We start from the raw sequence: 138,532 nt of genomic DNA, 5'->3' as shown, positions 1-138,532 counted from the left end.
CTGAATTCTCCTAGATTTGGGTCCAGACTGGAAATCCAAAATTAGGCTGAATTCTCCTAGATGGGGTCCAGACTGGAAATGCAAATTTGGGCTGAATTCTCCTAGATTTGGGTCCAGACTGGAAATCCAAAATTAAGCTGAATTCTCCTAGATGGGGGTCCAGCACCCGGTAAAAATCTGAATTCTCCCTCATTTTCCTCTTCCTTCTGATTGCCTTTCCGTCCCCTTGTCACGTTTATTATTTTGGCCCCAAATAAAGGTGGATTTTGGGTGATTTCGTGCTGTTTTTGCATTTTTGGCACTCACCAGCAGCTCCTCGCTCTGCCGCTCCCTCTCAGCCTTGGCCTCTTCACGTCCTTTCCTCAGGGAGCTCAAATGTTCCTGGGGCACCTCCTGAAATCACAAAAAAAAATAAAAAAACACATCCCTTGGCGATTTTTCATTTTAAAATTCCCAAATTCCCCCAATCCGGGTCGATTCCGGGAGCTGGAACCAGCAGCTGCCCTGCTCGCCTCAACGCCGACCTCGAAAAAATTCAAAATTCACCCCAAAAACCAGCCCAAAAAACTGTAAAAAAATTTAAAAATGAGTTAATTAATTTTATCTGCCTGTGAGGAAACAATTTTCTACCACGTTCCTCCTCCTCAAGGTGCCCCAAAATTGGGTTGGACCCCCCCTCCACTGCTGCCTCTGAACTGCTCATTAAATTATTAATTATTAATTAATTAAACTCGTCCTTATTGAAGCAGTTTGACCTCCGTGGAGGGCAGAGAAGCCCCAGCCGTGCGGGAAAATAAATCGATTTATTTTATAACTAAAACCCTAAATAACAATAAAATAAATAAATTAATTTTTAAAAAATTAAAAAGAGAAATAAATAAATAAAATAAATAAAAATAAATAAATAAAAAGAGAGAAGGCAGGAGCTCAGCAACACCCAATTATCAAACACTCATCAAAGTAGGTTAACGAGGGGGGGAAAAAAATAAATCCCAAAGGAGCAACAACCTGGATCTACCCAAGGATTTTTTGTCTTAAAAAAAAAGGGCAAAATTCCAAAATTTGGGATGGGGGGACAGCGCCAGCATTCCCGGAAGAAGAACCACGGCAGTTCCGGGAGAAAATCCCCCCGTTAAAATTAGGATTTAATGAGTGTGATAATTAATATGTGGTGGTTAATGATGATTAAAAAAATCCCATCTCCCTGATCCCTCGGGACCGTGCGGCCTCGGCTCCGACCCGCTGGAATTCAATCCATAAATCCATGATCAGATCTGCTGGAATTCCATAAATCCCTGATCAGATCTGCTGGAATTCCATAAATCCCTGATCAGACCTGCTGGAATTCCATAAATCCCTGATCATGATCAGACCCCCTGGAATTCCATAAATCCCTGATCAGACCTGCTGGAATTCCATAAATCCCTGATCACGATCAGATCTGCTGGAATTCCATAAATCCCTGATCAGATCTCCTGGAATTCCATAAATCCCTGATCATGATCAGATCTCCTGGAATTCCATAAATCCGTGATTATGATCAGACCTGCTGGAATTCCATAAATCCCTGATCACGATCAGATCTCCTGGAATTCCATAAATCCCTGATCATGATCAGATCTCCTGGAATTCCATAAATCTGTGATCAGATCTCCTGGAATTCCATAAATCCCTGATCAGATCTCCTGGAATTCCATAAATCCCTGATCATGATCAGATCTGCTGGAATTCCATAAATCCCTGATCACGATCAGACCCCCTGGAATTCCATAAATCCGTGATCACGATCAGATCTGCTGGAATTCCATAAATCCGTGATCAGATCTGCTGGAATTCCATAAATCCCTGATCAGACCTGCTGGAATTCCATAAATCCCTGATCACGATCAGACCCCCTGGAATTCCATAAATCCGTGATCACGATCAGATCTGCTGGAATTCCATAAATCCCTGATCAGATCTGCTGGAATTCCATAAATCCCTGATCATGATCAGATCTGCTGGAATTCCATAAATCCCTGATCACGATCAGATCTGCTGGAATTCCATAAATCTGTGATAATGATCAGACCAGGGATGGATGGGGTCCATCTTTTAGGAGAAGGGATGGGGTCCTTTTCTTAGTGGGGATGCTGCACCCCAAAATAAAATACCAGGAATGGATGGGGTCCATTCCTTAGGAGAAGGGATGGGGTCCATTTCTTATTGGGGATGCTGCACCCCAAAATAAGACCAGGAATGGATGGGGTCCATTCCTTAGGAGAAGGGAATGGGGTCCATTTCTTAGGGGATGCTGCACCCCAAAATAAAAGACCAGGGATGGATGGGATCCATCTTTTAGGGGGGATGCTGCACCCCAAAATAAAAGACCAGGGATGTGGTCCATTACTTAGAGGGGATGCTACACCCCAAAATAAGACCAGGGATGGATGGGATCCATTTCTTATTGGGGATGCTGCACCCCAAAATAAAATATGATCCCCAAAAATAAAAGGGATGGGGTCCTCGCTACCAAAACCCCCAAGTATTTTTTTTCCCCCTTCCTCTCTGCAAACACCCCCCGCCGGAGCCTGGCCGCGCCGCACTGACCTCGGCGCTGGGAGGGGGGGATGCTGCACCCCAAAAAAAAAGACCAGGAATGGATGGGGTCCATCTTTTAGGGGGGATGCTGCACCCCAAAATAAAAGACCAGGGATGGATGGGGTCCATCTTTTAGGGGGGATGCTGCACCTCAAAATAAAAGACCAGGGATGGATGGGGTCCATCTTTTAGGGGGGATGCTGCACCCCAAAATAAAAGACCAGGGATGGATGGGGTCCATTTCTTAGGGGGATGCTGCACCCCAAAATAAAAGACCAGGGATGGGGTCCATTTATTATGGGAATGAGGCACCCCCAAAATAGAAGACCAGGGATGGATGGGGTCCATTCCTTAGGGCAAGGGATGGGGTCTATTTCTTATTGGGGATGCTGCACCCCAAAATAAAAGACCATGGATGGGGTCCATTTCACAGGACAAGGCATGGGGTCCATTTTTTGGGGGGGATGCTGCACCCCAAAATAAAAGATCAGGAATGGATGGGGTCCATTCCTTAGGAGAAGGGGATGGGGTCCATTTTTTGGGGGGATGCTGCACCCCAAATAAAAAAGAGGGATGGGATCCTCGCTACCAAAACCCCCAAGTATTTTTTTCCCCCCTTCCTCTCCGCAAACACCCCCCGCCGGAGCACGGGCCGCGTCGCACTGACCTCGGCGCTGGGAGGGGGGGATGCTGCACCCCAAAAAAAAAGACCAGGAATGGATGGGGTCCATCTTTTAGGGGGGATGCGGCACCCCAAAATAAAAGACCAGGGATGGATGGGGTCCATTTATTATGGGAATGAGGCATCCCCAAAATAAAAGACCAGGGATGTGGTCCATTCCTTAGGACAAGGGGATGGGGTCCATCTTTTAGGGGGGATGCTGCACCCCAAAATAAAAGACCAGGAATGGATGGGGTCCATTTCTTAGGGGGATGCTGCACCCCAAAATAAGACCAGGGATGGATGGGATCCATTTTTTAGGAGAAGGGATGGGGTCCTTTTCTTAGTGGGGATGCTGCACCCCAAAATAAAAGACCATGGATGGGGTCCATTTATTATGGGAATGAGGCACCCCCAAAATAAAAGACCAGGGATGGATGGGGTCCATTCCTTAGGGCAAGGGATGGGGTCCATTTCTTAGGGGATGCTGCACCCCAAAATAAAAGACCAGGGATGTGGTCCATTACTTAGAGGGGATGCTACACCCCAAAATAAGACCAGGGATGGATGGGGTCCATTTCTTAGGGGATGCTGCACCCCAAAATAAAAGATCAGGAATGGATGGGGTCCATTCCTTAGGAGAAGGGGATGGGGTCCATTTTTTGGGGGGATGCTGCACCCCAAAAAAAAGAACAGGGATGGATGGGGTCCATTTATTAGGGGGGATGCTGCACCCCAAAATAAAAGACCAGGGATGGATGGGATCCATTTCTTATTGGGGATGCTGCACCTCAAAATAAGACCAGGGATGGATGGGATCCATTTTTAAGGAGAAGGGATGGGGTCCATTTCTCAGGGGTGACGATGCACCCCAAAATAAAAGACCAGGGATGGATGGGATCCATTTCTTATTGGGGATGCTGCACCCCAAAATAAAATATAATCCCCAAAAAAAGAGGGATGGGATCCTCGCTACCAAAACCCCCAAGTATTTTATTCCCCCCTTCCTCTCCGCAAACACCCCCCGCCGGAGCACGGCCGCGCCGCACTGACCTCGGCGCTGGGAGGGGGGGATGCTGCACCCCAAAAAAAAAGACCAGGGATGGATGGGGTCCATTCCTTAGGAGAAGGGGATGGGGTCCATTTCTTAGGGGGATGCTGCACCCCAAAATAAAAGACCAGGGATGGATGGGGTCCATCTTTTAGGGGGGATGCTGCACCCCAAAATAAAAGACCAGGGATGGATGGGATCCATTTCTTATTGGGGATGCTGCACCCCAAAATAAGACCAGGGATGGATGGGGTCCATCTTTTAGGGGGGATGCTTCACCCCAAAATAAAAGAACAGGGATGGATGGGATCCATTTCTTAGGGGGATGCTGCACCCCAAAATAAGACCAGGGATGGATGGGGTCCATTTTTTAGGAGAAGGGATGGGGTCCATTTCTCAGGGGTGACGATGCACCCCAAAATAAAAGACCAGGGATGGATGGGGTCCATTTCTTAGTGGGGATACTACACCCCAAAAAAAAAGAACAGGGATGGATGGGGTCCATTTATTAGGGGGGATGCTGCACCCCAAAATAAGACCAGGGATGGATGGGATCCATTTCTTATTGGGGATGCTGCACCCCAAAACAAAATATGATGCCCAAAAATAAAAGGGATGGGGTCCTCGCTACCAAACCCCCCCCTAAGTATTTTTTTCCCCCCTTCCTCTCCGCAAACACCCCCCGCCGGAGCACGGCCGCGCCGCACTGACCTCGGCGCTGGGAGGGGGGGATGCTGCACCCCAAAAAAAAAGACCAGGAATGGATGGGGTCCATCTTTTAGGGGGGATGCTGCACCCCAAAATAAAAGACCAGGAATGGATGGGGTCCATCTTTTAGGGGGGATGCTGCCCCCCAAAATAAAAGACCAGGGATGGATGGGGTCCATTCCTTAGGAGAAGGGGATGGGGTCCATTTCTTAGGGGATGCTGCACCCCAAAATAGAAGACCAGGGATGGATGGGGTCCATCTTTTAGGGGGGATGCTGCACCCCAAAATAAAAGACCATGGATGGGATCCATTTTTTAGGAGAAGGGATGGGGTCCATTTCTTATTGGGGATGCTGCACCCCAAAATAAAAGACCAGGAATGGATGGGGTCCATTCCTTAGGAGAAGGGGATGGGGTCCATTTCTTAGGGGGATGCTGCACCCCAAATAAAAAAGAGGGATGGGGTCCTCGCTACCAAAACCCCCCCTGAGTATTTTTCCCCCCTTCCTCTCCGCAAACACCCCCCGCCGGAGCACGGCCGCGCCGCACTGACCTCGGCGCTGGGAGGGGGGGATGCGGCACCCCAAAAAAAAGAACAGGGATGGATGGGGTCCATCTTTTAGGGGGGATGCTGCACCCCAAAAAAAAAGACCAGGGATGGATGGGGTCCATCTTTTAGTGGGGATGCTGCACCCCAAAATAGAAGACCAGGGATGGATGGGGTCCATCTTTTAGGGGGGATGCTGCACCCCAAAACAGAAGACCAGGGATGGATGGGATCCATTTCTTAGGAGAAGGGGATGGGGTCCATTTCTTATTGGGGATGCTGCACCCCAAAATAAGAAGACCAGGGATGGATGGGATCCATCTTTTAGGGGGGATGCTGCACCCCAAAATAAAAGACCAGGGATGGGGTCCATTTCTTAGGACAAGGGGATGGTGTCCATTACTTAGGGGGGATGCTGCACCCCAAAAAAAAGAACAGGGATGGATGGGGTCCATTTATTAGGGGGGATGCTGCACCCCAAAATAAAAGACCAGGGATGGATGGGATCCATTTCTTATTGGGGATGCTGCACCCCAAAATAAAATATGATCCCCAAAAATAAAAGGGATGGGATCCTCGCTACAAAACCCCCCCCAAGTATTTTTTCCCCCCTTCCTCTCCGCAAACACCCCCCGCCGGAGCACGTCCGCGCCGCACTGACCTCTGCGGCCAGCGCCGCCTCCTCGGCGGGCAGCACGGTGTGGGCGCGGTGCTCGCGGGACAGGTGGCACACCACGCACACGGCCCGCCGGTCCTGCACGCAGTAAAGCCGCAGCGGCTCGCCGTGCCTCGGGCAGCGCGGCGGGCCCGGCGGCGGAGCGGCGGCGGGCGGCGGAGGAGAAGGAGGAGAAGGAGAAGCGGCGGCGGGCGGCGCCGGCTCGGCGGGGCCGGGAGGCAGGCCGAGCTGGCGGACGATGTGGACGATGTTGCCGAGCGAGCGGTTGGGGCGGAAGAGGCGCTGCGGGACCGGCTCCCGGCACTGAGGGCAGCAGAGGCGGCGCGCCGAGTCCTCCCAGCACTGCGTGACGCAGGCGCGGCAGAAGTTGTGGCCGCACTCGGCCACCAGCACCGGGTCGGTGAAGTACTCCAGGCACACCGGGCACGTCAGCTCGTCCTGCAGGCTGCGGGCGGCGCTGCAAGGCGCCGGCGGCGCGGCGGGAGGGGCGGCGGGAGCCTCCATGGGGGGCGAGGCGGCGGGGCCGGTCCCGGTCGTGGCGGCGGTGAGGCGATGGAGGGCTTAGAATAAGAATTAAAGAAAATAATAATCAGCGCGCTCCGTCCGCCCCGCGCGCCGCCGCCGCCTCGACTGAGGGGGTGAGGGGAGGGAGGAGGGGCGGGACTGCGCATGCGCAGCGCGCGAAAGGAGGCGTGGCTTGGTATGCATATCATTAAGTGGGCGTGGCCGCCGCGCGCCGCTATATAAAGGAGGCGTGGCTATGCGTGGCTGACGCTTTCGCGCATGCGCAGAACCACAGGAGCTGTTGGGAAGGGGGGGCGATGCCCCCATAGGGCCTTAAAGGGTTAAAAAAATGGCCAAATTTTAAGCCCCAAAAAAAGGGGTTTTGGGGGTCCCTCCGCCATTTGAATAACGTTTCTGCGAAAAATGCGTGTTTTATCAGTTTTTTTCGCAAATATTACGATGCATGTTATGCTTATGGTGTCAGAAAGCGATGCTGGATTAATTCTCTTAATTAGACTGTTAAATGTAATTGTAGGTTCCGACATAATGTGAAAATAGAGATTATGTATGTGGAGGGGAGTTTTATTTTAGGAATGAGATGCTGGCTTCGAGGAACACCTGAATCTTCCAGAGAAAAGGAATTTATGGGGTTTTTTTAATCAGAAAAAGCGAATTTCTTCAGGCCTTGCTCAGACTCTTTGGGAATTCAAGGAAACAGTTGACATCCAACAGGGAGAATTCTTGTTTTTAAATAAAACCTATGCATAACCACGAAGGATATATGAATATGCAACAGGCTGTTGTTCACAAGGGACGCTTTTTGTGACTTAGTGTCCAAGAGCATCCGAACATCCGTAATTCTTTGCTTTTTATTGCCTTGTAATTGTCCTAACTAAAATTTTTTTAAACTAATTATATTACTATTTTTATAACCATTTTATTACTACGAAACTTTTCCAAGTGGGTTTTCCACAGCATCAGCTTCTCCGCCGTGTCCCCACCACTGTTAAAAATCCCCTCCAGGAAGGTGAATTCAGGGGGAAAAAAAAATTACTCAAAAACCATCTTAAAACCAACACCAGCCCTTTCCTAGGGGATTTAGGGATTTATATCCCTACTGGGAGCAATCCCTCCTCCACGAGACAGACGGAGAGGAGGGATCAGCAGCATTTATCTGATTTTATTTACATTTTTCTGCTTTTATTTACATTTTTCTGCTTTTATTCACGTTTCCCCTCTGCTGCCCGGGCTGAGAGCGGAGCTGCCCTTTTCCAAAATGGCGGCCTCGCCTTCAGGGAAAGACGCGAGGCAAAATGGCGGCGGCCTTTTCCTCCCCATTGCCGCCCGCGCTGCCCACCTCAAGATGGCGCCTGACCTTGACGCCGCGGCCGCCATCTTAGGTGAGGTGACCCAGCCGCCATTGCTCCATCGCGGGGAAATTTTAGCTTTTAATCCTTATCGCGGGGAAATTTTGGCTTTTAAACCCCCTCAGGGGGATTTTTAGCGAATTTTTGGGGGTGTTCGGTTTATGTCGCGACATGTCGCGGTGTTAAAAACGCCGTTTTTTGCCTTTTTTCCTGCTGCGAGGTGTCATGGCGGCCGCAGCCATGGCGCGGTCCCGCCTTTTCCCCTCAGCCCTCAGGGTTCCAAAAACCCCTCACCCCCCCGCCACTAAAAAGGGGACTCAAAAGCAATTTGTTAAATTTTATTTTCCCTTTTTTCTTTCTTTTTTTTACCCATTTTTAAAATATATTTTTAATTTTTTTTATTTTATTTTAGGGGAAAAGCACCAGCACCCACCAGGACGTTAAACAACATTTTTTTCACTGAATAAAAGTGGATTTTTTCTAAATTTCTGCCCACAGCCCGCAGGTTTTGCCACCAGACGGTCTCGGTTATTGCGCAAAATATTTTTCTGTCTTTTCCCCCACCCCTCCTTGTTTATTTTATTATTTTATTTTATTTTATTTTATTTTATTTTATTTTATTTATTTTTGTTTTGGTTTGTTTTCCATTTTATTTTATTTTTATTTTGTTTTGTTTACTATTTTATTTTATTTTTATTTTATTTTATTTTATTTATTAATTTTATTTTATTTATTATTTTATATTATTTTATTTTATTTTATTTTATTTTATACTTTTATTTTATTTTATTTTATTTTTTGTTTTATTATCTTATTTTATTTATTATTTTATTTCTATTATCTTATTTTATTTATTATTTTATTTTATATATTTTTTTATTTTATTTCATTTTATTTCCCTCCAGGAAACGGCAGCAAACACGAATTCACCGTTCGCCTCCAACGTGCGCCCGTCTTTTTTATCCCTGAGGAAGAAGAAAACATTTGTGGGCCAGGAAATCACCAAGGTTGGAACACAAAAAATCAAAATTCAGTTTGGGCTCAACTTTATTCCTGTGCCAGAGCCTCCGCCCACCCCGAGCTGGATTTTCACACCAAAATCCGGATTTTCACCCAAAAATCTGGATTTTCACATCAGAATTGGATTTTCACACGAAAATCTGGATTTTCACATCAAAATCTGGATTTATCACATCAAAATCTGGATCTTCACCCCAAAATCTGGATTTTCACATCAAAATCCGGATTTTTCCATCAAAATCTGGATTTTCACATCCAAAGCCTGGATTTTCACACCAAATTTGGATTTTCGCACCAAAATCCGGTTTTCCCCATTAAAATCTGGATTTTCACCCGAAATCTGGATTTTCACCCAAAATTTTGATTTTCACATCAAAATCTGGATTTTCACCCCAAAACCTGGATTTTCACATCAAAATGAAGACAAATTTCCAAACTATTTTTCCCTCGGTTGTCTCTCCACATCCATTGGGTGCCATATTCCTTAGGGATCCTCTCTCCCGCGAGCTCCCGGCACGTCCCCGTTGAGCCATGACCAAGATCCCCCAATTTTGGCGTCTTTTGGCACATCCCCAACCCAATTTTTAGTCTCTCCACATCCATCGGCGCCGAATTCCTTAGGAATCCTCTCTCCCGTGATCTCCCGGTGAGCCATGACCAAGACCCCCCCCAATTTTGGCATCCTTTGGCACGTCCCCAACCCAATTTTTAGTCTTTCCACATCCATCGGCGCCGAATTCCTTAGGAATCCTCGCTGCCATGAGCTCCCGTTGAGCCATGACCAAGATCCCCCAATTTTGGTGTCCAACACAATTTTTAGTCTTCCCACATCCACCGGCGCCGCATTTCTTAGGGATCCTCTCTCCCATGATCTCCCAGTGAGCCGTGACCAAGATCCCCCAATTTTGGTGTCCATTGGAACATCCCCAACCCAATTTTCAGTCTCTCCACATCCATTGGGTGCCATATTCCTTATGGATCCTCTCTGCCGTGATCTCCCAGTGAGCCATGACCAAGATCCCCCAATTTTGGCGTCCTTTGGCGCGTCCCCAACCCAATTTTTAGTCTCTCCACATCCATCGGGTGCCATATTCCTTAGGGATCCTCTCTCCCATGATCTCCCGTTGAGCCATGACCAAGATCCCCCAATTTTGGTGTCTTTTGGCACATCCCCAACACAATTTTTAGTCTCTCCACATCTGCTGGGTGCCATATTCCTTATGGATCCTCTCTCCCATAAGCTCCCGGCATGTCCCCGTTGAACCATGACCAAGATCCCCCAATTTTGGTGTCTTTTGGAACGTCCCCAACCCAATTTTTAGTCTCTCCACATCCACCGGCGCCGCATTTCGTATGGATCCTCTCTCCCATGATCTCCCGTTGAGCCATGACCAAGATCCCCCAATTTTGGTGTCCAACACAATTTTTAGTCTCTCCACATCCACCAGCACCAAATTCCTTAGGGATCCTCTCTCCCGGCGCGTCCCCGTTGAACCATGACCAAGATCCCCCAATTTTGGCGTCCTTTGGCGCGTCCCCAACCCAATTTTCAGTCTCTCCACATCCATTGGGTGCCATATTCCTTATGGATCCTCTCTCCCGTGATCTCCCGGTAAGCCATGACCAAGATCCCCCAATTTTGGTGTCCAACACAATTTTTAGTCTCTCCACATCCACCAGCACCAAATTCCTTAGGGATCCTCTCTCCCGGCGCGTCCCCGTTGAACCATGACCAAGATCCCCCAATTTTGGCGTCCTTTGGCGCGTCCCCAACCCAATTTTTAGTCTCTCCACATCCATTGGGTGCCATATTCCTTATGGATCCTCTCTCCCACAAGCTCCCGGCATGTCCCCGTTGAACCATGACCAAGAACCCCCAATTTTGGTGTGCATTGGAACATCCCCAACACAATTTTTAGTCTCTCCACATCCATCGGCGCCGCATTTCTTATGGATCCTCTCTCCCATGATCTCCCGTTGAGCCGTGACCAAAACCCCCCAATTTTGGTGTCTTTTGGCACATCCCCAACCCAATTTTTAGTCTCTCCTCATCCATTGGGTGCCATATTCCTTATGGATCCTCTCTCCCATGATCTTCCGTTGAGCCGTGACCAAGATCCCCCAATTTTGGTGTCTTTTGGCACATCCCCAACACAATTTTTAGTCTCTCCACATCTGCTGGGTGCCATATTCCTTATGGATCCTCTCTCCCATAAGCTCCCGGCATGTCCCCGTTGAACCATGACCAAGACCCCCCAATTTTGGTGTCTTTTGGAACGTCCCCAACCCAATTTTTAGTCTCTCCACATCCACCGGCGCCGCATTTCGTATGGATCCTCTCTCCCATGATCTCCCGTTGAGCCATGACCAAGATCCCCCAATTTTGGTGTCCAACACGATTTTTAGTCTCTCCACATCCACCAGCACCAAATTCCTTAGGGATCCTCTCTCCTGGCGCGTCCCCGTTGAACCATGACCAAGATCTCCCAATTTTGGCGTCCTTTGGCACATCCCCAACACAATTTTTAGTCTTTCCACATCCATTGGGTGCCAAATTCCTTAGAATCCTCTCTCCCATGAGCTCCCGTTGAGCCATGACCAAGATCCCCCAATTTTGGCGTCCTTTGGCGCGTCCCCAACCCAATTTTTAGTCTCTCCACATCCATTGGGTGCCATATTCCTTAGGAATCCTCTCTCCCATGAGCTCCTGTTGAGCCATGACCAAGATCCCCCAATTTTGGTGTCCAACACAATTTTTAGTCTCTCCACATCCACCAGCACCAAATTCCTTAGGGATCCTCTCTCCTGGCGCATCCCCGTTGAACCATGACCAAGATCCCCCAAATTTGGCGTCCTTTGGCGCGTCCCCAACCCAATTTTTAGTCTCTCCACATCCATCGGGTGCCATATTCCTTATGGATCCTCCCTCCCGCGATCTCCCGCCGCGTCCCCGCCGGGCGCCGCGCCCGCCGCCATTTTGGCCCGGTGGCTGCGGCGGTGCTTGTCCAGGTGCGAGGCCTGGCTGAAGGCGCCGCCGCACTCGGCGCAGCCGTAGGGCCGCTCGCCGGTGTGGACGCGCCGGTGGCGCCGCAGGTGCGACGCCCAGGCGAAGCCCTTGCCGCAGTCGCCGCAGCGGTGCGGCCGCCGCTCCCTCGCCGCCGTCCCGCATTCGCGGCGCCGCGCCGGCTCGGCGATCCGGCGGGACGTCTCGCGCCGCCGCGGCCGCGGCCGCCGCCCGGCGTGGCTGCGGCGGTGCTTGGCCAGGTGGGGGATTTGGCTGAAGGCCTCGCCGCACTCGGCGCAGCCGTAGGGCCGCTCGCCGGTGTGGACGCGCCGGTGGCGCCGCAGGTGCGACGCCCAGCGGAAGCTCTTGCCGCACTCGCCGCACGCCAACGGGCGGCGCCGCCGTTCGGCGACCTCGAGTTCGGCGACGTCCATTTTGGCAACGTCCATTTTGGAAACATCCATTTTGGCGACGTCCATTTTGGACACATCCATTTTGGAAACGTCCATTTTGGCGACGTCCATTTTGGACACATCCATTTTGGCAACATCCATTTTTGAAACATCCATTTTGGCGACGTCCATTTTGGCGACGTTCACTTTGGCGAAGTCCATTTTGGAAACATCCATTTTGGCAACGTTCATTTTGGAAACATCCATTTTGGCGACGTCCATTTTGGCAACATCCATTTTGGCGACGTCCATTTTGTCAACGTCCATTTTGGAGACGTCCATTTTGGAGACGTCCATTTTGGCGACGTCCATTTTGGAAACATCCATTTTGGCGACATCCATTTTGGCAACGTCCATTTTGGCGACGTCCATTTTGGCGACATCCATTTTGGAAACGTCCATTTTGGCGACGTCCATTTCGGCAAACGCCGCCGGCGCGGCTCTGCCGGGACGCCGCGCTTTGCGCCGGGGCGAGCCGAGCAGTTTCGGCCGCGCCGCGCCGGCGCCGCTCTCCCGGCGTCCTCTCGGCGCCGGATTTTCCGCCAGCAGCCCCCGAGCTGCTGGGAAAGGGGAAAAAAAGGAGGAAAAGGGGAAAACATGAGGAGCAGGATCCTAAAAAATTGGATTTTTGGGTTTTTTTGTTATCCTAGCAACAGGATTCTCCATAAAAATTTGATTTTTTAACCACCTAGATACAGGATTGTCCTTAAAAAATTTGATTTTTATGGTATTCTATCAATAGGATTCTCATTTAAAAATTTGATTTTTTTGCTATCCTAATAACAGGATTCTCCTCAAAAAATTTTATTTTTTTTGCTCACTTAGCAACAGGATTTTCCTTAAAAAAATTATTTTTTTTTCTCTCCTAGCAACAGGATTCTCCTTACAAAATTTGATTTTTTCTCTCTATTAGCAACAGGATTCTCATTAAAAATTTTGATTTTTTAGCTCTATTAGCAACAGGATACTCCTTTAAAAATTTATTTTTTTTGCACTGGTAGCAATAGTATTCTCATTAAAAAATTTGATTTTTCTCTCTTCTAGCAACAGAATTCCCCTTAAAAAATTTGATTTTTTTAATCTCCTAAAAACAGGATTCTCCTTAAAAAATTTATTTTTTTGCTCTCCTATCATCAGGATTTTCCTTAAAAATTTTGATTTTTTTTTCTCTCTATTAGCAACAGGATTCTCCTTAAAAAATTTGATTTTTTTGTTCTTCTAGCTACAGGATTTTCCTGAAAAATCAAATTTTTGGGGTTTTCTTACCCAGGGCCATGAGGGTCTCGTAGCTCTCGTGCATCACGTCGAGGTAGAGCGGCTCCATGGGATTGGAAATTCCTGGAAAATTCAGATTTTACCTCAGATTTCCCCAAAAAAAATCGGATTTTACCCTCGGATTTCCCAAAAAATTCAGATTTTACCCTCGGATTTTCCCAAAATTCAGATTTTACCCAAGATCTCCCCAAAAAATTCATATTTCACCTCGGATCCCCCCAAAAATTCAGATTTTACCTCAGATCGCCCCAAAAAATTCAGATTTTACCTCAGATCTCCCCAAAATTAAATTTCGCCTCAAATCTCCCCAAAAAATTTAGATTTCACCTCAAATCTTCCCAAAATTCAGATTTTACCTCAGATCTCCCCAAAAAACTCAGATTTTACCTCAGATCTCCCCAAAATTAAATTTTACCTCAGATCTCCCCAAAATTCAGATTTTTAAATGGGGTTTTTTTTGTGTTTTCCTGGTGAAAATAAATGGGATTTTCCGTGTTTTCCTGGTGAAAATAAATGGATTTTTCCATTTTCCTGCCGAAAATAAATGGGATTTTTCCGTGTTTTCAACGTAAAAATAAATGGGATTTTTCCGTGTTTTCCTGGTGAAAATAAATTGATTTTTCCATGTTTTCCTGGTGAAAATAAATTGATTTTTCCATGTTTTCCTGGTGAAAATAAATGGCTTTTTTCCATATTTTCTCCCCCAAAAATCTCCTGGTACCCAAAAAATCCGAATTTCCATTTTCCATAATTTTTTTTCTCCCCAAAAAATCCGAATTTCCATCCCTGAGCATCTCAGGGACCTTTTTCCATCCTTTTTTACCCTAAAAAATCCGAATTTCCATTTTCCATCCTTTTTTATCTCAAAAAATCCGAATTTCCATCCCTGAGGATCTCAGGGACCTTTTTCCATCCTTTTTTTACCCCAAAAAATCCGAATTTCCATTTTCCATCATTTTTTTTAGCCTAAAAAATCCGAATTTCCATCCCTGAGGATCTCACAGATTTTTTTTCCATTCCGATTTTCTCCCCAAAAAAAATCTCCTGGTACCCAAAAATCGGAATTTCCATTTTCCACATTTTTTTATCCCAAAAAATCCGAATTTCCATTTTCCATTTTTTTTTTCTCCCCAAAAAATCCGAATTTCCATCCCTGCAAAGCTCAGAGATTTCTCTCCAACCTTGTTTTTTTTTCCCCAAAAAAAATCTCCTGGTACCCAAAAAATCCTAATTTCCATCCCTGAGCATCTCAGGGACCCTTTTCCATCCTTTTTTATCCCAAAAAATCCGAATTTCCATCCCTCACTCGCTCTCCATCCTTGGTTTTTTTCACCAAAAAAAATCTCCTGGTACCCAAAAATCCGAATTTCCATTTTCCATATTTTTTTTTCCTCCCCAAAAAATCCGAATTTCCATCCCTGAGCATCTCAGGGACCTTTTTCCATCCTTTTTTCCCCCAAAATTCCGATTTTTCCCCCCCTTACCTCCCGTTTTCCCTCGCCGCGAAATGGCGGCGGCGCCGCTCCGGGAACGCAAATCCGGTTCCGGGATTTTGCTCCTCCCACCCGCTATTAAAAATCCGATTTTTTTCCCTTTTTTTCCCTTAAAAATCGCCAAAATCGGCGAATTTGGGGAGGGAGGGTCGGGAAAAGGCCGAGATTTGTCAGCGGGGGTCTTGGTATTTTTATTTTTATTTTTATTTTTATTTTTATTTTTATTTTTATTTTATTTTTATTTTTATTTTTATTTTTATTTTTATTTTTATTCTTATTTTTATTATATTTTTATTTTTATTTTTATTTTTATTTTTATTTTTATTTTTATTTTTATTTTTATTTTTATTTTTTTATTTTATTTTATTATTAATTTTTTATTATTTTTATTTTTTATATTTTTTATTATTTTAATTTTTTAAATTTTCTTTTTATTTTTATTCAATTTTATTTAATTTTTTAATTATTTTTATTTCTATTTCTGTTTTTTATGGAGGCACCAGGTTGCTTATTTTATTTGGCTGATTTTGAGATTGTAAAGAATTCTTTTTGTTTTCTTTTGCTGCTAACGAAGAATTTATAATTTGTTTGTGCTGGTTTTTAATTACATAAGGACAAAATATAAAATAAATTCGGATTTGAGTCTGTAGCAATAATTCCCAAAGCTCTACAATAAAACCTTTGCAGAAAATCACATTTTGTGATTATTTGTAGCCATAAATCCAAAAAAATTGGATAAAAATCAAATTTATTGAGGTTCAAAAATCGAGCCATAAATCCAAAAAATGGGATAAAAATCCAATTTATTGAAGTTCAAAATTTGGGTTATAAATCCAAAAAAATGGGAAAAAAATCAAATTTATTGAGGTTCGAAACTCGAGCCATAAATCCAAAAAAATGGGATAAAATCCAATTTATTGAGGTTCAAAAATGGAGTTATAAATAAAAAAAAATGGGATAAAAATCAAATTTATTGAGGTTTTATCACGCTGATCGATTGGGCCACAGAGACCCAAAATTTGGGTTAAAAATCCAGGAAAATGGGGGAAAAATCAAATTTATTGAGGTTCAAAATTTGGGTTATAAATCAAAAAAAATGGGGTAAAAAATCAAATTTATTGAGGTTCAAAATTTGGGTTATAAATCAAAAAAAATGGGGTAAAAAATCAAATTTATTGAGGTTTTACTGATGAGGATGAAGATGAAGATGAAGATGAAGACGGAAATGAAGATGAGGATGAAGATGAAGATGAGGATGGAGATGAAGATGAAGATGAGGATGGAAATGAAGATGAAGATGAAGATGAAGATGAAGATGAAGATGAAGATGAAGATGAAGATGGAGATGGAGATGGAGATGGAGATGGAGATGAGGATGAAGATGGAGATGAGGATGAAGATGGAGATGAGGATGAAGATGGAGATGGAGATGGGGATGAAGATGAAGATGAAGATGAAGATGAAGACGAAGACGAAGACGAGGATGAAGATGAAGATGAGGATGAAGATGAAGATGAAGATGAAGATGAAGATGAAGACGAGGATGAAGATGAAGATGAAGATGAAGATGAAGATGAAGATGAGGATGAAGATGAAGACAAAGATGAAGATGAGGATGAAGATGAGGATGGAAATGAAGATGAGGATGAAGATGAGGATGAAGATGAAGGTGGAGATGAAGATGAAGATGAGGATGGAGATGAGGATGAAGATGAAGGTGGAGATGAAGATGAGGATGGAGATGAGGATGAAGATGAAGGTGAGGATGAGGATGAGGATGAGGATGAGGATGAGGATGAGGATGAAGACGAAGATGAAGATGAAGGTGAGGATGGAGATGAGGATGAAGATGAAGATGAAGATGAAGATGGAAATGAGGATGAGGATGGAAATGAAGATGAGGATGAAGATGAAGATGAAGATGGAGATGGAGATGGAGATGAAGATGGAAATGAGGATGAGGATGGAGATGAGGATGAGGATGAGGATGAGGATGAGGATGGAAATGAAGATGAGGATGAAGATGGAAATGAGGATGAGGATGGAGATGAAGATGAGGATGGAGATGAAGATGGAAATGAGGATGAGGATGGAAATGAAGATGAGGATGAGGATGGAGATGAAGATGAGGATGAGGATGAGGATGAGGATGAAGATGAAGATGAAGATGAGGATGGAGATGAGGATGGAGATGAGGATGAAGATGAAGAAGATGAAGATGAAGATGGAGATGGAGATGGAGATGGAGATGAAGATGAAGATGGAGATGAAGATGAAGATGAAGATGAAGATGAGGATGGAAATGAAGATGAGGATGAGGATGGAGATGAAGATGAGGATGAAGATGAAGATGGAAATGAAGATGGAAATGAGGATGAGGATGGAAATGAAGATGAGGATGAAGATGAAGATGGAGATGAAAATGAGGATGAGGATGAGGATGAAGATGAAGATGAGGATGAGGATGAGGATGAGGATGAGGATGGAGATGAGGATGGAAATGAAGATGAGGATGGAGATGAAGATGAAGATGAAGATGAAGATGGAGATGGAGATGGAGATGGAGATGGAAATGAGGATGAGGATGAGGATGAGGATGAGGATGAGGATGAGGATGAGGATGGAAATGAAGATGAGGATGAAGATGGAAATGAGGATGAGGATGGAGATGAAGATGAGGATGGAGATGAAGATGGAAATGAGGATGAGGATGGAGATGAGGATGAGGATGAGGATGAGGATGAGGAAGAGGCAGAGGAGGCAGCCGGGAGATGAAGGCTCCAGCACGGACTCCACCGCGGTAGCGTGGCCGAGCGGTCTAAGGCGCTGGATTAAGGCTCCAGTCTCTGCGGGGGCGTGGGTTCGAATCCCACCGCTGCCAGGATCTTTTATTTTGGCTTTTTTTTTCCTCGTTTTCTTTTTTCTTTTTTTCCTTCCTCACCCGGGAAGACCGAAATTGAAAATTAAAAAAAACAAATTAAAAAAAACACCAAAAAACAACTAAAAAAAAAAAAAACACAAAAAAACACAAAAAAACCACAAAAAACCCACAAAAAACCACAAAAAAACCCAAAAAACCCCAAACAAACCCCAAACAAACAAAAAACAAACAAAAAAACCCCCGAAAAAACCAAACAAAAAACCACCAAAAACAAACAAACAAAAAAACCCCCAAACAAACCAAAACAAAACAAAAATTAAAACAAACAAACAAAAAAAACCAACCCCCACCCAGTATATTAATAAAAATAAACGCACCAAAAAAAATCTGAAACCGACAACAAAAATTGTACGAAAATATCGAAAGCAAATATATAAAATAAAAAAAAACACCAAACACAAACACCCGAAACAGTTAAAAAACGCACCGGAAAAAAAAAATAAATAAATAAAAGGCAAACTCGCAAGAAAAAGCACAAAAAAAAAATTAAAAAACACAAGGAAATAAAACAAGAAAAAAAACCCCACGAGTAAGTCCCGAACGAAAAAAACGACGCGCAGGAAAAAATCCAGCTCACCAAAAAAAAAAAAAATTTAAAAAGGAAAAAGATTCAATAAAATACAATAAAATACAATAAAATAAAATAAAATAAAATAAAATAAAATAAAATTAAATTAAATTAAATTAAATTAAATTAAATTAAATTAAATTAAATTAATTAAATTAAATTAAATTAAATTAAATTAAATTAAATTAAATTAAATAATAAAAAGCACCACGTACGCAAGACAAAAAAAAAAAATCCGCCGAAAACCAGAGATCAAAACGCGCGCGCGCGCGCGAAAGGAAATTAAAAAATAAAAGGAATAAAAATAAGAAAAATAAGGAAAATAAAAGGGAAAGAAAGAAGGGGAAATAAAAGGTAAAAAAAACCAAAATTTGGGCTCGTCCGGGATTTGAACCCGGGACCTCTCGCACCCAAAGCGAGAATCATACCCCTAGACCAACGAGCCGGTGCTAAATTAATTCCAAAAATTCAATTTATCCTCAAACCGCTGTGGTTTTGCTGCTCCCGGGATGATTTCCCACAATTTTTTTTTGGTGGGGTTTGTTGTGGATCCTGAAAAAGCGACCGAAATGGGATAAAAAAAAAAAAGATAAAAAAGGGGAAAAAGGCAAAATAAAAATGGGATTGTGCAGGAGGTCCCGGCGGGATTCGAACTCCGGGTCCCCGGGTTGCGGGAGCGGCGCTTTGACCGCTGAGCCACGGGGGCGGCGGCGCGGCGGGGGCTCCCGAAAGCGCCGGAATGGCGCCAAAATTCCCGCCCGCCCCAAATTTCTTCGTGTCCCACAAAATTGGGGTTGGAGCATCGAAATTGGGGTTTAATGCGTCAAAAATTTGGGGTTTAATGCGTCAAAAATTGGGGTTTAATGCGTCAAAAATTTGGGGTTTAATGCGTCAAAAATTGGGGTTTAATGCGTCAAAAATTGGGGTTTAATCCATCAAAAACTGGGGTTTAATCCATCAAAAACTGGGGTTCAACCCATCGAAACTTGGTTTTAATTGGGGTTTAATGCATCAAAATTGGGGTTTCAATCCTACAAAAATTGGGGTTTAATCCGTCAAAAATTGGGGTTTAATGCATCAAAGTTTGGGGTTTAATGTGTCAAAAATTGAGGTTTAACCCGTCAAAAATTGAGGTTTAACCCGTCAAAAATTGGGGTTTAATGAATCAAAATTTGGGGTTTAATGCATCAAAATTGGGGTTTAACCCATCGAAATTTGGGCTCAATCCATTAAAACTTGGGGGTTCAACCCATCAAAAATTGGGGTTTAATGCGTCAAAAATTGGGGTTTAATGCGTCAAAAATTGGGGTTTAACCCGTCAAAAATTGGGGTTTAACCCATCGAAATTGGGGTTTTATTTTATTTTATTTTATTTTATTTCACTTTATTTCATTTCATTTGATCTCATTTTATTTCATTCATTTCCATCCTTTCAGCTGGGGACGAACTCCCAAAGTGACACCTCCAAAAACTATTTGCATCAAACAAATCCTCCCCCCATTTTCCCCACACCCAAAATTTCCCAAAATTACATTTTTTGTGGGAAAAAAAATTCCAAAATTCAGGCAATGACACAAATATTTATTTTTTATTTTTTAAAGCAGCTTCGCTTTTTATTTTTATTTTTATTTGGGTTTTTTGGGTTTTTTTGGTTTTCATTTTGGGGTTTTTTTCGGCAAATCCGAAGCGAACGCGAGTCCCGGCGAAAAAAACAAAAGCAGAAATGAGGATAAAAATGTGAATTTGGCGATTTTGCCGAAACGGCGCCGAGCGTGAGGACCACGAGTGGAAATTGGGGAAAATCCACGGAAGAACCTCCGGGCGGGGAGAAGCTGAGGGAGAAACGCGGGACCTGCTCGGGTCCAGGAGAAAAATCACGAGAAACACCCAAAAAAAGCACCTTGAGCAGTCGGGTTGGTGGCCACCATCTTGGAGTTGGTGGCCACCATCTTTGAGTTGAGGACCACCATCATTGAGTTGGTGGTCACCATCGTTGAGTTGAGGACCACCATCCTTGAGTTGGTGGCCACCATCATTGAGTTGGTGGCCACCATCGTTGGGTTGGTGACCACCATCTTTGAGTTGGTGGCCACCATTGTTGAGTTGTTGGCCATCATCTTTGAGTTCATGGTCACCATTGTTGAGTTAGTGCCCACCATCTTTGAGTTGGCGGTCACCATCATTGATTTGTTGACCATCTTTGAGTTTGAGGCCACCATCTTTGAGTTTTTGGCCACCATCTTTGAGTTGGTGGTCACCATCGTTGAGTTGGTGCCCACCATCTTTGAGTTGTTGGCCACCATCTTTGAGCTGGTGACCATCTTTGAGTTGGTGGCCACCATCTTGGAGTTTTCCTCAGGAGCACAGTTTGATGTAGGTGACGGTGGAGCAGACCGAGAAAAGCGGGAACACCTTCTCCTGGAAGGCCACGTTGAAGGTGAAGATGTGCCTCATGTTCTCGGCGTCGTAGAAGGAGACCTCCTCCCCTTCGTAGTCCAGGTAGACGCAGACGCCACCATCTTTGAGTTGGTGACCACCATCTTTGAGTTGGAGGCCACCGTCGTTGAGTTGGTGCCCACCATCTTTGAGTTGGTGACCATCATCTTTGAGTTGGTGACCACCATCTTTGAGTTGGTGGCCACCATTGTTGAGTTGGTGCCCACCATCTTTGAGTTGGTGGCCACCACCATTGATTTGTTGACCATCTTTGAGTTGGCGGTCACCGTCATTGATTTGTTGACCATCTTTGAGTTTGAGGCCACCATCTTTGAGTTGGTGGCCACCATCTTTGAGCTGGTGACCATCTTTGAGTTGGTGGCCACCATCTTGGAGTTTCCCTCAGGAGCACAGTTTGATGTAGGTGACGGTGGAGCAGACCGAGAAAAGCGGGAACACCTTCTCCTGGAAGGCCACGTTGAAGGTGAAGATGTGCCTCATGTTCTCGGCGTCGTAGAAGGAGACCTCCTCCCCTTCGTAGTCCAGGTAGACGCAGACGCCACCATCTTTGAGTTGGTGCCCACCATCTTTGAGTTGGTGACCATCATCTTTGAGTTGGTGGCCACCATCTTTGAGTTGGTGGCCATCTTTGAGTTGGTGGCCACCATCTTTGAGTTGGTGACCACCATCTTTGAGTTGGAGGCCACCATCGTTGAGTTGGTGCCCACCATCTTTGAGTTGGTGGCCACCATCATTGATTTGGTGGCCATCTTTGAGTTGGTGGCCACCATCATTGATTTGTTGACCATCTTTGAGTTCGAGGCCACCATCTTTGAGTTGGTGGCCACCATCTTTGAGCTGGTGACCGTCTTTGAGTTGGTGGCCACCATCTTGGAGTTTCCCTCAGGAGCACAGTTTGATGTAGGTGACCGTGGAGCAGACCGAGAAAAGCGGGAACACCTTCTCCTGGAAGGCCACGTTGAAGGTGAAGATGTGCCTCATGTTCTCGGCGTCGTAGAAGGAGACCTCCTCCCCCTCGTAGTCCAGGTAGACGCGGACGCGCCTCAACTTCCCGCCGAGGCTCAGCGGCGTCCGCTGGGGCGACGTCACGGCCCAGTAGCGTCCCCCGTTCTGCTGCAGCGCCCAGATGCCCTCCTCGGGGGAGAACTGGGTCAAGCCCTTCCTCCGGATGGACTCCTTGGCCACCCCGAAGGCCCAACCGTCCGAAGGTCCCACCTCCACCTCCCAGTGGTGGCGCCCCGAGGAGAAGCCGGCGGTGGCCAGGACGCGCGAGTTGGTGTCGAAGCGTTTGGGGTGGTCGGGCAGGTCCTGCTTGCGGCAGCCCATGCGGACGGTCTTGAGGTCGGCCGAGAGGATCAGGAGGTGGTTGGCCGAGTCGGGGTCCAAGGTGAGGTCTTCTGGTTTTTGGGTGGAGGTGGGGGGGAGAGAAGAAGAGACAAGGTCAGGATGGTTTGAGGGATTAAAAAGTTGATTTGAGGTGGGGTTGATGGGCTTTGGGATCAACATTTTTGGTTTTCTCCAAATTTTGTATCTCAGGAGAGAACGTTCTTCCATTTTCATATCTCAACTACTTTAGGTGCCACCAACCCAGAAGATACAGAAGAAGACACGAGGTCAGGAAGTTCTGAGGGACTAAAACTTGACTCAAGGTTGGGTTGATGGGTTTTTGGATCAGTTTTTTTGGTTTTCTCCAAATTTTGGATCTCAGGAGCACGTTCTACTTTCATTTTCATATCTCAACTACTTTTGGTGGCACCAAACCAGAAGATACAGAAGAAGACACGAGCTCAGGAAGGTTTGAGGGATTAAAACTTGACTCAAGGTTGGGTTGATGGGTTTTTGGATCCCTTTTTTTGGTTTTCTACAAATTTTGGATCTCAGGAGAGAACGTTCTTCCATTTTCGTATCTCAACTACTTTAGGTGGCACCAACCCAGAAGATACAGAAGAAGACACGAGCTCAGGAAGTTCTGAGGGATTAAAACTTGACTCAAGGTTGGGTTGATGGGTTTTGAGATCAACATTTTTGGTTTTCTCCAAATTTTGGATCTCAGGAGCAAACGTTCTTCCATTTTCATATCTCAACTACTTTTGGTGGCACCAACCCAGAAGATACAGGAGAAGACACGAGGTCAGGAAGTTCTGAGGGATTAAAACTTGACTCAAGGTTGGGTTGATGGGTTTTTGGATCAACATTTTTGGTTTCCACCAAATTTTGAATCTCAGGAGGAAACATTCTTCCATTTTCATATCTCAACTACTTTTGGTGGCACCAACCCAGAAGATACAGAAGAAGACACGAGGTCAGGAAGTTCTGAGGGACTAAAAAGTTGATTTGAGGTGGGGTTGATGGGTTTTGGGATCGACATTTTTGGTTTTCTCCAAATTTTGGATCTCAGGAGCAAACGTTCTTCCATTTTCGTATCTCAACTACTTTAGGTGGCACCAACCCAGAAGATACAGGAGAAGACACGAGGTCAGGAAGTTCTGAGGGATTAAAACCTTGACTCAAGGTTGGGTTGATGGGTTTTGGATCAACATTTTTGGTTTTCTCCAAATTTTGGATCTCAGGAGCACGTTCTACTTTCATTTTCATATCTCAACTACTTTTGGTGGCACCAAACCAGAAGATACAGGAGAAGACACGAGATCAGGAAGTTCTGAGGGACTAAAAAGTTGATTTGAGGTGGGGTTGATGGGTTTTGAGATCGACATTTTTGGTTTTCTCCAAATTTTGGATCTCAGGAGCACGTTCTACTTTCATTTTCATATCTCAACTACTTTTGGTGGCACCAAACCAGAAGATACAGGAGAAGACACGAGATCAGGAAGTTCTGAGGGACTAAAAAGTTGATTCAAGGTTGGGTTGATGGGTTTTGGATCAACATTTTTGGTTTTCTCCAAATTTTGAATCTCAGGAGGAAACATTCTTCCATTTTCATATCTCAACTACTTTAGGTGGCACCAAACCAGAAGATACAGAAGAAGACACGAGGTCAGGAAGGTCTGAGGGATTAAAAAGTTGATTTGAGGTGGGGTTGATGGGTTTTTGGATCCGGTTTTTTGGTTTTCTCCAGATTTTGGATCTCAGGAGAGAACGTTCTTCCATTTTCATATCTCAACTACTTTTGGTGGCACCAACCCAGAAGATACAGAAGAAGACACGAGGTCAGGATGGTTTGAGGGATTAAAACTTGACTCAAGGTTGGGTTGATGGGTTTTTTGATCCGTTTTTTTGGTTTTCTCCAAATTTTGGATCTCAGGAGAGAACGTTCTTCCATTTTCGTATCTCAACTACTTTAGGTGCCACCAAACCAGAAGATACAGAAGAAGACACGAGGTCAGGAAGGTCTGAGGGACTAAAAAGTTGATTTGAGGTGGGGTTGATGGGTTTTGGGATCAACATTTTTGGTTTCCACCAAATTTTGGATCTCAGGTTCCACCTTTCATTTTCGTATCTCAACTACTTCAGGAGCCACCAACCCAGCAAGGACAGCAGAGGACAATTGTTTTTAATTAACTTTAAAAATTAATTAAGTTCTGCTGGGATTTAATTGAAAACGAGTTAAATTCTTAATTTTTAAAAAAATCCATTAAATCTGATGGGGTTTAATTGAAAAGGAGTTAAATTCTAAATTAACTTTTTTACCTTTTTTACCATTTTTTTACCTTTTTTACCATTTTTTTTACCTTTTTTACCTTTTTTTTTTTCCTTTTTTACCATTATATTTTTACCTTTTTTACCTCATTTTTACCATTTTTTTACAATTTTTTTCACCTTTTTTACATTTTTTTTACCTTTTTTACAATTTATTTTTACCTTTTTAATCATTTTTTAATTTACCTTTTTCACCATTTTTTTACCTTTTCTAACATTATTTTTTACCATTATTTTTTACCTTTTTTACCTTTTTTTAACCTTTTTTACAATTTATTTTTACCTTTTTTAACCATTTTTTAATTTACCTTGTTCACCATTTTTTACAATTTTTTTACCACCTTTTTTACCATTTTTAATTTACCTTGTTCACCATTTTTTTACCTTTTCTAACATTATTTTTTACCTTTTTTACCATTTTTTACCATTATTTTTTACAATTTATTTTTACCTTTTTTAACCATTTTTTAATTCACCTTTTCCACCATTTTTTTACCTTTTCTAACATTATTTTTTACCTTTTTTACCATTTTTTTACCATTATTTTTTTACCTTTTTTACCTTTTTTTAACCTTTTTTACAATTTATTTTTACCTTTTTTTACCATTTTTAATTTACCTTTTCTAACATTATTTTTTACCTTTTCTAACATTATTTTTTACCTTTTTTACCATTTTTTTTTACAATTTTATTATTTTTTACCATTATTTTTTACCTTTTTTACAATTTATTTTTACCTTTTTTAACCATTTTTTAATTTACCTTCTCCACCATTTTTTACCTTTGCTAACATTATTTTTTACCTTATTTTTACGATTTTTTTACATTTTTTTTACCTTTTTTACCATTTTTTTACCACCTTTTTTTACCATTTTTAATTTACCTTTTTCACCATTTTTTTACCTTTTCTAACATTATTTTTTACCTTTTTTACCATTTTTTTACCATTATTTTTTACCTTTTTTACAATTTATTTTTACCTTTTTTACCATTTTTTAATTTACCTTTTTCACCATTTTTTTACCTTTTCTAACATTATTTTTTACCTTTTTTACCATTTTTTTTACAATTTTATTATTTTTTACCAATTTTTTTACCTTTTTTACATTTTTTTTACCTTTTTTACCATTTTTTTACCTTTTTTACCATTTTTTTTACCTTTTTCACCCCTTCCCAGCTCGTCCTGCAGCTGTTCTGAAAAGGAGAAAAAAAAAACCGGATGGGAGTGGTGACAACAGAGAGAAAAAGTAAAATAAAGTAAAAGAATAAAATAGAAAATAATAAATTAAAAAATATAAAATAAAATAATAAAATATCATATAAAATAATAACATTAAAAAGAAAATAAATATAACATAAAATAGTAAAATATAATAGAAAATAATGAAATAAAAAATATAAAATAAAATAAAAATATATAATATAAAATAATAAAACAAATCATAAAACAAAGAACAAATATATAATAAAATAATAAAATATAAAAATATAATATAATATAATATAATATAATATAATATGATTGATATGATATGATATATAATATAATATAATATAATATAATATAATATAATATAATATAATATAATATAATATAATATAATATAATATAATATAATATAATATAATATAATATAATATAATATAATATAATATAATATAATATAATATAATATAATATAATATAATATAATATAATATAATATAATATAATATAATATAATATAATATAATATATTTTAACCTGTTTTTAACAATTTTTAAACCTTTTATTTTACCTTTATTTTACCTTTTTTTAACCTTTTTTCAACTTTTTTTAACCTTTTTTCAACTTTTTTTACCCTTTTTTAACCTTTTTTTAACCCTTTTTAAACCTTTTTTCACCTTTTTTTTGCAATTTTTCAACCTTTTTTTAACCATTTTTTAACCTTTTTTCCCCATTTTTAAACCATATTTTAACCTTTTTTTTACCCTTTTCTTAACCTTTTTTAAACCATTTTTAAACCATTTTTTACCCTTTTTTTTAACCATTTTTTAACCATTTTTAGCCTTTTTTTCCCCATTTTTTCCCCTTTTTCCCCCTTTTTTCCCCAATTTTCCCACCCACCTTGGAATTTTTTCAGGACTTTCTCCAAAACTTCGTTTTTTAGGGAAAAATTGCAAACGTGAATTTTCATGTCGGTGCAGACGGGGACGGGTTTCTCACATTTCACCTCCTCGCTCCTGCCAAAAACGGGAAAAAACCCAAAATTCCACGATTTTACCCCAATTCCGCCGCCCACCCCGCAAAACTTTGGGGGAAAAAATCGGAATTTTAAACCTTCAAAATTTGGATTTTTGAGGCTTCAGAATTCGGATTTTTGAAGTTCAAAATTTGGATTTTTTAGGCTCCAAAATTCAGATTTTAAGGCTTCAAAATTTGGATTTTTGAGGCGTCAAAATTTGGATTTTGACGCTTCAAAATTTGAATTTTTGAGGCGTCAAAATTTGGATTTTAACGCTTCAAAAATTTGGGTCTTTCGTCCCTCCTTGGGGTGAGAAAATCAGGATTTTGGGAGGAAAATTTCAATTTTAGGATTTTTTTGGTATGGATTCAAAATAGAGGATTTTGGGTGAGAAATTTCAATTCTAGGATTTTTTAATTTGGGTTGAAAACGGAGGATTTTGGGTGAGAAATTCGAATTTTAGGATTTTTGAATTTGGGATGAAAACGGAGGATTTTGGGTGTGAAATTTGAATTTTAGGATTTTTAAATTTGGGTTTAAAATGAAAGATTTTGGGTGAGAAATTCGAATTTTAGGATTTTTGAATTTGGGATGAAAACGGAGGATTTTGGGTGAGAAATTCAAATTTTAGGATTTTTTAATTTGGGTTGAAAACGGAGGATTTTGGGTGAGAAATTTGAATTTTAGGATTTTTTAATTTGGGTGTAAAATGAAAGATTTTGGGTGAGAAATTTGAATTTTAGGATTTTTTAATTTGGGTGTAAAATGAAAGATTTTGGGTGAGAAATTCGAATTTTAGGATTTTTTAATTTGGGTTGAAAACGGAGGATTTTGGGGAGAAATTTCAATTTTCGGCGATTTTCCGAAATCCGCGAATTCCGAACCTTTGGATGATTTCGGTCACGTCCTGAAAAAGAAAAAAAAAAGGAAAATTAAAACACCCAAAAAATGCCCCAAAATGCCCAAATTTGGCCGATTTTTGGGTTTTCTGCGCTAAAAATGAAATTTCAGAGCACGGAAAAAAAGCAGAGGCGGCTCCCGGGGATGAAAAGAAATATTAAATGAAAAGAAATATGAAATGACATTTTTTCCATTAAACAACTACTAAAATTGGCATTTTTTCCCTAAAACACACACCAAAAAATGACATTTTTTCCTTAAAATCGGACTAAAAAATTCAATTTTTTTCATGAAAAACGGACTAAAAAATGACCTTTTTTCCCTTAAAAAGAGACTGAAAAATTGCTTTTTTTCCCTTAAAACAGACTAAAAAATTCCATTTTTACCCTTAAACACACACCAAAAAATGTCATTTTTCCCCTTAAACACAAACCAAAAAATGGCATTTTTTTCCCTTAAAAACAGACTAAAAAATGTCATTTTTCCCTTAAAATCAGACTAAAAAATTCCATTTTTTTCATGAAAAACGGAACAAAAAATTCCATTTTTTCCCCTTAAAACACCCTAAAATTTCCCAATTTTTCCCGCTGCCCACCTGCAGGAAGGCGAGCGGGCGCTGCCTCAGTTTCCCCTGGAGCTCCGCGATGGGTTTGAAACACAGAATAAAAAATGACATTTTTCCCTTAAACACACACCAAAAAATGGCATTTTTTTCCTTAAAAACAGACTTAAAAATTCCATTTTTTAATGAAAAACACACTAAAAAGTGGCATTTTCCCCTTAAACACAGACCAAAAAATTCCATTTTTTCCCCTTAAACACAGAATAAAAAATGTCATTTTTCCCTTAAAATCAGACTAAAAAATTCCATTTTTTTTCATGAAAAACAGACTAAAAAATGACATATTTTCCCTTAAAATCAGACTAAAAAATTCCATTTTTTTCATGAAAAACAGACTAAAAAATGGCATTTTTTCCATTAAAAATATACTAAAAAATGTCATTTTTTCCTTAAAAACACACCAAAAAATGGCATTTTTCCCCTTAAAAACACACCAAAAAATGGCATTTTTTCCCTTAAAAAAAGACTAAAAAATTCCATTTTTTCATGAAAAACGGACTAAAAAATGACTTTTTTTCCCTAAAAAACAAACTAAAAATTGACATTTTTTCCCTTAAAATCAGACTAAAAAATTCCATTTTTTCATGAAAAACAGACTAAAAAATGGCATTTTTTCCCTTAAAAACAGACTGAAAACTGTTATTTTTCCCCTTAAAAACACACCAAAAAATGACTTTTTTTCCCTAAAAAACAAACTAAAAAATGGCATTTTTTCCCTTAAAGTCAGACTAAAAAATTCCATTTTTTCCCTTAAACACACACCAAAAAAATGACATTTTTTCCTCTAAAAATACACTAAAAAATGGCATTTTTTCCCTTAAAAACGAACTAAAAAATTCCATTTTTTCCCTTAAACACACACCAAAAAATGGCATTTTTTCCCTTAAACACACACCAAAAAATTCCATTTTTTCCCTTAAAAACACACTAAAAAATGGCATTTTTTTCCCTTAAAACAGACTAAAAAATGGCATTTTTTTCCCTTAAAAACACACCAAAAAATTCCATTTTTTCCCTCAAACACCCTAAAAATTCCCGATTTTTCCCGCGGCCCACCTGCAGGAAGGCGAGCGGGCGCTGCCTCAGTTTCCCCTGCAGCTCCGCGATGGGTTTGAAACACAGAATAAAAAATGACATTTTTCCCTTAAAAACACACCAAAAAATGACCTTTTTTCCCTTAAAAATCAGACTAAAAATTCCATTTTTTCCCTTAAACACACACCAAAAAAATGACATTTTTTCCCTTATTCCCTTAAACACACACCAAAAAATGACATTTTTTCCTCTAAAAATACACTAAAAAATGGCATTTTTTCCCTTAAAAACGAACTAAAAAATTCCATTTTTTCCCTTAAACACACACCAAAAAATTCCATTTTTTCCCTTAAAAACACACTAAAAAATGGCATTTTTTTCCCTTAAAACAGACTAAAAAATGGCATTTTTTCCCTTAAAATCAGACTAAAAAATTCCATTTTTTTCATGAAAATCAGACTAAAAAATTCCATTTTTTCATGAAAAACACACTAAAAAATCCCATTTTTTTCCTTAAAAACACACCAAAAAATTCCATTTTTTCCCTTAAAATCAGACTAAAAAATTCCATTTTTTTCATGAAAATCAGACTAAAAAATTCCATTTTTTCATGAAAAACGGACTAAAAAATTCCATTTTTTCCCTTAAAAACACACTAAAAAATTCCATTTTTTCCCTTAAACACACACCAAAAAATGACATTTTTTCCCTTAAAAACACACTAAAAAATGGCATATTTTCTCTTAAAACAGACTAAGAAATGACATTTTTTTCCCTTAAAACACCCTAAAAATTCCCAATTTTTCCCGCGGCCCACCTGCAGGAAGGCGAGCGGGCGCTGCCTCAGTTTCCCCTGGAGCTCCACGATGGGTTTGAAACACAGAATAAAAAATGACATTTTTCCCTTAAAAACCGACTAAAAAATTCCGTCTTTTCCCTTAAAAACACACCAAAAAATGGCATTTTTTCCCTTAAAAACACAGTAAAAATTCCCAATTTTTGCCGCGGCCCACCTGCAGGAAGGCGAGCGGGCGCTGCCTCAGTTTCCCCTGCAGCTCCGCGATGGGTTTGAAACACAGAATAAAAAATGACATTTTTCCCTTAAACACACACCAAAAAATGGCATTTTTCCCTTAAACACACACCAAAAAATGGCATTTTTTCCCTTAAAATCAGACTAAAAAATTCCATTTTTACCCTTAAACACACACCAAAAAATGGCATTTTTTCCCTTAAACACACACCAAAAAATGACATTTTTTCCCTTAAAAACACACTAAAAAATGACATCAAAAAATATCATTTTTCCCCTTAAAAACACACTAAAAAATGGCATTTTTTCCCTTAAAAACACACCAAAAAATGGCATTTTTTTCCCTCAAACACCCTAAAAATTCCCAATTTTTCCCGCGGCCCACCTGCAGGAAGGCGAGCGGGCGCTGCCTCAGTTTCCCCTGCAGCTCCGCGATGGGTTCGAAACACAGAATAAAAAATGACATTTTTCCCTTAAACACACACCAAAAAATGGCATTTTTTCCTTAAACACAGACTAAAAAAATCCATTTTTTAATGAAAAACACGCTAAAAAGTGGCATTTTTCCCCTTAAACACAGACCAAAAAATTCCATTTTTTCCCTTAAAAACACACTAAAAAATGGCATTTTTTTCCCTTAAAACAGACTAAAAAATGACATTTTTTTCCCTTAAAAACACACAAAAAAATGACATTTTTTCCCTTAAAATCAGCCTAAAAAATTCCATTTTTTCATTAAAAACGCACACTAAAAAATGACTTTTTTTCCCTAAAAAACAAACTAAAAATTGACATTTTTTCCCTTAAACACAGACTGAAAAATGGCATTTTTCCATTAAAAATATACTAAAATATGACATTTTTTTCCTTAAAAACATTATAAAAAATGACTTTTTTTCTCTTAAACACAGACTAAAAAATGGCATTTTTTCCATTAAAAATAAACTAAAATATGACATTTTTTCCTTAAAAACATTATAAAAAATGACTTTTTTTCCCTTAAACACACAATGAAAAATGACATTTTTTCCCTTAAACACACCCCAAAAAATGGCATTTTTTCCCTTAAAAACATTCTAAAAATGGCATTTTTTCCCTTAAAACACAGTAAAAATTCTCGATTTTTGCCGCGGCCCACCTGCAGGAAGGCGAGCGGGCGCTGCCTCAGTTTCCCCTGCAGCTCCGCGATGGGTTTGAAACACAGAATAAAAAATGACATTTTTCCCTTAAAAACACACCAAAAAATGACTTTTTTTCCCTTAAAAATCAGACTAAAAAATTCCATTTTTTCCCTTAAACACACACTAAAAAAATGACATTTTTTCCCTTATTCCCTTAAACACACACCAAAAAATGACATTTTTTCCTCTAAAAATACACTAAAAAATGGCATTTTTTCCCTTAAAAACGAACTAAAAAATTCCATTTTTTCCCTTAAACACACACCAAAAAATGGCATTTTTTCCCTTAAACACACACCAAAAAATTCCATTTTTTCCCTTAAAAACACACTAAAAAATGGCATTTTTTTCCCTTAAAACAGACTAAAAAATGGCATTTTTTCCCTTAAAATCAGACTAAAAAATTCCATTTTTTTCATGAAAATCAGACTAAAAAATTCCATTTTTTCATGAAAAACACACTAAAAAATCCCATTTTTTTCCTTAAAAACACACCAAAAAATTCCATTTTTTCCCTTAAAATCAGACTAAAAAATTCCATTTTTTTCATGAAAATCAGACTAAAAAATTCCATTTTTTCATGAAAAACGGACTAAAAAATTCCATTTTTTCCCTTAAAAACACACTAAAAAATTCCATTTTTTCCCTTAAACACACACCAAAAAATGACATTTTTTCCCTTAAAAACACACTAAAAAATGGCATTTTTTCCCTTAAAAACACACTAAAAAATGGCATATTTTCTCTTAAAACAGACTAAGAAATGACATTTTTTTCCCTTAAAACACCCTAAAAATTCCCGATTTTTCCCGCGGCCCACCTGCAGGAAGGCGAGCGGGCGCTGCCTCAGTTTCCCCTGCAGCTCCGCGATGGGTTCGAAACACAGAATAAAAAATGACATTTTTTGAGTACAACCAACCCAAAAAATGACTTTTTTGCCCCAAACCCCCTTGCTGCCCACCTGCAGGAAGGCGAGCGGGCGCTGCCTCAGTTTCCCCTGCAGCTCCGCGATCCCGCGGCCGAGCGCCGCCGCCGCCGCCGCCGCCGCGCCGAGGTTGCGGCGCTGCCGCCGCTCGAGGCTCCGCTGCAGCCGCTGCAGCGCCGCCTGCAGCTGCAGCTCCTGCGCCCGCAGGAACTCCCGCAGCCGCTCCAGCGCCGCCTGCAGCTGCTGCCGCTCCCGCTCCACGCAGTGCTAAGGGGATTTGGGGGAAAAAAGGGAAAATTAGGGAAAAATTGGGGAAAAAATGGGGGGGGAATAGGGGAAAAAAAGAGGGGGGAAATGGGGAAAAAAGGGGGAAAATAAGGGGAAAACAGGGGGAAACGAGGGGGAAAAAGAGGGGAAAAGAGGGAAAAAAGAGGGGAAATAGGGGAAAAAAGGAGAAAAATGGGGAAAAAAGGGAAAAAATAAGGGGAAAAGAGGGGGGGAAATGGGGGAAAACAGGGACAAAACAGGGGAAAACGAGGGGAGAAAAGAGGGACAAAAGAGGAAAAAAAGAGGGGAAAAAGAGGGGGAAAAAGAGGGGAAAAATATGGGGGAAAACAGGGACAAAAGAGGGGGAAAAGAGGGGAAAACGAGGGGGAAAAAGAGGGGAAAAAAGGGAAAAAAGAGGGGAAAAAAGAGGGAAAAAAGAGGGAAAAAAGAGGGGAAATGCCGGGCTGCCGCTCCTGCGCCCGCAGGAACTCCCGCAGCCGCTCCAGCGCCGCCTGCAGCTGCTGCCGCTCCCGCTCCACGCACTGCTAAGGGGATTTGGGGGAAAATTAGGGGAAATTGGGAAAAAATTGGGGGAAAAAACGGGGAAAATTTGGGACAAAAGAGGGGGAAAAGAGGGAAAAAGAGGGGGAAAAATGGGGGAAAACGGGGACAAAAGAGGGGGAAAGGAGGGGAAAACGAGGGGGAAAAGAGGGGGGAAATAGAGGAAAAAAGGAGAAAAATGGGGAAAAAAGGGAAAAAATAAGGGGAAAAGAGGGGGAAAAATGGGGGAAAACAGGGACAAAACAGGGGAAAACGAGGGGAAAAAAGAGGGGAAAAAAGGGACAAAAGAGGAAAAAAAGAGGGGAAAAATATGGGGGAAAACAGGGACAAAAGAGGGGGAAAAGAGGGGAAAACGAGGGGGAAAAAGAGGGGGAAAAAGGGAAAAAAGAGGGAAAAAAGAGGGGAAATGCCGGGCTGCCGCTCCTGCGCCCGCAGGAACTCCCGCAGCCGCTCCAGCGCCGCCTGCAGCTGCTGCCGCTCCCGCTCCACGCAGTGCTAAGGGAATTTGGGGGAAAATTAGGGGAATTTGGGAAAAAGTGGGGGAAAAATGGGGGGGAATAGGGGAAAAAAGAGGGGGGAAATGGGGAAAAATAAGGGGAAAAGAGGGGGAAAAATGGGGGAAAGGAAGGGGAAACGAGGGGGGAAAAGAGGGGAAAACGAGGGAAAAAAGAGGGGAAAAAAAGAGGGGTAAAAGTGGGAAAAAAGAGGGGAAATTGGGAAAAAAGAGGGGAAATGCCGGGCTGCCGCTCCTGCGCCCGCAGGAACTCCCGCAGCCGCTCCAGCGCCGCCTGCAGCTGCTGCCGCTCCCGCTCCACGCAGTGCTAAGGGAATTTGGGGGAAAATTAGGGGAAATTGGGAAAAAGTGGGAAAAAACGGGGAAAATTTGGGACAAAAGAGGGGGAAAACAGGGACAAAAGAGGGGGAAAAGGGGGGAAAACAGGGAAAAAAGAGGGAAAAAAGAGGGGGAAAAGGGGAAAAAAAAGGGAAAAAGAGGGGGGAAAAGGGGAAAGAAGAGGGGGAAAAGAGAGGGAAAAAGAGGGAAGAAATAAGGGAAAAAGAGGGGGAAAGAGGGGGGAAATGGGGAAAAGAGGGGAAAAAGAGAGAAGAAATAGGGGGAAAGGAGGGAAAAAAGAGGAAAAAAAATGAGGGGAAAAATGGGGGAAACAGAGACAAAAGAGGGGGAAAAGAGGAGGAAAAGTGGGGGAAAAAAAGGAAAAAAAGAGGAAAAAAAGAGGGGAAAAAGAGGGGGAAAGTGGGGGAAAAGAGGGAAAAAAGAGGGAAAAAAAGAGGGGAAAAAGAGGGGGAAAAGAGGGGAAAAAGAGGGAAAAAAAGAGGGGGAAAAGAGGGGGAAAAGAGGGGGAAAATTGGGAAAAAAGAGGGGAAAAAGTGGAAAAAAAGAGGGGAAAAATGCCAGGCTGCCGCTCCTGCTCCAGAGATTGCTGCGGGGAATTTGGGGGAAAAAGGGGAAAATTAGGGGAAAATTGGGGGAAAAGAGGGGAAAAAGGGGGAAATATGAAAAAAAAAGAGGGGAAAAAGAGGGGAAAAATGGGGGAAAATAGGAAAAAAAAAGAGGGGAAATGGGGGAAATAGGAGGAAAAAGGAGGAGAAAAAAGAGGGAAAAAAGAGGGAAAAAAGAGGGGAAAAAATGGGGAAAAAAGAGGGGGGAAAAGAGGGGAAAAAATGGGGAAAAAAGAGGAAAAAAGAGAGGAAAAATAGGGAAAAAGAGGGGAAAAAGAAGGAAAAAAGAGGGAAAAAAGAGGGGGGAAATGGGGACAAAAGGGAAAAAAAGAGGACAAAAACACCCCAATAAAAAAATAACAAAAAAAAATCCCGGAAATTGGATTTTCCTGACAAAAACCGTTCCAGAAAAAAGGAAAAAAATCCCTTTTTTTCCCTTTTTTTTGGCCACTGGATTCTCGCCTCGCCCCAAATTTCCCAAATGCCACGGGGATGAAAAATTAAAATTTTTAAATTTTAATTAAAATTTATTGGGAATGATAATTTTTAATTTTTGTAGCAATGGGGTTTTTTTTTTTAAATGGCGTTTTTGCTGGTTTTTATTTCTTTTTCGATATTTTTTGTGTTTTGAGGGGAGAATTTTGGGGTTTTTTTAGTAGATTTTGTTGAAATTTCGATGGATTTTTGAATTTTGTTAATTTTTATTCCCATCCCGGACGCACCAACAGCTCCTGGGTATTTTTGTCGTCGTTGATTTTGAATTCCAGCAGCTCCTGCTGCTCCTTTTTCAGGAAATCCAAGCGGGCCTGGATTTTCTCCTGGAATAAAAATAAATTTTAAAAATTAGAAATAAAAATTAAAAAAAAAAAAATTAAAAGCAAAAGAGAAGAAAACAAAAAAACCCCCACACACACACAAAAAGAAAATAAAAATTAACAAAACAAAACAAAACAAAAGCACCCAAAAAATTAAAAAAAAAAATCAAAATAAAATTTACCAAATTAATTCAAAACAAAAGAAAAAATCCAAAAATTAAAAATTATTATAAATAAAAATAGTGAGAAATTTAGATTTTTTTAGGATTTTTAGGATGTTCTAGATGGGTACAAATGGAGGATGCTCAAATAAAGTCACTGTATACAATAGAAAAATATAAGTTTAATAATGAATATGCAAATTATGTAGGGATAGAATATAAAATAGACTCAGGTCAATAATTCCCAGAGCTCTACAACAAAACCAATCACAGAAAATCACATTTTGTGATTATTTGTGCTCCTAAAAAATCTGCAGATAATCACGTCCCGTAATTCCGTGTGTTCCTAAAAATGCAAATTTAATAATGAATATGCAAATGCTATAAGGATAGAATACAAAATTCGTTCAGATTTGTTGCTCTACCATCAAACCATGTGCAGAAAATCACATTTTGTGATTATTTGTGTTCCTAAATATCTGCGGGTAATCACATCCCGTAATTCCGTGTATTCCCAAAAATGCAAATTTAATAATGAATATGCAAATGCTATAAGGATAGAATACAAAATTCGTTCAGATTTGGCGCTCTACCACCAAACCCCGCGCAGAAAATCACATTTTGTGATTCCGTGTGTTCCTAAAAAATCTGCGGGTAATCACATTTTGTGATTCAGTGTGTTCCCAAAAATGCAAATTTAATAATTATATGCAAATTATACAAGGATAGAATACAAAGTTCGTTCAGATTTGGGTCTGCAGCGAAGATTCCCTACGCTCTACCATCAAACCATGTGCAGAAAACCACATTTTGTGATTCCGTGTGTTCCTAAAAAATCTGCGGGTAATCACATTTTGTGACTCCGTGTATTCCCAAAAATGCAAATTTAATAATGAATATGCAAATGATATAAGGATAGAATAGAAAATTCGTTCAGATTTGGGTCTGTACCAATAACTCCCTGCTCTCTACCATCAAACCATGTGCAGAAAATCACATTTTGTGATTCCGTGTGTTCCTAAAAAATCTGCGGGTAATCACATCCCGTAATTCCGTGTATACCCAAAAATGCAAATTTAATAATTATATGCAAATGCTATAAGGATAGAATACAAAATTCGTTCAGATTTGTTGCTCTACCACCAAACCCCGCGCAGAAAACCACATTTTACCACCGCGCGCCCCCTTTAAACAATCCCAATCTCACCACCCGCGCTCGAACGAACGATTAATTCTCGTCGGGCATGCAAATGAGCCCCTAATTAAAACAACCTTGTACTCCTCGCACGCCTCGTCCACGGGCAGCACGGCGTGCTCGCGGTGCTGGCGGGAGCGGTCGCACACCACGCAGATGCAGCCGCGGTCATCCTTGCAGAAAAGCTTCAGCGGCTCGCCGTGCTTGGGGCACAAACCTTCTTCTTCTTCCTCTTTTTCCTCTTTTTCCTCTTTTTCCTCTTTTTCTCCCTGCCCTTTCCTCGCTCGCAGCGAGAGGTGCCGGATGATCTCGGACATGTTGGCCAGCTGCCGGTTGGGACGGAAATTTCGTTCTCGGGAAATTTCGCGGCACTGAGGGCAAGGGAAATCGGTTTGGAGAAGTTTCCAGCTCGCCTCGATGCACTCGCGGCAGAAGTTGTGGCCGCAAGTGATGGAAACGGGGTCCCGGAAGAATTCCAGGCACACGGAGCAGGTGGCTTCGTCCTGGAGGTCCCGAGGGAGGAGGAACGAGGTCGCCGCGGGGTCCTTCCTGCCGGGGAGGAAGGGGTTAAAGAGGTTTGGGGATTTATTTTGGGGATTGATTTTGGGGATTGATTTCGGGAATGGATTTCGGGAATTCCTGGCAGGTGGCTTCGTCCTGGAGGTCCCGAGGGAGGAGGAACGAGGTCGCCGCGGGGTCCTCCCTGCCGGGGAGGAAGGGGTTAAAGAGGTTTTTGGGGTTTATTTTAGGAATTTTTATCGGGGATTTATAGAGGGAATTTTATTTGGTAATTTATATCGGGAATTTATTTTGGGGATTTATATCGGGGATTTATATCGGGGATTTATTTTGGGGATTTATATCGGGAATTGATATCGGGAATTATTTCGGGGATTTATATCGGAATTTATATCGGGAATTTATTTTGGGGATTTATTTCGGGGATTTATATCGGGAATTGATATCGGGAATTATATCGGAATTTATATCGGGAATTGATATCGGGAATTATTTCGGGAATGGATTTCGGGAATTCCTGGCAGGCGGCCCCGCGGCGGAGCTGCCCTGGCACGAACGCGGCTGCCGCGGCTTCTTTCCTGCCGGGGAGGAAGGGGTTAAAGAGGTTTGGGGATTTATTTTGGGGATTTATTTTGGGAATTTGTTTCGGGAATGGATTTCGGGAATTCCTGGCAGGTGGCTTCGTCCTGGAGGTCCCGAGGGAGGAGGAACGAGGTCGCCGCGGGGTCCTTCCTGCCGGGGAGGAAGGGGTTAAAGAGGTTTTTGGGGTTTATTTTGGGGATTTATTTCCGATATTTATTTCGGGAATTATTTCGGGGATTTATATCGGAATTTATATCGGGAATTTATTTTGGGGATTTATTTCGGGGATTGATATCGGGGATTTATATCGGGAATTATATCGGGAATTATTTCGGGGATTGATATTGGGAATTGATATCGGGAATTATTTCGGGGATTGATATCGGGATTTATATCGGGAATTATTTCGGGAATGGATTTCGGGAATTCCTGGCAGGCGGCTTCGTCCTGGAGGTCCCGAGGGAGGAGGAACGAGGTCGCCGCGGGGTCCTCCCTGCCGGGGAGGAAGGGGTTAAAGAGGTTTTTGGGGTTTATTTTGGGGATTTATATCGGGAATTTTATTTGGTAATTTATACCGGGATTTTATTTTGGGGATTTATATCGGGGATTTATTTCGGGGATTTATATCGGGGATTTATATCGGGAATTATTTCGGGGATTTATATCGGGAATTGATATCGGGAATTATTTCGGGAATGGATTTCGGGAATTCCTGGCAGGTGGCTTCGTCCTGGAGGTCCCGAGGGAGGAGGAACGAGGTCGCCGCGGGGTCCTCCCTGCCGGGGAGGAAGGGGTTAAAGAGGTTTTTGGGGTTTATTTTGGGGATTTATATCGGGAATTTTATTTGGTAATTTATACCGGGATTTTATTTTGGGGATTTATATCGGGGATTTATATCGGGGATTTATATCGGGGATTTATTTTGGGGATTTATTTCGGGGATTTATATCGGGGATTGATATCGGGAATTGATATCGGGAATTATTTCGGGAATGGATTTCGGGAATTCCTGGCAGGTGGCTTCGTCCTGGAGGTCCCGAGGGAGGAGGAACGAGGTCGCCGCGGGGTCCTCCCTGCCGGGGAGGAAGGGGTTAAAGAGGTTTTTGGGGTTTATTTTGGGGATTTTTATCGGGAATTTTATTTGGTAATTTATACCGGGATTTTATTTTGGGGATTTATATCGGGGATTTATATCGGGAATTTATATCGGGAATTATTTCGGGGATTTATTTCGGGGATTTATATGGGGAATTGATATCGGGAATTATTTCGGGAATGGATTTCGGGAATTCCTGGCAGGCGGCCCCGCGGCGGAGCTGCCCTGGCACGAACGCGGCTGCCGCGGCTTCTTTCCTGCCGGGGAGGAAGGGGTTAAAGAGGTTTGGGGATTTATTTTGGGGATTTATTTTGGGGATTGATTTCGGGAATGGATTTCGGGAATTCCTGGCAGGTGGCTTCGTCCTGGAGGTCCCGAGGGAGGAGGAACGAGGTCGCCGCGGGGTCCTTCCTGCCGGGGAGGAAGGGGTTAAAGAGGTTTTTGGGGTTTATTTTAGGAATTTTTATCGGGGATTTATATAGGGAATTTTATTTTGGGGATTTATATCGGGGATTTATTTCGGGGATTTATATCGGGAATTATTTCGGGGATTTATATTGGAATTGATATCGGGAATTATTTCGGGGATTGATATCGGGAATTGATATCGGGATTGATTTCGGGAATTTGTTTCAGGGATTGATTTCGGGAATTTGTTTCAGGGATTGATTTCGGGAATTCCTGGCAGGTGGCTTCGTCCTGGAGGTCCCGAGGGAGGAGGAACGAGGTCGCCGCGGGGTCCTTCCTGCCGGGGAGGAAGGGGTTAAAGAGGTTTTTGGGGTTTATTTTAGGAATTTTTATCGGGGATTTATATAGGGAATTTTATTTTGGGGATTTATATCGGGGATTTATTTCGGGGATTTATATCGGGGATTTATTTTGGGGATTTATATCGGGAATTGATATCGGGAATTATTTCGGGGATTTATATCGGAATTTATATCGGGAATTTATTTTGGGGATTTATTTCGGGGATTTATATCGGGAATTGATATCGGGAATTATATCGGAATTTATATCGGGAATTGATATCGGGAATTATTTCGGGAATGGATTTCGGGAATTCCTGGCAGGCGGCCCCGCGGCGGAGCTGCCCTGGCACGAACGCGGCTGCCGCGGCTTCTTTCCTGCCGGGGAGGAAGGGGTTAAAGAAGTTTGGGGGTTAATTTATTTCGGGGATTTATTTTGGGGATTTATTTATTTCAGGGATTTATTTTGGGGATTTATTTCGGGGATTTATATCTGGGATTTACATCGGGAATTTATTTTGGGACTTTATTTCAGGGATTTATTTCGGGAATTATTTCGGGAATTATTCTGGGGATTTATTTCGAGGATTTATTTCGGGAATTTATTTTGGGACTTTATTTCAGGGATTTATTTCGGGAATTATTTCGGGAATTATTCTGGGGATTTATTTCGAGGATTGATTTCGGGAATCGGTTTCGGGAATCGGTTTCGGGAATTCCTGGCAGGCGGCCGCGGGCTCAGCGCGCCGGTGTCCGGTTTCTCCGGGACCTCCGGGCACATAGAAAACCAGGAATAAATCTGTTCCCACGAATCCTGGAGTTTTCAATATTTATTTTCCTTCCTTTTCCTTGAGAAAAGTAAATTTTTTGGGGATGTCCTCCGGTTTGGGGGTGTCAGGCTCTGGATGGAGCCGATTTCTGGGTGAGCTGGCGCTGAATCAAAGCCAGAATTCAGAGAAGGAAAAGGAAAAGGAAAAGGAAAAGGAAAAGGAAAAGGAAAAGGAAAAGGAAAAGGAAAAGGAAAAGGAAAAGGAAAAGGAAAAGGAAAAGGAAAAGGAAAAGGAAAAGGAAAAGGAAAAGGAAAAGGAAAAGGAAAGAAGGAGAAGGAGAAGGAGAAGGAGAAGGAGAAGGAGAAGGAGAAGGAGAAGGAAAAGGAAAAGGAAAAGGAAAAGGAAAAGGAAAAGGAAAAGGAAAAGGAAAAGGAAAAGGAAAAGGAGGAGGAGGAGGAGGAGGAGGAAGAGGAGGAAAAGGAAAAGGAGAAGGAAAAGGAGGAGAAGGAGGAAAAAGAAAAAGGAAAAGGAAAAGGAAAAGAAAAAGAAAAAGAAAAAGAAAAAGGGAAAGGAAAAGAAAAAGGAAAAGGAGAAGCGAGGGGCAGAGAGCCCCAACCGCCCCCCAAAACCCTCCCCGCGCCCCGCTGCCCTCGCGTACCTCGGAGCGGCGGCGGCGGCGGGCGGAGCCCCCGGCGGGCTCCCCAAATCCCCCAAATTCCCGGGATTTGCCATCGGGCCGGTTCTGCAGGACGCCCCGAGCGGCGCCGCCAGCCGGGCGGGCTCCCGGCGGTTCCGGGGCCGCGGGAGCCGCTCGGCGGGACCGCGGCGGAGCAGCCCCGCGGCGGCCGCGGCCGCCTCGGACATCGCGGCCCGGCCGGGGCTCCCCGCCGCGTCCCGGGGCCGCGTTTGTCCCCCGGTGTCACCGGCCCGTCCCCGAGCGGGTCACTCACCGCGCTTTGCCCTCCCCCATCGCTCCTGTGCCGAGGTTTCTTCTTCCTCCTCCTCCTCCTCCTCTTCTCCTCCTCCTCTTCTCCTCCTCTTCTCCTCCTCCTCCTCCTCCTCTTCTCCTCCTCCTCCTCCTCCTCTTCTCCTCCTCCTCTTCTCCTCCTCTTCTCCTCCTCCTCCTCCTCCTCTTCTCCTCCTCCTCCTCCTCCTCTTCTCCTCCTCCTCCTCCTCCTCTTCTCCTCCTCCTCCTCCTCTTCTCCTCCTCCTCCTCCTCCTCTTCTCCTCTTTCTTCTGCTCCTCTCCTTCGTGGCAAAATTCCAAAATTTTATTGAACTTGGCCGAGGTTTTTTCCTCCTCCTCCTCCTCTTCTCCTCTTTCTGCTCCTCTCCTCCGTGGCAAAATTCCAAAATTTTATTGAACTTGGCCGAGGTTTTCTCCTCCTCTTCTTCCTCCTCCTCCTCCTCTTCTCCTCCTCCTCCTCCGTGCCAAAGTTATTTCCCGGGAATTTTCATCGCCACTTCCAGAATCTCAATAAAAAGGAATTTAAAATCATCGGGATCTCCTCCTTTTTCTCCTCCTCTTTCTCCTCTTTCTGCTCCTCTCCTCCGTGGCAAAATTCCAAAATTTTCTTGAACTTGCTCAGCGCCCGGATCGCGTTTCCAGCGCCTCCCTCCTCCACCTGTCCCCGGGAAAGTTTCGGCAACTTTTTAACCCTTTCCAGGGAATTTTCATCGCCAATTCCAGAATCTCAATAAAAAGGGTTTTTAAAATTACGGGGATTTAGGGGTAAAATGGAAAATTGTTATTTTTAAGTGCTAAAATTCACATTTTTGGGGCTGAAATCCTCCTTTGAAAAGTACTAATTTATTGATGTTATTATTATCATAGCATTATTGTTATTGTTGTTATATTATTATTATATATTATGCATTATGCATTATGCATTATGCATTATGCATTATGCACTATATATTATATATTATATATTATATATTATATATTATATATTATATATTATATATTATATATTATATATTATATATTATATATTATATATTATATATTATATAATATATATTCTATAATATATATTCTATAATATATATTCTATATAATATATTATATATTTTATATTATATTATATATATAATATATAATATATAATATATAATATATAATATATAATATATAATATATAATATATAATATATAATATATAATATATAAAATTTTATATATTATATATTATATATTATATATTATATATTATATATGATATATTATATAAAATAATAATCTATTATCTATTATATATTATATATAATAATATATATTATTATAATATATAAAATTATATATGTAATATATATAATATATTACAAAAAATATATTTATAAATATATAAAAATTACAAATATATTAAAACGATAAAACTATAAAAATAATATATATTTTATAAAATAATAAATATATTATTCATATATTCGAAATATAATATAGATAAAAATCTAAATGTAATTTATCTATGAATATATATAATAAAAATAGATATTATAAAAAAATATATATTATAAAATATCTATAATAAATATATAATAAATAAATATAAAATATATATACATAATAAATAGATATATAATAAATAGACTTATATATATAATATATATTATAAATATATATAATAAATATGTCTATAACAAATATATCCACAATAAATATATCTGTAATAAATACAATTTTTTGGCGTGGATCAATAAAAATAACATTTCTCCGCCCAACGTGGGGCTCGAACCCACGACCCTGAGATTAAGAGTCTCATGCTCTGCCGACTGAGCTAGCCGGGCGCTGGGAGCGCTCCGGGAAAAGCTGGAAAAGGCAAAATCCCACCCAAAAATTCGGAATTTTCGGGAACCCGGGAGTTAAAAAATTGTAATGGATTTTCATCGCGAGAAGCGAAGCGCTGATCCCTCCTAAAGAGTTTCTGCCCCTTTTCTAAAATGATTTTTATTTTTTATAATATAATGTAATATAGTATAATTTAGTATAATATAGTATAGTATAATATAGTATAATATAATGTAGTATAATGTAGTATAATATAGTATAATGTAGTATAATGTAGTATAATATAATGTAGTGTAATATAATATAATATAATATAATATAATATAATATAATATAATATAATATAATATAATATAATATAATATAATATAATATAATATAATATAATATAATATAATATAATATAATATAATATAATATAATATAACATAACATAACATAATATAACATAATATAACATAATATAGTATAATATAGTATAATATAGTATAATATAACAAAATATAATATAATATAACAAAATATAATATAATATAACATAATATAACATAACATAACATAACATAACATAACATAACATACTATAAATATTGTATTATAAACGTATTATTTCTAATATATTACAAATAATCATGTGGTATAAATAATATATAATAATATATTACAGAAATATTATTTATATTATAATACAAATACTGCATTATATTGTCATGTAATATAATATAATACAATATAATGTAATGTAATATAATGTTAATATTATTTTTATCATTATATATATCTTTATTATAAATGCAGTTATTTTAGCACAGCCGGTAAACGCCTTTCATATAAATGAATACATTCAATAAATTTAATAAATAAAATTAATAAAAAAAATTATTGCTTATTTCTTATTTACTCATTTATTTATCGCTCGCTAACGGAGCGAGAAGCACAAAAAGAGGAGAAAAAGGGAAATTTCGGGGCTTAGGAGATGTTTCACTAAAAAGAGATTAAAAGAAATGAACAAATCAATGAAATTTTAATTGGTTTTTGTCAATAAGAAATTCTTCCCTGACCGGGAATCGAACCCGGGCCGCGGCGGTGAGAGCGCCGAATCCTAACCACTAGACCACCAGGGAGCCCAATGCTAACCAATACCCCCCAAAATACCACCCAAATTCACATTTTTGGGTTAAATTCTTTAAAAAACTCCCATTTTACCCCCAAAATTTTAATTGTTCCCCCAAACGTTCCCTTTTCCCCCCAAAAAATGCCTTTTTTACCCTCCAAAATACTCATTTTAACGCCCAAAAATTCACTTTTTACCCCCCAGAAATTCACTTTGTACACTCAAAAAATTCCCTTTGTACACCCAAAAAATTCCCTTTTTACCCCCAAAAATTCAATTTTTACCCGCAAGAAATTTCCTTTTAACGCCCAAAAATATCCCTTTTTACCCTCAAAAAAAACTTTTATACATCTAAAAATGTCCCTTTTTACCCCCAAAAAGTTTCCTTTTGCCCCCAAAATTCCCTTTTTATCTAAAAATTTCCTTTTTACCCTCCAAAAAATTTCCTTTTTACTCCCCAAATTTCCTTTTTTTGAGGCTTTTGGGGGTTTTTTTTTGGTTTTTTGGGGGTTTTGGGAATTTTTTTGGTTTTTTTGGAGATTTTACGGGTTATTTTTGGGTTATTTTAAGGGGTTTTTGGGGGATTTTGGAGGATTTTGGGTTTTTTGGGGTTTTTTTTGGGGGGGATTTTTTTGGATTTTTTTGGGGGTTTTTGGGTTTTTTTTGGAGTTTTTTTTGGAACAACCTGAAACCCCCAAAATCAGGAGCGGATTTTGGCCGCGATCCCAACTCACCCCCCCAAAAAAACCCCAAATAATTCAAATTATTCCCCCCAGGAGCAGAAACGCGCGACTCCAACTCCTCCTCTCCTCCTCCACACAATAATTTCATTTTTTGGGTTTTTTTTGGGGGAGATTTTGGGGTTTTTTCGGTTATTTTTTGGGGGTAAAAAGGGTAAAAAAACGAAAAAAATTTTCAAAATTTCAGCTGTTTCTGCCCGGTTTCGAACCGGGGACCTTTCGCGTGTGAGGCGAACGTGATAACCACTACACTACAGAAACACCGCACGAGTTTATTATTGTATTTTTTCCAGAATACTTTTAATTTTTAATTTATTTTCCGGAATATTTTATATATTTTATTTATTTCCTGGAATATTTTTAATTTCTGCTTTTTCTCTTCAATATTTTAATTTTTTTTTTAATTTATTCTGGGAATTATTTCTATTTTTGCAAATTTTTTTTTAAATTTTAATTTTTGCTTTTTATTTCCTGGAATATTTTTTTTTTCCCTTCAGGAATATTTTATATTTTTGCAAATTTTTTGGCATATTTTAAATTTTTTTTTCTGGATTTTTTTTCCATTTTTTCTGGAATATTTTATATTTCTATACTTTTATTCAGGAATATTTTTAATTTTTGTTCTTTTTTTCTGGAATATTTTTTTATTTTTGGTTTTTTTCAGGAATATTTTATATTTTTGTACTTTTTTAATGGAATATTTTCTATTCTTGCGATTTTTAAAATGGAACATTTTTAATTTTTCCCTTTTTTCTGGAATATTTTTAATTTTTTGCTTTTTTTTCTGCAATATTATATATTTTTATTCTTTTTTTAAAAATATTTTTATATTTTTGCTTTTTTTTCAGGAATATTTTATATTTTTCCTTTGTTTTCCGGAATTATTTTTTTTTAAAATACTGGTCTATTTTATATTTTAATTTTTTTCCCTCTGGAATATTTTTAATTTTTGCAACTTTTTGTGGAATATTTTTAAATTTTGTACATTTTTCTACAAATAGTTTATATTTTTGATTATTTTTTAAAATTCAGGAAATTTTATGGGTTTTGAAATTTTTGTTTCTAAAATATTTTTAATTTTTTTGTTTATTCTGAAATAGTTCCTTTTTTTTTGCTCATTTTTTTCTGGAATATTTTATGGTTTTGAAATTTTTTTCTGGAATATTTTTAAAAATTGAGGTTTTTTTTCTGGAATATTTTTGATTTTTGCCAATTTTTTGGGGGGAAATATTTTTAATATTTGCATTTTTCTGGACTATTTTATATTTTTTATTTATTTTTTTTAAATATTTTATATTTTTCAGCGACAAAGTAAAAATGCAGCAGTTTGTCCTAAAAATATATATTTTTTTTAATTATTGATTTTTTCTTTAAGCAGCGTCGCCGTGAAGGAATTTGGGGAAGAATTAAAAATTAAAAATTAAACCAAAATTTGCTGTTTCTGCCCGGTTTCGAACCGGGGACCTTTCGCGTGTGAGGCGAACGTGATAACCACTACACTACAGAAACGCCGTGCCACGCTGCGCTTCCCTAACGGGCTCGAAATAAAATAAAATAAAATAAAATAAAATAAAATAAAATAAAATAAAATAAAATAAAATAAAATTAAATTAAATTAAATTAAATTAAATTAAATTAAATTAAATTAAAGGCAAACGTGATAACCACTACACTACAGAAACGCCGTGCCACGCTGCGCTTCCCTAACGGGCTCGAAATAAAATAAAATAAAATAAAATAAATCAAAACAAAACAAAACAAAATAAAATAAAATAAAATAAAATAAAATAAAATAAAATAAAATAAAATAAAATAAAATAAAATAAAATAAAATAAAATAAAATAAAATAAAATAAAATAAAATAAAATAAAATAAAAGCGAACGTGATAATCGCTACACTACAGAAACGGGCGGTGCTGTGCTTCTTAAAATAAAATAAAATAAAATAAAATAAAATAAAATAAAAATTAAATTAAATTAAATTAAATTAAATTAAATTAAATTAAATTAAATTAAATTAAATTAATTTGTCAGTTTGGGAATGGGATGGACCAAGATTTTGAATATTTATTTCTATTTTTGGGAATTCCACACTCAGGATACACCGAAATAAATATTTATTTGCATTTTTGGGAATTCCATACTTGAGATCCACCAAAATAAATATTTATTTTATTTTTGGGAATTCCACACTCAGAACCCACCAAAATATGGAATATTTATTTTATTTTCTCGTTTCAACAGGGTTAAAATCACTCCGGAACCTCTCGCCTTTGGGCGGGATTTTTTTTTTGGTTCCCGGGGGATCCTTTTGGAGCTTTTGCCCCAAATTTACCCAAAATCAGGACGAAAATTTGGGGGAAAAAAATGGAATTTTGTCGTTAATATCCCAGCGCCCGGCTAGCTCAGTCGGCAGAGCATGAGACTCTTAATCTCAGGGTCGTGGGTTCGAGCCCCACGTTGGGCGGAGAAATCTTATTTTATTACTGATCCACCCCAAAAAATTATATTTATTTTATAGATATTTATTATAGATATATTTATTAGATATATTTAATATATGTATTTATTATATATATTTATCCCCCCCAAAATTATATTTATTTTATATATATTTATTATAGATATATTTATTAGATATATTTAATATATGTATTTATTATATATATTTATCCCCCCAAAAATTATATTTATTTTATAGATATTTATTATAGATATATTTATTAGAGATATTTAATATATGTATTTATTATATATATTTATCCCCCAAAAAATTATATTTATTTTATATATATTTATTATAGATATATTTATTAGATATATTTAATATATGTATTTATTATATATATTTATCCCCCCAAAAATTATATTTATTTTATAGATATTTATTATAGATATATTTATTAGATATATTTAATATATGTATTTATTATATATATTTATCCCCCCAAAAATTATATTTATTTTATAGATATTTATTATATATATAATTATTAGATATGTTTATTATATGTATTTATTATATATACTTCTTATCTATTTTTATATATATATTTATATGTATGTTTATTCCTTTCACTTCCGAAATCTCATCTCATTTATTATTTTATTTTTCCTCATTTTTACATGATCGTAATTTTTAAATTTTCATTACTTAAATTTATTCTTCTTGATTATTATTATACTTAAAAATTATTATTCTTACCTTATTATTCCCTTCTTTTTTGGGCGTTTGTTCATTTTTTTTTCCTCCCTTTTTTATTGAATGAATGAAGGAATGAATGAAGGAATGAATGAAGGAATGATTGAATAAAAGTGACAAATTTTGATTTTTAAATGCCCGTTTTGCTGTTTTTTGCCCCAAATTTCCGCTGTCAGGATGGCCGAGTGGTCTAAGGCGCCAGACTCAAAGATAAAAAATTTAAAAAATAAAATTAATTAAAAGTAAATTAAAATAAAACTAAATGCCTCCCAAACAAAAAACCCAAAATAAATAAATAAATAAATACATGAATTAATGAATGAATGAGTGAATGAATAAATGAATAAAATTTAATAAAATAAAATTTAATAAAATAAAATAAAATAAAATAAAATAAAATAAAATAAAATAAAATAAAATAAAATAAAATTAAATTAAATTAAATTAAATTAAATTAAATTAAATTAAATTAAATTATTAAATTAAATTAAATTAAATTAAAATAAAAGTGACAAATTCTGATTTTTAAATGCCCGATTCACTGTTTTTTACCCCAAATTTTCGCCGTCAGGATGGCCGAGTGGTCTAAGGCGCCAGACTCAAGGAATTTCTCCTTCCCTCGGGAATTCTGGTCTCCTGCTGGAGGCGTGGGTTCGAATCCCACTCCTGACACGGCCAATTTTGGTCAAAAATAAAAATAAATTAAATTAATTCCCCTTTTCCAAATTATTCTTCCTTCATCAATTACTATTATTATAAATCATTTCAAATTTTCATTCCTTTTGATATCATGATTCTCCTTTTCAAAGCGTCAGTCCCTTTTTAAATCTTATTTTTTCCCTCTCTAAAATTACAATTTTTTTCCAATTATTATCCCTCTCTTTCAAGTTATTAATTCCAATTTTTTATAATTATTATTAGAAAATGTTCATATTTCAAATCTCCCCCCCCTTTTCCATGTTTCTGTAATTTTTGGAAATCTTGCTGCCTTCTGAAATGATTAATCTCCATTAAAAAATCCTAATTACAAATAATTAAGGCCTCAACAATCGTCATTGTTTAATTTCGGAATTTTATATATATATATATATATTTTTTTAAATATTTTATATATAATGTAATGTAATGTAATGTAACATAACTAAATATAAATGAATATAATTAATTTAATATAATTTAATATAATTTAATATAACACAGTATCATATCATGAAATATATAATATAATATAATATAATATAATATAATGTAATGTAATGTAATGTAATGTAATGTAATGTAATATAAATATTGTAATAAAAACATATTATTTCTAATATATTACAAATAATCATGTGTTATAAATAATATATAATAATATAGTATATTAATATATTACAGAAATATTATTTACATTATAAAAAATTTGCATTATATAATATAATATAATATAATATAATATAATATAATATAATATAATGTAATGTAATGTAATGTCATATAATATAAATATTAATTTTATTATATATATGTATATTATAATTGCAGTTATTTTAGCACAGCCGTTAAACGCCTTTCATATAAATGAATACATTCAATACATTTAATAAATAAAATATCATTATTGCTTATTTCCTTTTTACTCATTTATTTATCGCTCGCTAACGGAGCGAGAAGCACCAAAAAGAGGAGAAAAAGGGAAATTTTGGGGCTTAGGAGATGTTTCACTAAAAAGAGATTAAAATAAATGAACAAATCAATGAAATTTTAATTGGTTTTATGTAAATTAAAAAAATCCTTCCCTGACCGGGAATCGAACCCGGGCCGCGGCGGTGAGAGCGCCGAATCCTAACCACTAGACCACCAGGGAGGCCAATGTTAGCCAGTACCCCCCAAAGTACCACCCAAATTAATTATATTTTAATTTTTTGGGGGGCTAAATTGATGGAAAAAAGGGTTTTTTCTGTGTTTTTTGCCCTTTTTTTCATACATTCCGACTGATAAAATTTCTCTCGACTTTCCAACCATCATTTCACCCACCCAAGTGCGGATTGTCCTGGCAGAAATGATGGAAAAAAGGGGATTTTACACCCAAAATGGGGTCAGGGAAATGATGGGAAAAAGGGGAATTTTACACCCAAAATGGGGTCAGGGAAATGATGGGAAAAATGGGAATTTTACACCCAAAATGGGGTCAGGGAAATGATGGGAAAAAGGGGATTTTACACCCAAAATGGGGTCAGGGAAATGATGGGAAAAAGGGGATTTTACACCCAAAATGGGGTCAGGGAAATGATGGGAAAAAGGGGATTTTACACCCAAAATGGGGTCTGGGGCACAACCTGAAATTCTGCCCAAAATTGGGTCAAATTTTGCCCAAATTTGGTCAAATTCTGGCCAAATTGCGTCAAATTCTGCAAATATTGGGTCAAATTCTGCCCAAATTGGGTCAAATTCTTACCAAAATTGGGTGAAATTCTGCCCAGAATTGGGTCAAATTCTGCCCAAATTGGGCTACACTGCCAAAATTGATTTTGCACAAAATTGGGTCAAATTTTGCCTAAAATTGGGTCAAATTCTGCCAAAATTGGGTCAAATTTTGCTAAAATTGGGTCAAATTCTGCCCAAATTGTTTCAGATGTGAGGGGAAGAAAAGGGAAAAAAGGAGAAAAATGGCTCAGATGGGATGAAAATGTAAAAGTGAGGGGGAAAATGAGGGGAAAAAGGAAAAAAAGGAGAAAAAAAGGAGAAATTGGCTGTTTCTGCCCGGTTTCGAACCGGGGACCTTTCGCGTGTGAGGCGAACGTGATAACCACTACACTACAGAAACGCCGTGCGACGCTGCGCTTCCCTAACGGGCTCGAAATAAAATAAAATAAAATAAAATAAAATAAAATAAAATAAAATAAAATAAAATAAAATAAAATAAAATTAAATTAAATTAAATTAAATTAAATTAAATTAAATTAAATTAAATTAAAGGCAAACGTGATAACCACTACACTACAGAAACGCCGTGCGACGCTGCGCTTCCCTAACGGGCTCGAAATAAAATAAAATAAAATAAAATAAAATAAAATAAAATAAAATAAAATAAAATAAAATGAAATGAAATAAAATAAAATAAAATAAAATAAAATAAAATAAAATAAAATAAAATAAAATAAAATAAAAGCGAACGTGATCACCGCTACACCACAGAAACGGCGCGCCCGCTCCGCGCTGCACGGAGGGAAAAAGTGCGGAAAAAAGAGAATTTGGGGAAAATGGGAGCGGGACCGGGACCAGAACCGGGAACGGGAACCGGACCGGGAGCAGGACCGGAACCGGACTGGGACCGGGAGCAGGAGTGGGAACGGGACCAGAATCGGGACCAGGACCGGGACCGGGAGCGGGACTGGGACCGGGACCGGAACCAGACCGGGAATGGGACCCGGACCTGGAGCAGGACCGGAACCGGACTGGGACTGGGACCGGAACCGGACCGGGAATAGGACCCGGACCGGGAGCAGGACCGGAACCGGACCGGGAGTAGGAGTGGGAACAGGACCAGGACCGGGACCGGAACCGGGAGCAGGAGTGGGAACGGGACCAGAACCGGACCGGGAGCGGGAGCGGGACTGGAACCGGACCGGGAATGGGACCCGGACCGGGAGCAGGACCAGAACCGGACCGGGACCGGGAGTAGGAGTGGGAACGGGACCAGGACCGGGACCGGGAGCAGGAGTGGGACCTGGACCGGGAGCAGGACCGGAACCGGACCGGGACCGGGAGTAGGAGTGGGAACGGGACCAGAATCGGGACCGGGACCGGGAGCAGGAGTGGGAACGGGACCAGAACCGGGAAGGGAACCGGACCGGGAGCGGGAGCGGGACCGGAACCGGACCGGGAATGGGACCCGGACCTGGAGCAGGACCGGAACCGGACCGGGACCGGGAGTAGGAGTGGGAACGGGACCAGAACCGGGACTGGAACCGGGACCGGGACCCGGACCGGGAGTGGGAGTTGGACCGAGAGATGGTGTGAGACCGGAACCGGGACTGGGAACCGGACCGTGACCTGGATCGGGACCGGGACCAGGACCAGGACCAAGATCAGGATCAGGACCCAGACTGGGACCCGGACCGGGACCGGAACCGGGAGCAGGACCGGGAACGGGAGCAGGACTACGAACAGGAGCAGGACCAAGACCGGGAATGGAACCGGGACCGGGAGTGGGACCAAGACCGGAACCTGGATCGGGACCAGCACCGGGACCGGGAATGGGAATTGGACCAAAATTCGGAGTGGGACCCGGACCAGGACCGGAACCGGGAGCAGGACCGGGACCAGGCCCAGGAACTGGACCAGGACCAGGACCGGGACCGGGACCGAGAGTGGGACTGATAGAGACCGGGAACCGGACCAGGACCCGAACCGGGACCAGGACCGGGAATGGGACCCGGACCAGGACCGGGACTGGGACGGTGACCCGGACCGGGACGGTGACCGGGAGCGGGACTGGGACCGGGACCCGCACCGGGACCGGGACCGGGACCGGGACCCAGACCAGGACCAGAACCAGGACCGGGAGTGAGACCCAGACCGGGACCAGGACCGGGACCGGGACCGGGACCGGGACCGGGACCAAGATCAGGATGGGGAGTGGGACTGGGAGTGGGACCGGGACCGGGAACCGGACCGGGACCGGGACCGGGAATGGGACTGATGGAGAGACGGGGAACCGGACCCGTACCGGGACCAGAACCGAGACCAGGACCGGGACTGGGACCGGGACCCGGACCGGGACCGGGACCGGGACCAGGACCCGGACCGGGACCGGGAATGGGACTGATGGAGAGACGGGGAACCGGACCCGTACCGGGACCAGAACCGGGACTTGGGGCTCGGACCGCCCCGTTTCCCGCCCAAGCCCCGCCGCCCCCCGGTCCACCGGGGGCACCGAGAGGCGGAAGTGACGCTCCCGCCCCGCCCCGCCGTCGCTCGGGAACCGGAGCCAGCCCCGGTCACGGGGAGCGCCGGAAGGCGGAAAAGCCGCGGCGATTCCCGGGAGAACCGGGCGGGAACCGGGAGGGAACTGGGAGAACCGGGCGGGAACTGGGAGAACCGGATGGGAACCGGGAGAACCGGGCGGGAACCGGGAGGGAACCGGGAGAACCGGGAGAACCGGGTGGGAACCGGGAGAACCGGACAGGAACCGGGAGAACTGTGAGGGAACCGGGAAAACCAGGAGAACCGGACGAGCACCGGGAGAACTGGACAAGCACCGGGAAAACTTTTTATTTTTTGGGGTTTTTTTTTAAATTTTGGGGTTTTTTTTAAAAAAAATTTTTGTTTTTAAATTTTGGGGTTTTCTTTAAATTTTGGGGTGTTTTTTATTTTAAGTTTCGGGTGTGTTTTTTTTTAATTTTTGGGTTTTTTGTTAAATTTAAGATTTTCCCCCAAAACGCGAGAAACGGCCCTGAAATCCCTCCCCCGATGACGTCATCAGAACTTTCATTTTTATTTTTCTTTTTCTTTTATTTCTTTGCGGAGGTGACGGGAAGCGACTCCGGCGGCGACTTTTCGATTTTTGGGGTGAAAAAGGCGGATTTTGGGTCAGCGGGTGCCGATGGTCACCTGCCACACCCGCACCAGGTTGTCGGTGTAGCCGGCGAAGAGGGTCTGGGGGTGAAAGGTCAGAGGTCAGCCGGGGGTCAAAAGGTCACGCAAAGGTCAAGGGTCACTCGGGGGTCGCTCAAAGGTCACTCAGGGGTCAAAGGTCGCTCAGAGATCGCTCAAGGGTCACGCAAAGGTCACTCAAAAGGCTAAAGGTCACTCAAGGGTCACTCAAAGGTCACTTAAGGGTCACTCAGAAGGTTAAAGGTCACTCAGGGGTCACTCAAAGGCCAAAGGTCACTCAAGGGTCACTCAGGGATTAAAGGTCACTCAGAGATTGCTCAAGGGTCACGCAAAGGTCACTCAAAAGGCTAAAGGTCACTCAGGGGTCACTCAAAGGCCAAAGGTCACTCAAGGGTCACTCAGGGGTCAAAGGTCACTCAGAAATTGCTCAAGGGTCACGCAAAGGTCACTCAAGGGTCACTCAAAAGGCTAAAGGTCACTCAAGGGTCACTCAGGGGTCATTCAAAGGCCAAAGGTCGCACAGGGGTCAGTCAAGGGTTACGCAAAGGTCATTAAGGGGTCGAGGGTCACTCAAAAGGTTAAAGGTCACTCAAAGGTCACTCAGGGGTCACTCAAAGATTAAAGGTAACTCAGGGGTCACTCAGGGGTCATTCAAAGGCCAAAGGTCACTCGGGGGTAATTCAAAGGTCACTCAGGGGTCACTCAAAGGCCAAAGGTCACTCAGGTGTCACACAGGGGTCACTCAAGGGTTACGCAAAGGTCATTAAGGGGTCAAGGGTCACTCAAAAGGTTAAAGGTCACTCAAAGGTCACCCAGGGGTCATTCAAAGGCCAAATGTCACTCAGGGGTCACTCAAAAGGTTAAAGGTCACGCAAACATCAAGGGTCACTCAAATCCCCCATCCCCAGGTGAGGAGGTCCCACCCAGGTGGGTGAGGAGGTCCCACCCAAGGAGGTCCCACCCAGGTGGGTGAGGAGGTCCCAAGGTGGGTGATGTCCCCAGGTGAGGAGGTCCCAGGTGAGGCGGTCCCACCCGAGGAGGGTGAGAAGGTCCCACCCATCTGGAGATCCCACCCAGATGAGGAGGTCCCACCCAGGTGTGAGGAGGTCCCACCCGAGGAGATCCCACCCAGGTGAGAAGGTCCCCAGGTGGGTGAGGAGGTCCCACCCGAGGAGATCCCACCCGAGGAGGTCCCACCCAGATGAGGAGGTCCCACCCAGGTGTGAGGAGGTCCCAGGTGAGGAGATCCCAGGTGAGGAGATCCCACCCAGGTGAGGAGATCCCACCCAAGTGAGGAGATCCCACCCAGGTGAGGAGATCCCACCCAGGTGAGGAGATCCCACCCAAGTGAGGAGATCCCACCCAGGTGAGGAGGTCCCACCCGTGTGAGGAGGTCCCACCCGAGGAGATCCCACCCAGGTGAGGAGGTCCCACCTGTCCGTCGGCCGACCAGGCCAGCGAGGTGCACTGGGGCGGCTCCGCTTTGCTGCTGGTGCTGATGACCTCCTGCTTCAGCTCGTCCACGATGATCTTCCCCTCCAGGTCCTGCGGGACACCCGGTCAGGCCCGGAAGCTCTCCAGGTGCCACCTGGGCACGCCTGGACTTCTCCAGATCCCACCTGGAACCTCCTCAGATCCCACCTGGACTTCAGATCCCACCTGGAACCTCTCCAGATCCCACCTGGTCATGCCTGAACCTCTCCAGATCCCATCTGGGCACACCTGAACCTCTCCAGATCCCACCTGAACTTCAGATCCCACCTGGAACCTCTCAAGATCCCACCTAGTCACACCTGAACTTCTCCAGATCCCACCTGGAACCTCTCAAGATCCCATCTAGTCACACCTGAACTTCTCCAGATCCCACCTGGAACCTCTCAAGATCCCACCTAGTCACACCTGAACTTCTCCAGATCCCACCTGGAACCTCTCAAGATCCCACCTAGTCACACCTGAACTTCTCCAGATCCCATCTGGGCACACCTGAACCTCTCCAGATGCCACCTGGAACTTCTCCAGATCCCACCTGAACTTCAGATCCCACCTGGAACCTCTCAAGATCCCAACAAGTCACACCTGAACTTCTCCAGATCCCACCTGGAACCTCTCAAGATCCCACCTAGTCACACCTGAACTTCTCCAGATCCCATCTGGGCACACCTGGAACCTCTCCAGATGCCACCTGGAACTTCTCCAGATCCCACCTGAACTTCAGATCCCACCTGGAACCTCTCCAGATCCCACCTAGTCACACCTGAACCTCTCCAGATCCCACCTGGTCCCACCTGGATCTTGTCCAGATCCTGCCCAGATCCCACCCGGTCACACCTGGAACCTCTCCAGATCCCACCCGGTCACACCTGGAACCTCTCCAGATGCCATCTGGATCCTGCTCACATCCCACCTGGATCTTCTCCAAATCCCACCTGGTCCCACCTGGGACTTCCCCAAATCCCACCTGGAACCTCTCCAGATTCCACCATGGTCCCACCTGGATCCTGCTGAGATCTCACCTGGATCCTGAGTGGATCCTGCTGAGATCCCACCCAGATCCCACCTGGAGCCTGCCAAGATCCCACCATGGATCCCACCACGATCCTGTCCAGATCCCACCACAATTCTGCCCAGATCCCACCTGGATCCTGCTGAAATCCCACCTGGATCTCACTGAGATCCCACCATGGTCCCACCACGATCCTGCCCAGATTCCACCATGATCCCACCTCGATCCTGCCCAGATCCCACCTAGAACCTCTCCAGATCCCACCTGGATCTCACCCAGGTTCCACCAAGGTCCCACCTGGATCCTGCCCAGATCCCACCTGGAACCTCTCCAGATCCCACCTGGGTCACACCTGGTACCTCTCCAGATCCCATCCCGGATCCTGCTGAGATCCCCCCATGGTCCCACCAAGACCCTGCCCAGACCCCACCATGGTCCCACCAGGTCCCCACCCCACCCCAAGCTCAGAAACAGCCTCTGGGTCTCCCCACGGGACAATCGGAGACATCCCAAGGTTTCATCATGGCTTCGGGCGGACCCGTCCCCGATTCCCACCACCCGTGGGGGTTGTCCCACTGCCCCGGTGGGGTTGTCTTCTCCTCACCCAGATCTTGATGCTGGGCCCGGTGGCGGCGCACAGCCAGTAGCGGTTGGGGCTGAAGCAGAGGGCGTTGATGACGTCGCCGCCGTCCAACGTGTAGAGGTGCTTGCCCTCGTTGAGGTCCCACAGCATGGCCTGGCCGTCCTGGGGACAACCCAAGAGTCAGGGTGGACCCACCTGGAGGTCCACATGTGGGTCATGGAGGCCAGAAGGTCTCGAGGAGCTCCAAAAGGTCTTGAGGAGCTCCAAAAGGTCTCAGGAACCTCCAGGAAGTTCTCAAGAACCTCCAGGAAGATCTTAAAGAGCTTCAGGAAGATCCCCCAAGAGCTCCAGAACGTCCCCATGAGCTCCAAAAGGTCTCAAGAACCTCCAGGAGGATCTCAAAGAGCTTCAGAAGATCCCCCAGGAGCTCAGGAACGTCCCAGGAACATCCCAGGAACATCCCAGATCTCAAGAGGTTCCCTGGGGTCTCCTAAAAGGTCTCCAAAACCTCCAGGAAGTTCTCAAGAACCTCCAGGAAGATCTCAAAGAGCTTCAGAACAATTCCCCAGGAGCTCAGGAACGTCCCCGTGAGCTCCAAAAGGTCTCAAGGAGCTCCAAAAGATCTCAAGAACCTTTAGGAAGTTCTCAAGCACCTCCATGAAGTTCTCCAGAACCTCCACGAAGTTCTCAAAACCTCCATAAAAGTCTCAAAACCTCCAGGAAGTTCTCAAGAACCTCCATGAAGATCTCCAGAACCTCCATGAAGATCCCCCAGGAGCTGAGGAACCTTCCAGAAACCTCCCAGGACCATTTCAGATCTCAAGAGGTTCCTTGAAGTACCCCAAGAACCTCCATGAAGATCTCCAGAATTTCCATGAAGTTCTCAAAACCTCCATAAAAACCTCCAAAACCTCCATGAATATCTCCAAAACCTCCATGAAGTTCTCCAGAACCTCCATGAAGATCTCCAGAATCTCCATGAAGTTCTCAAAACCTCCATGAATATCTCCAAAACCTCCATGAAGTTCTCAAAACCTCCATAAAGATCTTAAGAACCTCCATAAAGATCTCCAAAACCTCCATGAAGTTCTCCAGAACCTCCATGAAGATCTCCAGAACCTCCACGAAGACCCCCCGGGAGCTGAGGAACCTCCCAGGACCACCCCAGGCGCACCTTGCCGCCGGAGGCGCAGAGCGAGCCGTCGGGGGACACGGTGACCGTGTTGAGGTAGCCCGTGTGGCCGATGTGGTTGGTCTTCAGCTTGCAGTTGGCCAAGTTCCACACCTGGGATGGAGAAATTCCAGGTGAGAAGAGCCAAAATTTGGGGTTTTTTTGGAGGTTTGGAGGAGCTCCAGAAGCTGACCTTGACCAGCTTGTCCCAGCCGCAGGAGACGATGATGGGGTTGCTGCTGTTGGGCGAGAAGCGGACGCAGGAGACCCACTCGGAGTGGCTCTCGTCCTGTGGTGGGACGTGGCAGGAGAAGACACCGGTGACGGGACGGAGTGCAGGGTGGAGGAGAACCGGGAGGAACCGAAAGAACGGCAACAAAAAAGGACCAAAAGTCAACAAAGTTGACCCAAATTCTCCAAGATTGACCCAAAAGCCAACAAGAACCACCCCAAAAATGACCCAAAACCACCAAGGATGACCCAAAGTCACCAAGAATGAGCCAAAGCCACCAAGGATGACCCAAAGCCACCAAGAATGACCCAAAGCCACCAAGAATGACCCAAAACCACCAAGAATGACCCAAAGCCACCAAGAATGACCCAAACCCACCAAGAATGACCCAAAGCCACCAAGGATGACCCAGAACCACCAAGAACGACCCAAAGCCACCAAGAATGACCCAAACCCACCAAGAATGACCCAAAGCCACCAAGGATGACCCAGAACCACCAAGAACGACCCAAAGCCACCAAGAATGACCCAAACCCACCAAGAACCACCCCAAACCTACCAAGGATGACCCAAACCCACCAAGAATGACCAAAACCCACCAAGAACGATCCAAACCCAACAAGGATGATCCAAACCCACCAAAACTGACCCCAAACCCACCAAGAACGACCCAAACCCACCAAGGATGACCCAAAGCCACCAAAAATGACCAAAACCCACCAAGAACAATCCCAAACCCACCAAGGATGACCCAAACCCACCAAAAATGACCAAAACCCACCAAGAACGATCCAAACCCAACAAGGATGATCCAAACCCACCAAAACTGACCCCAAACCCACCAAGAACGACCCTAAACCCACCAAGAACGACCCTAAACCCACCAAGAATGACCCAAACCCACCAAGAACCACCTCAAACCCACCAAGAACCACCTCAAACCCACCAAAAAGGACCAAAACCCCCCAAAAACGCCCCCAAAGTCCCAAAATCGACCCTGCCCAGGTCTCACCTGCACCGTGTACTTGCAGACCCCCAAGGTGTTCCAGAGCTTGATGGTCTTGTCCCGCGAGCCGGACACGATCTGCCGGTTGTCCGAGGAGAAGGCCACGCTCAGAACGTCCTTGGTGTGACCCACGAAGCGCCTCGTGGTCGTCCCCCTGCGAGGATCGAGGTCAGCAGCCTGAAAACCATGGTGGAACCCCAAAAACCAGGTGGAGAACCCAAAAAAACATGGGGGAAACCAAAAACCAGGTGGAGAACTCAAAAACCACGGGGAGAACCCCAAAAAACCATGGGGAGAACCCAAAAACCAGGTGGAGAACCCCAAAACCAGGTGGAAAACCAAAAAGCCAGGTGGAGAACCCATAAACCAGGTGGAGAACCCCAAAAACCAGGTGGAGAACCCAAAAAACCAAATGGAAAACTCAAAAAGCAGGTAGAGAACCCCAAAAACCAGGTGGAGAACCCAAAAAACCATGGAGGAACCAAAAAACCAGGTGGAGAACCCAAAAAACCATGGAGGAACCCCAAAACCAGGTGGAGAACCCTAAAACCAGTTGGAAAACTCAAAAACCAGGTGGAGAACCCCAAAAACCAGGTGGAGAACCCCAAAACCAGGTTGAGAACCCAAAAACCACATGGAGAACCAAAAAAACCCACCAAAAATGGGGAAAAACAGGCAGGAATTGGGGTGAAAAAATGTTTTTTGGGGTGGGATGAGTTCGGTTCCATAAATGATGGTCTTCTTGTCTGGGACACCCCAAAATTTTGCCCAAAATTGGGCTGCTCCCCCGAAATGTTCTCCCATCATCATTGCAGGACGTGTCGTCAGATCCCGTGGGATCGGATGGAGACGTCAGGTCTAATCATCGGGAGAGGGGCGAGCAGCTCGAAAATCCCAAATTCCGACCCAAAAATTTGGGATTTACCCAAATTTTGGGATGATCTGACGCTGGTGAGACCCAAAACCCCTGGTGGGACCCCAAAACCCACGTGGTGAGATCCCAGAGGAGAAAGGATGGTGGACACCTCAATCCCACCCCAAAAATCCCAAATTTCCCCAACTTTTGGGACAACCTGACCCTGGTGGGACCCCAAAACCCACGTGGTGAGATCCCAGAGAAGAAAGGATGGTGGACACCTCAAACCTTCTCAATCCCACCCCAAAAATTCAGGATTTACCCAAATTCTGACCCTGGTGGGACCCCAAAACCCACGTAGTGAGATCCCAGAGAAGAAAGGATGGTGGACACCTCAAACCTTCTCAATCCCACCCCAAAAATTCGGGATTTACCCAAATTCTGACCCTGGTGGGACCCCAAAACCTTCTCTAAAGACCCCCAAATTTTAGGTGGAACCCCAAAACGGACGTGGTGAGGTCCCAGAGGCGCAGGGTCCCGTCCCAGGAGCCTGAGAGCGCAAACTGCCCGTCCGAGGAGATGACCACGTCGCTGACGAAGTGCGAGTGGCCGCGCAGCGCCCGCTGCGGGATCCCGTAGTTGGTCTCATCGCGCGTCAGCTTCCACATGATGATGGTCTTGTCTGGGGTGGGGACAAGCGGGGGGTGTCACCTCCATGGATATCCTTGGTTCTTGGTGGGTTTGGGGTCATCCTTGGTGGGTTTGGGGTGGTTCTTGGTGGGTTTGGGTCATTCTTGGTGGGTTTGGGGTGGCTCTTGGTGGGTTTGGGGTGGTTTTGGGTCATCCTTGTTGGATTTGGGTCATTCTTGGTGGGTTTGAGGTGGTTCTTGGTGGGTTTGGGTCATTCTTGGTGGGTTTGGGTCATTCTTGGTGGGTTTGAGGTCGTTCTTGGTGGGTTTGGGTCATTCTTGGTGGGTTTGGGTCATTCTTGGTGGGTTTTAGGTGCTTCTTGGTGGGTTTGGGGTCATCTTTGGTGGGTTTGGGTCATTTTTGGTGGGTTTGGGGTGGTTTTGGGTCATCCTTGGTAGGTTTGAGGTGGTTCTTGGTGGGTTTGGATCATTCTTGGTGGGTTTGGGTCATTCTTGGTGGGTTTGGGCCATTCTTGGTGGGTTTGGGGTCCCCCACCCGTGGGTGCCCCCAGCCCCATTTCCCCTATGGGTGCCCCCAGCCCCATTTCCCCCATGGGTGCCCCCAGCCCCATTTCACCCCATCTCCCACCCATTTCACCCATGGGTGCCCCCAGCCCCATTTCCCCCGTGGGTGCCCCCAGCCCCATTTCACCCCATCTCCCACCCATTTCACCCATGGGTGCCCCCAGCCCCATTTCCCCTGTAGGTGCCCCCAGCCCCATTTCCCCTGTAGGTGCCCCCAGCCCCATTTCACCCATGGGTGCCCCCAGCCCCATTTCCCCTATGGGTGCCCCCAGCCCCATTTCCCCCGTGGGTGCCCCCAGCCCCATTTCCCCTATGGGTGCCCCCAGCCCCATTTCCCCTATGGGTGCCCCCAGCCCCATTTCCCCCGTGGGTGCCCCCAGCCCCATTTCACCCATGGGTGCCCCCAGCCCCATTTCCCCCGTGGGTGCCCCCAGCCCCATTTCCCCTGTAGGTGCCCCCAGCCCCATTTCCCCCATCTCCCACCCATTTCCCCCGTGGGTGCCCCCAGCCCCATTTCCCCCGTGGGTGCCCCCAGCCCCATTTCCCCTGTAGGTGCCCCCAGCCCCATTTCACCCATGGGTGCCCCCAGCCCCATTTCCCCTATGGGTGCCCCCAGCCCCATTTCCCCCGTGGGTGCCCCCAGCCCCATTTCCCCTATGGGTGCCCCCAGCCCCATTTCCCCTATGGGTGCCCCCAGCCCCATTTCCCCCGTGGGTGCCCCCAGCCCCATTTCACCCATGGGTGCCCCCAGCCCCATTTCCCCCGTGGGTGCCCCCAGCCCCATTTCCCCTGTAGGTGCCCCCAGCCCCATTTCCCCCATCTCCCACCCATTTCCCCCGTGGGTGCCCCCAGCCCCATTTCCCCCGTGGGTGCCCCCAGCCCCATTTCCCCTGTAGGTGCCCCCAGCCCCATTTCCCCCGTGGGTGCCCCCAGCCCCATTTCCCCCGTGGGTGCCCCCAGCCCCATTTCCCCCATGGGTGCCCCCAGCCCCATTTCCCCCGTGGGTGCCCCCAGCCCTATTTCACCCCATCTCCCACCCATTTCACCCATGGGTGCCCCCAGCCCCATTTCACCTATGGGTGCCCCCAGCCCCATTTCCCCTGCAGGTGCCCCCAGCCCCATTTCCCCTGTAGGTGCCCCCAGCCCCATTTCCCCTATGGGTGCCCCCAGCCCCAATTCCCCTATGGGTGCCCCCAGCCCCATTTCCCCCGTGGGTGCCCCCAGCCCCATTTCCCCCCCATCTCCCACCCCCCAATTTCCCCTATGGGTGCCCCCAGCCCCATTTCACCCATGGGTCCCCCCCATTTCCCCTATGGGTGCCCCCAGCCCCATTTCACCCATGGGTCCCCCCCATTTCCCCTGTAGGTGCCCCCAGCCCCATTTCCCCCGTGGGTGCCCCCCCCCCCCTCCATCCCCATGGCCGCCCTCACCGCGCGACGCCGACAGGATCATGTCCGGGAACTGCGGCGTGGTGGCGATCTGCGTCACCCAACCATTGTGGCCCTTCAGGGTCCCCCGCAGGGTCATCTGCTCCGTCATGGCGGCGCCGATGGAGGCGGCGGCGCCGAGGATGGCGGCGGATTCGCGGCGGGTTCGCGGCGGCCTCGGCGCGCAGCCCTCCGTCCCCTCAGGCGGCGGCGGGGAGAAAGAGGAGGCGCCGCTTCCGGGAGAAGCGGAAGTGACGTCAGTTCCGTACGGAATGATGGCGGCCGGTATGGGGGGAGTAAGGAGGCGGCGCCATTTTGGTGTACGGAAAATGGAGGCGGGGATTTGGGGGGGGTCTCGGGGAAGGTTCCAGGAGGCCCAAAAAATCACAGGGAGCCCCAAAATATCTCAGAGACCCCAAAAATCCAGGGAGCCCCAAAAAATCCCATGGAGCCCCAAAATATCTCAGGGATCCCCCAAAAAATCACAGGGAGCCCCAAAAATGATCCCAGGGAGCCCCAAAAAATCCAGGGACCCCCAAAAAATCAGAGGGAGTCCCAAAATATCCCATGGAGTCCCAAAATATCTCATGGAGCCCCAAAATATCCAAGTGACCCCCAAAAAATCCAGAGAGCCCCAAAAAATCCCATGGAGCCCCAAAATATCTCAGGGACCCCCAAAAGATCCCAGGGAGCTCCAAAAAATGATCCCAGGGACCCCCAAAAAATCTCAGGGACCCCCAAAAATCCCAGGGACCCCCCCAAAAATTACAGGGAGCCCCAAAAAATCCAGGGACCCCCAAAAAATTACAGGGACCCACAAATTTTGGGCTCCTCCCCTCCCCAAATTTTGGGCCCCACCCCCCCAAATTTTGAGCCCCACCCCCCCAATTTTTGGGCCCTCCCCCCCAAATTTTGGGCCCCTCCCCACCAAATTTTGGGCCCCTCCCCACCAAATTTTGGGCCCCTTCCCCCCAAATTTTGGGTCCCGCCCCCCCAAATTTTGGGCCCCGCCCCCCCAAATTTTGGGCCCCGCCCCCCGGGTTAATTTTGGGATCGGCTCCGGTTCCAGCCGGGCTCGGCGGCCTCGGGGCCTGCGGGGCCCCAAAATCCGCCCCAAAATCGAACCCCAAAATTGACCCGGCCGGTGAGTGACCCCCAAAATCCCCCAAAAACCCCAAAAATCCAAAAAATCCCCCCCAAAACCCCCCAAAAATCCCCCCCGAAATACCAAAAAATCCCCCAAAACCCCCAAAAATTCCCACCAAAAAATTCCCAAAATCTGCCCCGGGCACCCCAAAATTGAACCCCAAAATTGTCCCGGCTGGTGAGTGACCCCCAAAATCCCCGGGGGACCCCAAAATCCCAAAAAATTCCCCCAAAATCTGCCCCAAAATCCCCAAAAGTCCCCCCGAAATCCCAAAAATCCCCCAAAATCCCAAAATTCGGCCAAAAAATCCCAAAATCTGCCCCGGGCACCCCAAAATTGAACCCCAAAATTGTCCCGGTCAGTGAGTGACCCCCAAAATCCCCCAAAAACCCCAAAATCCAAAAAAATCCCCCCAAAATCCCGCCAAAATCCCAAAAATCCCCCAAAATCCCAAAATTCGGCCAAAAACCCCAAAATTCGCCCCGGGCACCCCAAAATTGAACCCCAAAATTGTCCCGGTCAGTGAGTGACCCCCAAAATCCCCCAAAAATCCCAAAATCCTAAAAAATCCCCCCAAAATCCCCCCCGAAATCCCAAAAATCCCCCAAAATCCCAAAATTCGGCCAAAAACCCCAAAATTCGCCCCGGGCACCCCAAAATTGAACCCCAAAATTGTCCCGGTCAGTGAGTGAACCCCAAAATCCCCCAAAAAACCCAAAATCCAAAAAAATCCCCCCAAAACCCCCCCGAAATCCCTAAAATCCCCCCAAAACCCCAAAATATTCCCAACCCCCCCCAAATCCCCCAAAATCCAAAAAATTCCCCCCAAAAAACCCAAAAATTCCCCAAAACCACTAAAAATCCCCCCAAAAATGTCAAAAACCCTCCCCAAAACCCCAAAATCCCCAAAAACCCCCAAATTCCCCCAAAATCCCAAAATTCCCCCCCAAAAAACCCCCAAAATCCCCTCGAAATCCCAAAAAATCCCCCAAACCCCCCAAAATCCCCCCAAAATTCCAAAAATACCCAAAAGCCCCAAAAATCTCCCCAAAAATCCCCAAAATTTTGCCCCAAAATCCCAAAAATTCCCCCCAAAAAACCCCCAAAAATCTCCCCAAAAATCCCAAAAATTTTGCCCCAATTCTGCCCGAAAAGATTTTATTTTATTTTATTTTATTTTATTTTATTTTATTTTATTTTATTTTATTTTATTTAAATATACCCAAAATTCCCAAATTTTCCTGGAAAATTCTTCCACCCCCCCCAAAATTCCGAATTTTTTTCCTTTCCAGGAGCAGCGACGAGATGGAACCGGGTGGGTAAAAAATCCAAATTTTTCCCAAATTTTTCCCAAATTTTTCACCCCAAAAATTCCAAATTTTCCCCCAAATTTTTCACCCCAAAAATTCCAAATTTTCCTATAATTTTAGGTGAATTTTCCCAAATTTTTCACCTCAAAAATTCCAAATTTTCCTAAAATTTTAGGTGAATTTTCCCAAATTTTTCACCTCAAAAATTCCAAATTTTCCTAAAATTTTAGGTGAATTTTCCCAAATTTTTCACCTCAAAAATTCCAAATTTTCCTCAATTTTTGGGTGAATTTTCCCACATTTTTCACCCAAAAAATCCCAAATTTTCCTCAAATTTTGGGGTGAATTTTCCCTATTTTTCACCCAAAAAATCCAAATTTAAGGAAAATTTGATTCAATTCCCAGAATTTTCCCAAACTGACCCAAATTTTCCCTTTTTTTCCTCTTTTCCAGGAGAAAATTCCGCTCTGGGTGAGTGAAATTTGTGGTTTTATTCCCTTTTTTTTTTGCTCTTTTATTTCAAATTTATTCCCAATTTTTCCCACTTTATCCCCATTTTATTCCCATTTTTTCCCAAATTTATTCCCCAATTTTATTCCCATTTTTTCCCCATTTTTCCCCAAATTTTTCCCCAAATTTTTCCCCACTTACTCTTTGACATTTTAAATATTAATTTTAATATTTATTAATTACTAATTTTGCTATTTACTAATTTCAGTATTTATTATTTATTAATTTTGCTATTTATTAATTTTAATGTTTATTACTTATTTTGCTATTAATTATTTTTTAATATTGATTATTTCTTATTTTTATATTTACTATTTTTAATATTTATAATTTTATATTTTTGCTATTTATTAATTTGAACATTTATTATTTACTAATTTTCTTATTCATTATTTCTAATATTCTTTATTTCCCCAGATTATTAATATAATATAATATAATATAATATAATATAATATAATATAATATAATATAATATAATATAATATAATATAATATAATATAATATAATTAATATAATTAATATAATTTTAATTTAATTTAATTTATTCTAATTTAATTTAATTTAATGTAAGTTTAATTTTAATTAGTTTAATTTAATTAATTTCATTTATTTTCTGTTTTTCAGGTGACTCCAGCACCAAACTGAGTCAGTCCAACCAAAAATCTTCATTTTTGCGGCCGATTTTGGGGGGAAAAATCCCAATTTTGGGCCCGGATGCTCCGAGACCACCCAAAAAATCCCAAAAAAGGAAAAAATTTGGAAATAATTTGAATTTTCTTTCTTTTTTTCCCCTTTTTTCCCAGAGGAACGCGAGCGGAAAATCAGTGAGTGCCCATTTTTGGGGGAAAAAATGCAAATTTTGGGTAAATAAAATTACAAATTTTGGGGTAAAAAAATCCTGATTTTGGGTAAAAAAAAAATCCAAGTTTTATGGTAAAAAATTCAAATTTTGGGGTAAAAAAAATCCAAATTTTTGGGTAAAAAATTTGAAATTTTTGGGTTAAAAAAATTCCAATTTTTGGGTTAAAAAATCCAAATTTTCAGTTTAAAAAAAAATCCCAATTTTGGGTTGAAAACTCCAAATTTTTGGTCAAAAAAAAATCCGAATTTTGGGGTAAAAAATCCAAATTTTGGGTAAAAAAGACCTCAAAATTTTGAGGTTAAAAAAATCCAAATTTTCGGTTTAAAAAAATCAATATTTTGGGTTAAAAAATCCAAATTTTTGTGTTAAAAAAAATTCCAAATTTTGGGTTAAAAAATCCAAATTTTCAGTTCAAAAAAAAATGTAAATTTTGGGTTAAAAAATCCAAATTTTGGGGTAAAAAATGCTCTTTTTTTTTTTCTCCACAGCCAAACTTGCTGCTGAAATCCGTGAGTTTTTGGATGATTTTGGGTTAAAAAATCTGAATTTTGTGTAAAAAAATTTGTAATTTTGGGTTAAAAAATGGTAATTTTGAGTTAAAAGTGTGAATTTTGGTTTAAAAAAATCTGAATTTTTGGGTCAAAATTTCTCAATTTTGGGTTAAAAAATCGTAATTTTGAGTTTAAATTCTGAATTTTGGGTTAGAAATTCTGATTTTTGGGTTAAAAAACCAGAATTTTGGGTCCGTTCTGGAGATTTTTGGGATAAATTTGGATTTTTTTCGTCTCGCAGGGAGACTGACGGCGCTGCTGGGTACGGACAGAACGCGTTAATTAAAATTAAAATCCTTAATTAACCAATTTCATTTAAATTTTCATTTCCATTTTCAATTCAATTCTAATTTTAATTTTAATTTTAATTTTAATTTTAATTTTAATTTTAATTCTCCTTTTAATTTTAATTTCTAATTCAATTTTAATTTTAATTTTAATTTTATTTCTAATTTTAATCATAATTTTAGCTTTAATTAAAATTGTAATCTTTAATTTTAATCTTAATCTTAATTTTAGTTTGAATTCTAATTTATACTTTAACTTTAACTTTAACTTTAATCTCAATATTAATTTTAATTCTAATTTTCATTCTAATTTTAGCTTTAATTTTAACTTTAATTTTTGTTTTAATTTTAATTATAAATTTTAATTCTAACCTTAATTTTAGTTTTAACTTTAAATTTAATTTTCACTTTAATTTCAATTTCCACTTCCATTTTAATTTTAATTTTAATTTTAATTTTAATTTTAATTTTAATCTTAATTGGGAATTTTCTCCTTGGGAGGAAAATTTGGGAATTTTCGGGGATTTTTTGGGTCAGTTTTTCCTCATTTTGGGAAGTGAAAAACGCCCAAAAATTCGAATTTTTGGTGTTTTTTTCCACTTTTTTTCCACAGCCGAGCGCGACTCCGGCCTCCGTAAGTGCCCCAATTTCCCCCATCCTAATTAATCCCTCATTAATTAATTCCGAACAATTAATTAATATCTAATAAAAATAAATTTAATGTCATTTAAAGTAATTATTGTGGTTTTATTAATGAAATTTGATGGGATTAATGATGAAAAATCAAAATATTCGCCCTTAAAATTCAATATATTTCTGCTTGGTTAATGTTTCTATTACAATTTATTATGCTAATGAGTAAAATTAATTATGCTAATGAGATGCTAATGAGTAAAATGGATTTTATTGATATTTCTGTCGAATTTTGGGTCAATTTTTGGTGTTTTTAGGGAAGCTGCGAGCGGAGGTTGGTGAGTGAGGAAATTTCATCATTTTAAATTTTATTTTTTATTTTTCATTTTAATTTTATTTATTTTATTTTTATTTTATTTTATATTTTTATTTATTTTTTATTTTGATTTTATTTTTGATTTTATTTTTGATTTCTTATTTCTTTAATTTTTAGGTTTTTATTTTTTAATTTTTAATTTTTGGGTTTTATTTCTATTTTAATTTTTTTATTTTTTTTCTTTTTAGGGTTTTTTAAATTTTTTACTTTTTAAATTTTAATTGTTAGTTTTTATTTTGATGATTTTTTTTTAATTTTTAGGGGGTTTTATTTGGTTTTTTTTTAAATTTTATAATTTTTTTATTTTAATTTAAATTTATTTTATTTTATACTTTAATTTTTAAATTTTTAATTCGAATTTTAAACTTTCTCTTTTTTCCCGCAGCCAAATGCGACGCCACCATCCGTGAGTGCGACCGAATTCCCCAAAATTTGGGGAAAATCCCAAAATTCCAGAAAATTTTGGGGAAAATATTTGAATTTTATGGAATTCTGGGGGGGAAAAAATCTCAGAATTTCACAAAATTTGGGGAAAATCCCAAAATTCCAGAAAAGTTTGGGGAAAATATTTGAATTTTATGGAATTTTGGGGGAAAATTCCAGAATTTCACAGGATTTTGGGAAAATCCCAAATTTGGGGGGAAAATTCAAAAATTTGGGGGAAAATTCCAGAATTTCACAGAATTTTGGGGAAAATTCAAAAATTTGGGGGTAAATTCAAAAATTTTGGAGAAAATATCAGAATTTCACAGAATTTTGGGGGGAAAGCCCCAGAATTTCACAAAATTTGGGTGAAAATCCCAAAATTTGGGTGAAAATCCCAGAATTTCACAAAATTTGGGGGGAAAACCCCAAAATTTGGGGGGGAAATCCCAGAATTTCACAGAATTTGGGGTAAAATCCCAAAAATCCAGAAAATTTTGGGGAAAATATTTGAATTTTATGGAGTTTTGGGGGAAAATTCCAGAATTTCACAGGATTTTGGGGGGAAAGTCCCAGAATTTCACAAAATTTGGGGGGAAAATCCCAAAATTTGGGGGAAAATCCCAAAAATCCAGAAAATTTTGGGGAAAATATTTGAATTTTATGGAATTTTTGGGGAAAATTCCAGAATTTCACAGAATTTTGGGCAGAAAGTCCCAGAATGTCACAAAATTTGGGGGGAAAACCCCAAAATTTCACAGAATTTGGGGTAAAATCCCAAAAATCCAGAAAATTTTGGGGAAAATATTTGAATTTTATGGAATTTTGGTGGAAAAAAAATCCCAAAATTTCACAGAATTTTGAGGTAAAAATCCCAAAAATCCAGAAAATTTTGGGGAAAATATTTGAAATTTTTGGGGAAAAAAAATCCCAAAATTTCACAGAATTTTGAGGTAAAAATCCCAAAATTCCAGAAAATTTTGGGGAAAATTTTTGAATTTTATGGAATTTTTGGTGGGAAAAAAATTCCAAAATTTCTCGGAATTTGGGGTGAAAACCCCCAAATTTTGGGGGAAATTAACGGAATTTGCCGTTTTTCCAGGGATCTTCACGGTGGAGCTCGGTGAGTCCCGCCCCGCCCCTCGTTAATTAGCGCTCCGTTAATTAGCGCTCCGTTAATTAACGCGGAAACCCCCAAAATTTGGATTTTTTGCCTCTTTTCCAGGCGAGCGCCACACCAAGATCGGTGAGTTTGAAAATCCCCAAAAAAACCCAAAATTGGGAAAAAGGAAAATTCCGATTTTTCTTCCTTTCCCCAGGGGAGCTCACGGCCGACGTCGGTGAGTCGGGCTTGAATTGGAATTTAATTTTCACTTTTATTTTAATTTTATTTTTATTTTTATAAGTAATTTAATTATTTATTTTATGTTTTTATTTTTATTTTATTTTTTTATTTTTAATTTTTTTTAATTTCATTTTTAATTTTAATTTCATTTTTAGTTTTAATTTAACTTTATTTTTTTTTTAATTTTAATTTTATTTTTAGTTTTAGTTTAGTTTCGTTTTAGTTTAGTTTTAATTTTATTTTTATTTTTATTTAAATCTTATTACATCTATAATTTTATTTTATTTTATTTTTATTTTTATTTTTATTTTTATTTTTATTTTTATTTTTATTTTTATTTTTATTTTTATTTCTATTTCTATTTCTATTTTTATATTTTATTTTTATTTTTATTTTCGCTTCTATTTCTATTTTATTTTTATTTTTATTTCTATTTTTATATTTTATTTTTATTTTTTATTTTTATTCTTATTTTTATTTCTATTTCTATATGTTATTTTTATTTTTATTTTCATTTCTATTTCTATTTTTATTTTTTATTTTTATTTTATATTAATTTCTATTTCTATTTTATTTTTATTTCTATTTTTATATTTTATTTTAATTTTATGTGTATTTTTATTTATGTTTTTTACTTTTATGTTTTATTTTTATCTTTATTTTTTATTAATTTTTATCTTTAATGTTTTATTTATGTATTTTTTGTTTATTCTTATTTTTACTTTAATTTCTACCTTTACTTTTATATTTCATATTTTATTTTTATATTTTATATTTTATTTTCCTTATGTTTATATTTTTTTTCTTTACATTCATTTTTATTTTTACCTTTATTTTATTTATTTTTATGTTTACTTTCATTTCTACCTTTAATTTATATTTTCTTTTTACCTTTATTTTTTATTTACTTTTATTTTTTTACTTTCATTTCTACCTTTAATTTATACTTTATTTTTATTTTGAATTTTCTCTTTATTTCACTGATTTTATTTGGATTTTCTCATTTCCAGAGGCCTTCACCAAGCAGCTCCGTGAGTGCCAAAATTTCCATTTTTAAACATTTTTAATTCCAAAATCCCAAAATTATTTAGGAATAAAAAAATATTAATTAAAAATTATCCCCGAATAATTGATTAGAAATATTCAGGATTTATTAGAAACATTTAGGAAGAATTAATTCAAAATATTCAGGAATTATTAGAAAAATTTAGGATTAATTAATTCAAAATAGTCAGGAATTATTAGAAGCAATTAGGAATAATTAATTAGAAATAGTCAGGAATTATTAGAAACAATTACGAATAATTAATTAGAAATAGCCAGGAATTATTTGAAACATATAGGAAAAGTTAATTTCAAATATTCAGGAATTATTAGAAATACTTAGGATTAATTAATTACAATTATTCAGGAATTATTAGAATATTTAGGAATAATTAGAAATATTTAGGAATAATTAATTTGAAATATTCAGGAATTATTAGAAACATTTAGGAATAATTAACGAGAAATATTCAGGAATAATTAGACTTGTTTAGGAATAAATAATTAGAAATATTCAGGAATTATTAGAAACACATAGGAATAATTAATTAGAAATATTCAGGAGTAATTAATTAGAAATATTCCGGAATAATTCAACTTATTCAAGAATAATTAATTAGAAATATTCTGGAATAATTAATTAGAAATATTCCAGAATAATTCGACTTATTCAAGAATAATTAATTAGAAATATTCTGGAATAATTAATTAGAAATATTCCAGAATAATTCGACTTATTCAAGAATAATTAATTAGAAATATTCTGGAATAATTAATTAGAAATATTCCAGAATAATTCGACTTATTCAAGAATAATTAATTAGAAATATTCCGGAATAATTCGACTTATTCAAGAATAATTAATTAGAAATATTCGGGAATAATTCGATTTATTTGGGAGTAATTAGTTAGAAATATTCAGGTGAAATTAATTATTAATACTCATTAATAATGATTAATATTCTGATTTTTTCCTCAGAGGCTCGGGACGCCCAAATCCGTGAGAACCCCCGGGAATTTGGGGGAAATTTGGGAGATTTTGGGGAATTTTGGGAGATTTTGGGAAATTTTGGGGAATTTTGGGAAATTTTGGGGAATTTTGGGGGATTGGGGCAATTTAGGGATTTTTGGGGAATTTTGGGAGAAATTTTGGGGAATTTGGGGAAATTTGGGGATTTTGGGGACGAAGGAATCAAAAATAAATTGATTTTCCACATTAATTTTTAATATTTTATTCAATTAATCCTGGTTATAAATTTTCCAATCTAAAATTTAATTTCTGATGGAATTTTTGGGGGTTTTGTGGAATTTTTTCCATTTTTGGGGATTTTTAATGATGACTTTTGGAAATAATTTTAATTTTTTAGGGGAAAATGAAGCTGAGATTGGTAAGTCAGAGATTTATATTTATATTTATATTTTATATTTATATTTTATATTTTTATTTTATATTTATATTTTATATTTACATTTACATTTACATTTACATTTACATTTTTATTTACATTTTTTATATTTAAATTTAATGCTACCAATAAATTTAGTCTTTTTACTTTCAATTTTACTTTTACTTTTAATTTCAATTTTAATTTTTAATTTTAATTTTAATTTTAATTTTTTAATTTCAATTTCTTTTTGCTTTCCCCAGGCTACCTGAAGGAGCTGCTAGGTGAGTGTCAGTTAATTACCATGCATTAAAAAGTTATTATTAATTAATTAATTAATAATTATAATTAGTAATTACATAATTGTAATAATAAGTAACTATATAGCAATTAAATAATAAACATTATTATGTAATTACAATTAGTAATTAGTATTATAATTAAATAATTGTTTAAAAATTGTATAAGTATATTATAATATAGTTCATAATAACTATATAATTATAATTACTAAGTAAATAGTTGTAGTTAGTAATTAAATAATTTGTAATTAATAGATATTCTTAAATAATTATAATTAAGAATTTATATTAATAATTAAATAATTATTAATAATTTAAAGTGTGTTAAATAATTATATAAGTAGATATCAATATAATTAATAATAACTATACAATTATAATTAATAATTAAATCGTTGTAATTAATTAAATATTATTAATTAAATAATTTAATATCGTAATTAATTTCCTTCCTTTTCAGGAGAACGGGACTCCGTTATCCGTAAGCGCCGTTGGATTTTTGGGAAAAAAAAAATCCCAAATTTCTTTAAATTAAGTTAAAATGAGGAAATTTTGGCCCCCCAAAAAATCCCAAAATAAATTAAATTATATTTTTAAAAAATTAATATTAAAAGCCATAAAACCTCATTTTTGGGAAGGGAAAAAATCAAATTAAAATTAATTTAATTTTCCTTTTTTTTAAGGAAAATTGCAGGAGGAGCTCGGTGAGTGAAATTTTATTTTTTCCTTAAAATTTTTGGGATTTTTGGGCCTTTTTTGGGAAGGGAAATTTGGATTTAATTCCTTCTTTTCATTGGATTTTTTCCAGAGGCGCTGAAGGATTTTGGTGCGTGGGACTCGCCCGGATTCGGGGGATAATTAACGCTTTAATTAAAGATAATTAGAGGAAAAGTTAATTTTAAGTTTAGCTTTAATATACCGTATAATGATAATTACCTTAATTAATTACAACTATTAACAACGTGACTAACTGCGATATATTTTATATCTCATTTTAATTCACTCTATTACATCGATAATTACCTTAATTAATTACGATTAACAACGTGACTAACTGCGATATATTTTACATCTCATTTTAATTTGCTTTATTACATTGATAATGATTTAATTAATTAATTACAATGATTAACGAGGTGACTAACTGTGATATATTTTATATCTCATTTTAATTCACTCTATTACATCAATAATTACCTTAATTAATTACGACGATTAACAACGTGACTAACTGCGATATATTTTATATCTCATTTTAATTCACTCTATTACATTGATAATGATTTAATTAATTACAACAATTAACAACGTGACTAACTGCGATATATTTTATATCTCATTTTAATTCACTCTATTACATCGATAATTACCTTCATTAATTAATTAAACTATTAACAACGTGACTAACTGCGATATATTTTATATCTCATTTTAATTTGCTTTATTACATTGATAATGATTTAATTAATTAATTACAACGATTAATAACGTGACTAACTGCGATATATTTTATATCTCATTTTAATTCACTCTATTACATCGATAATTACCTTCATTAATTAATTAAACTATTAACAACGTGACTAACTGCGATATATTTTATATCTCATTTTAATTAGCTTTATTACATTGATAATGATTTAATTAATTAATTACAATGATTAACGAGGTGACTAACTGTGATATATTTTATCTCATTTTAATTCACTCTATTACATCAATAATTACCTTAATTAATTACGATTAACAACGTGACTAACTGCGATATATTTTATATCTCATTTTAATTCACTCTATTACATTGATAATGATTTAATTAATTACAACGATTAACAACGTGACTAACTGCGATATATTTTATCTCATTTTAATTCACTTTATTACATTGATAATGATTTAATTAATTAATTACAACGATTAACGAGGTGACTGACTGTGATGTATTTTAAATCTCATTTTAATTCACTTTATTACACTGATAATTCTCTTAATTAATTAATTACAACGATTAACAACGTGACTAACTGCGATATATTTTATATCTCATTTTAATTCGCTTTATTACATCGATAATGATTTAATTAATTAATTACAATGATTAACGAGGTGACTGACTGTGATGTATTTTAAATCTCATTTTAATTCACTTTATTACACTGATAATTCTCTTAATTAATTACGATTAACAATGTGACTAACTGCGATATATTTTATATCTCATTTTAATTCGCTTTATTACATTGATAATGATTTAATTAATTACAACGATTAACGAGGTGACTGACTGTGATGTATTTTAAATCTCATTTTAATTCACTTTATTACACTGATAATTCTCTTAATTAATTACAACGATTAACGACGTGACTAACTGCGATATATTTTATATCTCATTTTAATTCGCTTTATTACATCGATAATGATCTTAATTAATTAATTACAACGATTAACGAGGTGACTGACTGTGATGTATTTTAAATCTCATTTTAATTCACTTTATTACACTGATAATTCTCTTAATTAATTACAACGATTAACAATGTGACTAACTGCGATATATTTTATATCTCATTTTAATTCGCTTTATTACATTGATAATGATCTTAATTAATTAATTACAACGATTAATAACGTGACTAACTGCGATATATTTTATATCTCATTTTAATTCACTCTATTACATCGATAATTACCTTCATTAATTACGATTAACAACGTGACTAACTGCGATATATTTTACATCTCATTTTAATTTGCTTTATTACATTGATAATGATTTAATTAATTAATTACAACGATTAACGAGGTGACTAACTGCAATATATTTTATATCTCATTTTAATTCGCTTTATTACATCGATAATGATCTTAATTAATTAATTACAACGATTAACGAGGTGACTAACTGCAATATATTTTATATCTCATTTTAATTTGCTTTATTACATTGATAATGATTTAATTAATTAATTACAACGATTAACGAGGTGACTAACTGTGATATATTTTATATCTCATTTTAATTCCCTTTATTACACTGATAATTCTCTTAATTAATTAATTACAACGATTAACGAGGTGATGAACTCCGGGGGGCTTCGACTCCGCTCAGGGGGGAGCCCCGAGGACGAGGAGGAGGAAGAGGAAGTGGAGGAGGAAAAACAGGAAGTGGAGGAGGAAAAACAGGAAGTGGAGGAGGAAGAGGAAGTGGAGGAGGAAGAGGAAGTGGAGGAGGAAAAACAGGAAGTGGAGGAGGAAAAACAGGAAGTGGAGGAGGAAGAGGAAGTGGAGGAGGAAGAGGAAGTGGAGGAGGAAGAGGAAGTGGAGGAAGAAAAACAGGAAGTGGAGGAGGAAGAGGAAGTGGAGGAGGAAGAGGAAGTGGAGGAAGAAAAACAGGAAGTGGAGGAGGAAGAAGAAGTGGAGGAGGAGGAAAAACAGGAAGTGGAGGAGGAGGAAGAGGAAGTGGAGGAGGAGGAAGAGGAAGTGGAGGAGGAAAAAAAAGAGAAAGAGGAAGTGGAGGAAAAACAGGAAGAAGAGGAAAAACAGGAAGAGGAAGTGGAGGAAAAACAGGAAGAGGAAGTGGAGGAAAAACAGGAAGAAGAGGAAAAACAGGAAGAGGAAGTGGAGGAAGAAAAGGAGGAAAAGGAGCCAGGTTGGTCGTTCTCATTTCCAGTACCGAATCCGAGGTTTTTTGCCCCAAATTTCCGGCTGAAATTTGAATTTTTTTCTGCCTGAAAATGGGTGGGAATTGAATGGTGGGGAAATAAAAAAAAAATGGAATAAAATGGAATAAAATAAATAAAATAAAATGTAATAAAATAAAATAAAACAAAATGTAATAAAATAAAACAACATAAAATATAATAAAATAAAAAGGCAAAATAAAATAAATTGTAATAAAATAAAATGTAATATAGTTTAATGAAATAACATAACATAACATAACATAATCTAAAATGTATAATAAATAAAATAATTTAGTATAAGATATAATATGTTATAGTGATAACGTAACATAAACCCCATTCAATTATTTTAAATTATGTTGAATTATTTAAAATTCTTTTCAATTCTTTTCCATTCTTTTCAATTATTTATTTTGAATTATTTAAAATTATTTTCAATTATTTAAAATTATTTTCAATTATTTTCAATTATTTATTTTGAATTATTTTCAATCCTTTTAAATTCTTCTGGATTAATTTTAGTTATTTTGAATTATTTTGAATGATTTTGAAATATTTTAAATTATTTTAAATTATTTTTAATTATTTTAAAATCTTTTAAATTCTTTTAACTTTGTTTTTTCCTTCTGTTTTTCCAGGAGAAATCGACAAAACCATTGGTGGGTTCAGTTCCCATTTCCGGGGCGGAGATGAAGGAAAAAAATCCCAAAAAATCCAAATTTCCACCAAAAAATCCCCAAAAAATCCAAATTTCCACCAAAAGAATCCCCCAAAAAATCCAAATTACCACCAAAAAAAAAAAAATCTCCCCAAAAAATTCATATGTCCACCAAAAAAATCCCAAAAAAATCCAAATTTCCACCCAAAAACCCCCCAAAAATCCAAATTTCCACCAAAAAAAATCCCCTAAAAAATCCCCTAAAAAATCCAAATTTCCACAAAGAAATTCCCAAAAAAATCCCCCCCCAAAAAATCCAAATTTCCACCCAAAACCCCAAAAAACCCAAATTTCCACCCAAAACCCCAAAAAACCCAAATTTCTACCCAAAACCCCAAAAAACCCAAATTTCCACCCAAAAACCCCAAAAATCCGAATTTTCCCCCAAAATTCCCCAAATAATCAAAATTTTCGTTGCTTTCCCAGAGGAGCTCCGGGCAGCGCTGGGTGAGTCCAGAATTCCAAAATTCAAATTTCATTTAAATTTTGGGGGTTTTAATTAATATATTGCATTATTGTTTAAATATTTAAATAATAATTAATTATTCTACAATTTAAATATTTAATCGAAGGTAAAGAATATGCAAATAATACTTTATTTCTCAATTTTTGGTGTAATAATTTGAATTTTTCCCCGATTTTTCCACTGTTTTTTACTCCATTAATTAATTAAATTAATATTTTTATTTCTCTTTTATTATTTTATTTCTTTGATTAAATCTATATTTAAATATGCAAATTATTTAAAGGTAATACAGATTTAAATAATATTTTATTTCTCTTTTTTTGGGGAAAATAATTTAAATTTTTGCCCCATTTTTCTGCAGAACAACGGGACAGAGAAATCGGTGAGTGCCCCAAAAATGGGAATTTTTACCTTATTTTATATTTAAATAAATTCTATATTCAAATCTATTCAAATCTATTCAAATGTATATTTCTGTATTTAAACATGCAAATATCGAAGGCAGAAATATGCAAATAATATTTTATTACTCTTTTTTGTGATAATAATTTGAATTTTTATGCCATTTTATATTGAAATAAATTCTATTTTTAAATCTATTACATTTAAATTCATGTTTTATAATATATTTAAATATTTATAATATATTCAAATATATTACACTGTGTGCTTACATATTTAAATATGCAAATGATATTTTAATTCTAATTTTTGGGGGAAAATAATTTGAATTTTTGCCCCATTTTTCCACAGAACAACGGGACAAACGGATCGGTGAGAGCACAAAAAAATGGGAATTTTGGGGGGAAAAAATGGGAATTTGGGGAAAAATGAGAATTCTTGGGGAAAAAATGGGAATTTGGGGGAAAATTTGAATTTTTCCCTGTTAAAATTCCCATTTTTCCCCATTAAAATTCCCATTTTTTTCTCCTTTTCCAGCCGAGATGAACGCAGAGCTCGGTGAGTCCAATATTATTTTTCTTAATTTAATTAATTTAATAAATTAAAAATTAATTAATTAATTAATTTTCTGACTTTTTAAATTCAATTTTTAATTGGAATTTCCTAATTAATCCCAATTAATTTTCCATTCCCAGAGGAATCTCGATTAAGGATCTGTGAGTATCCCGCGCCTTCGGTAATTCGCCTTAATTCCATTTATTTCCTTCATTATTTTAATTAATTTGAATTTATTGCCCATTTTCCTCGATTTTACTCTTAATTGTTTCATTTTCATTGAATTCTTTTTAATTAATTCGAATTTTTTAATGATTTCCTGCAGGGTGGTGCCTCGAGGAGCACCGTGAGTCATTTCCCTCCCTTTATTCCCAATTAATTTTAATTTAATTAATATTAAATAATACGCAAATGAATACCTATTAATAATTTTCTAAATATATTTTTTATATTTTATACATTTTATAAATTTTATGAATAGTTTTTATAAATTGTTTCGATATAATTCTATTTAGTTTATAAATTTTGAAAATATAATTATGAATTGTATAAATATCATTCTATTTATTTCATGAATTTTGTAAATACATAATTTTATAATTTTTATAAATACAATGAATTTTACAGATTTTAGAAATCAATTTTATAAACTGTATAAATATAATTCTATTTATTTTATAAATTTTATAAATATAATTTTAATATGAAATTTAAAAACATTAAATTAAGTTTAAAAATAATTTTTTTTCTTTCTCTCATTTTAGGGAAAGAAGAAGAAAAAGTTGGTGAGTCCCTGTGGAAAGAGGAAAAAAATCCTAATTTTTCCCCTTTTTTTCCCATTTTTTATTCCCTTTTTTTCCCTTTTTCCCCTTTTTTCCCTTTTTCCCCTTTTTTCCCCTTTTCCCCCTCTTTCGATCCTTTTTCTCCATTTTTTCCCATTTTCCCTCTTTTTTCCCTTTCCTTCCTCCTTTCCCCCCCATTTTCCCCTTTTTTTTTCCCCATTTTCCCCATTTTTCACCCTTTCCCCCCCCTTTCTAATTCCCTTTTTTTTTCGGTTTTTTCCCCTTTTTTCCCCAATTTCCCCCCCAATTCCCCCCCAATTTCTCCCCCAATTTCACACTCAATTTTTTCCCATTTTTCCCATTTCTCCCCATTTTTCTCGCCCAATTTCCCCCAATTTCCCCCTAATTTTCCCCCAAAATCTCCTCCAATTTCCCCCCCATTTCCCCCCCATTTTTCCCATTTCCCCCCCAATTTCCCCCAATTTCCCCCACTTTTCTTCCCCAATTTTTCCCCTATTTCTCCCCATCTCCTCCCCATTTCCCCCAATTTCTCCCCAATTTCTCCCCCATTTCTCCCCAATTTTCCCCCAATTTCTCCCCCAATTTCTCCCCCAATTTCCCCCCAATTTTCCCCTAATTTCTCCCCAATTTCCCCCCAATTTTCCCCTAATTTCTCCCCAATTTTCCCCCAATTTTTCCCCAATTTCCCCCCCAATTTCCCCCAATTTTCCCCCCAATTTCTCCCCCATTTCCCCCCCAATTTTCCCCCAATTTTTCCCCATTTTCCCCCCCATTTGCCCCATTTTCCCCCCGAATTTCACCCCCAATTTCCACCCCAATTTCCCCCAAATTTTCCCCAATTTTTCCCCAATTTCTCCTCCAATTTCTCTCCCCATTTCCCCCATTTTCCCCCCCAAATTTCTCCCAATTTTTCCCCAATTTCCTCCTCAATTCCCCCCAATTTCCCCTCCATTTTCCCCATTTCCTCCCAAATTTTCCCCCCATTTTCCCCATTTCCCCCCCAATTTTCCCCTAATTTTTCCCCAATTTTTCCCCACTTCCCCCCCAATTTTCCCCCCAATTTCTCCCTCATTTCCTCTCCTTTTCCCCCAATTTCCCCCAATTTCCCCCCAATTTTTCCCCAATTTCCCCTCAATTTCCTCCAATTTCCCCCCATTTTCCCTCCAAATTTTTCCCCCCATTTCCCCCCATTTTCCCCCCAATTCCCCCCAATTTCCTCTCCTTTTTCCCCATTTTCCCCCCAATTTCCCCCCAATTTCCCCCCAATTTTCCCCCAATTTTCCCTCAATTTCCCCCCAATTTCCCCCATTTTGCCCCCAATTTTTCCCCCCATTTTCCCCAATTTCTCCCCCCAATTTCCACCCTATTTCTCCCTCATTTCCCCCCCTTTTTCCCAAATTTCCCCCTAATTTCCCCCAAAATCTCCCACAATTTCCCCCTTTATCCCCATTTTCCCCCATTTTCCCCCCAATTTCTCTCCTTTTTCCCCATTTCCCCCCAATTTTCCCCCATTTCCCCCCCATTTTCCCCAATTTCCCCCCCATTTCCCCCATTTCCCCCCATTTTCCTCCCAATTCCCCCAATTTCCCCCCAATTTCTCCCCCAATTTCCCCTCATTTTCCCCCCATTTCCCCCATTTCCCCCCCCAATTTTTCCCCCAATTTCCTCCTCAATTCCCCCCAATTTCCCCTCCATTTTCCCCATTTTCCCCCAATTTCTCCCCAATTCCCCCCCATTTTCCCCCCCAATTTCCCCATTTTCCCCCCCAATTTCCCCTCCATTTTCCCCATTTCCCCCCCAATTTCCCCCAATTTTCTCCCCCATTTTCTCCCCCATTCCCCCCCATTTCCCCTATTTTCCCCAATTTCCCCCCATTTTCCCCAATTTCTCCCCCCATTTCCCCCATTTTCCCCCCAATTTCCCCTCCATTTTCCCCCCAATTTCCCCCCCATTTCCCTCATTTTCCCCCCATTCCCCTCCATTTTCCCCATTTCCCCCCCAATTTTCCCCCAATTTCTCCCCCCATTTCCCCCCAATTTTCCCCCAATTTTTCCCCAATTTTTCCCCATTTTCCCCAATTTTTCCCCCCAATTTCCCCCCATTTTCCCCAATTACCCAATTTCCCCCAATTCCCCCCAATTTCCCCCCAGCCCAGGTCACCCTGGACCCCCTCACCTCCCACCCTCGCCTCCTCCTCTCCCCCGATTTCCTCACCGCCCGCTGGCGCTACGGCGGCGCCGAACCCCCGCCGAACCCTCAGCGCTTCACCTCCGCCCCGTGCGTCCTCGGCAACCCCGGCTTCACCGGCGGCCGCCACACCTGGACCGTCTCGGTGGCCGAGGGCCCGTTCTGCGCCGTGGGCGTCAGCCGCGAGTCGGTGCCGCGCCGAATCCCGGCGGCGTCGGCGTCCTTCGGCCCCGCCGCCGGCGTTTGGGCCGTGCAGCGCTGGGGCGCCGTCGGGCGGGCGCTGACGGAGCCGCCGACGGCGCTGGCGGCGCCGCGGGTGCCGCGCCGGCTGCGCGTGGCGCTGGACTACGAGGGCGGGCGCGTGGCGTTCTTCGACGGCGACGGCCGCGGCGCCGCGCCGCTCTTCGCCTTCCCGGCCGCCGCCTTCGGCGGGGAGCGCCTGCGGCCTTGGTTCTGGGTGGAGCTGGGGGAGATCTCCATCGTGCGGTGATGCCGGGATTCCGACGATCGTCCTGGAGTTCCGGCGTGCAGTGATCGCCGGAATTCCGTCGTGCGGTGACGCCAAAATTCCATCAATCATCCTGGAATTCCATCGTGCGGTGATGCCGAAATTCCGTCGATCATCCTGGAGTTCCGGCGTGCGGTAATGCCAAAATTCCGTCGATCATCCTGGAGTTCCGTCGTGCGGTGATCCCAAAATTCCGTCGTGCGGTGATGCCAAAATTCCGTCAATCATCCTGGAGTTCCGTCGTACGGTGATGCCAAAATTCCATCGATCATCCTGGAATTCCATCGTGTGGTGATGCCAAAATTCCATCGATCATCCTGGAATTCCATCGTGTGGTGATGCCGGAATTCCGACGATCGTCCTGGAGTTCCGGCGTGCGGTGATCGCCGGAATTCCGTCGTGCGGTGACGCCAAAATTCCATCAATCATCCTGGAATTCCATCGTGCGGTGATGCCGAAATTCTGTCGATCGTCCTGGAGTTCCGGCGTGCGGTGATCGCCGGAATTCCGTCGATCATCCTGGAGTTCCGGCGTGCGGTGATCCCAAAATACCGTCGTGCGGTGATGCCGAAATTCCGTTGATCATCCTGGAGTTCCATCGTGCGGTGATGCCAAAATTCCGCCTATCTTCCTGGAGTTCCGGCGTGCGGTGACGCCAAAATTCCATCAATCATCCTGGAATTCCATCGTGCGGTGATGCCAAAATTCCGCCGATCTTCCTGGAGTTCCGTCGTGCGGTGATCCCAGAATTCCGTCGATAATCCTGGAATTCCGTCATTCGGTGATCCCAGAATTCCATCAATCATCCTGGAATTCCATCGTGCGGTGATCCCAAAATTCCATCGATCATCCTGGAAATCCATCATGCGGTGATCCCAGAATTCCGTCGATAATCCTGGAATTCCGTCGTTCGGTGATCCCAGAATTCCATCAATCATCCTGGAATTCCGTCGGGGAATGATCCTGGTCTTCCATTGTCCAGTGATCCCAAAATTCCATCAATCATCCTGGAATTCCATCATTCGTTGATCCCAGAATTCCATCAATCATCCTGGAGTTCCGTCGGGGAATGATCCTGGAATTCCATTGTCCAGTGATCCCAAAATTCCATCAATAATCCTGGAGTTCTGTCGGGAAATGATCCTGGAATTCTATTGTCCAGTGATCCCAAAATTCCATTGTTCAGTGATCCTGGAATTCCGTCGTTTGGTGATCCCAAAATTCCATCAATCATCCTGGAATTCCATCGTGCGGTGATCCCAAAATTCCATCAATAATCCTGGAGTTCTTTTGGGAAATGATCGTGGAATTTCATCGTGCGGTGATCCCAAAATTCCATCAATAATCCTGGAGTTCCATTGTTCCATAATCCTGGAATTTCATTGTTCGGTGATGCTGGAATTCCATCGTTCGATGATCGTGGAATTTCATCGCGCAGTGATCCCAAAATTCCATCATCTGGTGATCCCAAAATTCCATTGTTCAATAATCCTGGAATTCCATTGTTCAATGATCTTGGAATTCCATCATCCATTGATCCTGGAATTCCATCATTCAATGATCCCAGAATTCCATCATCCATTGATCCTGGAATTCCATCGTTCAGCGATCCCGGAATTCCACCATCCATTGATCCTGGAATTCCATCATTCATCCATTGATCCTGGAATTCCATCATCCATTGATCCTGGAATTCCATCACCCATTGATCCTGGAATTCCATCATCCATTGATCCTGGAATTCCATCATTCAGCCATCCCGGAATTCCATCATTCATCCATTGATCCCAGAATTCCATCATCCATTGATCCTGGAATTCCATCACCCATTGATCCCGGAATTCCACCACCCATTGATCCCGGAATTCCATCATCCATTGATCCTGGAATTCCATCATTCATCCATTGATCCCGGAATTCCACCATCCATTGATCCTGGAATTCCATCATCCATTGATCCCGGAATTCCATCACCCATTGATCCCGGAATTCCATCATCCATTGATTCTGGAATTCCATCACTCATTGATCCCGGAATTCCATCATTCATCCATTGATCCCGGAATTCCATCATCCAATAATCCTGGAATTCCATCATCCATTGATCCCGGAATTCCATCATTCATCCATTGATCCCGGAATTCCATCATCCATTGATTCTGGAATTCCACCATCCATTGATCCCGGAATTCCATCATTCATCCATTGATCCCGGAATTCCATCATCCATTGATCCCGGAATTCCACCATCCATTGATCCCAGAATCCCATCATCCAATAATCCCGGAATTCCTTCGTTCTGCAATCCCGGAATTCCACCATCCCCAGATTCCATGGAATTCCCGGACTGGGAAGCTCATCCCGACTTTGGGGTTCCGCTTTTGGGGGAGCCGGACTCCCTCTCCTTCCCGGAATTCCGGGAATTCTGTCCGGAACCCCTCGGAATTCCCTCCCAGCGGGCGACCAATAAAAACCTCCGGAGCTTAAATCCCTTTTTCCGCCTCTTTTGACTTAAAAATTCGGGAATTTTGGGACCCTTCGGATGCGGGGATGCGAGGGAGGATCCGAGGCGGAATTTTGGGATTTTGGGGTTTCCAAATTGGGTCCGATTTGGGATGAGGAGGAAAAAACTGGGAATGGGAGCGGGAAGAGGAGCCGGAATTGTCCCTCCATCTTTGGATCCATGGAGGGGATTGGAGGGGTCCATGGGCGGGGACACCCCCCCCATTCCCGGAATTCCGTTAATCCCGTTAATTAATTCCGTTGTTAATTAATTCCGTTAATTGATTCCTCCTCCGGGATGTGACCCCAAATTCCACCCAGAACACCGGTGGGATCGAGCAGGACCCCCCCGCTCGGGAATTTTCCCGAATTCCCAAATTTTGGGCCCCTCCCAGGACGGGTTCCTCTCCCACCCCAACCCCGAGGCATCAAATCACAACGCTGCTTTCCTAAAAATCCCAATTCCACTTTATTTCGCCTCGTTTTGGAGCAGGGACGGGAATTGGGGGAGGAAACGCGGGATTGAGACACGGAACGTCCGGAAAAACACGATCCAGGTGGAGGAACCCTCGGAGGAACCCCGGCTCCAGCACCTCCACCTCCACATCCTGGAATTTTTTGTGGTGGTGGGAAGCTAAAAATAAACGTTTTAGCCTCGAAAAGTGGAGTTGGATGTTCAGGAGCATCTTCATCCTTGAGGTGGGCACCCAAAATCCATCAATCCTTGAGGTGGGCGCCCAAAATCCATCAATCCTTGAGGTGGGCGCCCAAAATTTGTCCATCAGTCCCTGGAATGAGCACCCAAGTTTAATCCATCCAGCTCTGAGGTGGGCACCCAAAATTTGTCCAATCCCTGAGGTGGGCACCCAAAATCCATCAATCCTTGAGGTGGGCGCCCAAAATTTGTCCATCAGTCCCTGGAATGAGCACCCAAGTTTAATCCATCCAGCCCTGAGGTGGGCACCCAAAATTTGTCCTTCAGTCCTCGAGGTGGGCACCCAAAATTTGATCCATCAATCCCTGAGTTGGGCACCCAAATCCCACTGGTCCCTAATGTGGACACCCAAAATTTGTCCAATCCCTGGGCTTGGCACCCAAATCCCACCGATCCATGGTGCTGGCACCCAAAATTTGTCCAATCCATGAGTCGGGCACCCAAAATTTGTCCAATCCCTGAGTTGGGAACCCAAAATTTGTCCAATCCCTGAGTTGGGCACCCAAATCCCACTGATCCCCGGGTTTGGCACCCAAAATTTGTCCAAACCCTGAGTTGGACACCCAAATCCCACTGGTCCCTGGGCTTGGCACCCAAAATTTGTCCCATCCCTGAGTTGGGCGCCCAAATCCCACCGGTCGCCGGGGCCTGGCACCCAAATCCCACTGGTCCCTGGGCTTGGCACCCAAAATTTGTCCCATCCATGAGTTGGGCGCCCAAATCCCACCGATCCCTGGGCTTGGCACCCAAAATTCATTCAATCCATAAGGTGGGCACCCAAAATTCATCCAATCCCCGGGCCTGGCACCCAAATCCCACCTATCCCCGGGCCTGGCACCCAAATCTCACCCATCCCTGGGCCTGGCACCCAAATCCCGCCTATCCCCGGGCCTGGCACCCAAATCTCACCCATCCCTGGGCCTGGCACCCAAATCCCGCCGGTCCCCGGGCCTGGCACCCAAATCCCACCTATCCCCGGGCCTGGCACCCAAATCCTGCCGGTCCCCGGGCCTGGCACCCAAATCTCGCCCATCCCCAGGCCTGGCACCCAAATCCCGCCTATCCCCGGGCCTGGCACCCAAATCTCACCCATCCCCGGGCCTGGCACCCAAATCCCACCTATCCCCGGGCCTGGCAGCCAAATCCCGCCGGTCCCTGGGCCTGGCACCCAAATCCCACCTATCCCCGGGCCTGGCACCCAAATCTCACCCATCCCTGGGCCTGGCACCCAAATCCCGCCGGTCCCCGGGCCTGGCACCCAAATCCTGCCGGACCCCAGGCCTGGCACCCAAATCTCACCCATCCCCGGGCCTGGCACCCACCGCCCGCGGTCAGGGCGCCGCCGTGGCCGCCGTGCCATCGCGCAGGTGGGTGCGCAGGTGCTTCATGAGCGCCGAGCGCGAGGCGAAGCTCTTGGCGCAGCGGGCGCAGGGGTAGGGCTTCTCGCCGGTGTGGCTGCGCCGATGGATCACCAGGCTGGAGCTGGCGCGGAAGCTCTTGCCGCACTCGCCGCAGCCGAACGGCTTCTCGCCGGTGTGCACGCGCCGGTGCCGCCGCAGCGCCGCGCCGTCCCGGAACGCCTTCCCGCAATCCTCGCACGCCGGGCGGCGCCGCACGCGGGGCGGCGGCGCCGCGGGGTTCACCGGGGTCTCCGCGCCGAGCCCGGCGCCGTTCCCGACGCGCCGCGGCGGCTCCGGGTTGGCATCTCCAGCACCGTTCCCGATGTGCCGTGGTGGCTCCGGTTTGGCGTTCCCGATGTGCCACGGAGGCTCCGATTTGGCATCTCCGGTGCCGTTCCCAACGCGCTGCGGCGGCCCCGGTTTGGCATCCATGACACCATTCCCCATGTGCCATGGTGGCCCCAATTTGGCATCTCCAGCACCGTTCCCAATGTGCCGCGGTGGCTCCGGTTTGGCATCCATGACACCATTCCCCATGTGCCATGGTGGCCCCAATTTGGCATCCTCGGTGCCGTTCCCGATTTGCCACGGCGGCCCCGATTTGCCATCCCCGGCGCCATCCCCAATGTGCTGCGCCATCTCCAATTTGCCATCCCCGCTTTGCCGCCGTCGGTGCGTGCACGGCGCGGCCGCCTCGCCGTCGCCGCAATCCGGCCGCGCCGCCGTCGCCGCGCCGCCGCCGCCGCGGCGGTGAATTTTGCGGTGCTTGCTGAGCGACTTGACGGCCATGAAGGCCTTGCCGCAGTCGGGGCACTCGTAGGGCCGCTCGCCGGTGTGGATGCGCCGGTGCGTCACCAGCGCCGCGTGCGACGAGAGGCTCTTCCCGCAGTCGCCGCAGGCGAAGCCGCCGGTGCCGCCGGTGCCGTGCCGCGCCCGCCGGTGCTTGCCCAGCGATTTGGCCGCCGCGAAGGCCTTGCCGCACTCGGGGCAGGCGAAGGGCCGCTCGCCGGTGTGGACGCGGCGGTGGGCGAGCAGCGCGGCGTCCGAGGGCAGCGTCTTGCCGCAGTCGGCGCAGCGCGGCGCGCCGGCCAGGTGCAGGCGGCGGTGCTTGCGCAGCGAGCGCGCCGAGGCGAAGCGCTTGGGGCAGGCGCGGCAGCGGTGCGGCCGCGGCCGGCACGGCGCCGCCAGGTGCTCGCGCAGCGCCGCGCCGCACGGGAAGGCGCAGCGGCAGCGCCAGCAGCTGAACGGCGCGGCGGCGCCGGCGGCGTGCGCCGCGCCCACGTGGCGCCGCAGCGACGAGGCGCTGGTGAAGGGTTTGCCGCAGCGCTCGCAGCCCGGCCGGGCCGCGGCGGCCGGGCGGGGAGACGGGGGGGACTCGGCGGCGGAGCCGTCGCGGGAGCTGTCGGCGTCGGCGTCGGCGTCTGCGGGAGTGGGGAGGAAATGGGGGGAAATGGGGGAAAACGGGAGAAAATGGGGGGAAAATGGAGGAAAAGAGGAGAAAATGGGGGGAAATGGGGAGAAAATGGGGGGAAATGGGGGGAAAATGGAGGAAAAGGGGAGAAAATGGGGGAAAATGGGGGGAAAATGTGGGGAAAGTGGAGAAAAAGGGGGGAAATGGGGGGAAAATGGAGGAAAAGGGGAGAAAATGGGGGGAAATGGAGGAAAAGGGAGAAAATGGGGGGAAATGGGGGGAAATGGAGGAAAAGGGGAGAAAATGGGGGAAATGGAGGAAAAGGGGAGAAAATGGGGGAAAATGGGGGGAAAATGTGGGGAAAGTGGAGAAAAAGGGGGGAAATGGAGGAAAAGGGGAAAAATGGAGGGAAATGGGAGGAAAATGGAGGAAAAGGGGAAAAATGGGGGGAAATGGGGGGGAAATGGAGGAAAAGGGGAGAAAATGGGGGGAAATGGGAGGAAAATGGAGGAAAATTGAGGAAAAGGGGAAAAACGGGGGGAAATGGGGGGGAAATGGAGGAAAAGGGGAGAAAATGGGGGGAAATGGGGGAAAATGGGGGGAAATGGGGAGAAAATGGGGGGAAATGGGGAGAAAATGGAGGAAAAGGGGAGAAAATGGGGGAAAATGGAGGAAAAGGGGAAAAATGGAGGAAAATGTGGGGGAAATGGAGGAAAAGGGGAAAAATGGAGGGAAATGGGGGGAAAACGGAGGAAAAGGGGAAAAATGGGGGGAAATGGGAGGAAAATGGAGGAAAATTGAGGAAAAGGGGAAAAATGGGGGAAATGGGGGGAAATGGGGGGAAAAGGGGAGAAAATGGGGGGAAATGGGGGAAATGGAGGAAAATTGAGGAAAAGGGGAAAAATGGGGGGAAATGGGAGGAAAATGGAGGAAAATTGAGGAAAAGGGGAAAAATGGGGGGAAATGGGGGGGAAATGGAGGAAAATTGAGGAAAAGGGGAAAAATGGGGGGAAATGGGAGGAAAATGGAGGAAAAGGGGAGAAAATGGGGGGAAATGGGGGGAAATGGGGGGAAAAGGGGAGAAAATGGGGGGAAAATGGGGGGAAATGTGGGGAAAGTGGAGAAAATGGGGGGAATGGGGGAAATGGGGGGAAAAGGGGAGAAAATGGGGGGAAATGGGGGAAAATGGAGGAAAATTGAGGAAAAGGGGAAAAATGGGGGGAAATGGGAGGAAAATGGAGGAAAATTGAGGAAAAGGGGAAAAATGGGGGGAAATGGGAGGAAAATGGAGGAAAAGGGGAGAAAATGGGGGGAAATGGGGGAAAATGGAGGAAAATTGAGGAAAAGGGGAAAAATGGGGGGAAATGGGAGGAAAATGGAGGAAAAGGGGAGAAAATGGGGGGAAATGGGGGAAAATGGAGGAAAATTGAGGAAAAGGGGAAAAATGGGGGGAAATGGGAGGAAAATGTGGGGAAAGTGGAGAAAATGGGGGGAAATGGGGGAAAATGGAGGAAAAGGGGAGAAAATGGAGGAAAAGAGGAGAAAATGGGGGAAAATGGGGGGAAATGGGGGGAAAAGGGGAGAAAATGGGGGGAAATGGGGGGGAAAATTGAGGAAAAGGGGAGAAAATGGGGGGAAATGGAGGAAAAGGGGAAAAATGGGGGGAAATGGGGGGAAAATGTGGGGAAAGTGGAGAAAATGGGGGGAAATGGGGGAAAATGGAGGAAAAGGGGAGAAAATGGGGGGAAATGGAGGAAAAGGGGAAAAATGGAGGAAAATGGGGGGGAAATGGAGGAAAAGGGGAGAAAATGGAGGGAAATGGGGGGAAAATGTGGGGAAAGTGGAGAAAATGGGGGGGAAATGGAGGAAAAGGGGAAAAATGGAGGGAAATGGGAGGAAAATGGAGGAAAAGGGGAGAAAATGGGGGGAAATGGGGGGAAATTGTGGGGAAAGTGGAGAAAAAGGGGGGAAATGGGGGGAAAATGGAGGAAAAGGGGAAAAATGGGGGGAAATGGGAGAAACCCCCCCTCAGTTCCCCCCAGGATCGACCCAGTCCCCCCCAGTTCCACCCCAAAATCCCCCCAGTCCCTCCCAGTGCTCCCCAAAATTCCCCCAAAATCCCCCCAGTTCTCCCCCAGTTCCCCCCCAAAATCCCCCAGGTGCTCCCCAAAATTCCCACAAAATCTCACAAAATTCCCCCAAAATCCCCCCAGTTCCCTCCCAGTGCCCCCAGTACCCCAAGTCGGTCCCCAAAATTCCCCTAAAATTCCCACAAAATCCCCCCAGTTCCCCCCAGTCCCTCCCAGTCTCTTCCATTCCCCCCAGTACCCCCCAAAATCCCCAAAATTCCCCCAAAATCCCCCCAGTGCCCCCCAAAAATTCCCCCAGAATCCCCCCAGTGCCCCCCCCAAATCTCCCTAAAATTCCCCTAAAATCCCCCTAGTGACCTCCCAGTCCCTCCCAGTTCCCCCCAAAAATTCCTGCAAAACCTCCCCAAAATCCCCCCTTTTTCTCCCCAAAATTCCTGCAAAATCTCTCCAAAATCCCCCCAGTTCTCCCCAAAATCCCCCCAGAATTCCCCAAAATCTCCCCTAAAACCCCCCCAAAATCCCCCCAAATCCCCCCAAAATCCCCCCCAGTTCCCTCCCAGTCCCTCCCAGTCCCCCCCAAAATCCCTCAAAAATCCCCCCAGAATCCCCAAAACGTCCCTGAAATCCCTCCAAACCCCCCCTTTTTCTCCCCAAAATCCCCCAAAATCCCCCCAAAATCCCCCCCAGTCCCTCCCAGTCCCTCCCAGTCGCTCCCAGTTCCCTCCCAGTTCCCTCCCAGTCCCTCCCAGTTCCTCCCAGTCCCTCCCAGTTCCCTCCCAGTCCCTCCCAGTCCCTCCCAGTTCCCCCCAAAATTCCCCCAAAACCCCCCCAAAATCCCCCCAAATCCCCTTTTTTCCTCCCCAAAATCCCCCCAAATCCCCCCAAAATCCCCCCCAGTCCCTCCCAGTTCCCTCCCAGTGCTCCCAGTTGCTCACCCGAGGCCCCCGAGCCCCCCCAGCAGCCCCAGAGCCTCAGCAGGGGCCGCGCCCGCTCTTCCTCCTCCTCCTCCTCCTCCTCCTCAGCCTCGCCGGGCCCCCCCCAGACCCAGCCCGGGGGGACCCAGGCCGGGGCTCCTGCGGGGAATGGGGGATTTTGGGGGGATTTGGGGAGATTTTGGGGGGTTTTGGGGGGATTTTGGGGGGATTTTGGGGGATTTAGGGGGAATTTTGGGGAATTTTAGGGGGGGTTTGGGGGATTTTAGGGGGATTTTGGGGGGATTTTGGGAGGATTTGGGGGGATTTTGGGGAGATTTTGTGGGGATTTTGGGGGGAATTTGGGAGGTTTTGGGGAGATTTTGGGGGGATTTTGGGGGATTTTGGGGGATTTGGGGGATGTTGGGGGGTTTTGGGGAGATTTGGGGGGATTTGGGGAGATTTTGGGGGGATTTTGGGGGGATTTGGGGAGATTTGGGGGGAATTTAGGGAGATTTAGGGGGGTTTTGGGGGGGATTTGGGGGGATTTTGGGGGATTTAGGGGGAATTTTGGGGGGGGTTGGGGGATTTTAGGGGGATTTTGGGGGGATTTTGGGGGATTTTGGGGGGAATTTGGGAGGTTTTGGGGAGATTTTGGGGGGATTTGGGGGGATTTGGGGAATTTGGGAGGTTTTGGGGAGATTTTGGGGGGATTTGGGGGATTTTGGGGGGTTTGAGGAGATTTGGGGGGAATTTAGGGAGATTTAGGGGGGTTTTGGGGGGATTTTGGGGGAATTTTGGGGGATTTAGGGGGAATTTTGGGGAATTTTAGGGGGGGGTTGGGGGATTTTAGGGGGATTTTGGGGAGATTTTGGGGGGATTTTGTGGGGTTTGGGGAGATTTGGGGGAAATTTAGGGAGATTTAGGGGGGTTTTGGGGGGATTTTGGGGGATTTTGGGGGATTTTGGGGGGATTTTGGGGAGATTTTGGGGGAATTTGGGGGGTTTTTGGGGATTTGCGGGGGTTTTGGGGGATTTTGGGGGGGTTTTTGGGGGAGATTTTGGGGAATTTTGGGGGATTTTTGGGGGGATATTGGTGGAATTTTGGGGTGATTTGGGGGGATTTGGGGAGAAAAAAGGGGGGAATTTTGGGGGGATTTTGGGTGGGATTTTTGGGATATTTTGTGGAGTATTTTGGGAGTATTTTGTGGAGGATTTTTGGGGAAATTTTGGGGGGATTTTGGGGGAAATTTTGGGGGGATTTTGGGGGATATTTTAGGGAGTATTTTGGAGGGATTTTGGGGGATTTTGGGGATATTTAAGGCATATTTTGGGGATATTTTGGAAGGATTTTGGAAGGATTTTGGTGGATATTTTGGGGATATTTTGGGGGGATTTTGGGCATATTTAAGGGGTATTTTGGGGATATTCTGGGGATATTTTGGAAGGATTTTGGTGGATATTTTGGTGGATATTTTGAGGGTATTTTGGCGATATTTTGGGGGTATTTTGGGGATATTTTGGGGATATTTTTGGGATATTTTGGGGATATTTTGTGGATATTTTGGGAGGATTTTGGGGATATTTTGGGCATATTTTGGGGATATTTTGGGGATATTTTGGAAGGATTTTGGTGGATATTTTGGGGATATTTTGGAAGGATTTTGGTGGATATTTTGGGGATATTTTCGGGATATTTTGGGGATATTTTGTGGATATTTTGGGAGGATTTTGGGGATATTTTGGGGATATTTTGGGAGGATTTTGGGGATATTTTAGGGATATTTTAGGGGTATTTTTTGGAGATTTTGGGGGATTTTGGGCGTCTCCACCTTCCGCAAGGCCGGGCGGGGGCTCGCTGCTGACCGTGACCTCCTGCAGCGCCTCGGGCACCTCGCGGGGCGGGGAAGGCGCCAACGAGGGGAAAGAAAAGAAAAATTAAATAACAAAAACGAGGGAAAAAAAGGGAATTTAAAGGTTGGAATGAACAGGATTGAAATGGGAACAGCAGAAAAAGAAATAAGGGAAAATAAAGAGAGGGGGGAGGAAGAATGCGGAGATAAAAATCGGGAATTCGGCGATCGCGGTGAAGGAAAATGGGAAAAATCCGGAGCGAAATAAAATTAAAAATGGGATGGAATTCAATGGAATGAAAGAAAAAACAACGGGGAATAAAATGCGGGTTTGGTAAATGAAAGATGGAATTAAATGGAATTAAAGAATTAAATCGAAAATTAAATAACGAAATGAAGTGAAATGAAATGAAATCAAATGAAACGAAATTAAGTGAAATAATTAAACGAAATGAATGATGCTGAATTAAGTTAAACGAAGTTAAATAATGGAATGAAATGAGACAAGGTTAGCTTGAAGTGAAATGAAATTAAGGTGAAACAAGGTAAAACACAAGAAAACAAAATAAGACTGAATAAAACGCATGAAACGAAACGAAATTAATTCAGAAAAAATAGAAAAGTAAAATAAAATAAAATAAAATAAAATGAAATAAAATAAGATAAAATAAAATAAAATAAAATAAGATAAAATAAAATAAAATAAAATAAAATAAAATAAAATAAAATAAAATAAAATAAAATAAACCGAGAACGGGAGTTTTAAAAACTTTTAAAACTCGGATTGAAAAAAAAAAAAAAAAGGAAAAAAAACTTATTTTAAAGAGGAAAATCGATGCCAAAATAACAAAAAAAAAAAAGGAAAATAAAAATTTCCCCTCACCCCAACCCTACCTGCGGCTCGGCCATGGCGGGCGGGATTTTGGGGGATTTTGGGGAGATTTTGGGGGGATTTGGGGGATTTTGGGGGTGAATTTGGGGAGGATTTTAGAAGAATTTTGGGGGTCCTTAAAGGGGATTTTGGGGGGATTTGGGAAGAATTTTGGCGGATTTTGGAGGGATTTTGGGGAAAAATTTGGGGGGATTTTGGGGAGGATTTTGGGTCGATTTTGGGAAGATTTTGGAAGGATTTTGGGGAGGTTTTTTGGGAGGTTTTTTGGGGGATTTTGGGAGGATTTCAGAAGAATTTTTGGGGATCCTTGGGTGGAGATTTTGGGGGGATTTTGGGGAGAAATTTGGGGATTTTGGGGGGAAAATTTGGGGGGATTTTGGGGAAAAATTTTGGGGGGATTTTGGGGGAATTTGGGGGATTTTGGGAGGATTTTTGGGGGATTTTGGGGGATTTTGGGGGATTTTGGGGGTCCCGAACTCCCGGAGCGGCTCCGGGCGCTGCGAGCGCCGGGGGAGGGAGGGGCGGGGCCGTGACGTCATCGTTACGTCACGGGACCCCGGGAATAGCGTGGGAATTTTGGGTTAAAAAAGGGGAAATTTGGGGTTTAAAATGGGGGAAAATTGGGTTACTAATGGGGGAAATTTGGGTTAAAAACGGGGGAAATTTGGGTTACTAATGGGGGAAATCTGGGTTAAAAAGGGGAAATTTGGGGCTTAAAAATGGAAATTTTGCGTTAAAAATGGGAATTTTTGGTTAAACAAGGGGAAATTTGGGTTTAAAATGAGGAAAATTGGGGTTAAAAAGGGAATTCGGGGTTAAAATGGGAAATTCGGGTTTTAAAAAGGGAATTTTGGGATAAAAATGGGAATTTTGCGTTTAAAAATGGGAATTTTCCACTAAAATGGGAATTTGGGGTTAAAAATGGGAATTTGGGTTAAAAATGGGAATTTGGGGTTTTAAAATGGATTTTTGCGTTAAATAAAAGGAATCTGGGTTTTAAGAAGGGGGAATTTGGGTTAAAAAGGGGAATTTGGGTTTAAAAAGGGGGAATTTGGGACAAAAAAAGAGGAATTTGGGTTAAAAAGGGAATTTTGGGTTTAAAAAGGGGGAATTTGGGTTTAAAAAGGGAAATTTGGGTTTAAAAAAGGAAAATGGGGTTAAAAGGGGGAAATCGAGTTAAAAAAAGGAGGTATTTGGGTTTAAAAAACGGGAATTTTGGGTTAAAACCCGGGAAATTTTGGGTTAAAAAATGGGAATTTCCGTTAAAAAAAAAAAAGGAATTTTGGTTTTTTTTTTTTTTAAAAATGGAATTTTGGGTTCTAAGAGGGAATTTTGGGGTTAAAAATGGGAATTTTGGGAATGCGGCCGCTCCCCTCCCCCCTCGGCGGCCCCGGGGCTCTCCCGATGGGCGAGCGGGGCGGGGCGAATTCCGGCCCAAAATCCCAAATTCCTGCGGTCCCCGGCCCCAAAATCCCAAATTCCGCCTCAGTTTCCCCGGCCCAAAAATCCCAAATTCTGCCTCAGTTTCCCCGGCCCAAAAATCCCAAATTCCGCCTCAGTTTCCCCCTCCCAGGGTGATAAAAATGAGATTTTTTTGGCCATTTTTTGGTTCATTTTTGGTTCATTTTTTCCCCCCAACACCACCCAGGTTTGGGTTACAAAAAAACTCAAAAAAATTTTTTTTGGGAAAATCCCGAAAATCCCAGATTCTGCCTCAGTTTCCCCCCGGCCCAAAATCCCAAATTCTGCCTCAGTTTCCTCCTCCCAGGGAGATAAAAAATGAGATTTTTTTTTTTTTTTGTCCATTTTTGGTTCATTTTTCCTCTTCCTCCATCCAGGTTTGGGTTCGAAAAAACTCAAAAAAATTTTTTTTTGGGAAAATCCCGAAAATCCCAGATTCTGCCTCAGTTTCCCCCCGGCCCAAAATCCCAAATTCTGCCTCAGTTTCCCCCTCCCAGGGAGATAAAAAATGAGATTTTTTTATTTTTGTCCATTTTTGGTTCATTTTTCCTCTTCCTCCATCCAGGTTTGGGTTCGAAAAAACTCAAAAAAAATTTTTTTTGGGAAAATCCCGAAAATCCCAGATTCTGCCTCAGTTTCCCCCCGGTCCAAAAACCCCAAATTCGGCCTCAGTTTCCCCCTCCCAGGGAGATAAAAAATGAGATTTTTTTGGCCATTTTTTGGTTCATTTTTGGTTCATTTTTTTCCCCCAACACCATCCAGGTTTGGGTTCGAAAAAACTCAAAAAAATTTTTTTTTGGGAAAATCCCGAAAATCCCAGATTCTGCCTCAGTTTCCCCCCGGCCCAAAAACCCCAAATTCGGCCTCAGTTTCCCCCTCCCAGGGAGATAAAAAATGAGATTTTTTTGGTCAATTTGTGGTTAATTTTTCCTCCACCCCCACCCAAGTTTGGGTTCAAAAAAACTCAAAAAAATTTTTTTGGGGAAAATCCCGAAAATCCCAAATTCCGCCTCAGTTTCCCCCTCCCAGGGAGATAAAAACGAGATTTTTTGTCCATTTTTGGTTCATTTTAATTCCATTTTATTCAGCGGGGGCGGGGGGGGATCTCGGGGGGTCCCGCGGAGGTTTTGGGGTCCCGGGGGGGTCCAGCGGAGGTTTTGGGGTGCCGAGCAGATTTTGGGGTCCCGCGGAGATTTTGGGGTGCCGGGGGGTCTCAGTCCTCCTTGCCCGGGACCGCCGGGGTCCTCTCAGCCTTGGGGGGCGGGGGGATCGCTGGGGGGGCAGGGGAGGGTCAGAGACCCCCCAAAAAAACACCCGGGACCCCAAAAACCCACCCGGGACCCCCAAAAACCCACCCGGGACCCCCAAAACACCCGGGACCCCCAAAAACCCACCCGGAACCCCAAAAACCCACCGGGACCCCAAAAACCCACCTGGGACCCCCCCAAAAAACCACCTGGGACCCCCCAAAAACCCACCCGGGACCCCCAAAAACCCACCCGGGACCCCCAAAAACCCACCTGGGATCCCCAAAAACCCACCCGGGACCCCCAAAAACCCACCCGGAACCCCCAAAACACCCGGGACCCCCAAAAACCCACATGGAACCACCAAAAACCCACCCGGAACCCCCAAAATCCCCCCGGAGCCCCAAAACCCCCCTGGAGCCTCCCCAAATCCACCCGGAGCCCCCCCAAATCCCCCCAAATCACCCCGGGCCCCCCCAAATTCCCCCAAAATCCACCCTGGAGCTCCCCAAACCCACCCCTAGCCCCCCAAAATCCCCCCAAATCCACCCCTAGCCCCCCAAAATCCCCCCAAATCCACCCCTAGCCCCCCAAAATCCCCCCAAATCCACCCCCTAGCCCCCCAAAATCCCCCCAGATCCCCCCGGAACCCCCCAAAATCCCCCCAAATCCACCCCTAGCCCCCCCAAATTCCCCCAAAATCCACCCTGGAGCTCCCCAAATCCACCCCTAGCCCCCCAAAATCCCCCTAAACCCACCCCTAGCCCCCCAAAATCCCCCCAAACCCACCCCGGAACCCCCCAAAATCCCCCCAAACCCACCCCGGAACCCCCCAAAATCCCCCCAAAATCCCCCCAAAATCCCCCAAAATCCCCCCAAATCCCCCCAAACCCCCCGGGCCCCCCCAAATCCCCCGTGCTCACCTTTGTGGCCCCCCAAGAGGCCCCTGAGGACCCCCCAGCCCCAGCGCAGGAGGTTGAACAGACACTGGAGACCGGCGCACATCCCTGGGGACAGCGGGGACAGCGGGGGGACATGGGGGGACATGGGGGGGACATGGGGGGGACATCGGGGGACATGGGGGGACATGGGGGGACATTGAGGGGACATGGGGGGACATTGAGGGGACATTGGGGGGACATGGGGGGACATTGAGGGGACATTGGGGGGACATCGGGGGGGACAGCGGGGGGACATGGGGGGACATCAGGGGGACAGCGGGGGGACATTGAGGGGACATCGGGGGGACAGCGGGGGGACATTGAGGGACAGCGGGGGGACATTGAGGGACAGCGGGGGGACATGGGGGGGACATCGGGGGACATCGAGGGACATCGAGGGGACAGTGGGGACACCGAGGAGATATTGAGGGGACATCGAGGGGACACCATGGGGACAGGGTGGCGACACGTTGGGGACAGCAGGGGGACATGGGGGGACATGGAGGGGACACGGAGGGGACACCATGGGGACATCGAAGGGGCAGTGGGGACAGGGGGGACATGGAGGGGACAAGGAGGGGACAGTGGGGCCAGGGTGGGGACACATGGGGACAGCAGGGGGACATGGCGGGGACATGGAGGGGACACGGTGGGTCACAGCCCCTGCCCCGGCCTGTGTCACCATCCCTGTCCCCGTCCCTGTCCCTGCCCTGTCCCCATCCTGTCCCTGTCCCTGTCCCCATCCTGTCCCTGTCCCTGTCCCCATGTCCTCCTCCCTGTCCCTGTCCCTGTCCCCATCCTGTCCCTGTCCCTGTCCCCATGTCCTCCTCCCTGTCCCTGTCCCCATCCTGTCCCTGTCCCTGTCCCCATGTCCTCCTCCCTGTCCCTGTCCCTGTCCCTGTCCCTGTCCCTGTCCCTGTCCCCATCCTGTCCCTGTCCCCATGCCACATCCCTCATGTCCCAGCCCTGTCCCCACATCCTGTCCCCACGTCCTCACCCTGTTCCCGTGTCCCCACCCACCCACCCACCCCCGCCTTCCCGATGTCCCCGACCTGTCCCTGTGTCCCCGTCCCCGTGTCCCCACCCTGTCCCTGTCCCTGTGTCCCTGTCCCTGTCCCGATGTCCCCGACCTGTCCCTGTGTCCCTGTCCCCGTGTCCCCACCCTGTCCCTGTCCCTGTGTCCCTGTCCCTGTCCCGATGTCCCCAACCTGTCCCCAGAGTCTGTTGTGTCCCTGTCCCTGTCCCTGTCCCTGTCCCTGTCCCTGTCCCTGTCCCTGTCCCCAGTGTCCCTGTCTCCAGTGTCCCCATCCCTGTCACCATGTCCCTGTCCCAATGTCCCTGACATGTCCCCGTGTCCCTCTCCCCGTGTCCCTGTCCCTGTCCCGATGTCCCCACCCTGTCCCCATGTCCCTGTCCCTGTCCCAATGTCCCCAACCTGTCCCTGTGTCCCTGTGTCCCTGTGTCCCTGTCCCTGTCCCGATGTCCCCACCCTGTCCCCGTGTCCCTGTCCCTGTCCCAATGTCCCCAACCTGTCCCTGTGTCCCTGTGTCCCTGTGTCCCTGTGTCCCTGTCCCTGTCCCTGTCCCGATGTCCCCAACCTGTCCCCAGCGTCTGTTGTGTCCCTGTCCCTGTCCCCGTGTCCCCACCCTGTCCCCATGTCCCTGTCCCTGTCCCGATGTCCCCAACCTGTCCCTGTGTCCCTGTGTCCCTGTCCCTGTCCCAATGTCCCTGTCCCTGTGTCCCTGTGTCCCTGTCCCTGTCCCGATGTCCCTGTCCCTGTCCCCAGTGTCCTTGTTCCTGTCCCGATGTCCCCAACCTGTCCCCAGCGTCTGTTGTGTCCCTGTCCCTCTCCTGATGTCCCCAACCTGTCCCCATGTCCCTGTCCCTGTCCCGATGTCCCCAACCTGTCCCTGTGTCCCTGTCCCTGTCCCGATGTCCCTGTCCCTGTCCCCAGTGTCCTTGTTCCTGTCCCGATGTCCCCAACCTGTCCCCAGCGTCTGTTGTGTCCCTGTCCCTGTCCCCGTGTCCCCACCCTGTCCCCATGTCCCTGTCCCTGTCCCGATGTCCCCATCCCTGTCCCTGTGTCCCTGTGTCCCTGTGTCCCTGTCCCTGTCCCGATGTCCCCACCCTGTCCCCATGTCCCTGTCCCTGTCCCGATGTCCCCAACCTGTCCCTGTGTCCCTGTGTCCCTGTGTCCCTGTCCCTGTCCCTGTCCCAATGTCCCCAACCTGTCCCTGTGTCCCTGTGTCCCTGTGTCCCTGTCCCTGTCCCTGTCCCGATGTCCCCAACCTGTCCCTGTGTCCCTGTGTCCCTGTGTCCCTGTGTCCCTGTGTCCCTGTGTCCCTGTCCCTGTCCCTGTCCCTGTCCCCGTGTCCCCAACCTGTCCCTGTGTCCCTGTGTCCCTGTCCCTGTCCCAATGTCCCTGTCCCTGTCCCCAGTGTCCTTGTCCCTGTCCCGATGTCCCCAACCTGTCCCCAGCATCTGTTGTGTCTCTGTCCCTGTCCCTGTTCTTGTCCCCATGTCCCCATGCCTGTCCCAATGTCCCCTACCTGTCCCAGTGTCCCTGTCCCTGTCCCCGTGTCCCCACCCTGTCCCGTGCCATCCCTGTCCCCTCCCTGTCTCCTTCCTGTCCCCATCCCGTCCCCAATGTCCCCATCCCTGTCCTCGTCCCTGTCCCCTCCCTGTCCCCTCATTGTCCCCATCCCTGTCCCTGTCCCCGATGTCCCCAATGTCCCCATCCCCAATGTCCCCAATGTCCCCTCCCTGTCCCCAGTGTCCCCAATGTCCCCGATGTCCCATCCCTGTCCCCACCCAGTCCCCAATGTCCCCGATGTCCCCGATGTCCCCTCGCTGTCCCCACTCACCGACAGCTCCGTCGATGTCGGGGTGGCCCCGGGGCCGCCCTTAAATCCCCGAGGTGACAGGGGGGAGGTGACACCGGAGGTGACAGGGGGGAGGTGGCACCGGAGGTGACAGGGCAGGTGACAGGGAAGGTGCCAGGTGGGTGCCAGGTGGGTGACAAGGGGCAGGTGACACCGGAGGTGACACGGGAGGTGCCAGGTGGGTGCCAGGACGGTGACAGGGCGCAGGTGACAGCGGAGGTGGCACCGGAGGTGACAGGGGGCAGGTGACAGCGGCAGGTGACAGGGGAGGTGACACTCGGTGACAGACTCTGGTGACACTCGGTGCCATCACCGCCAGCCTGGCCGGTTCTCCCGGTCCCCACCTGGCCACGCGTGGGCGAGGGTGGCCTGGGAGGGGACACGGGGACAGGGGACACGTGGGGGACATTGGGGACATTGGGACATTGGGGGGGCACTGGGGACATTGGGGACATTGGGGACATTGGGACATTGGGGACATTGGGGACATTGGGGGGACATTGGGACATTGGGGACAGTGGGGACATTGGGGACATTGGGGACATTTGGGGCACATTGGGGACAGTGGGGGACACTGGGGGGACATTGGGGGGACATTGGGGGGACATTGGGGACATTGGGACATTGGGGGGGCACTGGGGACATTGGGGACAGTGGGGACATTGGGGACATTGGGGACATTGGGGGGACATTGGGGACATTTGGGGGACATTTGGGGGACATTGGGGACATTTGGGGGACATTGGGGACATTGGGGACATTGGGACATTGGGGGGACATTGGGGACATTGGGGACATTGGGACATTGGGGGACATTGGGGGGACATTGGGGACATTGGAACATTGGGGGGACATTTGGGGCACATTGGGGACAGTGGGGGGACATTGGGGGGGCACTAGGGACACTGGGGACATTGGGGGGACATTGGGGGACATTGGGGGGACATTGGGGGGACATTGGGGACATTGGGGACATTGGGGGGACATTGGGGACATTGAGGGGACATCGGGGACATTGGGGACATTGGGGGGACATCGGGGGGACATTGGGGACATTGGGGACACTGGGGACATTGGGGGGGACATTGGGGGGACATTGGGGACATTGGGGGGACATTTGGGGGGACATTGGGGACATTGGGGACATTGGGGGGACATTGGGGGGGACATTGGGGACATTGGGGGGACATCGGGGACAGGGAGGGGACATTGGGGACACTGGGGACATTGGGGGGACATCGGGGGGACATTGGGGACATTGGGGACACTGGGGGACATTGGGGACATTGGGGGGACATCGGGGACAGGGAGGGGACATTGGGGACATTGGGGACATTGGGGGCTTTGGGGGGACATTGGGGACATTGGGGGCTTTGGGGACATCGGGGACATTGGGGGGACATTGGGGGGACATTGGGGGGACATTGGGGGACATTGGGGACATTGGGGGGGACATTGGGGGGACATTGGGGACATTGGGGGGACATTGGGGGGACATTGGGGGGACATTGGGGGACATTGGGGACGTTGGGGGGGACATTGGGGACATTGGGGACATTGGGGACATTGGGGGGACATTGGGGGACATTGGGGGGGACACTGGGGGTCACAGGGGTCACGGGGGGGGTCACAGGGGTCACAGCACCCCCTCCTCCCGGTGACCTTTGACCCCGGGGCGCGCGCCTGACTCATTTCCCGCCACCCCCGCGGTGGGCGTGGCCTCGGCGGCGCGGGGGTGGGCGTGGTTCCGGCGAGCGGGCGGAGCTTAAAAGCGAGAACCCAACGGTGATTGGCCAGGGGGCGTGGCCTCGGCGGCGGAGGGGGCGTGGCCGGCGGCGGAAGGGGGCGTGGCCTGCGCGGCGCGCTCCGGCGGGCGGAGATGGTGAAAGGGGGGGGGGGCGGGGGATCTGGGGGGATTTTGGGGGATTTTGGGGGGTCCGAGGCGGGTTTGGGGGATTTTGGGGGTCTCAGGGGGAATTTTGGGGGGCTTTTGGGGTCTGAAGGGATTTTGGGGTGTCCGAGGGGGGTTTGGAGGGGTCTGGGGGGATTTTGGGGTCCGGGGTCATTTGGGGAGCTCCGGGGGGATTTTTGGGGGGGTCCGAGGGGATTTGGGGGGGTCCGGGGGGGTTTGGGGACTCAAAGGGGGTTTGGGGGTCTCGGGGGGGATATTTGGGGGGATTTGGGTTGGATTTTGGGGGGCCTCGGAGGGGATTTGGGGGGTCCGGGAGGGATTTGTAGGGTTTTGGGTGGGTTTGGGGTTTTTTTGGGTGACTCGGGGGGGTTCTGGGTCCGGGCGGGGTTTTGGGGGTCCGAGGAGGTTTTTGGGGTCCCCGGGGGGATTTGGGAGCCCCCCAAAACCCCCCTGACCCCCCCCGTGCCCCCCTCAGCTGTTTTACTCCTTCTTCAAGTCCCTGGTGGGCAAAGACGTGGTGGTGGAGCTGAAAAACGACCTCAGGTGAGGGGGACCCCCAAAATCCCCCCCAAAAACCCCCCTGGGACCCCCCAAAAATCCCACCGGGACCCCCAAAATCCCCCCCAGCCCTGGGACCCCCCAAAAACCCCACCCAGGACCCTCCAAAAGCCACCTGGGACCCCCCAAAACCCTCCTGGAAACCCCTGGGACCTCCAAAATCCCTCTGGGACCTCCAAAACCCCCCCTGGGAACCCCAAAACCCACCCTGGGACCCCCAAAAACCCCTTGGGACCCCCAAAACCCCCCATGGAACCCCAAAACCCCCCCTGGGATCCCCAAAAACCCCCCCAGGGACCCCCAAAACTCTCCCCGTGTCTCCCCCCAGCATCTGCGGGACCCTGCACTCGGTGGATCAGGTGAGTGGGGGTCCCTGGGGGGATTTTGGGGGTCCCTGGGGGGGATTTTGGGGGTCCCAGGAGGATTTTGGGGGTCCCTGGAGGGGTTTTGGGAGAGTCTCTTGGTGGTCCTAGAGGGATTCTGGGGGTCCCTGGGGGGATTTTGGGGGTCCCAGGGGGGGTTTTGGGGGATCCAGGGTGGATTTTGGGGGTCTCTGGGGGGATTTTTGGGGGTTCTGGGGGGCTCTGGGTGGATTTTGGGGGATTTTGGGGGTCTCTGGGGGCATTTTTGGGGGTCTCTGGGGGGGATTTTGGGGTCTCTGGGGTAATTTTGGGGTCTTTGGGGTAATTTTGGGGGTCTCTGGGTTGATTTGGGGGTCTCTGGGGTAATTTTGGGGGTCTCTGGGTTGATTTGGGGGTCTCTGGGGTAATTTTGGAGGTCTCTGGGTGGATTTGGGGGTCTCTGGGGTAATTTTGGGGTAATTTTGGGGGTCTCTGGGGTAATTTTGGGGTAATTTTGGGGTCTCTGGGGTAATTTTGGGGGTCTCTGGGGTAATTTTGGGGTAATTTTGGGGGTCTCTGGGTGGATTTGGGGGTCTCTGGGGTAATTTTGGGGTAATTTTGGGGGTCTCGGGTAATTTTGGGGTCTCTGGGGTAATTTTGGGGTAATTTTGGGGGTCTCGGGTAATTTTGGGGTAATTTTGGGGGTCTCTGGGGGGATTTGGGGGTCTCTGGGGTAATTTTGGGGTAATTTTGGGGGTCTCTGGGTTGATTTGGGGGTCTCTGGGGTAATTTTGGGGTAATTTTGGGGTCTCTGGGGTAATTTTGGGGTAATTTTGGGGTTCTCTGGGTGGATTTGGGGGTCTCTGGGGTAATTTTGGGGTAATTTTGGGGGTCTCTGGGGTAATTTTGGGGGTCTCTGACCCCCCCGTGCCCCCCAGTACCTGAACATCAAACTGACCGACATCAGCGTCACCGACCCCGAGAAGTACCCGCACATGGTGGGCATTTGGGGGATTTTGGGGATTTTGGGGATTTTGGGGGGATTTTGGGAGATTTTAGGGTGATCTGGGGGGGATTTTGGGGGATTTGGGGAGATTTTGGGAGATTTTGGGGAGATTTTTGGGGGATTTTGGGAGATTTTGGGGAGAATTTGGGGGATTTTGGGAGATTTTGGGGAGATTTTTGGGGAGATTTTGGGGTGATCTGGGGGGATTTTGGGGATTTCTGGGAAGGATTTTGGGGAGATTTTTGGGGTTACCTGGGGGGATTTTGGAGCGTTTCTCTCTGTTTTTTGGGGGGATTTCTCTGGGGATTTTTGGGATTTTTTGGGGTGCATCTCAGGAATTTTTGGGGTGTCTGTGGGTGAATTTTGGGGTGTCTGTGGGTGAATTTTGGGGTGCCTTTCCCCCCAGCTCTCGGTGAAGAACTGCTTCATCCACGGCTCCGGGGGCGTTTTTGGGGGGAATCTTTGTTTTTTCGGGGTTTTTGGGGGGATTTCTCGGGGATTTTTGGGGGGATTTCTCTGGGGATTTCTCTGGGGATTTTGGGGATTTTTTGGGATGTGTCTCAGGAATTGTTGGGGTGTCCCCGGGTGAATTTTGGGGTGCCTTTCCCCCCAGCTCTCGGTGAAGAACTGCTTCATCCGCGGCTCCGGGGGCGTTTTTGGGGGAATCTTTGTCTGTTTTTTCAGCGTTTTTGGGGGGATTTCTCTGGGGATTTTTTGGGGTGTATCTCAGGAATTGTTGGGGTGTCCCCGGGTGAATTTTGGGGTGCTCTCCCCCCAGCTCTCGGTGAAGAACTGCTTCATCCGCGGCTCCGGGGGCGTTTTTGGGGGGAATCTTTGTTTTTTCGGGGTTTTTGGGGGGATTTCTCGGGGATTTTTGGGGGGATTTCTCTGGGGGTTTTTGGGGGGATTTCTCTGGGGATTTTGGGGATTTTTTGGGGTGTTTCTCAGGAATTGTTGGGGTGTCCCCGGGTGAATTTTGGGGTGCTCTCCCCCCAGCTCTCGGTGAAGAACTGCTTCATCCGCGGCTCCGTGGTTCGCTACGTGCAGCTGCCGGCCGACGAGGTGGACACGCAGCTGCTGCAGGACGCGGCGCGCAAGGAGGCGCTGCAGCAGAAACAGTGACCCCCAAAACCCGGGGGACCCCCCAAAAATTCTGGGGGACCCCAAAATCCCTCGGGGGAACCTCCCAAAATCTGGGGAACCCCAAAATCCTCACAGGAACCTCCCAAAATCCCCGGGATAAACCAAAATCTTCAGGGATACCCAAACCCCTGGAGGGACTCCCAATTTTGGGGTGACCCCTCCAAAATCTGGGGGGGACCTAAAATCTGGGGAACCCCCCAAAACATCTGGGGAACCCCAAAATCCCTTGGGGGAACTTCCCAAAATCTGGGGAACCCCAAAATCCCCACAGGAACCTCCCAAAATCCCTGTGGATAACCCAAATCCCTGGGGATACCCTAAAAAACCAGGGGGACCACCCCCCAAAATTCCTGGGGACTCCCCAAAAATCTGGGGACCCCAAAATCCCTCGGGGGAACCTTCCAAAATCTGGGGAACCCCAAAATCCCCGAGGGAACCTCCCAAAATTCCCGGGGATGACCCAAAATCTTCGGGGAAACCCAAATCCCCTGGGGGGACTCCCAAATTTGGGGTGACACCCCCAAAATCCCCGAGAGGACCCCAAAATCGCCAGGGATAACCCAAAACCCAGTGGGAACCCCAAAATCCCAGGGGGAACCCCAAAATTCTTCAGGGGAAACCCAAAATCGCCTGGGATAACCCAAATTCCTGGCTGGAGACCCAAATTTAGGGTGACACCCCCAAAATCCCCGGAGGGACCCCAAAATCTTCAGGGGGACCCCAAAATCCCAGGGGGACCCCCAAAATACTCGAGGATTTCCTAAAATCCCCAGGGAACCCCCCGAAAATTTGGGGGAACCCCAAAATCCCCGGGGATAACCCAAAAACTGGGGGGACCCCCCCAAAATCTTTGTGGGGACCCCAAAAATCCGGGGGAACCCCAAAATCTTCAGGGACGCCCTAAAAAAGCAGGGGGACCCCAAAATGCTCGGGAGGAGCCGCAAATTTGGGGTGAAATCCCCAAAATTCGGGGGGGACCCCAAAATTTGGGGGTGCCCCCGGCCCCGTTGCTGAACCCCAATAAATGCCGGCCCCGCCCTGAGCCTGCGAGTGGATTTTGGGGGGATTTTGGGTTTTTTTGGGAGTTTTTGGATCATTTTAGGGGTTTTTGGGGTGATTTTGGGGGGTTGGGGTGATTTTGGGGGGTTGGGGTGATTTTGGGGGTTTTGGGAGGATTTTGGGGGTTTTTGGGGTGATTTTGGGGTTTTTTGGAGGATTTTCAGTCTCTTTTCGGGCTGTTTTTGGGGGGATTTTCAGGCTATTTTTGGGGGGGGTTTCAGGCTGTTTTTGGGGCATTTTTGGGTTGTTTTTGGGCTGTTTTTGGGAGGATTTTCGGGCTGATTTCGCTGTAGTTTTGGGGATTTTCGGGCTGGTTTTTGGAGGATTTTCAGGCTCTTTTTGGGCTGTTTTTGGGGGATTTTCGGGCTGTTTTTTGGGGGATTTTCAGGCTCTTTTCGGGCTGTTTTTTGGGGGATTTTCAGGCTCTTTTCGGGCTGTTTTGGGGGGATTTTCGGGCTGGTTTCGGGCCGTTTTGGGCGTTTTTTTGGGGTCCCTTTGGCGCGGCGCAGCCTTGGCACCTCCCGGCCGCCAGGGGGCGCCGCGCTCCCCCCGCCCCTCCCGGCGCCAACCGGAAGTTGCGTCATTCGCGCGCGTCCTGCGCATGCGCCCCGCGCGCCGCCCCACGTGGCTCCTCCCGCCGCCGCCGCCGCCGCCGCAGGTACCGGGGAGGGGGGGCCACGTGACCCCCCAAATCCACCCAAAATCCCCCCAAAATCCACCCAAAAATCCCCAAAAAATCCCCCTGAAAAACCCGGCACCCACAGCCCCCGGTACCGGCCCTCAGCCACCCCCGGGATCCCACCCGGGACCCCCAAAACCCCCCGGGACCCCCAAAATCCCACCCGGGATCCCCAAAACCCCCCGGGACCCCCAAAAACCCACCCGGGACCCCCAGAAACCCCCCGGGACCCCAAAATCCCACCCAGGACCCCCAAAATCCCACCCGGGACCCCCAAAATCCCACCCGGGACCCCCAAAATCCCACCCGCGATCCCCAAAATCCCACCCGCGACCCCCAAAAACCCACCCGCGACCCCCAAAATCCCACCCGGGATCCCCAAAAACTCACCCGGGACCCCCCAAACCCCCACGGGACGCCTAAAAACCCACCCGGGACCCCCAAAAACCCACCCGGGAACCCTAAAAACCCACCCGGGACCCCCAAAATCCCACCCGGGACCCCCCAATCCCCTCCCGACCCCGGTGCCCCCGGGAGCCCGGCTTTCTTCCCGGTTTTACCCAATTTTTTCCATCTTTTCCCTGTTTTCCCCAATTTTCTCTCCATTTTCTCCCTTTTTTCTCCCACTTTCCCCCAATTTTTTCCCTGCTTTTACCGATTTTTCTTCTTTTTTCTCTCCATTTCTCCCCTTTTCCCACAATTTTCCTCCCAATTTTCACCCAATTTTCTCTCTTTTCCCCCCTAATTTTTACCTAATTTTCTTCCTTTTATCTGCCCATTTCCCCCAATTCTCCCCTAATTTCTCCCCCTATATTCACCGAATTTCACGCGATTTTTACCCAATTTCACCCAATTTCCTCCCTCATTTTTCCCCATTTTTACCCAATTTCCTCCCCCATTCCCTCTCATTTCCCCCCATTTTCCCCCACTTTTCACCAATTTCCCCCCATTTCCCCCTAATTTTCCCCCAAAATCTCCCCCAATCTCCCCCCCATTTTTTCCCCAATTTCTCCCCTTTTCCTCCATTTTTCTCCCACTTTCCCCCCATTTCCCCCGATTTCCCCCCATTTCCCCCAATTTCTCTTCATTTCCCCCAATTTCCCCCCAATTTTCACCAAATCCCCCCGTTTCCCCCCAATTTCCCCCAATCCCCCCAATTTTCACCAATCCCCCCGTTTTTCCCCCCAATCCCCCCAATTCCCCCAACCCCCCAATTTTCACCAATCCCCCAATTTTCCCCAATCCCCCCAATTTCCCCCAAACCCCCAATTTTCACCAATCCCCCCAATTTTCCCCCAATCCCCCCAATTTTCACCAATCCCCCCAATTTTCCCCCAATCCCCCCAATTTCCCCCAATCCCCCCAATTTTCACCAATCCCCCCGTTTTTCCCCCCATTCCCCCAATCCCCCCCAATTTTCCCCCAAACCCCCCAATTTTCACCAATCCCCAATTCCCCCAACCCCGCAATTTTCACTAATCCCCCAATTCCCCCAAACCCCCCAATTTTCACCAATCCCCCCGTTTTCCCCCCAATTTTCACCAATCCCCCCAATTTTCACCAATCCCCCATTCCCCAATCCCCCCAATTTTCACCAATCCCCCCGTTTTCCCCCACAATCCCCCCAATTCCCCCAACCCCCCAATTTTCACCAACCCCCCAATTCCCCCAATCCCCCCCAATTTCCCCCAATCCCCCAATTCCCCCAATCCCCCCAATTTTCACCAATCCCCCGTTTTCCCCCCATTCCCCCAATCCCCCCAATTCCCCAAACCCCCCAATTCCCCCAATCCCCCCCAATTTTCCCCAATCCCCCAATTTCCCCCAAACCCCCCGTTTTTCCCCCCAATCCCCCAATTTCCCCCAATTTCCCCCCAATTTTCACCACTCCCCCCGTTTTCCCCCCATTCCCCAAACCCCCCAATTTCCCCCAATCCCCCCAATTTTCACCAATCCCCCCGTTTTCCCCCAATTTTCACCAATCCCCCCGTTTTCCCCCCAATTTCCCCCAATTCCCCCAATTCCCCAAACCCCCCAATTTCCCCCAATTTCCCCCCAATTTTCACCACTCCCCCGTTTTCCCCCCAATTTTCACCACTCCCCCCGTTTTCCCCCCAATTTTCACCACTCCCCCCGTTTTCCCCCAATTTCCCCCCGTTTTCCCCCCAATTTTCACCACTCCCCCGTTTCCCCCAGCCCCATGGCCGCCCCCCCGGTGCTGCTGCTGCCGCCGCCGCCCTCGGGCTCGGCCGCGCTGCGCGTCCTCATCGCCGCCCGCTTCTCCCCGGGCCCCCCGCCCCGCCTGGAGCCCGCGGGCCGGCCGGGGGTCCCGCCGCTGCTGCGGACCCCCGGGGGGGCTCTGCTGGGGCCGGGGGCGGCGGCGCTGCTGCTGAGCCCCCCCGAGCTGCGGGGCCGGGACCCCCCCGAGGCCGCGCTGGTCCGGCAGTGGGTCGCCTTCGCCGAGGGCGACCTGGGCACGGCCGCCGCCCTGGCGCTGGGGGGACCCCCGCGGGTCCGTGGGGAGGGGTCTGCGGGGGTCTGGGGGGGGTTTGGGGGGGGATTTGGGGGAGTACTGGCGGTTTGAGGGGGTATTGGGGGGGTATGAGGGGATTTGGGGGGGGTACGTGGGGATTTGGGGGGTATGAGGGGGTTTGGGGGGGTATTGGGGGGTGTATGAGGGGATTTGGGGGGGGTACAGGGGGGATTTGGGGGGTGTACATGGGGATTTGGGGGGGTATGAGGGGGTTTGGGGGGGTTTTGGGGGGGATTTGGGGGAGTACTGGCGGTTTGAGGGGGTATTGGGGGGGTATGAGGGGATTTGGGGGGGGTACGTGGGGATTTGGGGGGTATGAGGGGGTTTGGCGGGGTATTGCGGGGTGTACATGGGGATTTGGGGGGGTATGAGGGGATTTGGGGGGTCTACGTGGGGATTTGGGGGGGTATGAGGGGGTTTGGGGGGGTATTGGGGGGTGTATGAGGGGATTTGGGGGGTATGAGGGGGTTTGGGGGGGTATTGGGGGGTGTACATGGGGATTTGGGGGGGTATGAGGGGGTTTGAGGGGGTATTGGGGGGGTATGAGGGGATTTGGGGGCTTATGAGGTGGTTTGGGGGGGTATTGGGGGGTGTACATGGGGATTTGGGGGGGATTTGGGGGATTATGAGGGGGTTTGGGGGGTTTGGGGGGATTTGGGGGAGTACTGGCGGTTTGAGGGGGTATTGGGGGGGTATGAAGGGATTTGGGGGGGTCTACGTGGGGATTTGGGGGGTTATGAGGGGGTTTGGGGGGGTATTGGGGGGTGTACATGGGGATTTGGGGGGGTATGAGGGGGTTTGGGGGGGTTTTGGGGGGGATTTGAGGGAGTACTGGCGGTTTGAGGGGGTATTGGGGGGGGTATGAGGGGATTTGGGGGGGTATGAGGGGGGATTTGGGGGTTGTACGTGGGGATTTGGGGGGGATTTGGGGGATTATGAGGGGGTTTGAGGGGGATTTGGGGGGTGTACGTGGGGATTTGGGGGGTATGAGGGGATTTGGGGGGGTTTTGGGGGGGATTTGGGGGAGTACTGGCGGTTTGAGGGGGTATTGGGGGGTATGAGGGGATTTGGGGGGGGTACGTGGGGATTTGGGGGGTTATGAGGGGGTTTGGGGGGGTATTGGGGGGTGTACATGGGGATTTGGGGGGTATGAGGGGGTTTGAGGGGATATTGGGGGGTGTATGTGGGGATTTGGGGGGTATGAGGGGGTTTGGGGGGTATGAGGGGATTTGGGGGGTATTTGGGGTGGTATGAGGGGGTTTGGGGGGCATTTGGGGGGATTTGGGGGGTATGAGGGGGTTTGGGGAGGGTTTGGTGGGTCTCAGAGGGGTTTCAGAGGGGTTTGGGGGGGTATGAGGTGGTTTGGGGGGGATTTGGGGGGTATTGGGGGGTTTCACAGGTGGGATTTGGGGTGTCACAGATGGAATTTGGGGTGTCACAGGTGGGATCTGGGGTGTCACCGGTGGGATCCGGGGTGACATGATGGAATTTGGGGTGTCACCGGTGGAATTTGGGGTGTCACCGGTGGGATCTGGGGTGTCACCGGTGGGATCCGGGGTGACATGATGGAATTTGGGGTGTCACCGGCGGGATCCGGGGGGATCGGTGCTGTCCCTGTGCCGAATTTCGGGGTGCCCCCGTTTCCCCAGGACCGGCCGTGGGGGCTGCAGGAGCTGCGCCGGGGGCTGGGGGCTCTGGAAGCCCACCTGGGCGGGGGGCGGCGCTTCCTGGTGGGCGACGGCGTCACCCTGGCCGACGTCACCGTCACCTGCACCCTGCTGGGGCCCTTCACCCAGGTGGGACCCCAAAAATGGCCCTGGGACCCCAAAATCTCCCTGAGACCCCCAAAATATCCTTGAGACCCCCAGAGTGACCCCCAATGTCCCCTGGCCCCCAATCCCCCCATGACCCCAACCCCCCCCTGACCCCCAAATCCCCCTGACCCCCAATCCCCCACGGTGACCCCCAATCCCCCCCGGTGACTCCCAAACCCCCCCCTGACCCCCAATCCCCCCCCTGACCCCCAATCCCCCCAGTGACCCCCAAATCCCCCCTGACCCCCAGCTGCTGGACCCCCCCAATTCCCCCCTGACCCCCAATCCCCCCAGTGACCCCCAATCCCCCCAGTGACCCCCAATCCCCGTGCCCCCCAGCTGCTGGACCCCCCCAATCCCCCCCGGTGACCCCCAATCCCCCTGACCCCCAATCCCCCCCGGTGACCCCAAACCCCCCGGTGACCCCCCAATCCCCGTGCCCCCCAGCTGCTGGACCCCCCAAACCCCCCAGTGACCCCGAATCCCCCCGGTGACCCCCAATCCCCCCGTGCCCCCCAATCCCCCCAGTGACCCCCAATCCCCCCGTGCCCCCCAATCCCCCCAGTGACCCCCAATCCCCCCAGTGACCCCCCAATCCCCGTGCCCCCCAGCTGCTGGACCCCCCAATCCCCCCGGTGACCCCAAACCCCCCCGTGACCCCCAATCCCCGTGCCCCCCAGCTGCTGGACCCCCCCAAACCCCCCGGTGACCCCCTAGTCCCCGTGCCCCCCAGCTGCTGGACCCCCCAATCCCCCCCGTGACCCCCAAACCCCCCAGTGACCCCCAAACCCCGTGCCCCCCAGCTGCTGGACCCCCCCAAACCCCCCCCGTGACCCCCAATCTCCGTGCCCCCCAGCTGCTGGACCCCCCCAAACCCCCCAGTGACCCCCAATCCCCGTGCCCCCCAGCTGCTGGACCCCCCGGCCCGCGCCCCCTTCCCGGGGGTCACCCGCTGGTTCCTGCGCTGCCTCCGCCTGCCCCAGTTCCGGGCCGAGCTGGGGGAGGTGCAGCTCTGCGGGGGGGAGACCCCCGGTGAGACCCCCGAGACCCCCGAGACCCCCGGTGAGACCCCCGGGACCCCCAGTGAGACCCCCGGGACCCCCGGGAGCCCAGGTGAGGCCGGGGGGCTCAGGGGATGGGGTGGGGAAGGGAGATTTTGGGAGGGGGGGGACACGGAGGGACACCGGTGTGGGGGGGGTGGAGGGGTTTGGGGGGTGTTTGGGGAGGGTCTGGGGGTCCTTGGGGGGTCTTTGGGGGGGTCTTTGGGGGAATTTAGGGGGTCCTTGGGGGGGTCTGGGGGGTCTCTGGGGAGTCTGGGGCGGGTTTTGGGGGTCCTTGGGGGTCTTTGGGAGAATTTAGGGGATCCTTGGGGGGGTCTTTGGGGAGTCTGGGGGGGTTTTGGGGGTCCTTGGGGGTCTTTGGGGGAATTTAGGGGATCCTTGGGGGGGTCTCTGGGGAGTCTGGGGGGGGTTTTGGGGGTCTTTGGGGGAATTTAGGGGGTCCTTGGGGGGGTCTGGGGGGTCTTTGGGGAGTCTGGGGGGGGTTTTGGGGGTCCTTGGGGGTCTTTGGGGGAATTTAGGGGATCCTTGGGGGGGTCTTTGGGGAGTCTGGGGGGGGTTTTGGGGGTCCTTGGGGGTCTTTGGGGGGGTCTGGGGGGGTCCTTGGGGGAGTCTTGGGGGTCTTTGGGGGGGTCTGGGGGTCTTTGGAGGGTCCTTGGGGGTCTTTGGAGAGGTTTGTGGGGTCCTTGGGGGTATCTGGGGGGTCTTTGGGGTTTTTTTTGGGGGGGTTTGGGGTCTTTGGGGAATTTTGGGGTATCTTGGGGGGGTTGGGGCCAGTCCTTGGGGTCTTTGGGGGGGTCTGGGGGGTCCTTGGGTGGGGGGGGGGGCACACAAAGTGACCCCAAAACGTGGGGCGGTATTTAAATTTTGGGGTGGGGGTTTTTTGAGGGGTCCACCGAGTCTGACCCCCGCCCCCCTTTTTGCCCCTCAGTGGGGCAGCCCCGGGGGGTCCCGGGGGGTCCCGAGCCGGGGGTCCCGGGGGGTCCCGAGCCCCCCGCCCCGGCCAAGAGCGCGGCGCAGCTGAAGAAGGAGGCGAAGAAACGGGAGAAGCTGGAGAAATTCCAGCAGAAACAGGAGAAAAACCGGGAGCTGCAGGTCGGGGGGGGTCCGGCCTGGGGGGTTCGGGGGTCCCCGGGGATTTTTGGGGGTCCCTGAACCCCCCCTGGTCCTCCCCCCCCCCTCCCCAGGCTCAGGCCAAGGCCAAGCCCAGCCGGGCCCGGCGGGAGCTGCGGGGGCTGCGCTACGAGACCCCCACCCCACCCGGCTGCAAGAAGGGTGAGGAGGGGGCTGGGGGGTCTGGGGGTCTTGGGAGTGGGTCTGGGGGGGTTTGGGGGGCTTGGGAGTGGGTCTGGGGGGCTTTGGGGGGCTTGGGAGTGGGTCTGGGGGGCTTTGGGGGGCTTGGGAGTGGGTCTGGGGGGGTTTGGGGGTCTTGGGAGTGGGTCTGGGGGGCTTTGGGGGTCTTGGGAGTGGGTCTGGGGGGGTTTGGGGGGCTTGGGAGGGTTTGGGGGGGGTCTGGGAGTGGGTCTGGGGGGGTTTGGGGGCCTTGGGAAGGTTTGGGGGGCTTTGGGGGGGTCTTGGGAGTGGGTCTGGGGGAGGTTTTGGAGGGTTTGGGGGGGCTTGGGGGGATTTGGGGGGTCTTGGGAGGGTTTGGGGGCTCTTGGGAGGGTTTTGGGGGGATCTTGGGAGGGTTTTGGGGGGTCTTGGGAAAATTTGGGGGGCTTTGGGGGGTCCTGGGAGTGTGGCTGGGGGGGTTTGGGGGCTTTTGAGGGGGCTTGGGAGGGTTTGGAGGGACTTGGGAGGGTTTGGGGGGGTCTTTGAAGGGTTTTGGGGGGATCTTGGATGGTTTTGGGGGGTCTGGGGGGGTTTGGGGGGGGTTTGGAGGGTCCTGGGAGTGTGGCTGGGGGGGTTTTGGGAGCTTTTGAGGGGGCTTGGGAGGGTTTGGAGGGTGTTTTGGGGGGTCTTGGGGGAGCTTGAGGGGTTTTAGGGGGCCTTGGGGGGATTTGGGGGGCTTGGGGGGCTTTAGGGGGTCCTGGGAGTGGGTCTGGGTGGGTTTTGGGGGCTCTCGGGAAGGTTTTGGGGGGGGCTTGGGGGGGTTTGGGGGGTCTTGGGGGGGTTTTGGGAAGGTTTGGGGGGGCTTGGGGGGGGTCTTGCGGGGTCTTGGGAGTGTGGCTGGGGGGGTTTGGGGGTTTCAGGAAGGTCTGGGGGTGTTTTGGGGGTTCTTGGGGGGATTTAGGGGGTCTTGATAGGTTTTGGGGGGGTCTGGGGGCTCTTGAGGGGGTCCCAGAGTTTCGGGGGGGGGGTCTGACCCCGTTTTCACCCCCCGGGACCCCTCCCCAGACGTGGGGGGACCCCTGCCCGAGAGTTACAGCCCCGGCTACGTGGAGGCGGCCTGGTACAGCTGGTGGGAGAAGGAGGGGTTCTTCCGGCCCGAATTCGGGGTGAGTGGGGGGCTTTGGGGGGTCCTGGGGGTCTTTGGGGCAGTTCTGGGGGGGTTTGGGGCAGTTCTGGGGGGTTTGGGGCAGTTTTGGGGGGGTTTGGGGCAGTTTTGGGGGGTCCTGGGGGGGTTTGGGGGTGCTGGTACAGCTGGTGGGAGAAGGAGGGGTTCTTCCGGCCCGAATTTTGGGTGAGTGGGGGGCTTTGGAGGCTCCTGGGGGGTCCTGGGGGTCTTTGGGGCAGTTCTGGGGGGGTTTGGGGCAGTTTTGGGGGGGTTTGGGGGGGTCCTGGGGGGTCTTGAGAAGGGTCTGGGGGGTTTTGGGGCAGTTCTGGGGGGGTTTTGGGGGGTCCTTGGGAGTCTCCGGGGTGTCCTTGGGGGTCTCTGGGGGGTCCTGGAGGCTCCTTGGGGAGATCTGGGGGGGTCTCTGGGGGTCTTTGGGGTTCTCTGGGGGTCCTTAGGGGGGTCTGGGGGGTCTCTGGGGGATCCCTGGGGGTCTCTGGGGGTCCTGGGGGGTCTTTGGGGGTTCTTGGGGGTCTCTGTGGTGTTCTGGGGGTCCTGGGGGGTCTCTGGGTGTCCTGGGGGTCTCTGGGGGGTCTTCGGGGGGTCCTTGGGGGTCTCTGGGGTCCTTGGGGGGTCTGGGGGTCTCTGGGGGGTCCTGGGGGTCCTTAGGGGGGTCTGGGTCGTCCCTGGGGGTCTCTGGGGGTCTCGAGGGGTTCCTGGGGGTCCCGGGGGGTCTCTGGGGTCCTTGGGGGGTCTGGGGGTCTCTGGGAGGTCCCTGGGGGTCCTGGGGGTCCCGGGGGGTCTTTGGGGAGGTCTGGGGGGTCCCTGGGGGTCTCAGGGGGTCCCTGGGGGTCCCTGGGGGTCTTGAGGGGTTCCTGGGGGTCTCAGGGGGTCCCTGGGGGTCTCGGGGGGTTCCCGGCCCCCCCTGACCCCCCGGTGCCCCCCCAGCGCTCGCTGGAGACCCCCAACCCCCGGGGGGTGTTCGTGATGTGCCTCCCCCCCCCCAACGTCACCGGGACCCTGCACCTGGGCCACGCGCTGACCGTGGCCATCCAGGACACGCTGACCCGCTGGTGAGTGACCACCGAGTGACCACAGTGACCACTGAGTGACCACAGTGACCATCAGGGACAGGGGAGTGACCACAGCGACCACAGTGACCATCAGGGACAGGGGAGTGACCACAGTGACCGCTGGGGTGGGAGTGACCAGAGTGACCACTGGGACCCTGCACCTGGGCCACGCGCTGACCGTGGCCATCCAGGACACGCTGACCCGCTGGTGAGTGACCACCGAGTGACCACAGTGACCACTGAGTGACCAGAGTGACCACCGAGTGACCACCGAGTGACCACAGTGACCACAGTGACCACAGTGACCACAGTGACCATCAGGGACAGGGGAGTGACCGCTGGGGTGGGAGTGACCAGAGTGACCAGAGTGGCCGCTGGTGTTCCATTGAATGGCTGACAGTGCTGTGACCCCAATGTCCCCAGTGTCCCCAATGACCCCGATGACCCCAACCCCCCCGATGTCCCCAATGTCCCCAATGTCCCCAATCCCCCCAATGACCCCAATCCCCCCGATGACCCCAATGTCCCCAGTGTCCCCAATCCCCCCAATGTCCCCAATGTCCCCAATGTCCCCAATCCCCCCAATGTCCCCAAAGACCCCGATGACCCCAATGTCCCCAATGACCCCAATGTCCCCAATCCCCCCAATGACCCCAACCCCCCCAATGTCCCCAGTGACCCCGATGACCCCGGTGTCCCCGCAGGAACCGCATGCGGGGGCTGACCACGCTGTGGGCGCCGGGCTGCGACCACGCCGGCATCGCCACGCAGGTGGTGGTGGAGCGGCGCCTGCTGCGCTCCCGCGGGCTCAGCCGGCACCAGCTGGGCCGCCAGGCCTTCCTGGACGAGGTGTGGCGCTGGAAGGAGGAGTGAGTGACCGCCGGCCGCGGCACCCCAGGGTGACCGCAGGGTGACCACGGAGTGACCACAGTGACCCCTGAGTGACCACAGTGACCCCTGAGTGACCAGAGTGATCCCAGAGTGACCCCAGAGTGACCGCCAGCCGCAGCACCCCAGGGTGACCGCAGGGTGACCACGGAGTGACCACAGTGACCCCTGAGTGACCACAGTGATCCCAGAGTGACCAGAGTGATTCTAGAGTGACCCCGGGGTGACCGCAGGGTGATCCCAGGGTGACCACAGTGATCCCAAAGGGACCACAATGATCCCAGAGTGATCCCAGAGTGACCGCCGGCCGCAGCACCCCAGGGTGACCCTGGGGTGACCGCAGGGTAACCACGGAGTGACCACAGTGACCCCTGAGTGACCACAGTGATTCTAGAGTGATCCCAGAGTGACCACCGGCCGCGGCACCCCTCTGAGTGACCACAGGGTGATCGCAGGGTGACCACGGAGTGACCACAGTGACCCCTGAGTGACCACAGTGATCCCAAAGGGACCACAGTGACCCCTGAGTGACCACAGTGATTCTAGAGTGATCCCAGAGTGACCGCCGGCCGCGGCACCCCAGGGTGACCCCAGGGTGACCACAGTGACCCCTGAGTGACCATAGTGATCCCAGAGTGACCCCAGAGTGACCAGAGTGACCACAGGGTGACCAGAGTGACCCCTGAGTGACTGCCGGCTGCAGGACTCCCCCCCGAGTGACCCCAGGGTGACCCCAGGGTGACCATAGGGTGACCACAGTGACCCCTGAGTGACCACAGTGATCCCAGAGTGATCCCAGAGTGACCAGAGTGACCACAGGGTGACCACAGTGACCCCTGAGTGACTGCCGGCCGCAGGACTCCCCCCCGAGTGACCCCAGGGTGACCACAGTGACCCCTGAGTGACCACAGTGATCCCAGAGTGATCCCAGAATGACCAGAGTGACCACAGGGTGACCACAGTGACCCCTGAGTGACCACAGTGATCCCAGAGTGATCCCAGAATGACCAGAGTGACCACAGGGTGACCACAGTGATCCCAGAATGACCGATGGTACCTCTAAATGACCCCAAAGTGCCCCATAGCACCCATAAATGACCCCAAAAAGCCCCCAAAGTGCCCCCAAAGTGCCCCCAGAGTTCCCTCCACCCCCTCAGCCCCCCGAGCCCCCCACCCCGAGCCCCCCAGGCAGCACCCATCTCCCCCCAGGAAGGGCGACCGCATCTACCAGCAGCTGCGGCGCCTGGGCGCCTCCATGGACTGGGAGCGAGCCTGTTTCACCATGGACCCCGTGAGTGGGGGGCTTCAGGGGGCCGGGGGGGTCCCGGGGGTCCCGGAGCCCCCCCTGAACCCCCCCGGACCCCCAGAAAATGAGCCGGGCGGTGACCGAGGCCTTCGTGAGGCTGCACGAGCAGGGGCTGATCTACCGCAGCCGGCGCATCGTGCACTGGAGCTGCGCGCTGCGCTCGGCCATCTCTGACATCGAGGTACCCAAAACCCCCCAGATTCACCCCAAAATCAGCCCCAAAATCAGCCCCAAAACATCCCAAAAACCAGACCCCAAAACGCCCCAAAATTCCCCAAAAACACCCCCCAAACCCCTGGGATCGGGGCACTGGAGCTGCGCGCTGCGCTCGGCCATCTCTGACATCGAGGTACCCAAAACCCCCCAGATTCACCCCAAAATCAGCCCCAAATCAGCCCCAAAATCAGCCCCAAAACATCCCAAAAACCAGACCCCGAAAAGCCCTAAAAATCCCCCAAAAACACCCCCCAAATCCATGGGATCGTGCACTGGAGCTGCGCGCTGCGCTCGGCCATCTCTGACATCGAGGTACCCAAAACCCCCCAGATTCACCCCAAAATCAGCCCAAAATCAGCCCCAAAACATCCCAAAAACCAGACCCCAAAACGCCCCCAAAATCCCCCCAAAACACCCCAAAAAACGCCCCAAAAACTCCGCAAACCCCTGGGATTGGGGCACTGAAGCGGGAGCTGGGGGGGTTTGGTGTTTTTGGGGATTTTTGGGGTGTTTTTGGGGGGTCCTTCAGGGGTTTTTGGGGTCCCCAGGTGGAGAAGTGGGAGCTGGGGGGGTTTGGTGTTTTTGGGGTGTTTTTGGGGTGTTTTTGGGGGTCTCTCAGGGGTTTTTGGGGTCCCCAGGTGGAGAAGCGGGAGCTGGGGGGGTTTGGTGTTTTTGGGGATTTTTGGGGTGTTTTTGGGGGGTCTCTCAGGGGTTTTTGGGGGTCCCCAGGTGGAGAAACGGGAGCTGGGGGGGTTTGCTGTTTTTGGGGTGTTTTTGGGGGTCTCTCAGGGGTTTTTGGGGGTCCCCAGGTGGAGAAGCGGGAGCTGGGGGGTTTTGCTGTTTTTGGGGGGGGGATTTTGGGGGTCCCTCAGGGGTTTTTGGGGGTCCCCAGGTGGAGAAGCGGGAGCTGGGGGGGTTTGGTGTTTTTGGGGTGTTTTTGGGGGTCTCTCAGGGGTTTTTGGGGGTCCCCAGGTGGAGAAGCGGGAGCTGGGGGGGTTTGCTGTTTTTGGGATGTTTTTGGGGGGTCTCTCAGGGGTTTTTGGGGTTCCCCAGGTGGAGAAGCGGGAGCTGGGGGGGTTTGGTGTTTTTGGGGATTTTTGGGGTGTTTTTGGGGGTCTCTCAGGGGTTTTTGGGGGTCCCCAGGTGGAGAAGCGGGAGCTGGGGGGCCGCACCCTCCTGCGGGTCCCCGGCTACGAGGAGCCCGTGGAATTTGGGGTCCTGGTTTCCTTCGCCTACCCCCTGGAGGGGGCCGGTGAGTGGGGGGTGGGGGTCCCGGGGCGGCTCTGGGGGGTCCCTGTGGGGTCCCTGTGGGGTCTCTCTGTGGGTCTGGGGTCCCTTTGGGGTCTCTGGGAGGTCTCTCTGTGGGTCTGGGGTCTCTCCCTGGGGTCTCTTTATGGGTCTGGGGTCTCTCTGTGGGTCTGGGGTTCCCTCTTTGGGGTCTCTTTATGGGTCTGGGGTCTCTCTCTAGGGTCTCTTTATGGGTTTGGGGTCCCTCTTTGGGGTCTCTCTCTGGGGTCTCTCTCTGGGGTCTCTTTACGGGTCTGGGGTCTCTCTGTGGGTCTGGGGTCTCTCTGGGGTCTCTCTATGGGTCTGGGGTCTCTCTGGGGTCTCTATGGGTCTGGGGTCCCTCTCTGGGGTCCCTCTCTGGGGTCTCTCTGTGGGTCTGGGGTCTCTCTGTGGGTCTGGGGTCCCTCTTTGGGGTCTCTCTGTGGGTCTGGGGTCTCTCTGGGGTCTCTCTGTGGGTCTGGGGTCTCTCTGTAGGGTCTCTTTATGGGTCTGGGGTCCCTCTCTGGGGTCTCTCTGTGGGTCTGGGGTCTCTCTTTGGGGTCTCTCTCTGGGGTCTCTTTACGGGTCTGGGGTCTCTTTACGGGTCTGGGGTCCCTCTCTGGGGTCTCTCTGGGGTCTCTTTATGGGTCTGGGGTCTCTCTTTGGGGTCTGGGGTCTCTTTATGGGTCTGGGGTCTCTCTCTGGGGTCTCTTTACGGGTCTGGGGTCTCTTTATGGGTCTGGGGTCTCTTTACGGGTCTGGGGTCCCTCTCTGGGGTCTCTCTTTGGGGTCTCTTTATGGGTCTGGGGTCTCTTTACGGGTCTGGGGTCTCTCTGTGGGTCTGGGGTCTCTTTACGGGTCTGGGGTCTCTCTTTGGGGTCTCTCTCTGGGGTCTCTCTGTGGGTCTGGGGTCTCTTTACGGGTCTGGGGTCTCCCAGGCCCGGGCGAGGACCCCGAGGTGGTCGTGGCCACGACTCGGCTGGAGACGATGCTGGGGGACGCGGCCGTGGCCGTGCACCCCGAGGACCCCCGGTACCAGGTGAGCGCACCTGGGGGCGGGGCTAAACACACCTGGGGCGGGGCTAAACACACCTGGGGCGGGGCTAAACACCTGGGGTGGGGCCAAAAACACCTGGGGGCGGGGCCAAACACACCTGGGGGCGGGGCCAAACACCTGGGGGCGGGGCTTACACACCTGGGGCCGGGGCTAAACACACCTGGGGAGGGGCTAAACACACCTGGGGGAGGGGCTAAACACCTGGGGAGGGGCCAAACACCTGGGGGCGGGGCTAAACACCTGGGGAGGGGCTAAACTCACCTGGGGGCGGGGCCAAAACACACCTGGGGGCGGGGCAAAACACCTGGGGAGGGGCTAAACTCACCTGGGGAGGGGCTAAACACCTGGGGGCGGGGATAAACACACCTGGAGGAGGGGCTGAAACACCTGAGACCCCCAGGACTATGTGGGCGTGGCCAGCACACCTGGGGGCGTGGCTTACACACCTGGGGGCGGGGCCAGGCACACCTGAGATCCCCAATACCCAATGAGGGGGTGGGACCATCCCAGGTGGGCGTGGCCGGGGGCGGGTCATGTACCCAGGTGGGCGTGGCCGGGTCAGGTGTCCCGGTGGGCGTGGCCAGGCCGGGTCAGGTGTCCCGGTGGGCGTGGCCAGGGTGGGTCAGGTGTCCCGGTGGGCGTGGCCAAGGCGGGTCAGGTGTCCAGGTGGGCGTGGCCAGAATGGGTCAGGTGTCCCGGTGGGCGTGGCCGGGGCGGGTCAGGTGTCCCGGTGGGCGTGGCCGGGGCGGGTCAGGTGTCCCGGTGGGCGTGGCCAGGGCGGTTCAGGTGTCCCGATGGGTGTGGCCAAGCCGGGTCAGGTGTCCAGGTGGGCGTGGCCAGGGCGGGTCAGGTGTCCCGGTGGCCGTGGCCGGGTCAGGTGTCCAGGTGGGCGTGGCCAGGGTTGGTCAGGTGTCCCGGTGGGCGTGGCCAGGGCGGGTCAGGTGTCCCGGTGGGCATGGCCAGGCCGGGTCAGGTGTCCCGGTGGGCGTGGCCAGGGCGGGTCAGGTGTCCCGGTGGGCGTGGCCAGGGCGGGTCAGGTGTCCCGGTGGCCGTGGCCGGGTCAGGTGTCCAGGTGGGCGTGGCCAGGGTGGGTCAGGTGTCCCGGTGGGCGTGGCCGGGTCAGGTGTCCCGGTGGGCGTGGCCAGGGCGGGTCAGGTGTCCCGGTGGGCGTGGCCAGGGCGGGTCAGGTGTCCGGTGGGCGTGGCCAGGGCGGGTCAGGTGTCCCGGTGGGCGTGGCCGGGTCAGGTGTCCAGGTGGGCGTGGCCAGGGCGGGTCAGGTGTCCCGGTGGGCGTGGCCGGGTCAGGTGTCCCGGTGGGCGTGGCCGGCCCCGCCCCACGGCCCCGCCCCCGCAGCACCTGCGCGGCCGCCATGTTGTGCACCCGCTGACCGGGCGGCGCCTGCCGGTGCTGCACGACGCCTTCGTGGACCCCGAATTCGGCACCGGTGAGGGGCGGGGCCGGGCCGGGTCAAATGGGGGCGGGGCCTGGCTGGGTGTGGTCAAATGGGGGCGTGGCCTGATTGGGTGTGGCTATTTGGGGGTGTGGCCTGATTGGGTGTGGTTATTTGGGGGTGTGGCTAATTGGAGGTGTGGTTATTTGGGGGCGTGGCCTAATTGGGTGTGGTTATTTGGGGGTGTGGCCTGATTGGGTGTGGTCAAATGGGGGAGGGGCCTGGCTGGGTGTGGTTATTTGGGGGCGTGGCCTGATTGGGTGTGGTTATTTGGGGGCGTGGACTGGCTGGGTGTGGTTATTTGGGGGTGTGGCCTGATTGGGTGTGGTTATTTGGGGGCGTGGCCTGATTGGGTGTGGTTATTTGGGGGCGTGGCCTGACGGGGTGTGGTCAGATGGGGCGTGGCCTGATTGGGTGTGGTTATTTGGGGGTGTGGCCTGGCTGGGTGTGGTTATTTGGGGGCGTGGCCTGATTGGGTGTGGTTATTTGGAGTCATGGGTGTCATGGGTGGGCGTGTCTCGGTGGGCGTGTCCGGGGTGGGCGTGTCCCGGGTGGGCGTGTCCTTGATGGGCCTGTCCCGGGTGGGCGTGTCCCTGTGGGCGTGTCCGGGTGGGCGTGTCCCCGTGGGCGTGTCCCCGTGGGCGTGTCCCCGGTGGGCATGTTCCCCGTGAGCATGTCCTGGGTGGGCGTGTCCTGCGTGGGTGTGTCAGGATAGGCGTGTCCCTCGTGGGCGTGTCCTGGGTGGGCCTGTCCCCCGTGGGCGTGTCCCGTGGGCGTGTCCCCGCGGGCGTGTCCATGGTGGGCGTGTCAGGGTGGGCGTGTCCCCGTGGGCGTGTCCCCGTGGCCGTGTCCCCGTGGGCGTGTCTCGGGTGGGCGTGTCCCCGTGGGCGTGTCCCCATTGGGCGTGTCCCCGTGGGCGTGTCCCCGTGGGCGTGTCCCGTGGGCGTGTCCCCGTGGGCGTGTCTCGGGTTGGCGTGTCCCGGTGGGCGTGTCCCCGTGGGCGTGTCCCGGATGGGCATGTCCCGGGTGGGCGTGTCCCCATTGGGCGTGTCCCCGTGGGCGTGTCAGGGTGGGCGTGTCCCGGGTGGGCGTGTCCCCGTGGGCGTGTCCCCGATGGGCGTGTCCCGGGTGGGCGTGTCCCGGGTGGGCGTGTCCCTGTGGGCCTGTCCCCCGTGGGCGTGTCCTGGGTGGGCGTGTCCCCGTGGGCGTGTCCCGGTGGGCGTGTCCCCGTGGGCGTGTCCCGGGTGGGCGTGCCAGGATAGGCGTGTCCCCGTGGGCGTGTCCCGGGTGGGCGTGTCCCGGGTGGGCGTGTCCCCGTGGGCGTGTCCCCGTGGGCGTGTCCCCGTGGGCGTGTCCCTGGTGGGCGTGTCCCCGTGGGCGTGTCCCGGGTGGGCGTGTCCCGGGTGGGCGTGTCCCCGTGGGCGTGTTCACGTGGGCGTGTCCCGGTGGGCGTGTCCCCGTGGGCGTGTCTCGGGTTGGCGTATCCATGGTGGGCGTGTCAGGGTGGGCGTGTCCCCGTGGGCGTGTCCCGGGTGGGCGTGTCTCGGGTGGGCGTGTCTCGGGTGGGCGTGTCCCGGGTGGGCGTGTCTCGGGTGGGCGTGTCCCCGTGGGCGTGTCCCCGGGTGGGCGTGTCCCCCGTGGGCGTGTCCCCGTGGGCGTGTCCCGTTGGGCGTGTCCCCCGTGGGCGTGTCCCCGTGGGCGTGTCCCGTTGGGCGTGTCCCCCGTGGGCGTGTCCCCGTGGGCGTGTCCCGGGTGGGCCTGTCCCCCGTGGGCGTGTCCCCGTGGGCATGTCCCCGTGGGCGTGTCTCGGGTGGGCGTGTCCCCGTGGGCGTGTCTCGGGTGGGCGTGTCCCGGGTGGGCGTGTCCCGGTGGGCGTGTCCCGGGTGGGCGTGTCCCGGGTGGGCGTGTCCCGGTGGGCGTGTCCCGGGTGGGCGTGTCCCCGTGGGCGTGTCCCCCGTGGGCGTGTCAGGGTGGGTGTGCCCTGGGTGGGTGTGTCCCCGGGTGGGCGTGTCCCGGGTGGGCGTGTCCCCGTGGGCGTGTCCCCGTGGGCGTGTCCCCGTGGGCGTGTCCCCGTGGGCGTGTCAGGGTGGGTGTGCCCTGGGTGGGTGTGTCCCCGGGTGGGCGTGTCCCGGTGGGCGTGTCCCCCGTGGGCGTGTCCCCGTGGGCGTGTCCCCGTGGGCGTGTCCCCCGTGGGCGTGTCCGACGCCGGCCCCGCCCCAGGCGCGGTGAAGATCACCCCCGCCCACGACGCCGCCGACTTCGAGGTGGGGCGGCGCCACGGGCTGGGCGTGGCCGTGGTCATCGGCGAGGACGGCGCCATGGTCAACGTGCCCCCGCCCTTCCAGGTGGGGCTGGGGGCTTTGGGGGGCTTTGGGGGATTTGGGGGGTTTGGGGGGTCTGGGGGGGTTTGGGGGGTTTGGGGGCTTTGGGGGTGTTGGGGGGTTTGGGGGGTTGGGGGGGTTGGGGGATTTGGGGGATTTGGGGGGTTTTGGGAGTTTGGGGGGTTTTGGGGGCTTTGGGGGTTTGGGGGGGTTGGGGGGTTTGGGGGGTTTGGGGGGTTTGGGGGGTTTGGGGGGTTTTGGGGGGTTTGGGGGATTTGGGGGGGTTTGGGGGGTTTGGGGGGTTTGAGGGGTTTGGGGGGTTTGGGGATTTTGGGGGCTGGGGGGTTTGGGGGGTTTGGGGGATTGGGGGGTTTGGGGGGTTTGGGGGATTTGGGGAGTTTGGGGGGTCTGGGGGGGTTTGGGGGGTTTGGGGGATTTTGGGGGAGTTTGGGGGGTTTGGGGGGTTTGGGGGATTTTGGGGGAGTTTGGGGGGTTTGGGGGGTTTGGGGTGGGTTTGGGTTGGTTTGGGGGTTTAGGGGGATTGGGGGGGTTTGGGGGGTTTGGGGGGTTTGGGGGGTTTGGGGCTGGTTTGGGGGGGTTTTGGGGTGGTTTGAGGGGTTTTGGGGGTTTTGGGGGAGTTTTGGGGGGTTTGGGGCTGGTTTGGGGGGGTTTTGAGGTGGTTTGAGGGGTTTTGGGGGGGTTTTGGGAGTTTTGGGGGGGTTTTGGGGGGGTTTGAGGCGTTTTGGGGGGTTTGGGGGATTTGGGGTGGTTTGGGGTGGTTTGAGGGGTTTTGGGGGGTTTTGAGGTGGTTTTGGGGGGTTTTGGGGGGTTTTGGGGGGGTTTGGGAGAGGTTCAGAGGTTTTGGGGGGTTTGAGTTGGTTTGGGGTGGTTCAGGCAGTTTTGGAGGTTTTGGGTGAGGTTTGGGGTGGTTTGGGGGATTTTGGGGGGTTTGGGCTGGGTCAATGGTCACTGAGTAGGCTGTGGTCACTCAGTGGTCACTCAGTGGTCAGTGGTCACTCAGTGGTCACTCAGTGGTCACTCAGGGTCACTCAGTGGTCAGTGGTCACTCAGGGTCACTCAGGGTCACTCAGTGGTCAGTGGTCACTCAGTGGTCACTCAGTGGTCACTCAGGGTCACTCAGTGGTCAGTGGTCACTCAGTGGTCACTCAGTGGTCACTCAGGGTCACTCAGTGGTCAGTGGTCACTCAGTGGTCACTCAGTGGTCACTCAGTGGTCACTCAGTGGTCAGTGGTCACTCAGGGTCACTCAGGGTAACTCAGTGGTCACTCAGTGGTCACTCAGGGTCACTCAGTGGTCAGTGTGGTCAGTGTGGTCAGTGGTCACTCAGTGGTCAGTGGTCACTCAGTGGTCAGTGGTCACTCAGGGTCACTCAGTGGTCACTCAGGGTCACTCAGGGTCACTGTGGTCACTCAGTGGTCACTCAGTGGTCAGTGGTCACTCAGTGGTCACTCAGTGGTCACTCAGTGGTCAGTGGTCACTCAGGGTCACTCAGTGGTCAGTGGTCACTCAGTGGTCACTCAGGGTCACTCCGGTCACTCTCCCCAGGGCATGCCGCGCTTCCAGGCCCGCCGGGCGCTCCTGGACACCCTCAAGGCCCTGGGGCTGTTCCGGGGCGTCAGCGAGAACCCCATGGTGGTGCCCATCTGCAGGTGAGCGCCACGGGCACAGGTGGCACAGGTGAGGTGACAGGTGTGACACAGGTGTGACAGGTGAGGTGACAGGTGACACACAGGTGTGACAGGTGAGGTGACAGGTGTCACACTGGTGTGTCACAGGTGAGGTGACAGGTGGCACAGGTGTGACAGGTGAGGTGACAGGTGGCACACAGGTGTGTCAGGTGAGGTGACAGGTGACACCGGTGTGACAGGTGAGGTGACAGGTGACACAGGTGTGACACAGGTGTGACAGGTGTGACACAGGTGTGACACAGGTGTCTCTCGGTGTCCCAGCCGCTCCAAGGACGTGCTGGAGCCCCGGGCCGTGCCTCAGTGGTGGCTCAGGTGTGACAGTGGGTGACACAGGTGTGACACAGGTGACACAGGTGTGACAGGTGTGACACAGGTGTGACACAGGTGACTCAGGTGACACAGGTGTCCCTGTCCCAGCCACTCCAAGGACGTGCTGGAGCCCCGGGCCGTGCCTCAGTGGTGGCTCAGGTGTAACACAGGTGTGACACAGGTGACACAGGTGTGACAGGTGTGACACAGGTGACTCAGGTGACACAGGTGTGACAGGTGAGGTGACAGGTGACACACAGGTGTGACAGGTGAGGTGACAGGTGTCCCTTGGTGTCCCCAGCCACTCCAAGGACGTGCTGGAGCCCCGGGCCGTGCCTCAGTGGTGGCTCAGGTGTGACACAGGTGTGACACAGGTGTGACACAGGTGACTCAGGTGACACAGGTGTGACACAGGTGTGACACAGGTGACACAGGTGACTCAGGTGTCCCTGTCCCAGCCGCTCCAAGGACGTGCTGGAGCCCCGGGCCGTGCCTCAGTGGGTGACACAGGTGTGACACAGGTGTGACACAGGTGTCACAGGTGAGGTGACAGGTGTCCCTCGGTGTCCCAGCCGCTCCAAGGACGTGCTGGAGCCCCGGGCCGTGCCTCAGTGGTGGCTCAGGTGTGACACAGGTGTGACAGGTGTGACACAGGTGTGACAGGTGTGACACAGGTGTGACAGTGGGTGACACAGGTGTGACACAGGTGTGACACAGGTGACACAGGTGTGACACAGGTGTGACACAGGTGACACAGGTGAGGTGACAGGTGTCCCTCGGTGTCCCAGCCGCTCCAAGGACGTGCTGGAGCCCCGGGCCGTGCCTCAGTGGGTGACACAGGTGTGACACAGGTGTGACAGTGGGTGACAGTGGGTGACACAGGTGTGACACAGGTGTGACACAGGTGTCACAGGTGACACACAGGTGACACAGGTGACTCAGGTGACACAGGTGTCCCTGTCCCAGCCGCTCGAAGGACGTGCTGGAGCCCCGGGCCGTGCCTCAGTGGTGGCTCAGGTGTGACACAGGTGTGACACAGGTGTGACACAGGTGTGACAGGTGTGACACAGGTGTCACAGGTGAGGTGACAGGTGTCTCTCGGTGTCCCAGCCGCTCCAAGGACGTGCTGGAGCCCCGGGCCGTGCCTCAGTGGTTCGTGCGCTGCCAGGGCCTGGCGGGCGCCGCCGCCGCCGCCGTGCGCCGGGGGGACCTGCGGCTGCACCCGCCCGGCCACGCCCGCACCTGGTTCAGCTGGATGGAGAACATCAGGTGAGGGGCTGGACCACACCTGACCCACAGCGACCCACACCTGACCCACAGCGACCCACACCTGACCCACACCTGACCCACACCTGACCCAAAACCCTGCCCCAAAACCCTGCCCTGCACCTGGTTCAGCTGGATGGAGAACATCAGGTGAGGGGCTGGACCACACCTGCCCCACAGCGACCCACACCTGACCCACACCTGACCCATAGCGACCCACACCTGACCCACAGTGACCCACACCTGACCCATAGCGACCCACACCTGCCCCACAGTGACCCACACCTGACCCATAGCGACCCACACCTGACCCACACCTGACCCACAGCAACCCACACCTGCCCCACACCTGCCCCATAGACTGACCTACACCTGCCCCATAGCGACCCCAAAACCCTGCCCCAAAACCCTGCCCTGCACCTGGTTCAGCTGGATGGAGAACATCAGGTGGGGCTGCCCCATGGACTGACCCATAGCGACCCCAGACCTGCCCCATAGACTGACCCATAGTGACCCACACCTGCCCCACACCTGACCCACACCTGCCCCATAGACTGACCCATAGCAACCCCACAGACTGACCCATAGACTGACCCATAGCTACCCCACACCTGCCCCATAGACCTGCCCCACACCTGCCCCATAGCGGCCCCACCCACAGCCACACCTGCCCCATATAATGACCTACACCTGCCCCATAGCGACCCCACACCTGCCCCATAGCGACCCCACCCACAGCCACACCTGCCCCATAGACTGACCCATAGTGACCCCACACCTGCCCCACCCCACACCCCACACCTGCCCCACACGTGACCCATAGACTGACCCACACCTGCTCCATAGGGACCCCACACCTGCCCCATAGCCCTGCCCCATACCCCATAGACCTGCCCCACACCTGCCCCATAGCGGCCCCACCCCACACCTGCCCCACCCCACACCCCACACCTGCCCCATAGCGGCCCCACCCACAGCCACACCTACCCCATAGACTGACCCATAGCGACCCTACACCTGCCCCACAGACTGACCCATAGCGACCCACACCTGACCCACACCTGACCCACACCTGCCCCATAGACTGACCCATAGCGACCCTACACCTGCCCCACAGACTGACCCATAGCGACGAACCACACCTGACCCACACCTGCCCCACACCTGCCCCATAGACTGACCCATAGCGACCCCAGACCTGCCCCATGGACTGACCCACACCTGACCCATACCTGCCCCATAGACTGACCTACACCTGCCCCACCCCACACCCCACACCTGCCCCATAGCAACCCCACCCCACCCCACACCTGCCCCACCCCACACCTGCCCCACACCTGCCCCATAGCGGCCCCACCCCACTCGTGCCCCGCCCCCGCAGGGACTGGTGCATCTCGCGGCAGCTCTGGTGGGGCCATCGCATCCCGGCCTACTTCATCACCATCGACGACCCACGGGTGACCCCCGGAGAGGTGTGGGGCAGGGCTGGGGGGACTGGGGGGACTGGGGGGACTGGGGGAACTGGGAGGGACTGGGAGGGACTGGGAGGGACTGGGGGAACTGGGGGGACTGGGGGGGACTGGGAGGGACTGGGAGGGACTGGGATGGACTGGGAGGGAACTGGGAGGGAACTGGGAGGGGACTGGGAGGGACTGGGGGGACTGGGGGGACTGGGGGAACTGGGAGGGACTGGGGGGGACTGGGAGGGAACTGGGAGGGACTGGGGGGGACTGGGAGGGAACTGGGGGGGACTGGGAGGGACTGGGGGGGACTGGGAGGGAACTGGGGGGGACTTGAGTGTCCCTGGGTCACATTTTGGATTTTTGGGGGGACTTTTGGGATTTTTGGTGTAACTTTTAGGGTTTTCGGGATTTTTGGGGTAACTTTCGGGATTTTTGGGGTGACTTTCGGGATTTTTGGGGTGACTTTTGGGATTTTTGGGGTAACTTTTGGGATTTTTGGGGTGACTTTTGGGATTTTTGGGGTAACTTTCGGGATTTTAGGGGTTTTGGGGTAACTTTCGGGATTTTTGGGGTGACTTTCGGGATTTTTGGGGTGACTTTCGGGATTTTAGGGATTTTGGGGTAACTTTCGGGATTTTTGGGGTGACTTTCGGGATTTTTGGGGTAACTTTCGGGATTTTTGGGGTGACTTTCGGGATTTTTGGTGTAACTTTTAGGGTTTTTGGGATTTTTGGGGTAACTTTTGGGATTTTTGGGGTAACTTTAGGGTTTTCGGGATTTTTGGGGTGACTTTCAGGATTTTTGGGGTAACTTTCGGGATTTTGGGGTAACTTTCGGGATTTTTGGGGTGACTTTTGGGATTTTTGGTGTAACTTTTAGGGTTTTCGGGATTTTTGGGGTAACTTTCGGGATTTTAGGGATTTTGGGGTAACTTTCGGGATTTTTGGGGTGACTTTCGGGATTTTTGGGGTAACTTTCGGGATTTTAGGGGTTTTGGGGTAACTTTCGGGATTTTTGGGGTGACTTTTGGGATTTTTGGGGTAACTTTCGGGATTTTAGGGATTTTGGGGTAACTTTCGGGATTTTTGGGGTGACTTTCGGGATTTTTGGGGTGACTTTCGGGATTTTTGGGGTAACTTTCGGGATTTTAGGGATTTTGGGGTAACTTTCGGGATTTTTGGGGTGACTTTCGGGATTTTTGGGGTGACTTTTGCCGTTTCGGGTGCCAGGACGAGGACGGGCGGTTCTGGGTCAGCGGCCGCAGCGAGGACGAGGCTCGGGCCAAAGCGGCCGCGGCCTTCGGGGTCAGCCCGGCAGCCATCGGCCTGAGGCAAGGTGGGCAGGGTCAGCCGGGGTCAGGGGTCACTCGGGGGTCAGGGGTCACTCGGGGGTCACCCACGGGTCACTCAGCGGTCACTCGGGGGTCAGGGGTCACTCGGGGGTCACCCACAGGTTGCTCAGGGGTCACTCAGTGGTCAGTCAGGGTCACTGGTCACTCAGTGGTCACTGTGGTCGGCCTGAGGCAAGGTGGGCAGGGGTCACTCGGGGGTCACCCACAGGTCACTCAGGGGTCAGGGGTCACTCAGTGGTCACTCAGTGGTCACTCAGTGGTCACTCAGCAGTCACTCAGTGGTCAGTGGTCACTCAGGATCACTCAGGGTCACTCAGTGGTCACTCAGTGGTCACTCAGGATCACTCAGTGGTCAGTGGTCACTCAGGGTCACTCAGTGGTCAGTGTGGTCAGTGGTCAGCGGTCACTCAGTGGTCACTCAGGGTCACTCAGCGGTCACTCAGTGGTCAGTGTGGTCAGCGGTCACTCAGGGTCACTCAGTGGTCAGCGGTCACTCAGTGGTCACTCAGTGGTCACTCAGGATCACTCAGGGTCACTCAGGGTCACTCAGTGGTCAGTGTGGTCAGTGGTCACTCAGTGGTCACTCAGTGGTCACTCAGTGGTCAGTGGTCACTCAGTGGTCAGTGTGGTCAGTGGTCAGTGGTCACTCAGTGGTCACTCAGTGGTCACTCAGGGGTCACTCGGTCACTCAGGGTCACTCAGCGGTCACTCAGTGGTCAGTGGTCACTCAGTGGTCACTCAGTGGTCAGTGTGGTCAGTGGTCACTCAGGGTCACTCAGGGTCACTCAGCGGTCACTCAGGGTCACTCAGTGGTCACTCAGTGGTCAGTGTGGTCAGTGGTCAGTGGTCACTCAGTGGTCACTCAGGATCACTCAGTGGTCAGTGTGGTCAGTGGTCACTCAGTGGTCAGTGTGGTCAGTGGTCACTCAGTGGTCAGTGGTCACTCAGTGGTCAGTGGTCAGTGGTCACTCAGTGGTCAGTGTGGTCAGTGGTCAGTGGTCACTCAGTGGTCACTCAGTGGTCACTCAGTGGTCAGTGGTCACTCAGTGGTCAGTGTGGTCAGTGGTCAGTGGTCACTCAGTGGTCAGTGGTCACTCAGTGGTCACTCAGTGGTCAGTGGTCACTCAGTGGTCGGTGTGGTCAGCGGTCACTCAGTGGTCAGTGGTCACTCAGTGGTCAGTGGTCACTCAGTGGTCAGTGGTCACTCTGTCCCAGACGAGGACGTGCTGGACACTTGGTTCTCCTCCGGCCTCTTCCCCTTCTCCATCTTCGGCTGGCCCGAGCAGGTCGGGCCCTTCGGGGCATTTGGAGCAATTTCGGGGCATTTGGGGCATTTTGGGGCATTTTGGGGCATTTTGGGCATTTTGGGGCAATTTTGGGCTGATTTTTGGGTCGTTTTGGGCCAGTTTTGGGGGCATTTTGGGTTTTTTGGGGCTGTTTTGGGGTGATTTTTGGGGTGGTTTTGGGGCACTTTTGAGGTGATTTTGGGGCAGTTTTGGGTTTTTTGGGGCATTTTGGGTTTTTTGGGGTGTTCTGGGGTGGCCTCGGGGCAGTTTTGGGGTGATTTTGGGTTTCTTGGGGGGTTTTGGGGTGGTTTTTTGGGTGTATCTGGGGGTTTTTTTGGGGTTCTCCGGGATTCTCACATCACCAGGATGGTTTTGGGGGATTTTTGGGGTTTTTTGGGGGTCCCGGGGGGGTTTTGGGGGGGTCTGATGGCTCCGGGGTGTTTTTGGGGGGTTTTTAGGTGTCTCAGGGGGTTTTTGGGGGTCTTGGGGTGTTTTTTTGTGGGGTTTTGGGGTTTTTTGGGGGGCTTTTGGGGTTTTCCGAGATTCTCCCGGGTCCGGGGTGTTTTTGGGGGATTTTTGGGGGGTCTCAGGGGGTTTTTGGGGGTCTTGGGGTGTTTTTATGTGGGGTTTTGGGGTTTTTTTGGGGCTTTTTGGGGTTCTCTCAGATTCTCACAGGTCCGGGGTGTTTTTGGGGGATTTTTGGGGGGTCTCAGGGGGGTTTTGGGGGTCTGATGGCTCCGGGGTGTTTTTGGGGGGTTTTTAGGTGTCTCAGGGGGTTTTTGGGGGTCTTGGGGTGTTTTTTTGTGGGTTTTTTGGGGTTTTTTTGGGTCTTTTTGGGGTTCTCTCAGATTCTCCCGGGTCCGGGGTGTTTTTGGGGTTTTTTGGGGGTCTCGGGGAGGTTTTGGGGGTCTGAAGGTGCCGCCGCTGCCCCCAGACCCCCGACCTGGAGCGTTTCTACCCCGGCTCGCTACTGGAGACCGGCCACGACATCCTGTTCTTCTGGGTGGCACGCATGGTGATGCTGGGGCTGGCACTGACCGGGCGCCTGCCCTTCCGCCAGGTGGGACCCAAAACCACCCCAAAATCACCCCAAAATCACCCCAAAATCACCCCAAAATCACCCCAAAATCACCCAAAATCACCTCAAAATAAACACCCCAAAATACCGCAGAAAACAGCCCCAAAATACCCCCAAAACACCCAAAAAACACCCCAAAATCAACCCAAAACCAACACAAAATACCCTAAAATCACCCAAAATCACCTCAAAATAAACACCCCAAAATGCCGCAGAAAACAGCCCCAAAATACCCCCAAAACCCCCAAAAAACACCCCAAAATCACCCCAAAATCACCCCAAAAATCACCCCAAAATCACCTCAAAATAAACGCCCCAAAATGCCGCAGAAAACAGCCCCAAAATACCCCCAAAACACCCAAAAAACACCCCAAAGTCAACCCAAAACCAACCCAAAATACCCCAAAATCAACACCCCGAAATATCCCAAAAACACCCAAAAAATATCCCAAAATCACCCCAAAAAATATCCCAAAATCACCCCAAAAATATCCCAAAATCACCCCAAAAAATAACCCCAAGCCACCCAACCCCAGTCCGGTGCTGATGCTGGGGCTGGCGCTGAGCGGGCGCCTGCCCTTCCGCCAGGTGGGACCCAAAACCACCCCAAAATCACCCCAAAATCACCCCAAAACCACCCCAAAATCACCCAAAATCACCTCAAAATAAACACCCCAAAATGCCGCAGAAAACAGCCCCAAAATACCCCCAAAACCCCCAAAAAACACCCCAAAATCAACCCAAAACCAACCCAAAATACCCCAAAATCAACACCCCGAAATATCCCAAAAAAACACCCAAAAATATCCCAAAATCACCCCAAAAATATCCCAAAATCACCCCAAAAAATAACCCCAAACCACCCAACCCCAGTCCGGTGCTGATGCTGGGGCTGGCGCTGAGCGGGCGCCTGCCCTTCCGCCAGGTGGGACCCAAAACCACCCCAAAATCACCCCAAAATCACCCCAAAATCACCCCAAAACCACCCCCGAAATATTTAACACAAAAAATACCCCCAAAATAGCCCCAAACACCCCAAAAATACCCCCAAAACAAGCTAAAATAAGCCAAAAGCACCCAAAAAACACCCCAAAACCAACCCAAAATACCCCAAAATAAACACCCCAAAATACCCAAAGAAACACCCCAAAAATATCCCAAAATCACCCCAAAAATATCCCAAAATCACCCCAAAAAATAACCCCAAGCCACCCAACCCAAAATTACCCCAAAATCACCCAAAAATCCCCCCAAAATCCCTCACCTGTCCAGGTGTACCCGCACGCCATCATGTGCCAATACCCAAAATACCCCCAAAATACCCCCAAAATCACCCCAAAATCACCCAAAAGTCACCCAAAAATCACCCCAAAAATATCCCCAAAATACACAGCATCAAAAAGACCAAAAATACTCCAAAATCACCCAAAAATCCCCCCCAAAATCCCTCACCTGTCCAGGTGTACCTGCACGCCATCATGCGCAAATACCCAAAATGCCTCCAAAATAACCCCAAAAATCACCCAAAAATCACCCAAAAATCACCCAAAAAATACCCCCGAAATATTTAACACCAGAAATACCCAAAATTACCCCAAAATCCCCCCAAAATCCCCCGAAATCCCTCACCTGTCCAGGTGTACCTGCACGCCATCGTGCGCAAATACCCAAAATACCTCCAAAATACCCCCAAAAATCACCCCAAAAATCACCCAAAAATCACCCAAAAAATACCCCTGAAATATTTAACACCAGAAATACCCAAAACACCCCAAATCACCCCAAAATCCCCCGAAATCCCTCACCTGCCCAGGTGTACCTGCACGCCATCGTGTGCAAATAACCAAAATACCCCCAAAATAACCCCAAAATCACCCCAAAAATCACCCAAAAATCACCCAAAAATCACCCAAAAAATACCCCTGAAATATTTAACACCAGAAATACCCAAAACACCCCAAAATCCCCCAAAATCCCCCGAAATCCCTCACCTGCCCAGGTGTACCTGCACGCCATTGTGTGCCAATACCCAAAATCACCCCAAAAATCACCCCAAAAACACCCAAAAATCACCCAAAAATACCCCTGAAATATTTAACACCAGAAATACCCAAAACACCCCAAAATTACCCCAAAATCCCCCGAAATCCCTCACCTGCCCAGGTGTACCTGCAGGCCATCATGCGCAAATACCCAAAATACCTCCAAAATAATCCCAAAAATCACCCAAAAAATCACCCAAAAATCACCCAAAAAATACCCCCGAAATATTTAACACCAGAAATACCCGAAATTACCCCAAAATCCCCCAAAATCCCCCCAAATCCCTCACCTGCCCAGGTGTACCTGCACGCCATCGTGCGCGACGCCCACGGGCGCAAGATGAGCAAATCCCTGGGGAACGTCATCGACCCCCTGGACGTCATCAGCGGCACCTCGCTGCAGGTGAGACCCCAAAATCACCCGGGGGACCCCAAAATCACCCAGGGGGACCCCAAAATTATCCAGGGGGACCCCAAAATCACCTGGGGGACCCCAAAATTATCCAGGTGAGACCCCAAAATCACCCGGGGGACCCCAAAATTATCCAGGTGAGACCCCAAAATCACCTGGGGGACCCCAAAATTATCCGGGGGGACCCCAAAATTATCCAGGGGGACCCCAAAATCCCCGGGGGGACCCCAAAATCACCTGGGGGACCCCAAAATCACCTGGGGGACCCCAAAAATATCCAGGGGGACCCCAAAATCCCCGGGGGGACCCCAAAATCACCTGGGGGACCCCAAAAATATCCAGGGGGACCCCAAAAATATCCAGGTGAGATCCCAAAATTATCCAGGGGGACCCCAAAATCACCGGGGGGACCCCAAAATTATCCAGGGGGACCCCAAAATTATCCAGGTGAGACCTCAAAATTATCCAGGGGGACCCCAAAATTACCCAGGGGGACCCCAAAATCACCCGGGGGACCCCAAAATTATCCAGGGGGACCCCAAAATCCCCGGGGGGACCCCAAAAATATCCAGGGGAGACCCCAAAATTATCCAGGGGGACCCCAAAATTATCCAGGTGAGACCTCAAAATTATCCAGGTGGACCCCAAAATCACCTGGGGGACCCCAAAATCACCTGGGGGACCCCAAAAATATCCAGGTGAGACCCCAAAATCACCTGGGGGACCCCAAAATCACCTGGGGGACCCCAAAATCCCCGGGGGGACCCCAACAATATCCAGGTGAGACCCCAAAATTACCCAGGGGGACCCCAAAATCACCTGGGGGGGACCCCAAAATTATCCAGGGGGACCCCAAAAATATCCAGGTGAGACCCCAAAATTATCCAGGGGGACCCCAAAATCCCCGGGGGGACCCCAAAATTACCCAGGGGGACCCCAAAATCCCCGGGGGGACCCCAAAATCACCCGGGGGACCCCAAAATCCCCGGGGGGACCCCAAAATTACCCAGGGGGACCCCAAAATCCCCGGGGGGACCCCAAAATTATCCAGGGGAGATCCCAAAATCCCCGGGGGGACCCCAAAAATATCCAGGGGAGACCCCAAAAATCCCCCAGGACCCCGTAAAACCCCCCCCAGTGACCCCAGGTGACCCCAGGTGACCCCAGGTGAGACCCCCAAACCCCCGAAAACCCCCCAGGTGAGCCCAGGTGGGACCCCCAAACCCCCGAGGACCCCCCAAAACCCCCCAGGTGAGCCCAGGTGAGCTCAGGTGGGACCCCCAGGACCCCCCAAAAACCCCCCAGGTGAGCCCAGGTGGGACCCCCAAACCCCCCGGGACCCCCCAAAACCCCCCAGGTGAGCCCAGGTGAGACCCCCAAACCCCCCGGGACCCCCCAAAAACCCCCCAGGTGAGCTCAGGTGAGCTCAGGTGAGCCCAGGTGAGCTCAGGTGGGACCCCCAAACCCCCCGTGCCCCCCAGGCGCTGCACCTGCAGCTGGAGAGCAGCAACCTGGACCCGGCCGAGCTGGAGCGCGCCCGGGAGGGGCAGGTGAGGGAACTGGGGGGAATTCGGGGATTTTGGGGGATTTTGGGGGATTTGGGGAAAATTCGGGGGATTTGGGAGGGGATTGGGGGGATTTGAGGGGGATTTTGGGTAAATTTGGGTGGATTTTGAGGGGTTTTGGGGGATTTTTGGAGGGGGTTTTGGGGAATTTTGGGGGGATTGGGGGATTTTGGGGTGGAGTTGGGGGATTTGGGAGGGATTTGGGTCAGGTTTGGGGGATTTTGGGTGGATTTTGGGGAGTTTTGGGTGGATTTTTGGGGGATTTTGGGGGATTTTGGGGTGGATTTGGGTGGATTTTGGGGGGATTTGGAGGGGGTTTGGGGAATTTTGGGGGGTTTGGGGGGATTTAGGGATTTTGGGGTGGTCTGGGGGGATTTTGGGGTGGATTTGGGGGGATTTGGGGGGGGGGGAGTTGGGATTTGAGTGGATTTGGGGGAAATTTGGAGGGATTTGGGGGGATTTTGAGGAGATTTGGGGGAATTCTGGGGCATTTTGGGGTGGATATGGGGGGATTTTGGGGTGGATTTGGGGGATTTGGGAGGGATTTGGTTCAGATTTGGGGGATTTTGGGGGGATTTGGGTGATTTGAGGAGATTTTGGGAAGATTCGGGAGGATTTTGAGGGGATTTTTGGG

At 47.8% G+C, this 138,532-nt stretch overlaps 8 protein-coding genes and 10 non-coding genes across 18 annotated transcripts in view; 6 read left to right on the top strand and 12 right to left on the bottom strand.

The window, feature by feature from the left end:
- Positions 1-6,861, bottom strand: part of LOC110481111 (E3 ubiquitin-protein ligase TRIM7) — a 21,554-nt gene extending 14,693 nt beyond the window's left edge. The window contains exons 1-2 of the mRNA XM_077788963.1: positions 6,209-6,861; positions 307-393 (exon numbers count right to left, since the gene is read on the bottom strand). Of these exons, the coding sequence (XP_077645089.1) occupies positions 307-393; positions 6,209-6,727 (606 nt within the window). The 5' untranslated portion in view covers positions 6,728-6,861. The remainder of the gene's footprint in view (positions 1-306; positions 394-6,208) is intronic.
- Positions 6,862-9,123: 2,262 nt separating this feature from the next.
- On the bottom strand, positions 9,124-13,130 carry LOC110481109 (uncharacterized). The gene has a single exon (XM_077788951.1). It carries the CDS (start codon positions 12,985-12,987, stop codon positions 12,028-12,030), a length of 960 nt encoding a protein of 319 aa, XP_077645077.1. The 5' UTR covers positions 12,988-13,130; the 3' UTR covers positions 9,124-12,027.
- A 5,007-nt stretch (positions 13,131-18,137) lies between these two features.
- TRNAL-AAG (transfer RNA leucine (anticodon AAG)) lies at positions 18,138-18,219 on the top strand. The gene has a single exon. It is a non-coding gene; the product is annotated as a tRNA-Leu (tRNA).
- A 1,001-nt stretch (positions 18,220-19,220) lies between these two features.
- Positions 19,221-19,292, bottom strand: TRNAP-UGG (transfer RNA proline (anticodon UGG)). Its single transcript has one exon. It is a non-coding gene; the product is annotated as a tRNA-Pro (tRNA).
- Positions 19,293-20,407: 1,115 nt separating this feature from the next.
- Positions 20,408-21,703, bottom strand: LOC144247639 (uncharacterized). Its single transcript, XM_077788958.1, has 2 exons — positions 21,605-21,703; positions 20,408-21,097 (listed from the first exon to the last, which is right to left on the bottom strand). Exons 1-2 carry the CDS (start codon positions 21,670-21,672, stop codon positions 20,722-20,724), a joined length of 444 nt encoding a protein of 147 aa, XP_077645084.1. The 5' UTR covers positions 21,673-21,703; the 3' UTR covers positions 20,408-20,721.
- Positions 21,704-21,929: 226 nt separating this feature from the next.
- On the bottom strand, positions 21,930-41,802 carry LOC110481112 (E3 ubiquitin-protein ligase TRIM7-like). Its single transcript, XM_077788964.1, has 8 exons — positions 41,714-41,802; positions 37,417-37,888; positions 35,891-35,986; positions 32,919-33,149; positions 28,071-28,093; positions 27,069-27,184; positions 26,120-26,155; positions 21,930-22,701 (listed from the first exon to the last, which is right to left on the bottom strand). The coding sequence occupies exons 1-8, from the start codon at positions 41,785-41,787 to the stop codon at positions 22,187-22,189; spliced, it is 1,563 nt and encodes a 520-aa protein (XP_077645090.1). The 5' UTR covers positions 41,788-41,802; the 3' UTR covers positions 21,930-22,186.
- A 1,969-nt stretch (positions 41,803-43,771) lies between these two features.
- On the bottom strand, positions 43,772-43,844 carry TRNAK-CUU (transfer RNA lysine (anticodon CUU)). The gene has a single exon. It is a non-coding gene; the product is annotated as a tRNA-Lys (tRNA).
- A 1,053-nt stretch (positions 43,845-44,897) lies between these two features.
- TRNAE-CUC (transfer RNA glutamic acid (anticodon CUC)) lies at positions 44,898-44,969 on the bottom strand. The gene has a single exon. It is a non-coding gene; the product is annotated as a tRNA-Glu (tRNA).
- Positions 44,970-45,887: 918 nt separating this feature from the next.
- TRNAV-CAC (transfer RNA valine (anticodon CAC)) lies at positions 45,888-45,960 on the bottom strand. Its single transcript has one exon. It is a non-coding gene; the product is annotated as a tRNA-Val (tRNA).
- A 1,175-nt stretch (positions 45,961-47,135) lies between these two features.
- On the bottom strand, positions 47,136-47,208 carry TRNAV-CAC (transfer RNA valine (anticodon CAC)). The gene has a single exon. It is a non-coding gene; the product is annotated as a tRNA-Val (tRNA).
- Positions 47,209-48,094: 886 nt separating this feature from the next.
- Positions 48,095-48,167, top strand: TRNAK-CUU (transfer RNA lysine (anticodon CUU)). Its single transcript has one exon. It is a non-coding gene; the product is annotated as a tRNA-Lys (tRNA).
- A 1,301-nt stretch (positions 48,168-49,468) lies between these two features.
- Positions 49,469-49,574, top strand: TRNAL-CAA (transfer RNA leucine (anticodon CAA)). Its single transcript has 2 exons — positions 49,469-49,506; positions 49,529-49,574. It is a non-coding gene; the product is annotated as a tRNA-Leu (tRNA).
- Positions 49,575-50,679: 1,105 nt separating this feature from the next.
- TRNAE-CUC (transfer RNA glutamic acid (anticodon CUC)) lies at positions 50,680-50,751 on the bottom strand. The gene has a single exon. It is a non-coding gene; the product is annotated as a tRNA-Glu (tRNA).
- An 887-nt stretch (positions 50,752-51,638) lies between these two features.
- On the bottom strand, positions 51,639-51,711 carry TRNAV-CAC (transfer RNA valine (anticodon CAC)). Its single transcript has one exon. It is a non-coding gene; the product is annotated as a tRNA-Val (tRNA).
- Positions 51,712-54,375: 2,664 nt separating this feature from the next.
- On the bottom strand, positions 54,376-63,719 carry RACK1 (receptor for activated C kinase 1). The gene is made up of 8 exons (XM_077788952.1): positions 63,499-63,719; positions 61,365-61,536; positions 60,005-60,152; positions 58,954-59,049; positions 58,764-58,874; positions 57,611-57,751; positions 55,938-56,048; positions 54,376-54,545 (listed from the first exon to the last, which is right to left on the bottom strand). The coding sequence occupies exons 1-8, from the start codon at positions 63,605-63,607 to the stop codon at positions 54,480-54,482; spliced, it is 954 nt and encodes a 317-aa protein (XP_077645078.1). The 5' UTR covers positions 63,608-63,719; the 3' UTR covers positions 54,376-54,479.
- An 833-nt stretch (positions 63,720-64,552) lies between these two features.
- Positions 64,553-82,981, top strand: LOC144247616 (uncharacterized). The gene is made up of 28 exons (XM_077788916.1): positions 64,553-64,639; positions 65,935-65,957; positions 67,270-67,290; positions 67,817-67,837; positions 68,121-68,141; positions 68,780-68,800; positions 69,117-69,137; positions 69,561-69,581; positions 70,701-70,721; positions 70,824-70,844; positions 70,918-70,938; positions 71,954-71,974; positions 72,967-72,987; positions 73,355-73,375; positions 73,636-73,656; positions 74,135-74,155; positions 74,358-74,378; positions 74,483-74,529; positions 76,753-77,326; positions 77,999-78,019; positions 78,505-78,525; positions 78,906-78,926; positions 79,298-79,318; positions 79,484-79,504; positions 79,642-79,662; positions 79,827-79,847; positions 80,266-80,286; positions 82,455-82,981. The coding sequence occupies exons 2-28, from the start codon at positions 65,948-65,950 to the stop codon at positions 82,979-82,981; spliced, it is 1,641 nt and encodes a 546-aa protein (XP_077645042.1). The 5' UTR covers positions 64,553-64,639; positions 65,935-65,947.
- A 20,133-nt stretch (positions 82,982-103,114) lies between these two features.
- On the top strand, positions 103,115-107,305 carry LSM2 (LSM2 homolog, U6 small nuclear RNA and mRNA degradation associated). Its single transcript, XM_077788961.1, has 5 exons — positions 103,115-103,185; positions 103,691-103,758; positions 104,102-104,132; positions 105,053-105,112; positions 106,117-107,305. Exons 1-5 carry the CDS (start codon positions 103,183-103,185, stop codon positions 106,240-106,242), a joined length of 288 nt encoding a protein of 95 aa, XP_077645087.1. The 5' UTR covers positions 103,115-103,182; the 3' UTR covers positions 106,243-107,305.
- A 2,896-nt stretch (positions 107,306-110,201) lies between these two features.
- VARS1 (valyl-tRNA synthetase 1) overlaps positions 110,202-138,532 on the top strand; it is a 39,747-nt gene continuing 11,416 nt past the window's right edge. Inside the window, exons 1-23 of the mRNA XM_077788915.1 lie at positions 110,202-110,327; positions 110,448-110,513; positions 112,184-112,372; positions 113,257-113,406; positions 114,283-114,501; positions 114,594-114,681; positions 115,744-115,844; positions 116,789-116,913; positions 117,618-117,782; positions 119,011-119,092; positions 119,169-119,288; positions 120,467-120,575; positions 121,528-121,628; positions 123,000-123,090; positions 125,317-125,441; positions 126,984-127,087; positions 128,546-128,704; positions 130,083-130,173; positions 131,394-131,499; positions 132,731-132,801; positions 133,736-133,861; positions 136,220-136,324; positions 137,815-137,883. Coding sequence (XP_077645041.1) covers positions 110,202-110,327; positions 110,448-110,513; positions 112,184-112,372; positions 113,257-113,406; positions 114,283-114,501; positions 114,594-114,681; positions 115,744-115,844; positions 116,789-116,913; positions 117,618-117,782; positions 119,011-119,092; positions 119,169-119,288; positions 120,467-120,575; positions 121,528-121,628; positions 123,000-123,090; positions 125,317-125,441; positions 126,984-127,087; positions 128,546-128,704; positions 130,083-130,173; positions 131,394-131,499; positions 132,731-132,801; positions 133,736-133,861; positions 136,220-136,324; positions 137,815-137,883 — 2,688 coding nt within the window. The remainder of the gene's footprint in view (positions 110,328-110,447; positions 110,514-112,183; positions 112,373-113,256; positions 113,407-114,282; positions 114,502-114,593; positions 114,682-115,743; positions 115,845-116,788; positions 116,914-117,617; positions 117,783-119,010; positions 119,093-119,168; positions 119,289-120,466; positions 120,576-121,527; positions 121,629-122,999; positions 123,091-125,316; positions 125,442-126,983; positions 127,088-128,545; positions 128,705-130,082; positions 130,174-131,393; positions 131,500-132,730; positions 132,802-133,735; positions 133,862-136,219; positions 136,325-137,814; positions 137,884-138,532) is intronic.

Source organism: Lonchura striata, chromosome 29 (assembly GCF_046129695.1).
Source record: "Lonchura striata isolate bLonStr1 chromosome 29, bLonStr1.mat, whole genome shotgun sequence".
NCBI classification, from domain to species: Eukaryota; Metazoa; Chordata; class Aves; order Passeriformes; family Estrildidae; genus Lonchura; species Lonchura striata.
The sequence above is the reverse complement of the archived record's forward strand: the minus strand, read 5'-3'. Positions and strand labels throughout refer to the sequence as shown.

What these genes read in the sequence shown, in the direction of transcription:
- LSM2 (XM_077788961.1), top strand. An exon ending in CCCTGCACTCGGTGGATCAG is followed by an intron (nt 104,133 to 105,052) that starts GTGAGTGGGGGT and finishes CGTGCCCCCCAG; the next exon opens with TACCTGAACATCAAACTGAC. An exon ending in CCGAGAAGTACCCGCACATG is followed by an intron (nt 105,113 to 106,116) that starts GTGGGCATTTGG and finishes CTCTCCCCCCAG; the next exon opens with CTCTCGGTGAAGAACTGCTT.
- LOC110481109 (XM_077788951.1), bottom strand. Translation starts at nt 12,987, where the DNA reads ATGGACGTCGCCAAAATGGACGTTTCCAAAATGGATGTCGCCAAAATG.
- LOC110481112 (XM_077788964.1), bottom strand. Translation starts at nt 41,787, where the DNA reads ATGGCAAATCCCGGGAATTTGGGGGATTTGGGGAGCCCGCCGGGGGCT. An exon ending in GCCGCCGCCGCCGCTCCGAG is followed by an intron (nt 37,889 to 41,713) that starts GTACGCGAGGGC and finishes CCTCCCCGGCAG; the next exon opens with GAAGGACCCCGCGGCGACCT. An exon ending in AAAATACCCAGGAGCTGTTG is followed by an intron (nt 33,150 to 35,890) that starts GTGCGTCCGGGA and finishes AAATCCCCTTAG; the next exon opens with CACTGCGTGGAGCGGGAGCG.
- RACK1 (XM_077788952.1), bottom strand. Translation starts at nt 63,607, where the DNA reads ATGACGGAGCAGATGACCCTGCGGGGGACCCTGAAGGGCCACAATGGT. An exon ending in GATCCTGTCGGCGTCGCGCG is followed by an intron (nt 61,537 to 63,498) that starts GTGAGGGCGGCC and finishes TCCCCACCCCAG; the next exon opens with ACAAGACCATCATCATGTGG. An exon ending in GCTGGGACAAGCTGGTCAAG is followed by an intron (nt 58,875 to 58,953) that starts GTCAGCTTCTGG and finishes TCTCCATCCCAG; the next exon opens with GTGTGGAACTTGGCCAACTG.
- LOC144247616 (XM_077788916.1), top strand. An exon ending in GATCTTCACGGTGGAGCTCG is followed by an intron (nt 70,722 to 70,823) that starts GTGAGTCCCGCC and finishes CCTCTTTTCCAG; the next exon opens with GCGAGCGCCACACCAAGATC. An exon ending in ACAACGGGACAGAGAAATCG is followed by an intron (nt 78,927 to 79,297) that starts GTGAGTGCCCCA and finishes ATTTTTCCACAG; the next exon opens with AACAACGGGACAAACGGATC.
- LOC144247639 (XM_077788958.1), bottom strand. Translation starts at nt 21,672, where the DNA reads ATGGTGGCCACCAACTCAAAGATGGTCACCAGCTCAAAGATGGTGGCC. An exon ending in ACCAACTCAAAGATGGTGGC is followed by an intron (nt 21,098 to 21,604) that starts CTCAAACTCAAA and finishes GATGGTGACCAC; the next exon opens with CAACTCAAAGATGGTGGCCA.